General features: G+C 47.7%; 1 protein-coding gene across 1 annotated transcript; it reads right to left on the bottom strand.

Moving 5' to 3' along the window:
* Window positions 1-12,178: 12,178 nt before the first annotated feature.
* TGFBI (transforming growth factor beta induced) lies at window positions 12,179-45,703 on the bottom strand. The gene is made up of 17 exons (XM_019964959.2): window positions 45,486-45,703; window positions 40,401-40,499; window positions 30,377-30,441; window positions 28,992-29,152; window positions 28,511-28,675; window positions 28,136-28,282; window positions 25,620-25,761; window positions 22,435-22,647; window positions 21,460-21,597; window positions 20,716-20,861; window positions 19,751-19,887; window positions 18,796-18,926; window positions 16,288-16,412; window positions 14,716-14,818; window positions 14,051-14,130; window positions 13,271-13,295; window positions 12,179-12,816 (listed from the first exon to the last, which is right to left on the bottom strand). Exons 1-17 carry the CDS (start codon window positions 45,617-45,619, stop codon window positions 12,776-12,778), a joined length of 2,052 nt encoding a protein of 683 aa, XP_019820518.2. The 5' UTR covers window positions 45,620-45,703; the 3' UTR covers window positions 12,179-12,775.
* Window positions 45,704-106,826: the final 61,123 nt, after the last annotated feature.

The following is a 106,826-nucleotide window of genomic DNA, read 5'->3' as shown; positions in this document are numbered from 1 at the left end:
AACTTTAATACAATCACTCCACTTATTTTATCCTTACTGCCTTTTTTATGTGTGTGCACTTTGGTCTGTGGAGCACAGAGCAAGGCCTTGAGACCTCCAGTTCTTTATGCCTCAGCCACGCTCCCTTGCAGCAATCGTGGTGGTACTCCTGTAGCGTGGCCACCTGCCTCCCAATCCATAGATCTCTCCTCTTACCTTCTCTCCACCTGATTTCTCTCTAGCACTCCTAGGGTCTCCAGACATTTTATGCAACTTGGTTTAATGTGGGGCTTCCCTGGTGGCTCAGAGGGTAAAGCGTCTGCCTACAATGTGGGAGACCCAGGTTCGATCCCTGGGTCAGGAAGATCCCCTGGAGAAGGAAGTGGCAACCCACTCCAGTACTCTTGCCTGGAAAATCCCATGGACTGAGAAGCCTGGTAGGCTACAGTCCACGGGGTCGCAAAGAGTCAGACACAACTGAGCGACTTCACTTCACTTCACTTCACTAAGCCCACGGTGGTAGGAACTTCCACCCTACTAGTGGATAGCACTAGTGTATCTAGCACTTTGTAGGCCAGAATGAGCACACAAACACACACATCACACACATGTAGTTTTCAGATTAAATGCCTCGGCATGGAGTTGCTATCTTCAGGGCTTTAGATAACTCCTACTGACATTCCTTCTAGAAAGGCGGGTTGGTTTGGGGAGGGGCTTTAGTTCTCAGGGGAGGAAATTCCAGTGGGCCCCAGGGAGGAGGAGACAGCATGCTGGGGGAAGGGGTTCAGGGCCACACAGAGGGTCCCCTGGAGGCACTCTCAGGCTATGTTTCTGACTCTCCTCTCAACTCTGAGTGGTGGGGACCAATGACCAGCTGACCTTGCCTTCCACCCACCTTGGCTCTGAAGCACCACATGCACCTTTGCTCACACCATGATCTATCCTGCTTTCAAGTCTTTGCAGGGACGCTGCTTCCCCCTCCTCACTGCACACAGCTCAGCCTGCAGCCCCAGATCAGGCCTGGAGTTCAGAGCACCTCCTTTCAGCCCTTGGCTCAGGAGGAGGGAGCCTCTGGGGCTGCGCACGGTGGGTGACAAAGCCTTGTGTGGTCCCCTGACATGCCTCAAGCTGGCCAATGGAGAAAGTCTTCAGAGGGTCGCACACACCTTCTGCTCCCTACCCAATAGACAGCAGGATCCTGAAAGGGGACTGGGAACGACAGACAGCCTGAAGGCAAACATCCTTATTAAGGAAAATAGTCCTGGCCCAGAAAGAGGATCCCCCTCCCCAAACCAACCAGAGGACTTTGAACCCTGCAAGGGAGAGAAACGGAGTGAGAAGAAAACTGTTGCACTAAGTCCAGCTTGGAAGCTGATCTATCAACAGTGATGAGGGTAGGTGAAGTTGGGGTACAGGAGTGTTAAACTGGATGTTGTTCAGTCCTTATTGTCTGACTTTACATAAAGAACAGAAATTACTTAAAGCAAAACAAACGACAAACCCTTACTGCTCTGTTTCAGAGGACTTCCCACCAAGAGTCATCAGAAGAGGATCTGGTTAAAGCTCCAGGTTCCTGGGCTGCGCTTCAGACAGCTGAGTCAGGATCATTTGGGTTCTGCCCTGGAATTTGCATTTTTTAAAGAACCCTAGGAGAATTATGCTGGAAAAGGGATTGGAACCTACTCCAGTATTCTTGCCTGGAGAATCCCCATGGGCAGAGGAGCCTGGTGGGCTACAGTCCATGGTGTTGCAAAGAGTCAGACACAACTGAGCAACCAAGGACAGGAGAATTATTCCCTATCTCCTTCCCAACTGATGGGAAGTTCATGTACATCCAGGAGAATTTCCTCGCCTTCCTACCAGAGCTATTTCTCCTGGTTTCCTAGAATACTGCTTGGCATACAACAGGCATCCAGTATGTATTTATTGAAAGAATGAATGTTCAGAAGGATAATCCCACCCCCTCCTCTCAGAGAGGGACTAACTTCCCCTATGTCCTCAGGCCAGGGAAATCCCACTGCTTTCCAGAAGGGGATGCTTAGGCTCCAGAAACTGATGCATTAAATTGAGAAAACAAACAAACTCTGTATTGCATCTCCCTGGCAGCTGTTGGTGAACCAATAAATAGACATCTTGAGAACAGGCTGAGCCAGATCTCATTAAAATCATAAAGTCAACGGCTTCCCTTTAAGAATGTTCCTTTTCGCATTTTGCATAATGATACCAACAAGGCTGGAAACTGGGGATTCATGCTGGGTTCCAGATGTGGCCGGCAGAATCTTAGTCTGCTTCTTGCTCATCCTAACCTGGCCCCCTGGGGAAACAAAGTTTTGCCTCTGGAGCCCAAAGCAGAGACTGAGAGAACCAGACACCACTTTTCTGCCAGCCCTGAGCTGCTGTCCCAGCAAATGTGGCTGTTTCTGTAACAGTGGTTCTCAAACTCTCCCATGCATCAGAATCACCTGGGAGGCTTGTTCAAATTGCTAGCTCTATCCCTCAAGTTCATGGCATCACTTCAGGCAAATAGACGGGGAAATAATGGAAACAGCGACGGACTTTATTTTCTTGAGCTCCAAAATCACTGTGGACAGTGACTGCAGCCTTGAAATTAAAAGACTCTCACTCCTTGGAAGAAAAGCTATGACAAATCTAGATAGTGCACTAAAAAGCAGAGACATCACTTTGCCAACAAAGGTCTGGATAGTCAAAGCTATGGTTTTCCCAGCAGTCGTGTGCAGATGTGAGAGTGGACCATAAAAAATGCTGAGTGCCAAAGAATCGATGCTTTCAAATTGTGGTACTGGAGAAGACTCTTGAGAGTCCTTTGGGCTGCAAGGAGATCAAACCAGTCAATCCTAAAGTCAACCAACCCTGAATATTCATTGGAAGGACTGATGCTGAAGCTCCAATACTTTGGCCGCCTGATGCGAAGAGCCGACTCATTAGAAAAAACCCTGATGCTGGGAAAGATTGAATGCAGAAGGAGAAGGGGACGACAGAGGATGAGATGGTTGGATGGCATGACCAACTCAATGGACAAAATTTGAACACACTCCAGGAGACAATGAAGGACAGGGAAACCTGGCATGCTGCAGTCCATGGGGTTGCAAAATGTCAGACACGACTGAGTGACTGAACAACAGCACCACGAGGGGACTTTCCTGGTGGTCCAGTGGCTAAGATTCCACGCTCCCATTGCAGGGGCTTGGGTTCGGTCCCTGGCCAGGGAACTAGATCCCATATGCTGCAACCAAAAGATCCGTATTATGCAACAAAGATCCCAAATGCCACAACTAAGACCGGGTGCAACCTAACTAAATCGATATTCAAAAAAATAAAAGTCCCTCGGGATTCTAACAGGCAGCAAGATTGAGAACCCACTGCTCCTGGGTCTCTGTTGAGTGTATGGGTTCCCCCTTGGCTACCCCAAGTAGTGGTTAGAAGAGCCAAGAGTCAGAGTTGGGTCAGAATTCTGACAACCATTAATGGTGCCTCCTTGAGTAAATTACATAACCTCTCTAAGCCCATTTCTCATTTTGTAAACTAAAGCAAAGATAAGATGATAAAAGAGAATGTGTTCTAGCATTCAGATTATTGTGGTTGGCACCAGAGGATGGTATTGGAGGAGCTCCAGGACCCTTTGTGATCCAATTTTCCTTTTACCAGCCAGCCTGGGCTGCTATAGGATAGAAACTTGCGGGCTGTTAAAAGTGTAAAATGCAAAGTTGGGAACTTCCCGGTGGTTCAGTGGCTAAGGATCTGCCTACCAATGCAGGGGACAAGGGTTCTGGTCCGGGCAGATTCCACATGCTCCAGGGGGCGTGCCCAAGCACATGTGAGGAGGGGATGTGGCCCACCCAAGGCAGTTCTATACCCCAAGCTCTCAGCAGGTCTCGTGTGGCTCTGGGACAGTTTTAGAGGCAGAGGATCACCTCCTTCAGAGGAAGGGCCTGGACCTGCCCAGTGGGGCCCCAAAGAGCCTGTGAGGCCTCCTGAAGCCCAGCACCAGGGACCCCATCTGGAGCCAGGACACAGGCTTTTCATGGAGCGAGGGCAATTTAGAGGCCCTCATAGACAGTGAGTAAAGAAAATGAAACTAACCTCACAGGCTTATCCCCAAATATGATTTTTCTAATATTGAAAATACAGTTAGTTGATCAAAGGGTTTTTATTTTCAACGGTTCCCTGGTTTAAATGCCTATGCTAATTTCTATTGCCATCTAAGTAGTTAATATGAACTTAGCAGCTTAAAACAGCACCAACTATTGATATTTCACAATTCTGTGAGAATTTGGGGTGGACTTGCCCGGGTTCCCTGCTCAGTGCTGAAAGCATGGCGTTGGCAGGCTCTTACCTGGAGGCTCTGGAGAACTGGTTGTCATGCCCATTTAGGTGGGGGCTGTTGAAGGTCTGAGGGCCCCGTTGCCTGTTGGCTGGCAGCGAGGCTCTTCCGTGCTCCCGGGAGCCATCTGTGTGACTTCTCACTTGGCCCCCTCCATCCTCAAACCGGCATCTCTGCATTGAGTGCTCCTCCCATGGCTAACCTCCGGCTGCCTCTTCTGCCACCAGCTGGAGAAACTCTGCTTTTGAGAGAAGGGCTCGTGAGGACATTGGGCCCACCTGGGTCCAGCCTCCTTTTCGCCATGGAGGCAGTCATGAGGTCACGGAGGCTGTCTTACAATTTGGCCTCCCACAAGGCCTGTTTTATTTTGGGACTTCCTTCAGTAATGTACTTGGGCACAATAAAGGAGGATTACAGTCCGTGACACATGCTTGCATTTTCCTCAAAAACAAAATCAGGAAGAATCTGTTCTAATAACACGACAGAGACTGTTACTAGTTGTTAGCATTACAGGTCATCTCTATTTTTCCTTTCTGCTTCTCTAAATTTTCTGAACCTTTTGGCAAAGAGAAAGTGTTAATTTTACAAAAGGGAAAAGTTAACTTCAAAAGCTAGGAAACCTGACTCTATTAGATGTTAAAAGATACTAAATTAACACCAATTTAAGTGGTGATATCCAGGTTCAGACACAGATATGTGGATCAAAGACCAGGTTGAGACACAAGCTGATATGAATAATCAAATGTGTCTCCAAGAAGGCAAAACAAGATAATAGGGAAGGAAGAAACTGTTGACTTCCTGGGGATGAGATAAAAATCTGGAGGTGAGATTCCTGTCTTAGAGAAAATCAAATTCAAATTGGATTGAAAAGTTAACAAGACAATGATAGACAAATTAGAAAACAAAACTAAATGTAAAACTATGATGTAAAGCTAAACATGGTTAGGAAGATGACAAAGGGCTTTTGTTTTTGATCATCCACTGGTATGATTTCCATAATCTCCTAAAAAGGGTGATATATACCTTCAAAGATCTATTTCCTATAATGGGTATTTCTTCTGGTTCAATGTCTCAAGAATGTATACTATAAACCATAAATAAAGGTGTTTCTGGGCTTCTCTGGTGGCTCAGATGGTAAAGAATCTGCCTGCAATGCAGGAGACCTGGGTTCGATCCCCTGAAGCAGGGAATGGATACCCACTCCAGTATTCTTGCCTGGAGAATCCCATGGACAGAGGATCCTGACAGGCTACAGTCCATGGGGTCACGAAGAGTCGGACACAACTAAGTGACTAACACTTCCACTTTTTCAAAGGTGTTTCCACATTACTCAGGTTCCCAGGGGTTCCCACCAGTGTGAATTCTCCCATGTTGAAAGCCATGTGGGTTTTGAGTCAAGGTCTTCCTGCACTGCTGGCACTCGCAGGGTGTCTCACCAGTGCACGTTTGTGCATTTGCACATCTGCTGAGCTGGCCTGCACTGCGAGATCTCTCTGAAGGCCTTTCCACCTCACACCAGTTACGGTTACGAGTTCTCTCTCCTCTCCTGCTGTCAGGCTGCCATTGCTCCATGGAGGGACAGCCACGGGGCCATGTTGCAGCCTCAGAAACTGGGTTGTGCTTTGATGGCCTACTCAGTCTATATTTACGGACGGCCTACTATGTGTCTTATGGCCTCCCTTTGTGGTTCAGCTGGTAAAGAATCTGCCTGTAATGCGGGAGACCTGGGTTCGATCCCTGCGTTATGAAGATCCCCTGGAGAAGGGAAAAGCTACCCACTCCAGTATTCTGGCCTGGAGAATTCCTTGGCCTGGGTCACAAAGAGTCAGACACGACTGAGAGACTTTAACTTTCACTGTGTGTCTAAGCTAGATGCTTTGGGCAGAGGACTTGCTTGCTGCCTCAAGAAATGTGCAGTGCTGTGGAACTCAGACCCGTATCAAGGCATTTAGACTAGGACTCAAGAGGGAGTGGTCCTCAGGCCTGTGCAGGAGGTCCCTGTGCATTTCTCTGAGGAGAGGGTCCCCAGCTTCTGTCAGGGGTCCCTGCTTTATGGGAACTAGGAGTCCTGGATCTTGACTGGAAGCGACTAGGGTCTGAATGAAGGTGTTTCCCCCCCGGGTTGGGCTGGGCTTGGAAGTTGCACCTTGGCACTTCTGGGGCTGTTCTTCCTTTGTTCTCAGGCATGTTTGGAGGAGCTGCCCGAGCACGATGACGGAGGGACTGAGCTCACAGGGTGTTTACACCTGGCCCCAAGTTCCCTCCCCTTCCCCACTGGGGTGGGGCTCACCTCCTCCTCCTCTAGAACTGCTTCCCTCAACTGCTTCCCGCACTCCTGGCACTTGCAGGGTGTCTCACCAGTGCACGTTTGTGCATTTGCACATCTGCCGAGCTGGGCTGCACCATGAGATCTCTCTGAAGGCCTCTCCACCTCACACCAGTTATGGTTACGAGTTCTCTCTCCTCTCCTGCTGTCAGGCTGCCATTGGTCCACGGAGGGACAGCCACGGGGCCGTGTTGCAGCCTCAGAAACTGGGCTTCACTTCTCGTGAAGCCATGTCTGGACGTGGCAAAAGCAGCAAGGGTCTGGGGAAAGGCGGCGCTAAGCGCCACCACAAGGTTCTACGTGACAACATCCAGGGCATCACTAAACCTGCTATCCGCCGCCTGCCTCGTCATGGTGGTATGAAGCGCGTCTCCGGGCTCATCTACGAAGAGACCCGTGGGGTCCTGAAAGTGTTTCTGGAGAACGTGATCTGGGACGTGGGCACCTACACCGAGCATGCCCGACTGAGAGCTGGCATCAGGGAAGTGCCCTGCATGCAGGTGGCTTCGTTGAACTTGAGTTCTGTATGAGCCGTCATCAAGAAGCCATGGGGACTCCCCAGCCCTCCTGACAGGGGCAAAAGTGGCTTTCCATCCGTTCACTCAAAAACTCATATCTGCTCAAATGAGGATATTTAATCAGAAGTCTTTCTCCTCTCTTTCTCTCTCTCTGCTGCTCCCAATTCTCAGACCGTCTTTCTCTTAACAGAACTGGAAGAGGAAGATCCTGGAAGGAGGAGTAGCTCTCCAAGCATAACACTTCCTTCCCAAAGTTGGGAGAGGGTCAGGTCACCTGCTCCAGATGAAGTGATGGGCTCTGCAGTGTGATTAAGCAGCCATCTGTCTGTCCTCTGGACTCAGACGTTCCCACTGACCTGGGACTGCTGACACATGGGTGTGCTCTCTTCCCAGCCAAAGTGGGCTGAAGCTGCCCCAGGGATGGTGATGCTCACAAGGCCACCACCTGCTTTTCTGGAAGAGACCCAAGGAGCATGCTATGCGGGCTTCCTTCAACACACACGCAGGAGAAACACCCAGGATCCCCCAAGGGTCTAGGAAGCCTCCTCTTCCTCTTCAGAGAGCAACCAGGGCCTGAGCCCAGTGTGCTGAGTGAAAGGACCATCTGAGCTCTGGGTCCAGGCTTTGGGGTAACACCTTTTGAATGCTGTATGCCAGGCCCCGTGCTAGGTGCTGGGACGCTGGGTAGGACCGAGGCCCTCCCTCACAGCAGCTCAGTCCCTAGCAGGAGAAGCCTAAAAGCAAGTTGGGGGTTATTCCAAATAACCCCTTAGGGCTGTGATGGTGGGTGCACAGGGATGGAGGGAGGGGCTTCTGATGCAAGCATAAAGGATGAAGCTGAAAAAATGGATTACTTCCAGTTTCTCTCCTTTCCCTACAGGCTTCTCAGTCATTGAAATTCAAATTCAAAATTCAGCATCCATTCAAAGCACTCAAGTCAGAAAATGCATCCTCCTCACCCCTCTTTCCCTCTCCAGATTTAGGTCCTCCTGCCCAGGTTATTGATGACATGCATGTGGCCAGATCCCATGGACACACCAATGATTCAACGTGGCTGATGCTCCCTCCTTCTTGAAAAGCTCTCTGCTAGTGACTTCCAGTCCTCCTCACACAACTTCTCAGGCCCTTTTGCTGGTTGCTCTCCCTTTGTTGAGCCAACCCCAGGCTCTGTCCCAGGCACCGTCTTTTCTCTATATTCCCTCACTAGGTGATTTCACCCAGTCAGTGTTTCTGAATAACACCTATAGGATTTGATGACACCCAACACCCCATCTCAGGTCTGACCTCTTCCCTGAGCCTGAGGCTTGAATACCTAAAAGCCTCCTTGACATCCCACTTGGATGTTTAACGACTTCTCCAATGTAAAATATACAAAGCAGAAACCTTACTTTCCTTCCAGTGGCAGCTTTTCTTCTATTCATTTCTTGGTATATACCAAAAAGAATTGAAATCAAGGCCAGACATTTGTACACCCACATTCATAGCAGTATTACTCACAGTAGCCAGAAGCAATCCAATTGTCCGCTGATGAATATAATGAATAAACAAAATGTGGTATATACACAATGGAATATTATCCAGCCTTAAAAATGTTGGAAACTCTGACACATGCTACCGTGAGGATGAACCTTGAAGACATCATGCTAAGTGAAAGAAGTTGGTCACAAAAAGAAAAATGCTGTACGATTCTATTTATATGAAGTCCCTAGAGTAGTCAAATTCATAAGACAAAAAGTCAAACATTCGTTACCAGGGGCTGAGGGAAAAGGAGAATGAGGAGTTATTGTTGAATGGATATAGTTTCAGTTATGAAAGATGGAAAGAATCCTGGAAATCAGTTGTACAACCATGTGAATGTGTCTAATGCCACTGGATTATTCACTTAAAAACAGTTAAAACGGTAAACTCCATGCTACGTGTATTTTACCACAAAAAAAAAAAAAAAAATCTGATTATGACACACCTCTCACCATCTCTCTCCCTCAACTAAAACCCTCCATGGCTCCTCATGGTCTGAAGGATAATGTCTAAAATCCTTACCACAGCCCACAGGGTCAGGCATGGTCTGACTCCCAGATATCTATCTCAGCAGATGACTCTTCTCTACTCCCCTCCGGCCACATGTGCCAGAGACTTTAAGCACACTGTTTTTTCAGCTCAAATGCTCTTCCCTAGCCCTTCACCCTTCAGGTCTCAGTGTCAATTCGGCCACCCCTGTGATGAATGGAGCTCTGATGGCAGGGCCCTTGCAGCTGCCTGGGGGTGCAGGTGGCTCTATGGAGCCCGCCTCCAACAGGCCAGAGCTGGAAGTTTCCCATGGGGCAACCATACCTCAGTTGCTCCCTTCCTCCTCACCCAGTCCTCTGACCACCCAGGAGTAGATGTGAAGAGCGAGTTATCTGTGCCTGAGGCTCCGTTTTGGGCCTCTCGGTCCACTGGGTGTGTGTGTGTGTGTGTGGGTGCGTGTGTGTGTGGGTGCGTGTGTGTGTGTGTGGGTGCGTGTGTAGGGGGTTAGTCCAGACTCCCCCAACCCCTACACTTATTCTCTGAACTGGCTCAGTCTGGGATGTGAACAGAGGACCCCGTCAAGCGGATGTGTTCCTTTCCTTGCCAGGCAGGGACGCCAGGGAGGCGGCCCCATTTGGCTTTTCGGGGCAAGGCATCAGGCCCAACTGTCATTCTGAGGCCTTCTTTTCTGGGTTTAGAAAGCTTTCTGAGCACAAGATTCCAGGCAGCTCCGCTCAGACCATGACACTGAGTTATGGTTTCAGGCACAGAGGTGCTCTCCTCCACAGGGGAACTCCCCCTTGTCCCCCTTCTTTGCTGACATCCACGTGGCCAGGGCGTCCACAGCTGGTACTGACTCACTCCTGGCCCCCCAGCAGCAGGTGAACAAGTGGTGGTCTAGGCTGTGAAGGAGCTCCCAGGCCCCAGGGGCTTCTCAGGAGGCCCCCTAGCACCTGTGTCCCACTTGCCCATGGCTGCCAGGGCTCCTTCTGAGTGGACCCTAGGGTGGGTGGGGCACAAGGGGTGATTAATTGTGAAGGGTCTGGTTTATGTTTCAGCCCCTACCTACACTGTGATCTGGCAAACTACTTCACCTCTTTGAGCTTCCTTTTCCACAGCAGTAAAATAGAGATTCTATGCGTCCTTGGCATTTTCAGGTGGCGCTAGCGGTAAAGAACCTGCCTGCCAATGCAGGAGAAGCAAGAGATGTGGGTTCGATCTCCCTGGGCCCAGAAGATCCCCTGGAGGAGGAAACGGGAACCCACTCCAGTATCCTTGCTTGGAGAATCCCATGTACACAGGAGCCTGGTGGGCTATGGTCCATAAAGTCACAAAAGAGTCGGACATGACTGAAGCAACTTAGCACACACACGAGTCCTTACCTATTTCACAGGGCTGATGTAAGAAACAGAAACGATAATCCATTTAGGAGCAGAGCCACGCAGCGGCCCCTCCTTTGCCCCATCACTGAGCTGGCCTCCTGTGGGAAAGGCCTGGAAAGCCCTGGGGCTTCAATGCTGACGGTCTTTGTGGGCCTCTCCAGCTCAGAGGCCTGGGAGCCTCAGAGTGACAGTGGGGAGTGAAGGGAGCCAAGCGGAGCCCCTTTCCCTTCTCCTCTGCCTCTTTGCCTGGTTGGGGCTCAGCAGGCAGGGCTCGAGTGGCCTGAGCCCCCTCCTGGCTGCTCTTACCTTCTGACACAGTAAGGACAGTGCACACCTCTCTCCGGGGCTCACCCTCCCTGGGAACATCCAGTGGCTGACCCCTTGGCCCTGGGTGTCCATCCTCAGATGGCAGCACCTAAGCTTAGCCTGAGTCTCTGGGAAATGCAGGGATGGGGATGTTTAGGACCCAAAAGGGAAGTCAATCCTCTTTGGCTGGGAGGGGGGCGGAGGGCCACGGCTGCGCATGGTTCTGTCACAAGGAGGACTATCCAGCTGGTAGAATGGACAGAGCCCCCCCTTCTGGAGGAGGCTGAGATGGGGACAGGGCTGGGGTCACAGGGACAGATGGTGGGGTTTGGACATTTTTAAGGAATTGTGTGGTGATTTTTGTTTTCCATCAAAAGGATCTTTAGAAGTTGCGCTAATAGCCTCTTTGGGTTCTGATGGCATCTTGTGACATGCAGGTGTGTGGATGCGGAGTCTCAGCACCACAGCTGCAGCACCCCAGCATGAGCAGGGCATCAGAGGCAGCGAGGCTGCAGGAACCCCTGGGGGAGGGTGGCCGGACCAAACGTGCAGAAGCCCAACCCTTATTTCTTGGGACATCTCCCCAGCCTCCTGCAGCCTGACCTCCTCCCCCAGGTCAGCTCCTTCAATTCCTCCTACTTCCTCCCACTTCCTGGAGCCCCCACTTGCTCAGATTCCTTCCTGCCTGTCACGGAGTCCTTGAGTCCATGTGGATGGGCAGGCGACAGGGAGTGCCATTAGCAGATCAATGAGTCTCTGCCCCATGAGAACAGGGCCTTGTCTGCTGACCAAACCTAACACTCATATCTAAGGAATGAAGGCATGGATGACTGTATTGGATGACGTGTAACGGCTGTCTTCCCCCAGACGTGGAGCCACACTGGGGAGGGGCTGTGTCTGCTCCTCCACAGCCCTATCCCTGGCAGCACTATCTCTGGGTTGTTGGGTCCCTTAAGTCAACCTTGGCCGAGTGAAAAGGGGGAGGGCAGGACTGCCCCAGTCTCCAGGAAAAGCAGGATGCCTTTGGGAAAGACACTACTTGGCTCCCAGCTGCCCCAATCCTGAGTAGTTCCAGACAGCACGGTAAGAATAAGGATACGTAATGCTATGCTGAGTATTTTATAAGAACTATGTCCTTTCATTCTCATGGTGGACCTATGAAGTCGATGCCATGGTCACCCCCATAAACCATCCCTCAGGGCTTCTTGCCTAGCTGCTCCTGGTGGAATTTCAGTGGGAGGAAGGTCACAGCCCCAAGAGACAGAATCCCAACCCTGTGGATACCCAGGCCGGCACACTGTTCCCATCCACGTACGTGTATATTTCTGTGGTTTTATTATTACAAACACACCATGGCTCTGCCACACCTGGGGACTCCTGAGCTCCGCGTGCTCACCAGCCCTCTCTTTTCTAGGTGGACAGGGTCACACAGAAGGGTCCAAGCCACATGGAGGCGCGAAAAACATTTGGCAGAGCCATTCAACTCATAGCTTATAAGGATGCCATTTCTCCAACTGTGAAAGAGCTTTACAAACACCGTGCCAGGTCGCCCCCGTGACGCCGGATGGCCTGATTCATGTTTTGTGAGCTTCAGAAACTTTGGCTTCCTTTTCCAGTGTACGTGGCACAGGCAGGAGATTCCAACAGGTCCTTGCTGGAAGTCAACGCCAGGCAGTGACATCCAGGACTCTGCACTGCAGTGGGCTAACCGCCATGTTTAGGGGGCAAAAATGAAAAGTCTATTTCTCTCCCTCCTCCCCCCGCCCCCACCCTCCCAAGGCTCAGATCTCATTACGGTGTGACCCATGGGCATCAAAGTGTGATCATTTGGTTTCAAAAACATTCAGTCTCTTTGGCAAAACGAGAGAAAGCAGCAGGGAGCTGCTGAAATGCATTCCTCCTGCGGTCCTTCACACTAGTGCTTCATCCTCTCTAATAACCGCTGATAGACAGGGGCTGAAAGAGAGACATTGCAGAGGTGAGAAAGGTGCAGACTCCCCACGTGTCTAGGACACTGTCACGAGGACCAACGGCCTTCCTCTGCCACCCTCTCCTGCACAGAGCAGATGTTTCTGGTCTGTAAAACTTCCGATCTTACTCAGTGATGATCAGGACTGAGGTATTCTCCGTTTCCCAGCTTGGGACCATATCCTCACCACAGGCTCCTGCCAAGTCTCCGTGCAATATTCCCAGGTTCCCAAAGCCAAAAACTCACATAAACCCTAAAAGGCTGGTATTCATCATCTCCATCTTATGGAGAAGGAAACCAGGGGTTCCGCGTCTGACCCCAAAGGCCGTGTTTTATGGCACCATGATATTCTTTCTACAGACAGCAGATGGCAGGTTTAGGCCTGTTTCAGGATAAGACTTACATAAGTCTACGAGAACGTCAAACCCAGACCAGACTTACCTAGTTTCACAGAGCTCTGCGTGGCCTGAAAACAAAACGCAAGGTGTCAAGTTCTCTAGCGGCAGTTAGACCTACGCTTGCTCATGGCAGTGGCTTTGCCCATGGCCATCCTTACTCAGAAAAAATGGGGGGCTGAGGAAGAGGACGGGGAACTGTGGAACTGCTGGGTCCTGTGGAGCCCCAGAGCCAGGCTTCCCCCTAGACTATCATCTGGCCCTTGGGGAGCTAGGCCCACACAGGGGGTGGCAATCACGAACAGGAACTCTGGGCCAAGAACCCTCCTCAGGGAGCACTAAGGAGACCCCCCTCTGTCCAAATGTAAAGTGACATATTCCAGCTCCAGACCTTTGGGTTAAGGACCACCTTCTGCAGCCTTGTGTTAAAATGCAAACTTCCTGTAACATACCCCATATTCCCACCTGACCCAAAGCAGCAAGGGAGCCTGCATGGGATCCCTGGACAAGCTGGGGAGCAGGAGAAGCAGCACAGAAAGTCAGAGCGGCTCTGAGAGGGAGGTGGGGCTGAGGGATTCTCAGCTGCGGCTTCCCCAAAGACAGAGGCTTGAAGGCCTGGGATGTCACCCACCAAGGAAACAGGCTGCCTGGGTTTTTATTCCAAACTCCCCAAAGGCCAGAGCTAAGGATACTCCAATGGGATTGGGAAGAAATGACGGGAGATCCCTGGGTGGACAGCCAAAGGAGACAGGTGAGTCCCCTCCATGGGCCCGAGCACAGGACCCACAGCTATTCAGGCCAGAGGCCCACATAGCTGGCATCATACCCTGGAGAATGCAGATGCCTGTTTGAAGATTTCAAGTGCAGAGTCTGCAAGTTCGTCGCCTCGTTCCTGAGGTCTGTTGGCTGCAGATAAAAGAAAAGGCAGCTTGGATGAGAGAGATATGATTAGCATGTCATTCACAACTGCCAGGACTGAGGGGCACTGTTGGGTTTTCTGGCTTACATCCTCAGATGAAGTCTGCCTTCATAATGTTCCTTAACTCTCAGAGGAATTTAGCCCGTGGGGAAAGAGCTCAAAGAAAGGTGAATGCACAAGTGAGGGGAGAGGCCGGGCTCCACTGTAACTTGGTTGGCAGTTAAGAGAGCACAGCCGGGGCGGGGTGCTGTAGGAGGTGTGTGCTCTGCACCATGTTCACAGTACAAAGCATGTGAAAAACAAACGGGTTCTGTTTGCGTGGGGCTGGGACAGCGAGCCAATTCAGCAGAGAGACGTCTCTCCTTCAGCTACTGGTGTAGCGCATCTGAGCCGAGAGTTTCTAAGTCGCTTTTCAACCAGCCCCAGCCATGCTGTTCACAGATGCTCAGTCCGCATGTACCACATTCATTCTCATCTTTGCCGACAGCAGTGTTTCTACTGAGTGCTAATAGCCATGTGCAGACATAGGTCAGTGGTAGGCTGAATGGGGATGTGGTCCTTTAGGGCCTTACCTGGAGGCTGCAGGACACTGGAGATGGCGTGGACCACGCCATTGGTGGCCATAATGTCCACCTCAGCAACAGGTTCCTTATTGACACTCACCACGTTGTTTTTCTGGGAGAAACAGAGACAATGATTGTTGAACGTGGAGCCTGTTTATCCCATCCACTCTTCAACCGAGCAAACCTTAACTGAGCATTTCTGGATGCCAGATCCTATGCGAATTGCTGAGAACACTCTGCTAACTGGAATAGACCTTGCCAGTGAGAGACCACTGGTCTAGTGGGTTCAATGTAGTTATTTATTTTAAACTTTTAATTTGGTGCCTGAGTATAGCAGATTAACAATGCTGCCGTAGTTTCAAGCGAACAGCAAAGGGACGTACCCATACACATACGTATCTATTCTCCTCCAAACTCCCCGCCCACCCAGGCTGCCACATAACACTGAGCAGAGTTCCCTGTGCCATACAGTAGGTCCTTGTTGTGGTGGGTTCAGTTTAATCCCTTATGTGGACTCAGCACGTTGCAATTCACAAATGCTCTTTTGTATGGCTCATTTAGTCCTCACAGCAGTGCATAGTGAAGAGGGAGCTATTAAGGCCCCACCTGAAAGAATGGGAACTCGAGAGAGGCCAAGTGCCACCTTTAAGCTGAGGAGGAGGACAGCTGGGGACAGAAGCCAGGTGTCCAGCTCTGGGGGCAGGGCTCTTTCCACTTTTCCTCCATGTCTGACTTCAGATTTTCTCACAGGGTAAATCTGTCTCAGGCTTTCCTGAAAGACCCACAGATCAGACCCAAGGGGGACAGGGGAAGTGAAGCCAGAGACCGACAGGACCCCGACACCCCAAACCAGGTGCTGAGAGACTCTCAGACAGCCTGCAGAAGTCACAGGTCAGGCCATCCCTGCCCCCACCTGCCTTCCCACGCTTCCGAGAGAAGCTGATGAGCACAGGCATGGCTGGGGCGAGGCGAGAGGCAGGAGGAGCAGAGGCTAAGCTGGCCACGTGCTGCAAGGCGCTCTGACCATAGGGCAGGGCGGGCCGGGGCGGTCAGTGGCCTTGGCCAGTGTAGGCAGGGAGGCCCAGCAGTTTCACTGTAAGGTAGGGACCTTCTGAGGCGGCTCCAAAGGGGAATGGGTATCATCAACGTGCAGAGTGAGGGAAGGGGCACAGATCAAGTATCAGAAGAAAAGCTTCTTTTTTTTTTTCTTCTGGGCTGGTTAGGTTCATGGTACAGCTCAGTGAGGCCCTGGACTTGGGGGTGATGGAGTGGGAATGGATCTTTCAAGACATGTAAGTATTGCTTATCAGTTCCTTAAGAGGGGGTTACATTTAATAGCTTCTCTCAGATGCCAATCAGATGCTTTTTTCCCCTGCAAATCTGGAAGTGCTTATTCATGCCTAAGCACAATCTCCCTTAATTTCTTCGGAAGACTCTTTTTTCTTTTCTGATAAAATGCACTCAGAGATTCAAGATGCACCTTAAACACAGCATGTGTCTAATGCCATCCTAGGGATGAGCTGTGTCCCAGAGCCCCAGTGGCAGGGCACTGCCAGCCCTTTAAATGTTACACACACTCACTGAGCTGACTTCCAGCTTGTCGCCTTGGAGAGACTTCAGCCGCACCAGGGCCCCAATGCCTCCGCTGACCAGGATTTCATCGCCAACATGGTATTTCAGGATGTTGGCAAGCTCCTTGGCATTGCCTGCAGGTATGTGGGAAAAGAAAGCAGAGTTAATCCTAAGGCTGGTAACTGGTGTGGTCAAGGAGGGCCCAAAGGAGAAGATGCAGGTGGTCACCCCTGTAACTGAGAACCCCCTGCCCAGGTAATAAGCACTTATTGAGCACCTACTGTTTGCTCAGCCCTCTACTCCATCATTTGCATAATGATCAGGGGAACAAGTCATATGACAGTGGCCATGAAGCTACTCGTGCATTTGACGGGCTGCTAGGTTAAGTACACGCTTCTGCGATGTTGAGAAGGAGTTAATCCATTATCCTCTATGAGTGTGACTCATGTTTCCATGACTAAATAGTTGCTTGGAAAGCCAGGGGTCTTTCCAGCACCGGCATCTGAGACATTTCATCATCAGCATGGCTCCCAACAGTTATAACACAGCAGTGAAATGTTTACACATTCTGCCCTCAAATGCATATTCTGAGACGGCTGTTTCCTGAAGGGAGAACTTAAAAAGAGTCGACAGCTGCAGTCTGGAGGAGCTATGGAGCCGATGAGGTCAGGGCCGAGGGGGGTATCCCTCCACGGCGTCCCTCCTCATCACGTCTCAGCATTCTTTCCAGCCCACATCAGCTTCTCCACCAACTGGGGAAAGCAGCCAATTGCTCATAAAGGTGCACAGGCATTTCCCCAATTAAGTGTGGGAGGCAATTCTTAAAGCCGCCAGCTGCCCTTGCAGCTTCGTCATGGCCTCCCCAATACTCATATTACCAGCCAAGTGGCTGGATACCCCCAGGGCTCATGGATGGCTATTTCCAGCATCTTGAAACTGAGAACAGAGGAAGCTTGAAAGCACTGTGGGGAGTTCACTTGGTTATTGACAAATTCACATGAGTGCCATGGGATGGAGCCATCAGGTACCAAGTGATTTCCAAACACCCACAACTTCGAGCTGACAAGTTACTCTTCCACAAAAATACAGCCTGGAGGTGTCGAGCTGAGTTGGCTCCTGGGGTGGGAGGGGTCTCCTTCTTTAGAGATCTTTAACATCTGGGTCAACCTCGGACACCTGGATGGGCACCATCACCCCTCGGCATGCTGGGGTCTAATCCTGCCTGCAAGCCTGGGGGAGGGCACGTTTGGGGAGCCTTGCCCAAGCCCTCCCTCAGCTCCTGCACAACCGAAAGTGAAAGGCAAGCCGAGCAGGCTGGGCCACCTGGGGAATATTCCACTCTTGCTGAACCGAGAGAGAATGGGAAGTTTACGTTCAGAATGAACTCCTGTCTCCTCTGGAACACATGTCAGCACTGTAGACACAGGCATTCATTTAGCAGTAAAGAAAATTGAATGGGACACAGACTCAGTTCACAGCTGCCAGAGCTTTCTATTCTCCACTCAGGAGTGCGGGCGGGGGGTGGTATAGATGATATGGGCCCCAAAGTTTGGCCAAGGTCCTTCCTCCTTCTCCTCAGGCTCACCTTTCTATGCTGGGGGGGAAGTCTGGTTCCCAGGCACGCATCAGCATACACACCGCAAGCCCACCCCACCTCCCATCATCATGGCCGTGATGCTGTTACTGATGGGGGACGCGTGCTCAACACCACAGGCAATGTTTATTGAATCCTCACAACACTCTAAGCAAGGTATTCTTACCACTCTTACTTTTCTAATGGGAAAACTGAGGGCCAGAGACACTAAGCAACTTGTTAGAGGTCACTTAGCTGGTAAATGCCAGAGCCAGGGTTTGACCTGCTTTTGGGTAATCCAGGAGCCCAAGCTCCTAACCACTAGGCTGTCTCTCAAACATCCCAACTCAACTGCTCAGGGCCCTGACTAGCTTCTTGGTAAAGCTTTCATCTCCAGGAGGGGTACATGGTGGTGTAGGGCAATGGCTTCATGAGCAACTCCTCACAGATCCTCAGGGGAAGACATGCCTGCTGATTGGGCTGGTTGTCACCTACCCTCCGTTCCTTTCTACTCTTCTCCATCTTGTTTGCTGCCCAGACAGGCTGACCACTGTGAAATGCATCATTCAGGCTCCCTTGTCCTCATGCAACCAGCTGCCAGGAGGTCGCTGAGGGAGGCTGTAGCACCTAGACGCCCCCTTGCCATGCTCTGACCCCAGCAGCACGTGGTTGTCCTGTGCCCCTCGTCCTAGGGTCTCCCGGGCCATGCCCTCCCCTAGTCACCCTCTTCCTCAAGCACCCCCAGGTCTGCAGTGATAAACATCAAAAGGTCTTATCACCCCTTTGTATCATCACCCTTTCCTGGTCCCTTAACCCTGCCCACACCTCTGCAAATAATCTTAAATTCCTTTCCGTCAAACCCTTTGCCAATGGTCTCCTGCTGGAATCCTGACCGATATGATTAATTTAGAAAAGTTGACAAATGTACTTAGGTGGGTCTTTACCCATGAGTTTGTTCAGTTCTCCACGGGGCAAGGCTTGGAAGGCTTCATTGGTAGGAGCGAAGACTGTGTAGACTCCTTCCCGGTTGAGGGTCTCGGTCAACCCTGCAGACTGGATGGCGGCCACCAGCATGCTGTGGATACACACACGGAACATGTCACCTGCCGGTGGGCACAGGGGGTCATCATGTGCCCAAATCCCGCACCACTATGGGCAGGTGGAGCCCACAGCATTGGCATTCATACCCTTGTTGGGTTTTGTACAAACAGGGAGCAATCCCAGTCTGCATCTCCTCTCCATGAATGCAAAGCTCAGTGAAAAGCCATAAGTCATCAGCCAGAGGGGGAAGGAGGAAGGGAGAGGTCAGAGCAGGACTGACCTACAGACTGATCGAGCCACAAGGGCCCTGGGGGATGTGATTCTTGGGGCTGGGGGGTGTGGCAAAGGGTGGGTGGTCTCCCAGGTTCTTATGCAGGTGGCTGAACTCGGTGGCAGAAACCACTTGATGTCACGGCACCCAGTGGTGAGTCAACAGGTCAGAAATGGAGGGAGCAAGGCAAGGAAACAGAGCGTTGCAGGGAGTCTGGGAAGGAGAGGCCAGGAAACTGCCAGGGCCTGGAAGCTGACGCTTCACAGGGCAACTCCTTACGGGCACAGGGCCAGGCATGCTCGGCTTCCCTGGCAGAAGTGGGAAGCTTTCCTTGAACTTGGGAATAAAAGGCAGCCCCTCCCTGTCCCCATGGACTTGAAGAATACCCTCCAGAAGCAACCCTTCTCAACCTAAGCTTTCAAGGTGACCCTCATCCTTTCTGAATCCCTGGCCAGGGAGGTCACATCAGTGCATGGCCAGTGTTCATTAAACCTCTGAGGGTGGGAAGCTTGACAGACAACTGGCACCCAGCGTCCTGCCCTAGCATGACCATGCGGCAGAAATCCCCTGGGGACAGGGCCAGTTACCTGAAACGATTGTCCCCCTTCAGGACGTCCATGACAGTCCCCATTGGAGGGGTCAGCATCCGGTCCATGGTGAACAGGGTCCCGTATCTCCCCCTCTTGTCATGGGCTGCGATGCAGCTGTTCTCAATGCACAGGCTCTGTAAAAGGGGCAGAGAAAGGCCAGGTTACCCGCTACTCAAAGCAGGGGCCTCCCGATTTGTTCAGGGCATATGGTGATGGCTTCATCCACAGAGATCAGTGAATATATATGGGGTGCAGCCTTAAGACTAGGATAAAAGGATGTGCTTTCTCCAAGAAAGAAAAAAATAAAAATGTTGTTCCTTAAGGTAAGAAGAGCCATCGAGGCCCCAAGAAATTTACAGACAGGGTTAATCATGAGATTATTATGTGACACGAGAGGGCCATTGACAGTGATCAAATGAAGTGACAGTCTACTGATCTGAACAAATGACAACCATCTTTAGCCAAATGGTGCAGGCTGGTCCTGAGCAAGGGCTGTTGTATTGTACTTCCTGTTTGCTATGCCAGGGTAATAGGTGGGTTTGAAGAGAGAGAAGAAACAGTTGAAGAGAGAAGAGAAGCTTTTGGATCAAGGAGGGCTGTATGGTTAGTTCAGGTGACTTCTCTTCACAAAAGCTAAGAAGGATCCAAACCCTCCACACCTCCTCCCTTTGTTCATCACTCTGGGGTCAGGGTGGACAGCTGCTTACCCAGCCAGGCCAGTCAGATGTGCAATTCATTCCCAAAGGCCTCCACAAAAGGGGGTTAGACACATTTGGCAAAACCCCATTTTGATACTTTGATATCAGATAGTCTTTCTAAAATTCATTCCTTCCTTATTAGAAACTAGTTCTCAGGCAAGCTCCTACTTATTAAGCACTTTTTTGTTTTTTTAAACACTAATATAACTTCCATTGCTTGGAGCTGAGATAAAGAAACAGCGTGATTTAGGACCCAGAATTTACATTACGATAAACGAAAACTCTCAGTTTCCTGCCGCCCAGAGTGTCCAGGGTCTGTCCGTGGTACAGATACTTGGAGGCCAGCTGATCTTTAATCATGTGGTTCAGAAGCAAATTCTTTGTCCGGGCATTAATCGGAGGGGTTCCATCTGCAAGAGAAGGCGTGGTCAGGTCCAGAAACTAACTCTGGAAATGAAGAGAATCAGAGACCATGCAGCAGAAAGCCTGATCCCCCTTTTGGAAGTGGAGACTGAGAAATCCGGCAAGGCTGCCAATATTCCTTAACATCTGGCATCTTCTGAGAATTAAAAAAAAAAAAAAAAAAAAGTTCGAGCTCATCAAGTGTGTTTGGAATTTTGCCCTAAGAGGGAAGGGAAGGCCTGGACACAACTTGGCCCTTCTCTGCCTTCTCCATGGCCATGGTTCAGCTGTATCCTCACTATGACCTCCCGACTGTCACAGTGGCAATCGACCTCGCAAAGAGAATGACAAGGGAGCACTCTGCTTTCCCGACAGACGCACACTTCAATTCCGAGGACCAGATCCCCACATGCATCCTCTGCTCTGCCAAATGAAACAGCAGCGCCTCTTCACTTTCTGGTGAAGTCACATCTGCTTTCGGCTGAGCTGGTTGGAAGCACGAACGGTCCATGGGGAGCTATAAATCTGGCAGGGTGCCGCGGAGGTGACAGCAGAGGGGCGGCTGCCCCCAGGGACACATGTGCCAGGCTGCCTTCCCCATGATACCTTTGAAGACAGAATTCATGGGGGCCAGGAGGGTCAACCGCTCATTTCCGGAGAGATGAGAGCTGAGGCCAGCTTGTCGGAAAAGGTCAATGGCTGTGGAAACATCGGAGTCTGCAGCCAACTCAAATAGCGTCTTGGCTACAAGGAAGGAGAAAGTGGGTTCAAAAGTTAAAAGTACTGTTTTCATTTACCATTCATCCACCCCAGAGTATGACATACATCAGCAGGAATGTCATCTCTTGAGTCAACAACCCCTCTAAAACACTGCTGGGGCACAGAAGGTTTGTGACATCAGGGGAATGGTCCCCCAGAAAACCTTGCTTGATGGGGAAGTGCAATGAGGCTCGGGTGGGCAGGGGGCCTCTGTCCCAGCTCTTGGTCAGGGTCTTGTCTGCTGCTGGGGAGGAAGAAAGCACATGGTCTGTGCCATGGCTTCTGAAGAGCTGACAATGCCAGTGACCACACCCATGGAAAGCTTTCTTCTGGGTTGGTTTTTCCTCTGTGAAATCCTTTCATTTCTTAGGAGTAGAACTCCCTGGAAATCCAAGATGGCACAAAGATGCTGAATGGAACCCAAGCCAAAGTCCACTCATCCTTTTCTCCCTGGGCCAGTGACCCTAGGATGCTTGGGCACAACTGAGAAAGCAAACGCTCTGAGGTCAGCAAATGGCCTTCTGTGCCCAACCAGAACAGGCAGAGCTTCTGAAAGGCTCCTGTGGTTGAGCCTCCCTAGACACTTTCCATGGCTCTCCCCGGCTCACAAGATAAAGCCTGGACTCCCAAGCCTGCAGCTCTAGATTCTTCACAATCTGGCAAAACCTGCCAGGTACCCAGGCCATCTCTCCTGGGATGCTGTGAGCCAGGTGCAGGCAGGGAAACAGCTCCCAAGATCCCTGAATTCCCCTAGGCACACCACCATGGGTGGCACAGGGGACAGAGGACCGGACAGGCCAAGGCCCCCGAGGCATGGCTCACCTGAGTCAGGTATGAGCAGCTCGTCGATGAAGTGGATCACCCCGTTGGTGGCCAGGACGTCTTTATTGGAGATGATGGGTTTCCCGTTGATTGTGAGCATGTCCCCGCTGCAGCCCACCTCCAGTGTGGTGCCCTCCAGGGTCTCCAAGGACAACCCTGCCACAATGGCTTCGGCACACATGGCCGATTTCAGGATGTGGTTGTTGAGCAGATCTGGGGGCCGAACAGGACACAGGTCAAGTCAGTACCAGCCAGGCTGACCTCAGATGTCACCTCGCTGCCTGCCCACAACTGGGAGGATTCCATCATCTCTGAGGCTAACAATCAGATGAGCCTGGGGCACCACACAGACTGGATCCTTCTCCTCCTCACTTCCTAGCCTAGCCTCTAAAACTAGCCAGGGCTCTGTGGTCAGACTGCCTGAGTTCGAATCTCACCTCAGTCACTTAGCAGCTGTGGGACCCGGGGCGAGTCACTGAGTCTCTCTGAGTCTCAACTTCCTCACTGGTCAACAGGAAGCATGCACAGCATTCATCTCTTTGGGCTGGTGTAAGGATGACATGAAGCTAAATCTAAGCACCCAGCACAGTGCCTGACGACAGAGTATATGCCCAACAAATGCTAGTGATTAGGTGGCGCTAGTGGTAAAGAACTCATCTCCAAAGGCAGGAGAGGGAAGAGACGTGGATTTGATCGCTGGGTCAGGAAGATCTGCTGAATGAGGGCATGGCAACCCACTCCAGTATTCTTGCCTGGAGAATTCTGTGGACAGAGGAGCCTGACGGGCTGCAGTCCACAGGGGCACAAGGGTCGGATGTGATGGAAGCAACTTAGCCCACAGCACGCACCTGAACTTCAGGGTGAATTCTCTTGTGTGTATCTGAACCACCCGGATGGAAAACCTCAAATGTGTTTACCGTGGGATTTTTTTTATCTACTGATCTTTCATAAAAATGAAGTGTGGTAGGAAAAGATGAAAAACTGTAGCAAGTGAAAGTTCTGAATCATCTGAAGATCTTGTTTGTGTTTATTTGAACCCAATTCCCTGGTGGCTCAGACAGTAAAGAGTCTGCCTGCAATGTGGAAGCCCCGGGTTTGATCCCTGGGTCACAAAGATCCCCAGGAAACGGGCATGGCAACCCACCACAGTATTTCTGCTTGGAAAATCCCATGGACAGAGGAGCCTAGCAGGCTACAGTCCATGGAGTTGCAAAGAGTCAGACACGACTGAATGACAATCACAAACACAAGGGTCTGCTTAGTTGCTGTGGTCTGCGAGAGGTTGGGGGTGGTGATCAGCAAGCCATGGTCTCTGCTGCCCCACTCACCCCACCAGTAAATCAAAAATAGAATCGTGCTTGTTCAAGTGCCGCTTTGGCATTAGGGCAGGGGCTGGGGGTGCTGAGGCTACAAGGAACGGTGGAGGGAGATGTGGCCAGCCCCTGCCAGGCAGAGCTCGTTCCGGGACTGGGGGTCATGGGGGCCCTCTGTCTTGTGTTCTCAACACAGAGGCAAGTTTCAATGTGTCCTGAGTGTGGGAACCAAAACCACAGTGTCACACACAGGAGGAAGCTCTGAGACCCAGCACAAGTGCTGAAGGCCAAGAAGACCAGCACGGACCCGTTTCAGCCGGTGAGGAAGACAAAGGACTGCAATACTGCTATGGGAACTAGGCCTTGGAGATTGAGTTTCTCCAGAAAGGAAGGGAAGGCTAGGGTGGGGTGGGGGCACATGACGAGAGGGTGAGCCAGGCCAAGGCTGGAAGCCAGTCTGCCAATGGGCACACCACCCCAGGGCCACTCCTCACCTGTCTGCTAGCCCGCTAATAACCAGCCTTCTGTAAGGTGGACCAGGACTGCCCGCCTTGGCACTTGCCACCACAGCCCCTCACACGGGCCCTGGCTTTGAGCAGTTTCCTGAGCAGGAAAAGGCAGGAGTGCAAAGGGGATAAACCTGGGGAGTTTTCTCACTTTATAAGAAGGTGTTCTGATACAAAAATAAAAAGGTACTTGGTACAAAACATGTTTTAGGGGGAAAACAGTTCTAAATAAAAAGCTAAAATGCTGCGCTGCACCCAAGTCCCATCTCCTAGGAAGCCTTCAGGACCCTCAGGTTGCGGGAGCCACCCCACCCCCACCCCCACCCCCCACCATCCTCATCCCTGTGACCTTGGGAGCATCTCCATCAATGCACTCAGCACATCAGATTCCAATGACCTGCTTTTAAGCCGTCACACCAACTAGGCTTAACCTTCCCTGACCTGGACCGCATTCACTTTGGCAGCCTGGATTCCTGGCCCCACAATGTCTGGACACAACAGCTCCCCATCTGTGCTTTCAGAAATGTGTCCTTTTCCATCCCTATAGAGCTGCAAGGAGAACGTTTTACATTTATGGGGTGTCTGAAATGCATTAGGCGTTTTATACAGCACATTTCAAAGGTGGGTTTAAATAGATTCAAAAGAAGTGAAGTCATCCCTGGATTATATTTGGGAGGAGCAAGTGTGGTTGGAGGGTTGGGGTACACAGGGGACTGGGGGCCTACTTCCCTTTGCAGGGAACTTGGGGACCACAGGCAGCGTCTTAGGAGTCCTGGAGTTGGGGAAGGGTGGCAGAGCCTGGCCTCCCCTTCTAACCTCCCACACAAGCTTGGTCCTTCACCCTCCTCTAGGAGTAACCAATGCTCCACCTAACTTACCAGCCTGAGAAGGTGAGGAAGGATGAAGAATGAAGACGAAGCAAAGAAGAATCAAGAGCTGACTGTTACTGGTTTTTAAATATAATTTTCGACTATCCCTGAGGCCCTTGGCCAGACACAGGAAGAATTCAAGGGTCAGCATGATGATTCCATTTCAAAGATGCCAGGACAGACCACCCCCTCCCCACATCTCCAAGCTTGCCCTGGCTTTGATCATCTGGGCCTTTAACTCTTCCTGACTCTGGCCAGACCTTACTTTGGACCTCCAGCAATGCATCCTTCCTCAGCCCAGCTGTCCCCCTAGACAAGGCTGCTGGACTCCTTATTGGCTCCTCTGACTAGGGTTCTGCTCTGACCTCTGCGGAGACAGGGCCAGCTGGGAGCAATGGGACAGGATGACAGGTGGCACGTCTACTTGGACAAGAACCAGCCTGGGGCTCAGTCTGCCTACTCTAATGAGGCAGCAGCAGCAGCTCCGGGGTGCTCACCTCTCAGGGCCTCTGGGTCCCCCAGGATCCGGTTCAGGGTCTCAGCAGGGATCTTCTCGAAGGCCTCATTGGTCGGGGCCAAGAGCGTGTACTGGCCGTCACCTTCGAGCAGGGTGTTGAGCCCCGATGCAGCCACGGCAGCCTGTGGGCAGAGAGCAGATGGTGCGTTCCCTGAGGGCTCTGGGAATCTCCGCACACTAGAGGCACACGAGGTCTCACCAGTGCCCCTCTGGAGGGCTCCCGGCTTTTGCAGAAGCCCCAGATGTAAAGACCGAACCAAGGCTCATTTCTCCCCATCCCTCCGGTGAGCTCTGCCCACTCTGGTCATCCTTGGCTGCTGCCCTCTTTTCCTCCTTTCCAACCCTGGGCCTTGGACCTGCAGCATTCCCTCTGCCCTTCCCTTGCTTTTCTGACTCCTATTCCTTCTTTGGGCTTTGACTGAAATGTCATTTCTCTAGATGGTCAGCTTGGCATTGCCCTCCATCCCTACCCCAGCCTGCCCCGCCTACTACCCCCTGATGAAAACAAGTACCTTTCTATTAGACACACTTGCACAGCTTGCTGTCCTCATGTTGCAATTCAGTCGTTGGGTGATGATTATTTGTGTGAGCTCTGTTAGCGTAAGGATGACATAACTCCTTCTCTACAGAGCAAGCAGATGGCTCTTCTAAAAGCATCCTACTGCTATCAGGATAAGCCACAGTCCTCGCTCAGTCTCCAAGGCCCCACAGGGTTTGACCCCTCCAGCCTGGCCACTCCTACCTTACCTGTTGGCTCCCTAGTGCTCTTCACTCAGTCCTGCAGGCCTCCTTGCTCGCCCTGCTTCTGAGCCTTACTTCCCCTCTCCCTTCTACCAACTTAGCTTTTGTCCCCATGTCTCATATAATTGGCCATTTCCAATGTTCAGGCCTCAGCTCAAAAGTCACCTCTTCCAGACAGACCTTCCTGGACCAACTAGACCCTATGGGTCTCCCCTGCTCACCACTCACCGCCTGACTTCACAGCACTTAGCACCATCTGTGATGGCCTTGTCTGTTTCTTGTTTGTGTCCCCCAAGAATGTAAATACCAGTGAAGACAGAACTTTGACTTGTTCTCCTCTATTCCTCTGAACACACTAGGGAAGTAGCAGGGGCTTAATGAGTACATGTCAGCAGAAGGAAAGACGGGTATTAAGGAGAGCCAAAGGGAAGAAGAAAGCAAGGAATATTTGCAAAACCTGAACAGTAAGAGGAGGTTACTCAGTGGGGACCAGCCGCCGCTAATCAAAAGCTGTGCCACCGAGTCTGTGGGAACAGCAGCCCCCTGCAGACCTCCAACCTTTGAGTGACCCAGAAGGAAGGCAGGGGAAGAGGGTGGACAGTGAGGTCCCCAGGAACCCCCAGAGCCTCCTCCTGAGTTTACTCAAGTGCCAGCCCAGCCTGGGGGTGTTTGTCTCTCTGTGTTGGAGATCTCCAGGGGAGGAACCACCCCACTCCCACTTGGCATCCTTTGTGGTCAGGAAGTTCTCCTTGAATCAGGGCAAAAACCCTGACGGGGCAGCCTGTGCTAACTTCCTCTGGGCAGCTGTGGCTAAGAGGAACGCCCGCCTGCCACCACAGCTGTTAGATAAATGCCTGCTGGCAGCAGGGCCGGAGCAGCATTCTGGGACCCAGAGCAGGCAGAAGCCAAGCCAGATGTCAGTTCCCAGGCTCCCATGTCTATACTCGTGGCCTCTCTGCTGGTCTGGGCTCCAAGGAAACAGGGGGTATGAATGGAACAAGGATCCCGTGGTGGGGACATGTGATCCAGAAGACCATGCAGCCTGAAAGGCCATTTCTCTAGTCCCACAGGTAAACACCAGCATCTGGCAGGAGGAGCTTCCCACTCCGGAACACATAATGCATTCCCAGGCTGCAGAACTGCTGCAGCCACGATCTTGGAACTTTCCAGGGGAGTCAAGGAAAAGAAACTTTACAAGGGAGAAGTCCAGCAGGGGAATGTTCCCAGCACAAGATTATGATGTCTTCCTATGGTCAACCTGACCGCCTGATTAGTGAATTCACCATGTTTATAGGCAACCAGTCCATTCTGAAGGAGATCAGCCATGGGATTTCTTTGGAAGGAATGATGCTAAAGCTGAAACTCCAGTACTTTGGCCACCTCATTCAAAGAGTTGACTCATTGGAAAAGACTCTGATGCTGGAAGGGATTGGGGGCAAGAGGAGAAGGGGATGACAGAAGATGAGATGGCTGGATGGCATCACTGACTCGATGGACGTGAGTCTGAGTGAACTCCGGGAGTTGGTGATGGACAGGGAGGCCTGGTGTGCTGCAATTCATGGGGTCACAAAGAGTCGGACACAACTGAGCGACTGATCTGATCTGATCTGATCTGATGGGCATCAGAGGAACTTGCTCCATGGTCACCTAAATGCCCATGAGCATAAAGACATGCTCCACCTCTCCCACAGAAGAAGGCCCTCATGGGAGGCGGTGTATCCCCAGGCCTTCCCCCGCCCAGAGGTAGTCCCTTACCCGCAGGGTCTCGAAGGTGTCCTCGATTTCAATGATCTGCTGGATGTTGTTGGTGACGGTGGAGATGACCTTATCAATGAGATGCACCACGCCATTGGTTGCGTGGTGGTCCGCTTTCAGCAGGCGGGCACAGTTGACGGTCACGATCTGCCCAGAAAACGAGTGAGCGTGAGTGGTTAACACCCTGGAGGCACAGCCTGTGAGCCCCAGGAAGGGAAACCACAGGACAGAATGTGGAGAAGCAGGTGTAGGAGGCAGAAGACTGTCCATAGGTGACCCCGCCTGGAGGACACGACCCCAGAAACCCGCCCACACATGCACCAGATGCGGCTCAGGGTGGGCACAGGGCAGAGCCGTGGAAGCAGGACTCCCTACCCCGTTGGGATAGTGGTGGATCTGGATGTTGGAATTCTGGTACATGGAGGTGAGGGCCATGCCGTGTTTCAGCTCGTCCGTGAGCACCCGTCTGTCCACCATGTGATAGCGGAGGGCGTTGAGCAGCTCAATGTTGACGTTGCTCACCAGGGAGTCCAGCACTTCCTAGGAGGAGGGTCAGCGTGGCCATGAGGGGGCTGCAGGCCCCACACTCAACAGATGGGTCCCTGCCACCCTGGGAAAGGTGCCCCGGGGACTCCCATTTCTCCAGAGCCCTCTCCTCTGTGAACACTGAGACCTGTCTGGCCACTTAAGTGGATGGAGCGTTGGGAGCCGCCTGGGGAGGCATATTTTAGCTCAAGTGTCATGGCTTTATCTGAGGGCTTAAGGAAGATGTGTCCTGAGATGGTAGAAACCACCACAGAGTCTCAGTAAGACGGTCCCCAGGATGAAAGCCCTGGGCATAAGAAGGTCATCTCACAGCTGGCAAGGAGGACCAGGCCTCGTTGCTGGGGGCGAAGATGGTGAAGCTGCCGGGTCCTTCCATCTCGGGCCTCAGCTTCTCTGTGCGGTCCGTGTACAGCTGAGTGGTGGTCGCACCGACAACTCCCAGGGTCTCGTACAGGTTAGAGAGTGGCAGGGCTGCAGAGGCAGACGGTAGAGCAGGGATGGCCTGCGGGACTTCCCCGGCCAGATCACACCCTTCCTCATCTGAGCACACCCACTGGAGGAGGCCAGACACAGCCTGCTATGGGGAACCGGAGAGGCCAGTCACCTGCTTCTTAGAGCAACTCCACAGCCAAGGGCTTCCCTATGTGAGCTCAAGGGATCAGTCATGTTTAACTACAGCAGAGCAAAGCTTTTGTTCATAGACAATCAGATAACACAGGTAGGAACACACACCAGAAACAGATAGCCCAATTACAAGCTAGTCTTAGGGACTTATCTAGTTGTTTTTGAAACTGGTTCCCTAATGGCTTCCACTGGAATGAAAGAGATCTCAGAAGTGCTGTGGGTATTTGCAAGTAATAAAATGTTGTTTCCTGAAATAGCCTGAAGCTCTGGAGGACCTTCCTCTCACACCCAGAGTTTCTCCTGTTCCTTTTAAAGGAGCTGAAACTAAGGCCCTGAGGCACTCCCCCACCCAGTTCCTTCTCTTCCCCATCCCACGCTTCCCGCCTGTCCTGCTACTCAGTAAGAAGGCCATGGCCCCTGTCCATGCCACCCTCTTTGTGACCTTGGTACCAACGAAATCACCCCCTATCTCCTAAACCTCAATCTCACACTCTCAACTAATGAACCAGCAAAGATTTCCAAGTTAAAAAAAAAAATCTTCCTAGCACAGTCCCCAGAGGTGTGCAGGACCAAAGGAAAGGTCTGATTTCACACAGGTGAATTCACAGGTACCACACTGTTTGTGGGCCCCGATGGCCACTCATGGTACCCTTGGCTGACTCTGGGAAAGCCAGCCTGCTACTCCCATCCCTACAAGCTCCAATGGGCCAGGTTCCGACAGTTAGGTGGGGTGGCCTGATGTGCCCAGCCCAGCCGGAGGCCTGGCCTGCCCTGTCTGCTCTCCAGCAGGGCTGCTCAGCAATGCTAGATGTATTTAGAATCTCTTGCAGCCAGAAACAACAAAGGCAGGAGCCTGTGCCTGGTGTAGAGGGCACAGGCAGGTCAGGACCAGAGTATGTTCCCCCAGCGTGTTAAGGAGGTCAGCTTGCACAGGAAGGACAGCGTGGGAAACTTGCTGTTTCCAGCCTTCATCCTCTGGACCCCCATTCAGACTCTGCTGCCCCTCACGTGGGTGCTCCTCTTTCCCTCCCTCCTCCCCTCCATCTGCGCCAACAGGCAAGGCTTATTCACCTGCAGGACAGCCCTTCTCTCCCGGGACCTTCTCATATCCAGGACAGCACTCGTAGCTGATGACTCTGCAATGAAGACACGCACGTGTATTAGGCAGGGCTTCCCTCCCCTCTCGTGTCATTGGTCTTGCTCTGGGAAGGGACGTGATGCGGTGAGCACACAGCCTGCTCCTGGAGGAGATCACACGCTCGGTCATCTCTCACCTCTCGTCAGCAAGGAGCTTGTCACACCTCCTCGGCTTTGCACATGGTGCCAGCGATGCGGTCACTCACAGTCATGCAGCTGGGATACAGCCAGAGGACTGCGGCAGCATATTCACAGTGGCAGTACACGTCCTCACCTGAAACTTATCTCCAGCATAATCCACGAGGAACCCAGTGGGAAGAACTGCTGAGAGGCAGCAGGAAGGAGCAGGAGGAGCTCCGGAGCTTTCTGGTTCTGAGTCCGCCACTAACTAACCAACCCAGGCCTCGCCAGCCAGTCCTGTCTCCTCTCTGGGCCTCAGTTTCCTCATCTGTAAGATGTAGACATGTACCGTGTGATGGTCATTGAACAAAATAGCCCATGAACTTCTAGCTCTCTGACTTAGTAACCAAGAAGGGTAGCATATTTATGATCAAGTCTTATTCCATCTTCAACCAAATTTTACAATAAAAACAAAGCTCTTTAAGATGCTTACTGTTTCCTTAAATTAAAAACAAAATTTTAATCAACGAAAATCTTTATACGGTTTCAAAATCTACAAAGGGTTCAATAGTAAAGTGTTCCCCATCCCCCCTCATCCCTCAATCTTCCTTCCAGGAGGCAACTGATATTGCCAGTTTGTGAGATTCTTTGTATTTGGATGAACAAGACTGGCAGTTTATAGTTTTAAACTTTGATGTCACCTGACATTAAAACTTAGACCAGCCCATCATGGCTTACTCACCACCTTCTGGAGGTCTGAAACGTAAAGCTTCAGTCAACCCAACATCCCAGGGAAACCCAAAAGACTGAGGATTTCAAAGAGCAACACAAGGAAGTGTTCCAAGAAAGACTAGCTTCGCATCAAAACCCCCTGTCCCATCAAAGGCCATTCCTGCACCAACGCTGTGAGCACAGACTCTTCCTTGGCAACCCTGGGACCTGAAGCCAACAGCCATGTCCAGCCACTTCCTTTCTTGCCATTTGTCCTTCAGGACAGGAGAGAACACAGCCTTGAGTCACAGCGGGCTTACTACAGAACTGCTCACCACAGCCTCTCACAGGCTGTTTAATGGCATAGATAGAAGAGAAGCAGGCAGATGGGGCAGAAGTTTGGGCTTTGGGGGTAGGAGGGAGCAGGTGCTACTCTCAATGAGCCGAGAAATTCTCCTCTCACTAATTCCACTGGAGTTGTCTCGAGGAAGCCCTGGGAGTCATGTGAACATGAAGCCTGGTTCATCTGTCATCCAGGGGGCTGTCTCAGAGACAGATGAGGATACTCAGGCTGCCAGGGAGCTACAGGTGTCACTGTGCCAGAAACAAGCCCCTAGGACATTCCTGAGGAGCGACATCACACGCTCTCTTCTCTGCCCTTCTTTCTCCATCCTTCTGACTCCTTCTTCTCCACTTTTCTCTCAGCCCTCCTCCCATCCCATTCCTCTTGAACCTTTCAGCCCTGCTTAAAAGGGTGAAACAGGCTAGTGGTCTCAGGACTGATCTCGACTGACTCACAGTTTTATTTTTGGAAACCAGTCATCGTCTGCAACAAAAGTGAGATCTGATTGCCTTTCAAAGGCAACGCAATAGGATTAGGAGACGAGGCTTGTCATCTATCAGTAATTCGCAGGGTGGCCTTGAAAGTTCATTTCTCTCTCTGGGTCTCAGTTTCCTGATTTACAGAAGAAGGTGAAGCTAAACTAGATGATCTCCAAGGTTCCTTAAATCTCACGCTCACAGTTCCAACCAATGGGATAATTTCTAGGGAGCAGAAAAGCACTCTTTCAAAGGAGGAGAGTGTCTGCCAGCATCTCATAGTTAAACGTAGGGAGAGCCACAAGCCTCAAGCCCACAGGACTGGGGACACGCATGCGTGGACTCTCAGGCTTTTTCTGATAAATACCGGGGCTCTGTGGTGGGGGTTGAGGAAGTGGGATGGGGTCAAGTCTCACAAAGCTTAGGAGAGCTCACCACAGGAGAGCTCAACGGCTCACCGGGATTCCACTGAGAACAACAGAAAACCAGCTCCCCAAGAGTAAACTCACGGGTGGCCACATATATGTGGAGGGGAAGGAGGGGTGACGATGACAGGAGAAATGGAGGCTGCCAGACAGGTGGGGGAGCAGGGACATCTCAGCATGAAGGAGGAAGTGAGGGATGGAGTCAGAAAGCTGCAAATGTTTTGGGGGTGAAGGCACTTCCAAGGCTTCCAGCTGGGGCGGGTCAGATCCAGGACTCTCCTCACAGTTCACCAAGTCAAGACCCTTCTCCATTGCTGCTGACAGTGTACATATACAGGGGGAAGTGGACTTACTGGAAAAGTCTAACATTAAAAGGACACTGGGGGTCTCTCCGATGTGATGAAAGCTAACCCCTGGCAGCACTCGCTGCCTCTCCTCTCCAGGTGGGCTCTCTGGACATGGGGGACACACCAACCCTTGTGGGGGCACAGGCCCCCAACCCCCCGCCCCCACAGCCAAAGGCTGTCTGCTGGTTAGCCCAGTGTGGGTGGTTCCTGCCAGGACACCTTCTGACCGTCTCCTAATCCTCTCATGCTGCTGTCCTCTCCCTCCTCTTCCTGAGTGCTACCCACAGCCTGGCATCCCCAGCACTTTCTGGGTGCACGAGATGAGCAAGCCTCTCACCTCAGCCTACTGGCCTTCTGGGTTGAAACACCTCCACATCTAGCCGGTTCCCTGCTTGACCATCCCAACAACACAAGCTCTTAGAACCAGTCCACCTGGCCCCGGAGAGGAAGAGGGCAGCTGGAAACTGCAGCCCAAGAAGACAGCCCATTAACACGATCCTGACCAAATCTTTCAGGACTGGCACACCCTCTTCTCAGCCCTGTGTGTCACCTTCCTGGGGCTCTGGCCCTGGGGACACACACGCAGAGCTGTGGGAAACGGGGCTGGAGTAGTCACACAGTTGTGGGTCTGAGGGTGAGTGCAGAAAAGCATGAGAACCGCAGGGAGCCCCCAACCATGTCTCCCCAGTTCCCTGGCTTTCCAGCATAGAGGGGACCAATCTGCTGGTCTCTGACTTGAATCTTATCAGCAAAAGCTGCTCTGACTAAAGACTCCTGGCTTCTCCTTGGCCTGAAACAGTCCAATAAGCAGAAACCTCAGAAAAACAACATCCTCTAGGGCAATGAGACACAAATTTTCTTGTTCTAGCTTCTCAGGTCAGAAGAGCAATTTGAGGAATAAAATCAGAGAAGGTTCATGACTTAGAAGGGAATTTGAGGGAGGTAGGGGGTGGGGGGACAAAAAGTAGTGCCCATCCGAGGTCTAAGAGTTGAAAGAGAGTTTGAGAGCTCTCCTCCATTCCCCTCCAAAGTTCTACTCACAATTGGACAAAAAGAGAAGCATTATTTTTTTTTTCTGTCCTCAGAATAACTGTCTAAGGAGTTAACATAATAAGTTAAAGCAATCACTCTCTCCCAAGCATGCTGCACAGTTTTGGCGGCTGGGACAGCTGTAAATGCCCAGGGACTGACAAAACTCTGAAACAGTGGAATAAGGAATGGGGCCTGAGAGCCAGCTTCCTGTGACCGAAGGTAAACCATCCAGCACATCATGATTTCCAAGGGAATTGCAGAGCAAATGCAAACTGAGGTCGTCTAGACATGCACCTGCCTGGACGGGGGTTCATTTTCTGCACTCGACTGAGCTCTCTTAAGCCTCCCAGGAGAAAATCAAACTCTTGAACTCCTGGTAAGAAAGGGTTTGTTTTAACCTGCTGTCCAGCAACAAAAATTCCACTCTCACCCCATTTACCAGGGTCCAGATGGTGAGTGATGAGATAGAGCCGCTGAAAAATACACTGACATATTTGGTGACAGTCTGTCTGTATGTGGCATGTGAGGGTCTTTGGGGGGATCCTGGATGCTGGCTGTGTCTCTTCAGCTCCCATGCTCTCCATCTGATTAGAGAGGGAGCACCCTTGCAACAGGCGTTGAGAATGACTGCCAGGCTGGGGGTGAACAACCAAGAAAAGGTTGGTGGCTCTGGGCCAGAGGGCCTCTTCGAACTCCAAGGAGGCCTCCTCTGCTCCCTGCGACCCAGAATCATAGGCTTCAGGGCTGAAGAGAGAGACCTGGGGCAGATGACCCAGGTCCTCCAGGGCTGCTCACTTGACTTTTCCCCATGTCACCAACGCTAGCTGCTGTGCTCAGTTCTCCTTGGGGGCAGCACATATCAAAAGAATAACTGGGCCGCCTCCACCTGCCAGCAGATGACTTAGGCTTTCTGAGCCTCAGTCTTCCCCTCTGTAAATGGGCTAATGATCATACTGATCTTAAAGGGTGACTGTGAGAACCAAACAAGCTAACCTGTGAAAAACACCTACCAGATGCTTGCTATTTACTAGGCGCTCAGTCGTTGAGCTGTTTCTTAAAAAATCCCAGGTATAAACTTTATAAAGTTAGGTTAATAATTTCATTGAAAGCCATGCCCGGCATGAAACCACTGATCAAATCACATGTAATAAATAAATTCCCCATAACACAGCTGTCTAAGTTAATAGATAGGGCCCATCTGGAGAATCCCATGGACAGAGGAGCCTGGTGGGCTACATACAGTCCATGGGGTTGCAAAGAATCAGACACAACTGAGCGACTAAGCACATTGCGGTTGTAACATATTATCACAAGTTTAGTGATAGTGACTTCAAAACCACAAAAATGGTTCGATGCACGATACTGGATGCTTGGGGCTAGTGCACTGGGACAACTCAGAGGGATGGTATGGGGAGGGAGGAAGGAGGAGGGTTCAGGATGGGGAACACATGTATACCTGTGGCGGATTCATTTTGATATTTGGCAAAACTAATACAATTATGTAAAGTTTAAAAATAAAATAAAATTAAAAAAAAATGTATTATCTTATAATTCTGGATAATAGTGTCAAAAGCTGGCCTTATGAGGCTAAAATCAAAGGCTGTATTCCTTCCCGAGATTCTAGGGGAGAATCTATTTTTGTCTTCTCCACATCTGAGAGGATGCCCACAGTTCTTGGCTTGTAGTTACACCACTCCAACTTCAGTTTTCATTGTCATATCGCCTTCTCTGACTCTCACTCACCTGCTTTCATCGCATAAGGACCCTTATGATTATATTCGTCTCGTCAGATAATTCAGGATAACCTGCCTTCCGCCACACCCCCACCCAGTGCCTTCACTTAATCAGATCTGGAAACTCTCTTTTCCCTTGTAAGGCAACATCTTCACACATTCAGGATGAGGATGTAGACAGTATTAGTGTGACATCATTCCACCTACCACTTACCCAAATGGTACATGGACTCACGTACATACTCAGGAGAACAAGGTTTCCTGTCAGCTAACCTGCCTCCGAAGAATTGATGCCTTCCAGCTGTGGTGCTGGAGAAGACTCTTAGAAGTCCCTTGGACAGCAAGGAGATACAACCAGTCAACCCCTAAAGGAAATCAGTCTGGAATATTCATTGGAAGGACAGATGCTAAAGCTCCAATACTTTGGCCACCTGATACGAACAGCTGACTCATTAGAAAAGCCCCTGATGCTGGGAAAGATTGAAGGCAGGAGGAGAAGGGGATGACAGAGGATGAGATGGCTGGATGGCATCACTGACTCAGTGAACATGAGTCTGAGCAAACTCTGGGAGGTGGTGAAGGACAGAAAAGCCTGGCATGCTGCAGTCCATGGAGTCACAAAGAGTCAGACACGATTAAGTGACTGAACAAGAACAACAAAGCTGCCTGCTAGGAGAGTACAGAATGGGACAGAACCATCAGGAAACCCTGCACAGTCGAGGCATTTAGTAAAACCCTGGAGTTTGGTGTATGTAAAATCTCAGTTATTTCAGAGCAGGTTGGCCATGGGGATCCAGCGGGCTGCACAGGGAATAGGAAGCAGGGGAGGAGGTGCTGCTGTGGGTCTAGGGGACAGCTTGCCATCCCTAGATGGCTTCTCACCATCCTCTTGTTTTTCCTTTTGGGACCAAGGTTGAGGATACAGGAGGGCAAGGAAAGGAAGGGTCTTGCTCAGCTTCATCACAGATGTCCCTGGGTGCCCTGCACAAATGAGATCTATAGGAAATAGCTCTGCTGTTTTCTATAGGACTGATGGAAAAGTTAGACCATACGCTGGCTGGCTTCAGTAGAAGTGAAATGCCTAAGCCTGAACACAGTATTGAAGAAGTGTTAATATTTCAGCCTTTGGGCAAAGCCACGCTTGCTACTGGGGAAACGGGAATGTCTTGCCAGCTCATCTTGGCTCTAGAGAATGGCTACAGTTGCCTGTGAATGATGTTGCTTGTGACACAGCGGCAAGCTTCTGGAGGGCAGAATGGCCACCCCCACCTGCTGGCTCCTGTGCTGGCCCTCCCCGTGCCACGTGGAGGATGCCTGGGCTCCTGCTGTGATTATTACATCTCCATGATGTCAGCTCTGACTTGGCTGTTAAATGGGCCTCCCTTTCATGGGGGTTCATACAAAGGAGGCCTGTTGGGCTTCCTGAGCACCATTTCCTGCACCATTGCTTCAGCTGCTGGACATAAAAATGTTACGGTTACTGATCAGATGGAGACCCGAAATCACCCTCTTTGCTTGATGAGCTGCTGTATCACACTGGTGCTCTTTAGGATCTGAAATAAAATGAGTTTCTAAGTAATAAAATTCACTTGCATCACTGAAGAGGGGCCCACTGGTAACTACTTCCTGTAATAAAACCCATGTATCAGGCTTGACAAGCAGCACCAGGACTCTTTTGGGACAATGCAGACAAGCTATTGTCTGCAGAAGATGGATGCAGTGACCTGACAGGCGTGCTGAGCGCACACTGTGACTCTGCCCCTCCCTCCTCTATTGGAGGTGAAGTCAGGGCCTCCCAGCAGCGGACACTTGGCTCCAGGCTCCTGGGTCCCTGTGTGACCTGAAATGGCAAAGTCTTCACGCCTTGATCCCATACTTAGTGCTACTTATCTGCTTCCAAGTTTGCATTCTCCTGTGGGTCTGGGGTCCCCTGGGGACCTGTGCAACCCGTTTCCCGTGACACTTGGCTCCCTTTCACGCCAACAAACACCCCTGGCTCAAGCCTTGCCCCTGAGAAAATTCCTACTGCCCAGGCTGGCCCCATGCTGAGATGGCGCTCTCTGCTCCGACCACCACTGTGCTTCCCATTTCACAGTTTGGTCCTCACCCAGGTAAGTGTACCACAGGGCCCATTCTCACCAGGATGACATCATCTGCAGCCCACACAGGCCTCTCTCCTCCCCTGCTGACCACCTATGGGCACTGAATTCCCAGGACCCAGATGGCAGTTCCTTCATGGGTTTCAGCCCTGGGGCACAAGCAAACAGCGAGGTTGCTTCTTCTCAGCTCTCTCAGGGACAACAGAGATGAGTCCATCCACTTCCCCTTTCCCTCCCCAAGTTCTCTGGCCTTCCCCCCAGTCAGCTTCACCTTCCTGCTGCTGCACGTGATGTTCCAGGGAGGGACCTTCTTATCCTGGATCATAAGGTTTTTTTAATCAACTCATGATTTTCTATCTCCATTTCCTCTTTTATAAGCTGCCCAAAGCAACAGCAGATTGCTTGGTAGAGTTGTAGGTTCAGATTATCCCCTGTGGGTTTGTAAGATCCGCCCTATGGCTGGGACTGGGCCCTGGGCCCCACTCTGCACTCTGATTTCCCCACCCACACCTACGTCTACCCCTCCCCCTGCAGCACCTGGGCTCCCCCTATGCTCTATGGTGCTGCACCATCACGTCTTCAAGAACATGATGACTCGTCATCAAGAACATTTGGCCAACACGTGGATGCTGCCCGCGCCCATCCTGACACATCAGTGGAGAAGGAGGTAGGTACCCAGAGTCAATCAGCCAAGGCGACTCAGAGCAGCGTCAGCCGGGGAATGCTGAAAATGTCCCCAAGCTACTGTTAACTGGTCAGGCAAATGCTTCAACACGGGGCCACGCTGAAATACCATGGCCAATACCACCCACTGTCAGCTTGACATTACAAGTGGCTCCCATTTTTAGGGAAGCCAGAACAAACAAAATGGTAGCGTCTTAAAACCCAGGGCTCGGTCATCTTCCAAGATGCAATTATGTGGGGCCTGGCTCTGTGTTTAATTAAGTGTTTATTTTAGTTGATAATATACCTACATGGGAAAAGTCAAAAAGTACTGAAAAAAAAAATTTTTTTTTTTAACTTGGGTACCAGAGAAGGACACGTGGCATATAATTTGCATAATCTCTTCTTGTCCACAACAGCAAGAATTCTGGCTGGGGGTTTGTTCCCTCCTTAAATCTGGGAGGTGGATCCTCTTAGCTCACTTAACTCTTGGCTTTGGGGCTGGGCTTGGTCAAGCAGGGAACCAACTGTCATTGCCCTGCCCTTGACAGGCTCATGGGATGCTACTGGTCTTGCCCCACCTCTGCTCAATCCACAATTTCCCAGATCCATACTAGGATTGACAATTGTGTTAGGACACAATCAGTGTCACAAGCTGGGATATTTATTTCTATGTGCATTTCACGGAGAGAGTGTTTACCCTTCCTTCAGTTAGAGGAGACATCTGCTCCAAAGCAAGTCACAAGCAATATGTTTAAAAACCTCTAATATGGGAAAGGGTTCAAGATAGTGGCTCAGCATCTCTTAATCCTCTTATTACACAGACAAGAGGAAGCCCAGGTCCTCACGAGTGTCTCAGGGAGCTCTGCACAGCACATTTTTCCATCTTTTGGAGAGAGCCAGCTTTGCAATCTTTTGATGGTTGGTGCCAAAACAGATTAGGCTTCCCCAGAACTCTGTCAGAACACGCAGGCTGCAGGGCAGTCATGGTGAACGCCACCTCCCTCCATGCTGTTCATGATGCTAGAGGCACCAGAAAGCTCTACTGTAACCACAGGGGGCCACAACCCCTGGCGTCTCACTTCTGTTTATGCAGCTAAGATTTGCAAACAACAGCAACTAGCATTTACTGAGTACTTACTATGTGCCAGGCTCCAAATTTAGCCTCTTCTGTGTATTACTTCATTCACATGAACAATCCCATAAGGTAGTCCTATTGTTATATTATGGATGAGGCAATTGAGGGTTCCAAAGGTGAAGCCAACTGCCCAGGTAGGTGGCAGAGCCAACCTTCGAATCAGAGAGTCTAAGCCTGTGTTCTTAATATGCTGTGCTGCCTCATTCCGTGCATATCTCTAGGCACTCTCAGTCTTTTGGAGGGTATTTACCTTGAAATGCTAGAGATAAATAACCCACCTGCCAATGCAGGAGACATAAGAGATATGGGTTTGATCCCTGGGTCAGTTAGACCCCTTGGAGGAGGGCATGGTAACCCACTCCAGTATTCTTGCCTGGAGAATTGCTAGGACAGAGAAGCCTGGTGGGCTTGTCCACAGGGTTGCATAGAGTCGGACATGACTGAAGCAACTTAGCATGCACGCACTTTGAAACACAGAGCAAGAACCCTGTATAAGTTCACCAATGGCTTTTCTTTCCCAGAGTCAGAGGCTGGTGGCTTCTACACTGAATCATTGTATTTGTATCATTTAGTGAGGATTAAGAAGTGCCCGCACACAGTTTCATGTTTCTTGCGATCCCAAGTCGGCCCTAAAAAACATATCCAAGTCTTGTTAGGCGGCTTAAAAGTGTAAAACAAAATCGGCCAGCTTACTGAAAATGCCACTCCCAAGCACACAGTTCTCTGACATGTGTACACATGCATCTTCGTGGCTCTGCACACGGTGCCACCTTCCAAAAGGCTGGCCCACGCCCAGGGGCACCTGCAACCCACACACACCAAGGGTGGCCTCCTGGGTGGCTGGTGGGCATCGGTGGTTACAGATACTCACGTTGATTTGCCACAGATCTTCCTCTGGTACCACTGCTTGCAGTTGGTGAAGTACTTCTTGTTGGTCCCAATGAGCTTCTGCACAGCGCACACGTTGGGGCTGAAAACAAAAGCTGCAGTGTTAGCAAACGGTCGGCATGTCACCTGCCTCCTCGTCCTTCCCACCACGTGGGCCCTCCTGGGTCACCAGAACCTTCTAGATACAGAGAAGATACAGTCATTTCGGTCAGCTTGGGGGTACATTCTGGTCCTCGTGATCCAGACTTCCATCATCCCTCGCAAAAATATCCCCCCAAATTCAAAAACTGTCAAAGTATATATCATACAGTGACATCATTTCATTTAAACATTCTTTGACACTGACATTTAGTAAGTATAAATAAAAACATCTTAAAATTTTTAGGCTACATGTTTTATAGATGGAAAACACCACCTTAAAAAGAAAGTGGTGTTTGCTAAGAACAGCAGCAGCTTTGAGGGAGGCCCCCAGACTTTCTTTGTACCCCCACTCCGCACATGCACAGGATTGAACCTGGCCTCCCAGCAGGCATCGCTGGTCCTGTGGTCCAGGCCCCAGCACTCTGCAGGCAGCTCCACACACAGACATCCTCTGCATCCCTAGGCAGCTGCCTGGCTCCCAGACACAGCCTATCTGGTGTGCCCAGCCTGGAAACTAGAGGGCATGGCCAAGCTAGCTGCTGTCAGGACCTCAGAAGGAGACAGTCACTCACTGAACTAAGTCGTTTATTACTGGGGCCCCAGTTTGCGTCCCACTCCCCCCAGAAAGCCCTCCTTCGGTGCCCCAGGTGATACTCTTCTGCCCACCGCTGAGCTGTGTGTGATACAGCCATTGTTTGATGCTGGGTATAGAACACAACCCAAAACTAATCAGGGTGTGTGTGACCTTTCAGCTATCCTGCAAAGAACCCTGGGGGCAGGTGTTCTGATTTGTTTCTTTTATATTCTAGGTGGGGCTAAGCACCAGATTGGATGCAGAGGAACTTGGAACAGCCTTGTCAAAAATACTGCTCCCAGGACTTCCCTAGTGGCTCAGTGGGTAAGAATCTACCTGCCAATGCAAGGGACATGGGTTCAATCCCTGGTACAGGAAGATTCCAACATGACACGGAGGAGCAGCTGGGTCCATGCACCACAACTACTAAGCCCGGCTTTAGAGTCCTCGAGCCACAGCTGAGCCCGCATGCTGCAACTACTGAAGCAAGCCAGCTCTAGGGCCCGTGAATAGCAACGAATGAGTCCCTGCGTCGCAACTACTGAAGCCCACGTGCCCTAGAGCCAGGAACTTGCAACTAAGTCTGCCTGCTGCAGCTACTGTGTGCCTAGAGCCTGAGCTCCGCAACAAGAGAAAGCACCACAGTGAGAAGCCCACGCCCCGCAACTAGGCATCGTCCCCCACTGTTTGCAGCTACCGAAAGCCTGCATGCAGCAACAAAGACCAGAGAACTTCAGGTATATCAATTCTAAATATCAATTCCTCTGATACTTTACAAATATAATCAAGAGCCATCATTTGAGATGCATGGTCTTTTCCAGGAACTTGGTCAACTCTCAAATACTCAAGAGTCAGCTTATTGGGTGGGAGGGAGGACACACAGACCCTTTAATTCTCTGCCCTGTCTCTTCCACCATGTGGATGTCACCTCTTGTCCAGTCTGTGGTTCACCCCAGGCAAAGCTGAGTGGGCCAAGGAGGCATAGCAAATATTTGTGAGTTACTGTAGGGACCTGAGGGCAAGAGAAGCGGAGGCTGGAGAGGAAACCTCAAGCCAAGGGGGAGGACAGCTCCTACCCCCTTACTCCCTGCTGGATCTGACCAAACGCCCACAGCCTCCAGAGGGTTTTTACAGAAGCCACCTTGTTTCTCAGTTTGCTGCCTGGTATTCATAGGTTACAGCAGTCCCCAAATAACCCTGAGAGAGTCCCTGCTGGCCACACTCCAGCTGGAGGTTCTATTTATTTCTGTACAATTTCAGAAGTTCTATCTGACCAAGCAGGAAATAATTACTGTCGATGAATTCTCCACAACTCTCCGTAGGCGTTTGGCGAACCTTCAGAGTCTCTGGTGGATGTGGTTCCAACATTCCTCTGCAGACTGAGTTTCCACTGCTGCTGCCCTCTTAGACAGGAGCAGAGGCTGGGGGTCTCTGTGACCTACTCCCTCTCACATCAGGGTGGGATGGGTGGGCTGTGTACATAGGAAATTTATACTGAAGTTTAATTGACATGAGCACCCTGTTTCTGGGCCTTCTGCCTCAAGCACAACAGCTCTGCTATTCAACTTGGATTTGAAAACCAAGCGCTTCAGAAAATGCAGTCCAGTTCTGGTTGCTGACATTTGGAAGTGTGACTGCATTTTTACTTCTCTTTCAGTATTGTTGTTTTCCTTCTCTATAGCAACACAGATAACAGCCGGGAGTCGAAAGACAGCATCACAGTCTCTACTTTCCCAACAGCTTTCTGTCTCTGGACTAAGTCACTCCACGTCACAAAGCCACAGTTTCTCTATCTGTAAAATGGGAACAGCTACCACAGAGCTCACTGGGTTGTGGTGAAGATGAAAGTAAAAGTGTGATGGATAAAGGGTGAGCATGCTTGCTAAGTCATTTCAGTCATGTCTGACTCTTTATGACCCCATGGACTAAAGCCCGCCAGGCTCCTCTCTCCATGGGATTCTCCAGGCAAGAATAGGAGTGGGTTGCCATGCCCTTCTCCAGGGGATCTTCCCAACCCAGGAATCAAACCCATATTTCTTATGTCTCCTGCATTGGCAGGCAAGTTCTTTACCACTAGTGCCAACTGGGAAGCCAAATGGTGAGCAGGACCCACTTGTTATTTCTTCCTTGACGTCTTGTGAAGCACACACACTACATTTCTTTAACAAAAGAGCTTCCCTTTCCCTTCCCACCAGTTCTCACTTTGAAAGAGGGCTGGAGTTTGAACAAGGTTGTCCATTTTGCACAGGGTGCCACCCCCATGGGCTAAGCCAGGCAGCCTGTGAGTTTTCAGGGACCGTTAGATCAGAGTAAACGCAGCTGCATCTGCAACCGTTCGTTACAGTCCACCTGCCCGTGTGTCCAGATTTACTGGGGGAGGAGGGGAGCACACCTGGGAATGCTTAGCCCATCCTGCCCATCACAGATCACTCTAGGCTTTTCCAGTTGCCCTGCAAGATGATTAGCCTGCAGGGTGGGGGAAGGGAGGGGAGGGAGAAAGTTGACCTAATAGCTGAAACTTATAATAAAGATTTGCATTAAAAAAAAAACACACACACAACTATTTTCCAGCTGGTCTGTGACTTTTCTGGGCTTCAAAGGGAAGGAGGTTTGTTACAGGGGTGGTTCCTGCTGGAGACCCATCGGCACCTTTGGGAAGCATCACTGTGGAGCGCCGGGAGCCACCATTCCAGGTGACAGAGAATGCTGTGGGTGCCTTTTCCTGACTGAGTGCCTAAGAAGACACAGAGGGACAGAACCCTCCCAGGAGTGACTGTCGCACCCAAACAGGACATACTCCATTGGCAGGAAAGGCAGAAGGCCAACAGTGCGCTGGGCAGAGACCATGGACATGCCAGTGGCTCATATTGTGACTTGATGCTTCGTTCCCGCCTTGTCTTTCTGTCCTGCCCCCCTCACTTTTCCGTACCCAGCAGAAGTCAAAAGTGAGTCTCTCACTTCCTGAAAGACCCCTGGACATCCCCCGTGCTCTCCTCTCTCCTGCAGGGTATGAGGCTGCAGCATGGCCTGGATGGCTTTCACTCTGCAGAGGGGCCAGACTCACTGCCAACATAGTCCCCTCCCCATAGCCCTGGGCATCTGAAAGGCCAAGTACGACCACAGGCACACACAGGCAGAGGAACAAGGACACTACTCCCAACAAGGGGCCATTTCTAAGGGCAGGGAGTCAAGGCTTTCTAGAACCCTATGAAGTCAACTCCAATCACTTCCAACACTGAGTTCTGATCTAAGTACAGATCTGCCCAGTCAAAGGGTGGTCTGGGCACCAACTGGGAGCAAATGCCAGACCCAAGGGCATTTGGGCTGCGACACAACTCTATCCACATATGCGCTAAGTCACTTCAGTTGTGTGACCCCATGGACTATAGCCCACCAGGTTCCTCTGTCCATGGGATTTTCTAGGTAAGGATACTGGAGTGGGTTGCCATTTCCTTCCTATAGTTCTAACTGTCACAGAGGAGTTGGTGCACCCAGGTAGGCAGCAAACCCTGGCTATATGTCAAGCAGGATGGTTGAGTTTGGGATATGGAAACAAACCCACCTCTGCCTGGGTCTGGGCCAGGGTCTTTACCAGGTTGGACCTGCTGCCTGGGTTTGCCCCCGGAAAACCAACACATCTTCAGTGTCTCAAAGGAATACATGCAATGATAATGTCCCAAATTTACAAACTCAGCCAGTGTTTTAAGAGTGGTTCCAATCCCAGCTCCCATACATACTGCAGGACCGTGACGAAGTGATGTGGCCACTCCAGACTCAGCTTCCCCATCTGTACAGTGTGTGTGTGACTCCCAGCACACTCTCCTGTCTTCATCCAGCAGGGGAGCAGACGCTGCCCTTGGTGTGCCTGGTGCCAGGTGGTGGGTTTAGGGCCTGGCCGGGTGACAGGGGCCTGGGGGCCTTGGATGCTGCCAGCTTGTGTGGTCCCAGTGTCACATATGAAGGTGCTGGACAAGGACCTGGCTGGACTGGAACCTGCGCCCTGCTGGGTGGGCTCCCTGCCTGCCCTGGCCACCTTCCCACGGTGACTCTGCACAGATAGCCGCCAACTCCTATCTGCCTGGAGAAGCTCAAAGCCCAGGATCCCGCTCACGCTCTCGGCCTGAGTGGAGGTCCCAGGTCAACTCTTCCATCCGTTTCCTCCACACAGTGCCTCCTGCTGACTTTTCTCCACCTTCCCCACTCCCCTCCCTCCATCTCCTGCAGGGCTGGTCCCTCCAAGCGTCCCACACAGAGGCCTGCTTTTGATTCGGGCTTTGTCCCCTACGCCCCCAGCCCGCTCCGACGGTCCCCACGACGCCCGGTCCCTCCGATCCCGACTGGGCGCCCGCTTACCCATGCTGCCGGCCCCGGAGGCGGCTGTGCTGCAGCACTAGCTGGTAGGGCGACCTGGCGGGGCCCGCTGGGGTGGCAGCGGGGCCCAGGGCCAGCGCCAGAGCGAGGGGCAACAGCCGCCCGAGGAGCGCCATGGAGAGAGAGGACGCGCGGAACCTACGGGCAAGCGAGTGGTGGGGGAGTGCGAGTGCAGCTGCGGCCGCGGGCAGGTTAAGTAAGCGGAGCGCAGGGAGCCGCCCGAGGGGAGGGGCGGGGAGCCGGAGGAGGGCGGGCTTCGGGCTCCCCACGCCCCCGCCTCCCTGCCGCCCCTCCCCTCCCCCGGGCGCGGACCGTTCGCAACCAGCCCCTTTCCCTTGTTCCCCAGCGTTCCCCAACGGGTTCCCCGGCACCCAGGACTCTACAGGGCCTCACTACTTCACTCCCTCCTCGAGGTCTGTAAGGTCCTGAGCTCAAAGATGCCTCACCGGTCTCAGGCCACGCTGATTTCCACAATAGTCTATCCATCACGTCTGCTTCTGCATTCCAGGCCTGCTAACTTTAAGACGGATAAGGAGTAAGTCTTATGACTGACAGAAGCCAAAACAAAACAAAACAAAGACAGGTTTTGTTAGACTTCAACTGGAAACTGCGGGGTAGGGGGCGGGAATGCCACCTTAGTACACACTCATTGTTTTATTAAACATCTGTATAGCACTGTATGCGAGAAAGATGCTGCAAAGAGATAGCAAAGATTTTTGTCCTGGAGGAGCTCAGAGCAAGTAAACAAATAGTCACCTGGGAGGGAGGTAATTCACTCAAGCGCCTATTAATCACCCACCAATTATCTGGCACTGCTAGCCCCAGGAGACAAAGATGGATGAGTGAATGAGATCCAGCTTCTTTTCTTAAAAAGTTCACAGTTGGGAGACCTGCGGGCCAGTCAACAAAGTACTCCGGAGAGGGGCATCTGCAGCCTTGGGTGGAGGGGCAGGAAGTGACTTCCCTCTCTCAGCTGGAGTGGTGAGAAGGAACCAGGCAAAATGGGGACATTCTGGGTTCTCAAGGTGTCCTATTGGCTGAAGCATGGGGAGACAGAGAGAGAGAGAAGGGAAGGCATGTCACAGGACGCAGACCTGAGCTCAGAGTCCTGCAGGGGTGATAGAGGAGCAGGTCAGTGTCAGGAGCCGGCTAAGAGAAGATGACATAAAATAAGGCAGGAAGTGGAGATGGGCGTGAAGAGGGGTAGCACACTGAGGTGTGTCTAGGAGGTACCAGCCTTGGCAGAACTTGGAGGCTGTACCCAGGGAGTGTGGGAGGAGGAGAACTCACAGATGACTAAGGTGCTGTTGGCAGGGCCATCTTGGTGGCTGGTGGTATCCTTCTTAAAATGAGAGATATGGAGGGGGGCTTAGATTCACCAGGAGAAGGTAAGTGGTTCTGGACACACTGAGTTTAAGTGCTTGTGGTTCATCCAGGTGTCCTGTGGGTGGCCGGATATAAAGATCTGGGACTAGAGTGAGGGTTCTGGGGTAGAGATCCAGACATGGGAGTCCTCCTCAGCTACAGGCAGCTGAAGCCGTGGGAGTGGGTGGATCCTCTGGGTAGGCATGTGGGAGCAAGAGGTGGGTGATGACAGATGATGGAGGGAAGGCAAGGCAGAGAGCAGCCAGCAAGGAGGGGAAGGAGTGCTGACAGAGAGCCCCAGAAAGAGGGGGCTGTGAGCAGTGAGTACCGCTGAATACCAGAGAGATCTGAAGGCGGATGCTGTGAGGCAGACAGGCACTGGGGACTTGGCTGTGGGGAGCAGGAGGAACAAAGCCAGATGATCGTGGTTTGATGGAGTGATGGGGTTGTTCAGAGTGTGGACGACTCTTCCAAGAAGACTATGTGAGAAAGGAAGGGGAGAGTCAAGGTGGAAGACAGGGGACACCGTCCACAGAGGCTTGGACATGTTTAGGACATTGATGGAAAGGAGGGATAAAGGAGGGGGTCAACGCAATGGAAAAATAAAGAGAGATAATCAGAGTGGGAAGAGGGGAAGCAAGGAGGGGGCTGGAACAGAGCAGCTTGGGGCTGGAGGAGGGGCAGAGTACAGAGGGAGTAAAAGCTCCGGAGGACCTGACTTGGGGGGATGGTAGAGGATGGGTCAGGTTTCAGGGCAGTTACAGTGGGTAGCAGGACTGGGAAACCTGAGGGCAAGGAGGGAAACGGGGAGTCAGGGACAACACAAGGTCTCTAGCTGGGATGATCAGATGCAGGACGGGCACCCAAGGGAAAGTGCGCACTAGACTAGCTGCCTGGGGGAGCGAGCTGGGTCTCCAGGTGTGTTCACATGGCCTTGACAGGCCATCCCAGGGGAGATGTGCAGGCACGAGCTGTCTTCAAAGGTCTTGAGTTCAGAAGAGGGGTGAGCACTGGGGATGCAGGTTGGAGTCACCACCCTAGCAGGTGGTGGCTGAAGTCCTGGACTTGCAGATTCCCTTGAGCACATGTGTGGGAGAAGAGAAGAAGGAGACGGCAGGCCTTGGGAAGCACCCATCTGGAGAGACTGAGCAGAAACAGAGTGGAAACCCTGATGGAGGCCCTGGGAGACCCCGAGAGGCCACCGGAGAGGAGGCTTTCAGAGAGCCACCAGCACCACCAGGTGGGGCAGAGTCCAAGCTGGACCCTGTCACTGAGCAGTTCCTAGGCTACGGTTGGTGCTCAGGAAACTAAAGACCATGAGACCATGGAATGTTTTCTGGAACATTCTAATTCCAGCTTGTATCTTCCTCCTTGAGGACTAGGAGATGTTCTGGGGTGGTTTTGACCTTGGACAGAAGCAGGTCCTTTCCTGACATTCGCCCTCTTTTCTCCCCTCCCCTCTCTCCCCTGGAGGGAGGGCTGGGATAGTCCCTCCCCTGGCCACCTATGGAGGCTGCTCCCTGGCTGGGACTTCCACCACTTTGGGGGAGACGTTCCCTTTGCTTGTCTCTGTTCAGACAGGCTCTGTCTGAACAGTCCTCTGATGAGGACTGTCAAACACATCCTTCAGTCTGCAATGAGGGGACTTCCCTGGAAACAACTTTCTGAGGGAGCACGATGTCTCTCTCGTGGCTTTCAGTGCAGCATCCAGGCGCCCAGGATTTAGCTTCACTTTATCTATGAGTCCTTTTCTTCATTGTGGGGTTTATCATCATTTTCTGGTTTTCTGGAGCCTCACAAAGCAAAGCCAGGGATAGGAAAAGCTGTTTTGATGATTTCCACATCAAAAATCCTATCTGCTGACTTTGTTCTTAGACAGTGATCTGATCGTGCAAAGAAAGAGGTGCCTTTACAATGACTCCTCAGTGAGTCAAGGTGGGTGGCTGTTAAGATCATAAGCTGGGAAGTCGGGCTGAGGTCTAAGAACGCAGCAGCCCCCACGAATAGTCTAGTCAAAGCTGCTGTGAAAGAACTACTTTATAAAATCGAGGTGATTGTGACCAGGGTAAGGGAAGAAAGGAAGCTCTGGGGAAGGTTACATGCTGAGAATTGAGGAAGCAGCCTGTGGCAACTTTGCTTGATGGTTTTGATTCAGCTTGGGTCCCCCTGTCAGGGTCCATCAAGTAGACTGCCAGCCTTGCCTGAGTGATGGCATTGGTAAAACCAAGTTGCCAAGTATAGGCTCTGGAGGCAAAGGACCAAATCCTAGTGCTCCTACTTACAAGCTGTGTGGCCTCAGGCAAGTTGTTCAACCCCTCTGAGCCTCAACTGCTAGTTTTCTCATAGAATTGATATTAAAACCTACCTCACAGGACTCTAGGGTAGATTACATGATATAATTCAAGTAAAGTGGCCAACAGATACGAGTCGCTTACCTCTTCCAGGACCTGCATTATTTAATAAAGATCACTGAGATGATGTGACAGGTTAGCAGCTACAGAAGTGTAATTGTCTGAAAATAATCATTTAAATGAAAGCAAAACATTTCTCCGTTTCAACACGACTGTTTGGCATAGGACATTGGGAAGGGCTCAAAGAGGTTCAAGCTCAGGCTTGATGTCTCCCCCGAGGAGGGAGCACTGGCAGCAGCACTGTTTTAGGAAAGATGCCCCTGTGTGTAAAAGCCTGGGAGCCCAGCCTTCCCCAGCCCAGCTCTCCCTCTAGCAAGATTTACAGGCTTCAGGGCAAGTCAGGTAGTCTTGTTGTAAAACCTCCCTCATCTCTAAAACTAACATTCGATGACTTGAGTTTTTCCGCGAGCTCAGGAAAGAGATTACAGTCATACTTCATTTACTGTTTAGATCTGAAAAAAAAAAAATTCCACCTCTACATCCCACCACTCACCCCCCTCCAAAACCAGAAAATGCAGAGCCCTGTGAACATAAACACGTTCTTCCACAAGAAAAGACTGCCTCTGGGGGTTGTTTTTCTATAGGAAAGATGGCTGCTGGGGGAAGGAACAGGGGTCCCCCATCTCAGATGGCTTGCCACCAACAAGGGCTAGCCCTGCTCACTTTCATTTAGGAAAGGTTTCCCTTCTCTTTCCATGTTAGACCAACTAAAGAGAAAGAGAGTCTTGTCTGGAACAATAATTACTAGACTTTTTCAGACACTTTATAAATATGACTCCTTTCTCGTCTTGTGGCTCATACGAGATCACCACGAACAGTTTAGTTTTTGAAAATAACCCTGTTGTGCTTGACAACAGGGCCTCAACCTCAAGATGAGTGAGCAGTTCCAGCAAGTTCTCCACAAAGGAAATGCGGAAAGAAATTGCTTCTGGGTCTGAGGGCAGGACAGCTGGCATTTGCAGCCTGACCGACTTCAGGCCGCCCTTGTGCCATCCTCCCCAAAGTTGTGGGTGATGTTGGGCATCAGTGAAGATATATGACATGGTTGAAATACTTTCCAGAGGACACTCAGCCTTTCTAACCTGCCACCACGTAGTAAATCAGAGAGCTCTTACAATTCAGTTCCCTACTACTTGCCAGGGAGAAAGAAGGGTGAGTTTTGGCACAAGATATCCAATTTTTAAGAGTACTTAGATTAAAATTGGGGGGAAATTTTCCATTCCTTGCACAACATTCAGCACGTAGAACGTTACTTTACACACTGCAATTATTCTATCCAGCTAACAAACAAATACAAGAAATATCCCTGCTTACTAAAATTAAGGAATGATTATAGGGATTCAGATTTGGCTTTTCAAGGATTTTCCATAAACTTGCCACTCAGTGTGATTTGCAAACAGGAGCATCAGTGGCAAGCTGGAACTTATTAGTGATGTGGAATCTTAGACACTGCCTCCTGTCGCCCCCACTAAATCAGACCCTGCATTTTAAATGGGCTTCCCTGGTGGATCAGACAGTAAAGAATTAATCTGCAATGCAGAAAATCTGGGTTCGATCCCTGGGTTGGGAAGATACCCTGGAGAAGGGAACGGCTACCCACTCCAGTATTCTTACATGGAGAATCCCCATGGACGGAGGAGTCTGATGGGCTACATAGTCCATGGGGTCCAAAGAGTTGCTAAGTCATCTGTATGCACTTCAAAGTTTGAGAAGCACAGGCCTACAGGTTTCGGTTAAATAGCCAAAGCTCAGATGAGTTTAAAATAGGATTTAATTTATGTAAAACTTTTTAAGAAATATAGCCATTGACCAAAAAAAAAAAAAAAAAAGTCTGAAAATCTGTACCAGCGACCACACTGGAAATCTCTGTTCTCACAGAAGCCTGGCTCACCCTGTGAATGGCAGTCAAGGTGCCTGGATGGCTCGCAAGCGGCTGTTTCTCTAGGTCCAGCTGCTGGGTGCTTTGTGGCTTCTACACAGTGACCTGGGAAAGGAAACTGTGTTCAGTCCAGGTCACCTTCAATTCATCTCCCCTTTCAAAGTCCTCAAAAAGGGCATGTGTGATCTACAGGTTTATAACAGTAAGAACTTAAACCTACAGTTTCAGGCTCTACAATCGATGGAGACAGAACCACTGTCATAGCCTGAAAGTGGCATTAGGGGCCCTAGTGTTTACTTTCCTCAATGACTTGCCATTTTCACAACTTCTCTAAACACTGGCTTACTTAATCAGGGCTTGCCAAGTGCTATTTGCTGGCCAGAACCCAACTTTATTTTCTAGGGAAATTGATTTTTCACAAGAGAGTTGCATTGATTTGGCTCATATAAAATATCTTAAGAGAGAAGACTTCAGAGGCACTTTTGAGGTTGCTTCAATTGCCTGACCACAGATACTTTCAGTGGGAGTGATGCCCACTGTAGGGAACTGACCAGATGCTTGTTGACTCGAGAAGCAAAGCTTACCCATGCCTTTCCTCTGCTCCCCTCAAGTTTTCCAGCATGGAGGGCAAAGGCCTCAGAGAAGCAACACCTCCCCAAGTTCAGTAATCCTCATACCTCCTCTGTCCAGCTCCTTTCATTTCTTTCTTCTTGCTAGTGGCAGCGCCAAAGGTTGGAAAGCTTGCCTCCAGTTTTGCCTCTCCCCTACCCCCTGATCCTTAACCCCCACGTGCAACTGGTCAGCAAAACCCTTTCCAAATTGCTCCTAGATGTTTCTGTCCCCTCATCGAGCACTCAAATCCCCAGCTCCCCAAGGCCTCGCCTCTCACCACCAGCAGCCCCCAGCCAGTCTCCGTGACATCAGCCCCCACCCCTCCTCTGACCCCCTGCCATCCATCTATCCCAACACTGCTGTCTCATCTTCCCCAAACACCACTTCCACAAAAACACTGCTTTCCATGGACACTCCCAAAGTTTTCTGTTGTTTATGAGAGAAAATCCAGACATCTCTATTTTCTTTTTTTTTTTAATGAACATCTTTCTTCCCCTGATTTAAACAGAAATACACACATATTAAACAAAGCTTAGAATATGCTGAAAAGGCTACATGAGAGCATAAACTTGATCTACCCTTAATCCCTACACCAAAACATTTCCCATGTGTTGCCTCCCCCTGTTGTGCCTGGCCTCTAAGTCCTCGGCAGAATTCCTCTTTGTCATCTATCTTGCCTGCTCTCTCCTGCATCCCAGGGTCAGCTCTGGCTCCTGCAGAGCACATGATTCCTCCAGCCTCCCCACACACAGCTGACACAGCCCCTTTCTACATGCTCTGTGCAAAGCCCTGGACTCCTCTTTTACTCTCCTTACCCATATAATTCTCCCCCTTCTAGACCAGCTTTGTTACTGTGGAGCTGTGTGTCCTTAGGCAAACTCCTTAACCTTTCTGGGCTACTGTTCTTTCAGCTGGTTGCCTTTCCATGACCTTCCCACTTCACAGAGACTCTCCTTTGCCATGTCCAATACCTCTAGCTTTTAGCCTTTGGGTCTGCCATCAAAAGTTGGCCCATGCATTTACATCTGTGCTTCTTTTATAACCTCATTATAAGTCAGCAAGGAGCCCAGTTAACATTTACAGATTCATTAAATTTGTGTTCTGAAAGGTCTAGCCTAAATCCCTGCTGGTACAGTTCACACCTTTTCTAGTGGATTCTAGACAGAAACCAGCATTGCCTTAGGTGCCTTCTCCACCCCACACCCTGGGCTAGACTGACTTGTGTGGCCCTCTGGGTCAGGCAGAGACTCTGATGGGCCTTAAAGAACGTTGGTCCCGGGTCATCTCCCCACCTTCGCTAGCCAGGTGTTCAGTTCCCTAGCAGTAAGGCATCAGCGTCTCTGGGGCTGGTGCACCCCAGTTCATGGAACATTCCCCCATTTCAGTTGACAAGAAAGCCTCTGCTTCCTCAGCTGCAGAGTTGCGCCAGCATCAGAGAGCAGAAAGAGGAAGCTGCTGGCTCTGTAGCAGCCATTCTGAGAGTCACACTGAAAGTGTTTAAGAAACTTCTCTTAACCTGACACCACCCAGCCCCCAACAAAAAGCCCAGACATTTGAATCCACGGTACAGAAAGCAATCTGTGCAGGCTGCGCAGCTTGTGAAGTGACAGCTACACAATTGAGACTGCTGGTTTCAACATTTTGGAACAAACTCACTCTCCTTTACCCTGGAATGAAAGGACAAAATTACACCCCATACGTATGTCCCATGATACAGACCTCAACTCCTTTGCACCCTCTGTACACCCTCACCCAGCAGGCAGGGTCTAGGCCCTCTAACAGGACAGGCCCAAGGGAACGCCTTTCAGCATCAGCAAGTGCCAACACTTACTTCTTCCCCAGCGTCTTTCAGCATTTTCCTCCTTATTCTTTCATTCTGAGGGCTCCTGATATTTCAGGATATGAGTAGGGTGTGTGCTAAAAGGAAGCACATTAAGGGGCTTGGATGGCTGTTTGTAAGGACAGCAAAAGCAGAGAGATCTCTGGCTCTGAGCTCCCCCTAGGTAAGGCTGTGTCTAGGAATGGCTGTGAGCTTGACAGTGATGCAGAGAAGCAATCAGAGAGGAGAGTGGACACGTGCCTACAGGTGCACAAAGAATCTGAGCCTAGAGCTTACCAATGGCAGGTGTTCTTCTAAGTACCTTTCATACATTAAATCATTCCATCCTGAAAATAATCCTGTGGGTTGAGTATCATTATTTTCCCTGTTACAGATGAGGAAGGCAAGGCCAGGAGAGGTGAAGCAACTTGCCAGAGCAGTGAGGAAGACAGTAAGCAGAAGACAGGGTTTGAGTGGGAACAGCCCAGCTCCCAGCACTGCCTCATCACTGCATCACGCCCCTCTCCAGGTAGTGTAGTTGCACATTTTTGGAAAACCCTGGAACCTTCTCTCCCTTGCACATATGTTCATTGAGCAAACCCCTGCAAGTCCCCAGAAGCCACTCTGGAGGAGGAGGCAGCCTTGGTGAGGGAAGCAGTGGGCACAGAGACTGCCCACTCTCCTAGACAGGCAGGGGAACTGAGCTGCTGGAACCGCGACTTATTTTTACCAAGAAGTCAATATTCCTTGGAACAGATCAACTAGAGTTATTTAGTAATCCTTAACAATCTTGTCACAGCCACTCCCAGCCTGCAAAAACAGTACTCTGTATCTACCGCTCAGTGAATCTGAGGGGCCAATGCTTCTCAGGCACAGAGGAGGGAGGGGATGGGGAGCCCAGCTACTGATGTTCTGGCAGCCTTGACTTTCAGCTCCTACAAATCATCCAGTTGCAGGGTCTCCCTGTGATGAAGTCTCTAGGATTTGAGTTAAACAGATAACAAATGCCCCTCAGCTAGCCTCAGCAACAGGGTAAATTTTTCCTTGACTATATGGGAAGTGCAGCCCTGTCTTATCCCAGAGATACCCAAGGGAGCCTGCAGCTCTGTCCCAGGTCCCCCCAGCCACACCCCATTCAGGTCTCCTCTGGGCTCCAAGGGCTCATTTATGCTCTCAGCTCACACGGGAGTCTTAAACCTACTGCAGCAGGAGCTGGCAAGTCCCCACCCTTCTGCCTTAACCATCTAGACCTCTCTTACAGCCTTCTATGCTTCCACAGAGACCCCTGTCTGACTCTGGTGGGCAAGATGAGTCATTTTATTTTTTAATTTTTTGACTGTGAGATCTTTTTGTTGCAGCATGCAGACTCCAGAGCACATGGGCTCAGTAGCTGTGTCTCTGGCTTAGTTGCCCTGAGTCACGTGGGATCTTAGTTCTCTGACCAGGGATTGAACCCAAGTCCCTTGCACTGGAAGGCAGATTCTTTTTTTGTTTTTCTTTTTTATAGAGTAGAGCCAACTAACAATGTTGTGATAGTTTCAAGTGAACAGCGAAGTGACTCAACGATACGCATGGAAGGTGGATTCTTAAGCAATGGGCCACCAGGGAAGCACCCATGGGTCAATTTCTTTCCTAATGTATTTCACTTTGGTGATGGACAAAATGTGAACTCAGGCATTACTGTCTCTCTTAAAGCACCCTGAAAATGTGTAAAATAAGAAGTGAAAGGCAATTTTCTTCTGGTAATTTGGCACAACTCCATGTGACAACACTTTGGCAAGGCACATTAAAAAAAAAAAACTTTCCTTTTATTCCCTTTTAAATTACCGATAAAATATTAATTATCTGTACCCAAGAATTCTTTAAACAACTGGTATGATCGCTTTAATTATTATAACATTTAATACAACAATATTCCAGGATGACAAAAGAATTAAAATGACCCCCAGGCTCTGTAGAAAAGATTTGCCTACATTAATTAGCACATTTCTAAAGTCACAGTTGAACTATAGTGTGAGTTAGTCCTACTGGTTTACATCATATAGAAAAATACCTCTGACAATGTACGGACAACCAAATCGCTCTAAGACAGTAGTTCTGGGCATAGTCTACAAACACTCCCTAAACGCACGCTATGAGCTCGGCATGGATGAGTCAGGCATTCATTCTCTAAACACGAGGCACTCAGTCTGGTCGGGGAGCCAGGCACACATACAATGAAATAAGTGCTTAATACATGGCTCTATATGGAAGGAACTTCAAAGGGAAGTACCCAACCACACGGCGGGGGAGGGGTACAGAAGGCAGAAGGGGAGCGGGGAGCGGAGGGCGGGAGGGGTGGCAGGGGATCGGAGATTCTTCCCAGAAGAGGTGATTCATCATCTGGTTGAAACAGAGGCCAAGTCATCAAGGTGGACTGCAACTCATCAAACCAGAAACTGGAGACGGCGTTAGTACCAGAGACATGCTGGTCTGAGTTTCTGGTTCTCGTTAGGGCTTTCCAGGGCCCGAGACAGAAGAGCCTGAAAGAACTGCTTTTCTGTGGGCCCATTCTTAGTGGCCAAGAAAAATGCCATCTTGATTATTCTATTTAAGCTCATCCTGGGGTTTTTTCCTCTGTTATTGAGAAATCGACTAAATATCCTAAGGCTTAATGTTTGGTCCCTCTTAAAAACAGACCAGGTCTTCTTTGTGAGCCTTTTTCACATTTCAAAACCGATAAGCATAGGAATGGGCCCTAGCTTCTGGGCTCCATTTCACCTCCAGGGCACCATCAGCAGCGAATGGCACTGGTGACGTGCAAATGTGTTCAGGCTCCTTCCAAATCCTCTACTTGCTTACATTTTAAAGGAAGCGGGGTGGGACAGGGGGCAGGGCAAGAAGTGTGAATCTCTGAGTGTGTTTTTGTGATGTGCAAACAGTGGGCTGTGTGTGTTCAGACCCACGAGGTACAGATCCTATGGAGTCCTTGAGACAGATGTGGCCGAGTTGTGCCGAGTTGGGGAGAGGGACACCAGGCTTAAGACAGTTTATAAAGGCTTGGCTTGATGACTGAAGTCCAACACAGCACGCAACTTCTACAACATTTTTATTTAGATACAAAGTTCATCCAAGACCCCATAAAAAGACCTTGGCCTGTTTTCATAGAGTATGGAGACAGTCGTGGCCTCTTTTTAACTTTGGTTCCTATAATTTATACTGGGGACCCAAGCTAATCATTCCAAACCAGTAAATTAATAAATAGAGCAGCAGAAAGGAAGACTGCAGGGTCATGAGGCCTGGGCTTTCATGTTTCTTCTTTCCTGGTAACTGTTTCCAGATGTGGGGGCTGGCATAGTGTCAGCTTGGTGACAGTAACTAATCAAAATCCTTCCTCCCTAGCTCTCAGCATGCAGCTACTGGTCCCGGCAAAATGGCCTACTAGTGTGTTCCTTTCAGAGGACTTGCTAGGCTGGAAGCATGGCCCTTGCAGGGTGTTTAGTGGGCACAGACCATGGAGTTTATTCCCGTCAAACACGAGAACCTCAGGGCAAGGTATCTCTTGAAAGAACTGCATCCTTATCACAGTACCCTAAATGATGGAGAACGATGGGAGCTGGATTTGGGACAAACATCTCATTACTAGGGAAATGGCACACGTGTAGTCGTTAGCTCAGGACCGTTTCCTTACCATTGATGAAATGTTTCCTCTGTAGCTACTGAGAGGAGAGGTAAGAAAGCAGGCTTGCTCCTGACTTCAGGGTGCTTACAGTCTGAGGCGAGGGCTTCCCAGGTGGTACTAGTGGTAAAGAACCCACCTGCCAATGCAGGAGATGTAAAGAGATGCAGGTTTGATCCCTGGGTCGGGAAGATCCCCTGGAGGAGGGCATGGCAAGCCACTCCAGTATTCTTGCCTGGAGAATCCCACGGACAGAGGAGCCTGGTGGTCTACAGTCTATGGGGTCGCAAAGAGTTGGACACGACTGAAGCAACTTAGCACGCAGCATGCACACACCATGAAACTAAGTCAGAAGTGACTAGACCAGTTGAGATTTAACAGGGAGGACATCCTAAAGAGCATGCTCATGGAAGGACTCATAATGGACAGCTGGGCCTCTTTCAACAGATGATTTTAGGAAATGGCAGGTTCTGGTGTAGTCCAAGTGGCCAGTCACCACACATGAGGAACTTCACCTTGGACCTTCAGATCATGGTCAAGGTACCAGTCAGGCTCCAAGAGGCCCGAGGCAGTAAGGCCAGGCCAGTGGAGCCCAGGCTTCTCACATCTTGTTTCTATCTGTCCTCTTCGACTTTTTGGGGAAAGCCTCCTTCTTCTGTTGATATTTACTTGCCAACCTTGCTCATCCAACCACAGGGCAAGTCAACTCTGAATATTTTAAGCTGGAAGCATATAAATTGGTTTGACATCCCACTGGCCTTCTCCCACAGGCAGATGGGGAGTGAGCTGGACTGTGTGGTCGTTGACCACCTTGGGAGACAACCATAAGAATGAAGTTCATTGCTTTCTAAACTGCAAGCAGCACTTACTTGTGGATTTCCAGGAAAATGCCGTGACTGGGAATCCTCCAAAAGATCACAGAAAATCCTCGCTTTCATGCCTCAAAAGATATCTGTTCTCAGTCGGCTTTGATTTGTCAGTGACCTAGAACTTGTTTCCCTGAGTCATCAGCAGGACTAAATTGTGAGGACTTGAACAGAAAGCCCTGAAGCGTGTGAGGGAGCAGGGGGAGAGTGTGTGTCCAGGGCCAGTGTGGGGAAGCAGGAAAGGCCGAGACTGTCTGCTGGTAATGGGTTCGGACCTGCCAGGGAAGGAGCCAGAGGCTAAATTGATGATCCTGCTCCCCCGTCCCTGCTGCTGTCTCTCTGCCCTTCCCAGAGAGGCAAGTTGACGCAAGCCACACATTTCATCCACCGCCCAGGCCCCTGGCCTGAGTCCCAGGACCACTGCGGGTGTATACTCCCTGAAGATGAAATGTACCTATATCATCCCTATCTTGGAATAATGCATGAAATGATATTTCACAGCATGGCTTCCTAGGGGTTCAAGTCTTAGAGGCCAGTGCACGGGGCTCTGTTAGCCCATTTCCTGGTTAGACTGGGTTCCGTGCACTGCTACCCAGGCTCAAGGAGGTATGAGAAGATCTGCAGAGTGGAGCAAATATGGATAAACAGAAGATGTAGAAGACCCTTTGTGTTTTCCAGAGCATTCCATCATATGGGTGGACCAACAAAAGGGAAGAAAACACTGGGCAGCCTTCATCTCCACAGCCAAGTTTACGGAGCCTTTTCTGTTCTGAGTTTGGCGTGCTCTTTCTTACCTCCGGGCCCATGAACCCACTGCTCAGAAACAAGCCTGCTGTCTGGCTTCCACTTTCTCATTAGATTTTAGTTTACACCACACTTCCTCCAAGAAGCCTTCCCTTCCTGCCTGCCTTTTCTGTGGGCTCGCATGGCTTCTATTTTTTTTTCTTTTTTTTTTCTTCTTTTACTACTGTGGCATCTATCGGTGTTGTAATTGTCTGGTGACATGTAGACCATGAGTTTGGTGAGGGTGGGGGAAATGCCTGCCTCATTCACTCCCCTGTTTCCAGTACCCACTGATGCATTGACTTATTTATGGTGTACCTAGAGTGAGCCTTCAAATGATCAAAGAGGGGAAAGGTCCATCATGAGGCTTCCTTACTCGAGGGGAGGCCTGTTGGGGGAGACGCACTGTGAGGTCTTCTTGGAGAAAGTTGGAAAAGGGGAGACCAGAGAGGTCGGAACCTTCCTGCCTCACACTCCCAACCTCCATGAGACAGCTGGGCTCCATGGGGATAAAATCTGGGAGCCATTAATAAGGGGGAAGGGCGCTCACATTGAAGGAGCCCTGACCACATGCCAAGATGGTTTTCCAGATGCCAACCATGCAAATAACATCCGCCATTCACCCAGAGCTGGCTGCAGGCCAGGCCACTTCTGGGGCTCCCTCATTTGATCTTTCAACCATCCTGCAGAGCAGAGCTGGTTGGCCCCATCTTTACAGAGGAGGCAGGGAACCTCAGAAAGGGTGGGACAGGGCCAAGACCGCAGAGTCACAGAGCCAAATTTTAAAGTTGATATTTAAAGGCTTCTTTTTATCATACGTTTAAGTAACTGCCAAAGATGCAGAATACTGTATTTGGAGGATGTGCAAGGCAGTGGGAGCGGGGAGGTGGACGGGAGAATCAGTATTGTGTAGGAGGGCGCTCAGGCAGACCTGTGTTGGATAGTGTACACCTGGAAGCTGAGAAAATTGATTGTGCTCACACTTTGTGTGCCCACACACCCCCTGAAGGGCTTCCTGGGGACCCACAGGTCTGTATGTTTCAGCTTAAAGTCCTCATTTGCCCTTGAAGGTCAATGCCCAATCAGTGAGCATGACTGTCCTTCCTCGGCAGGGACCCAGCATTCCAGAGCAAAATGGTCAAAGAGGCAAAAGCTTTTTTCCTCACAGGAGGGGTAAGCTGCAGGCAGGTGCTCTGCTGATGTGGTGTGGCCAAGTTCTACAGACCCTTGCTACACAAAGATTCGGATTCAGCCCCACCTCACTGAATCACCATCTGCCACAATCCAGGGGTTCTTCACCTTGACAGCATCTCTGAATCACGGCTTGGGGCGGGGTGGGGGGGTGGGGTTCACAAATCCTACTGCCTGGGGCCAGGTAAACCAGAGCTCTGGTCCTGTGGTCCCAACACAGCTTCGAAGCTCCCAGGGTGACCCCATGTGTAGTCAATGCTGAGAGTCACTGTCGTGGTGGGCCTCACATCTGCACACTCACCTCCTCTCCCCAGGGCTACTGTGGTGGCCACAGCCCTTTCCCTAAGCCAGACTTTCCCAACCTGGCCCTGACTCCTCCACCCAGCCTTTGCTCCAAAGGATCTCCCATCTACCAACAAAACTGGGGGCTTGCTCTTTCCCAGGCATACCTCAAAGTTTCCCACATGCTCACCCACTTCGATCTATCCTCTGTACTATTGCTCACCCAAATCCTGCCCATCTTTTGAGGCACATCTGAAATAGACCTCCTCCACTTGTCTCCCTCTGTGTGGTGGTCATCTCCCCAATATGTTTTTTATGGCTTTCACATGGCCTGAACTATTTTGTACTTTGGATTCACATTCAGCTATCTTCTTTCCCCTTTCCAAGCCGCCCCGCTTAGGCTGAAGGCTTCAAGGGCAGATTGGGGTCGCACGCATCCTTGTTTATCCTGGCTCTTGGCTCGGCACGAGAACCTCTGGTCCGCAACTGTGCCCCCTGCCCTGTTCCTTTCCCAGGCAGAGGGCAAGCCCAGGACAACTCCAGAGCATGGAAAATTCAGACTGGGCCTGAGAGCTTTTCTAGCATTGCAGGGCATCTCCATCACAGCTGGGGATGGTCCGGCGAGCCAATTTGTTCCATTTAATTCGAGCTCTTTAAAATTACTACTGTAAAGAGAGTGGACAAAACCCATATTAGGCAAGCTGTTTTGGTCTCTGCAACATAAAAGTTGCCTAGAAACAAAAAGTTTTCTATCATTTGTAGCAATGTTAATACAGAACTTCAAATGTGGGCTCCCTTCCTTCTAAATAACAGCTTTACTTTGGTGGGATAAGATAGGCTCACTACCACAGCCAGCAGAAATCTGACCACCAAACTTCAAAAGAAACAGCCTCCATCTTTCTGCCCAGCTCATTCTGGCAGCCTGGGCCTGGCCTCAGTTCAAGACCCGAATAAACGCTCTTTTAATGCAGAAACTTGCATTAGCATTTGGGCTTGGACTGCTCTTCTGTTTTCCCCTCATGTTATGGGAGTCACTGAGAGATTTGCTCTTATAAAATTCAGGCAGGGAGCCAGATATTCGGTGTCTAGAAACAGGATATGGGGGGACCCCACCTCACATCACTGCCATCCCTGTGCTTCTGAGCAGGGCTGACCACGTGCCTTTCCTCCCCAGGGAACCGGGGTCCCAGCTTCTGTTCCTTTAGTGTTGTTGGCCTTCTTCCCTTTATTTCCCACCCTTTGCCAAGCACCCACTCTTTTTTTTTTTTTTAACTATAATTGACATACAACAATGTATAAGCTTTAGGTGTACAACATAATGATTTGAGAGATACATATATATATATACATACATATATCTATATACACATATATACTGTGAACTGATCACCACAATAGTCTAGTTAACATCCATCACCACACATAGTTACATCTTTTTTTCTTGTGATAAGGACTTTTCAGATCTACTCTCATAGCAACTTTCAAATATATCAAGAAAGTGAAAACACAACTCACGGAATGTGAGAAGATATTTGCAATCACATATCCAGTAAAGAACTAGTAACCCAATGCAATCTAGTGTCACTGACTACAGTCACCATGGTGTACATTAGAGCCCCAGGACTTACTATTATCTTTTTATAACTGGAAGTTTGTCCCTTTTGACCCCTCTCACCTCCGCCCCCACGTTTGGCAACCACTGATCTATTCTGTTTCTAGGAGTTGCTTTGGTCTTATTTTAAGATTCCACGTACAAACAAGATCATACAGTATTTGTCTGTGTTTATCTCACTTAGCATAGTGCCCTTGAGGTCCATGCATGCTTTCACAAACGGCAGGATTTCCCTCCTTTCTATGGTTGAATGATAATCCATCATATTACATAAATGTACATATCACATTTTCTGTATCCATTCAACCATCAATGGACATTGAAGTTGTTTTCATGTCTTGGCTACTGTAAATAATGCTGTAGTGAACATGAGGGTACAGACATATTTTTGAGTTAGTGCTTCGGTCCCCACTCTCCCTATGGCTCTAACAGCCCGTTTTTCAGATAAGAGTTTGATACATATCAGTGTCAGTTCAGTTCAGTCTCTCAGTCGTGTCCGACTCTTTGCGACCCCATGAATCGCAGCACACCAGGCCTCCCTGTCCATCACCAACTCCCGGAGTTCATTCAAACTCATGTCCATTGAGTCAGTGATGCCATCCAGCCATCTCCTCCTCTGTCGTCCCCTTCTCCTCCTGCCCCCAATCCCTCCCAGCATCAGAGTCTTTTCCAATGAGTCAACACTTCGCATGAGGTGGCCAAAGTACTGGAGTTTCAGCTTTAGCATCATTCCTTCCAAAGAAATCCCAGGGCTGATCTCCCATACCAGTGTCGGTCACATTCAAAGTTCACTTTCCTCTGAGATCCAAATTTGAACTGACAAGGCTGTATGGTAGGATTTACAAAAGAGCTAGCAATTTTTTTGCATTTTTATCTGCTTAGCACCAAATCAAAGATCTCAAGTGGTGTTTTAGAAAAATATTGTTTCTGAGGAAGAATTTTGACAAAAATGGAAATGAGTCAGTCTCTCCCTGTGGTTTACCTAGACATGTGGTAATAAGGCACCCCCACAGGGCCCCAGGTTACAGCAGGGCAAATTGACAGCATGTGTTTAAAGGAACCCCTTGAGTATTAGGCTTGGAACAGCTTGCAAACGCTGCTGGGAGGTGTCCTGAGGTCTTTAGGAGCATGCAGCCACCTTGTACCCTTGGCTGAGGACAAGCACAGAGAGCAGAGGGGTTGGGGAAGGGACCTCTGAAGACTCCTTCTACCCTGAGACTTGTGACCTGTGCTACTGGCCTTGTCCAGAGCCAGGTCAGGCAGCTGTCCTCCAACTTTTGCTCAAGTACCTGTATTTCAACAAAAGTTTCCAGCATGCTGTATAATTCCCACTCCACACAGAAACTTCAGCCCAGAGGGGGAAAGAAATTGAGCTTTGTTCCCCTGGGCCAAACACCTAGAAACCATTGTTTGTGTGTGCCTATACATTCAGCTCTTCATGGATAACACAATCGCCAAAGATCTAAATGCTGAACTGCTCCTTGTTTCCAAAAACATTTAAAGAAAATGCCACCTCGTGTTCCCGTGGCTCAGTGGTAAAGAACCCACCTGCCAATGGAGGAGACATGGGTTCAGCCCCTGAGCTGTGAGGATCCCACATGCCTTGGGACAACTAAGCCTGCGTGCCACAACTATTGAGCCTGTGCTCCAGAGCCTAGGAGCCAAATTACTGAAGCGTACATGCCCTAGAGCCTGTGCTCTGCAAAAAGAGAAGTCACCGCAGTAAGCCCAAGCACCGCCGCTAGAGAGTAGCTTCTGTTCGCCACAACTAGAGAAAGTCCTTGCAGCAACGAAGACCCAGCACAGCCAAAACTAATAAATTTTTAAAAGATTATTAAAAAAAGAAAATGCCACCTCAAAATCTCTGGGCACTCAGAAATTTATAGTTTGAGTTCAACGTTTCTGATGAGACTGCAATTTTGCTATTTTTCAGGAAAAGCATGAATTAGACACTTCTAGTAAGAAGAGGAAATGGCTTACCAAATATCAGCGTAATTCTTGAGATTCTGTTTAATTACACAATACTTCACTTCCTCTTCTTCATCTAATGTGAGCAAGCAGTTGTCCTAAATATTAAATATACAAAATCACAGCAAACCCTATAATAACTAAGAAATCCTAAAATGATATACATGTGTTCTTTATGGGCAAAGAAAAGCCTATAGGAAGAAGAGACTAGATCATGGAGAGATTCTTCACCCTCTCTGAGTTCCTTGGAGAACCGAGCAGACCGTTCTCTAAGTTTATTTCTGATTTTCAAGACCACAGCCTAATAACAATAGTTAGCTTTTATATCTTTGGCTACAACTAACTCCCCAGAGTAAACTGTTTCTTAACCTAGAAAGAATAATTATCAAGTAAAGATGCTCTGTTATTTCTCAGCCATGCTTTGTTTCAAATGCATCTATTCAGTCCACATTCAAGTTTTTACATGTGTGAACACTTAGACACTGGAAAAAGTTTCCTACTAGCTCTCACTGTGCACTGCATTTCAGTTTTTTAAAAGATTTAAAAGATTATCAAAAAACTATTTCAAAGCTTAAAACAAATCCTCTTATTGTATTCCCAAGTACTTAGTATCTCTTATCACCAGGTGAGATTAAACAATCCTTTTGGCTGTTTGCCCAAACACCCAGACATCTTTTATGTGAAGTGTGAGTCATGGCAGCATTGCTTTCATGGTTTGGGACAGTCTCCTTGGAACGAAGAATAAACGGCAGTCTTAAGTTATTGGTGATGATGGATTGGGAACCAGACATTTATTCAAGGAAAGAAAAAAAGACATAGGAAAATGTTGCCTGCTGATTTTAAATCAAAAGAGCTAATTGTCTTCTGTGAGTTGTGTCAGCTAAGAAGTATGGGATGGTGGGAGAGCCTGGAGAGAACAGATGTTGGAGAGGAGCTCTCTTGTAAATGAAAGAATTTAAACACTAGAGTGAAATGTGGACTGGTAAGACTTCTCGGAGGGAAAGATGTAGTGTCTTTCCTCCATCCAACGTTGTTTTCCATGTTGTAAAATTTTATGACAGCAATTTCAATAAACAGTGAAGTCTGTTATTTCCTAAAATGTCTATTTTGATCCAAACACTATTTAATCTATGTGTGGTGGGGCAAAGATAATTAATGTGTTTGTATTTCTTAGAGCCTCTGCCCTTTGACATCTCCATCTGAGGAGAGTTTCATTTCTGCCAGACCATTAAATTTTGTGCTTTTGAAACAAAACATCAGAGCAAGGAAAAAAGAACCAGAGAAGAGGAGGAAAAGGAGAAAACTAGAAAGGTTTCATTGATCTGAATCAGCACTGTCCGAAAGAAATATAATAGGAACTATGTTCATTAAGGGCTGATACTGAAGCCAAAGCTCCAATACTTTGGCCACCTGGTGGGAAGAGCCAACTCATTGGAAAAGGCCCTGATGTTGGGAAAGATTGAAAGCAAATGGAGAAGTGGGCAGCAGAGGATGAGATGGTTGGTTAGCATCACCAACTCGATGGACATACATTTGAGCAAACTCTGGGAGATAGTGGAGGACAGAGGAGCCTTGTGTGCTGCAGTCCACGGGGTTGCAAAGAGTCAGACACAACTGAGCGACTGAACAACAACAGTATTTATAAATATGTAATAAACATATATAAACATGTAATTTAAATTTTCCTGGTGGCTCAACATGAAGTATCTGCCTGCAATGCAGGAGACGCAAGAGATGTGGGTTCAATCCCTGGGTCGGGAACATCCTCTGGAGTAGGAAATGGCAACCTGCTTCAGTACTCCTGCCTGGAAAATTCCATGGACGAGGAACCTGATGGGTTACAGTCCATGGGGTCACAAAGAATTGGATGTGACTGAGCATGCATACACACGTGTATGCGTGTGCACACACACACACACAGTAGCTATATCAAAAAAGCAAAAAGAAACAGGTAAAATCATTTTCAAATATACATTTTATAAAATATTTTTAAATTATCATTTGAACATGTATGCACTATAAAAAATTATTAATCAGATTTTTTACTTGTATTTTATATAACAAGTCTTCAAAATCCTGTATGCATATTACACTTAAAGCACATCTCAATTCACTGTAGCTTTCATTTCAAGTGCTTACTAGCCACACATGGTTTGTGATTACCATACTGGACAGTACAAATCAAGATAAGAAATTACCGGGAAAGAGGAGGAGAAATGAAGAAGAAAAGCCCAGCAGCCATGGGTTTAGGAGTTCACTGCCAGAGAAATGTAGGGAACAGCTGTGGATTGTACATTGAGATCCCTTTCAAATTCTTCAAAATGTAAAAATAAAGTATTTGAGTTATTTTGAAATTAATGTGGGTAGATGGACTGTGTTTCTTCAAATTGGACCACTAGGTCCTGGATTTACCAGGGATATATCTCCAGTCATGGATGGGGGAGAGGTAAATGAAAATGTAGGGTGGAAAGATGCTGGCAGGTGTGGGCAGAGGCGAGCTATATGTATATTACCTACGTCTGCACAAGCAATACCTGTCCCCTGTCTGGTATGGGGCACAACCAACCCAGGACCCAGGAGGGCATGAAGCTAGCACATCAAGTAGATGTAAGAGAAGGTATAAATTGTTGTGGCCCAGTGGTGCTAAGGAGCAATGGGCTCAAAACCCTTGAAGGAGGTACTTCCCTGATGATCTAGTGGTTAAGAATTTGCCTTTCAATACAGGGGACCTGGGTTTGATCCCTGGTCAGGAAACTAAGATCTCACATGCCTCAGGACAAATTAAACCCGCACACACCACAACTGCTGAGCTGCACACCACAACTAGAGAGTCTGTGCGCTTCAGTGGAAGATGCCTCCTGATGCGCTGAAGATCAACTGTGGCGCAACTAAGACCTGATATGCTCAGTCATGTCCGACTCTTTGCAACCTACAGTCCCGTGGGGATCTTTCCTTGGTGCTATTTCCTACTCCAGGGGTTCTTCCCGACCCAGGGATTGAACCTGCATCTCCAGCAATGGCAGGCAGATTCTTTACCACTGTGCCACCTTGGAAGCCCTAGGACCTAATGCAGTCAAATCAATAAATATTTAAAAAAAAAGAAAGAAAGAAACTGTGGAGGTGATAGGCATGGCCACACAGCAAGGGCCCTGACACACGATGTAGTTTGAAGTGGTCAACCTGGGTGCAAAAGCAGGAAAGAGGATGAAGGACCCCTGCCACCAACCTGCTGCCCACAGGTACTATAGAATAAAGATGCACCACAATCAGAACCTGAACAGGAAAGACTGACCCTCAGGCCTTCAAATGCAGCTAGAGCCCTAGAGTCAGAATAGCCCAGAGCTCAGAACTCATTCTACGTCAAGATGGGAGTAAAAGTCATCCTGAATTAGCATGTTAGCACCATTCTGGGGCCCCAGTCCTGTGAGATTCTATGGAAGAAATACCGTGTTGCCCTGAGACAGTGGTCTATTCCCCAAACCATTTCCTAGAGCTGGGGCCCATCCAGGTTCCCTCAGGATAATGCCATGAACGGGAGTCCTGAATGTTCTCAGAGCATGTGGTCTCCCCCATATAAGATGAAGGAGTCAAAGAGCACCCTAAACAGAAGAAATGAGGACCGGAGCTCAAACAGACAGAACTGAGGGCTCCCGCTGGCCCCAGGCATGGGAGCTACTGCTAAGTCGCTTCAGTCGTATCCGACTCTGTGCGACCCCATAGACGACAGCCCACCAGGCTCCCCCATCCCTGGGATTCTCCAGGCAAGAACACTGGAGTGGGTTGCCATTTCCTTCTCCAATGCATGAAAGTGAAAAAGTGAAAGTGAAGTCGCTCAGTTGTGCCTGACTCTTAGCAACCCTATGGACTACAGCCTACCAGGCTCCTCCATCCATGGGATTTTCCAGGCAAGAGTACTGGAGTGGGTTGCCATTGCCTTCTCCGAGGCATGGGAGGGAACTTAGTAAGTTTCAAGGAAGTTACTCCAAAGCATGGTGTTCAGGACACAAACCCTACTTTGTAGGACTAATGGCATTTGGGAGCAAGCTCTCCTGGAGTGTGAGTGAATAAAGCCAATACAAAGAGAAAAACAGAGTGGGGAAACCAACAGCCGATGCTGAGGCCTGGAGGCCAGTTCAAAGCCCAAAAGTCAGTTTTGGCAGGCAACACATTGCCTTTCTGACTTTAGCAAGTTTGCAAAGTGCCTCTGTCACTTTCAACTCAAACAGCAGCCATGGACAATGCAGAGTGTTCAGTGATTTCAAGACTAAAGTTGAGGCTTCCATCCTCAAGAGAGCCATTCCCTTCCTCCCAGTCCCAGGGCCAGGGCCATCCCACTACTGCAATAGTTCAAACCTGCATCGGGGGCTGAGCAAGCCCCTGAAAAAGTGCAGTAAGAGTCACCTGTCTCCCTGAAAAAAGCCTAAGAGTATGAAGGATCATCCCCATAGAAGGATGAGACCCTGGTTTGATATCATTATCAAGATATCAGATGATATCTTCTCAAAGTGGCTCCAGGAACTGATGCGTTCCACCTTTCTCCACCCAGCTCAAAGCACCTCTGTGCATTTAGAATAATCTGTGTGATGTGGTAGGCTGCCGTCTCGGGTCACACAGAGTCGGACACGACTGAAGCGACTTAGCAGCAGCAGCAGCAGTGTGATGTGGTCCTAGCCTGCCTCCTGCTTCAGTCTCATGCCATCCACTCCCCACTCCCACTCTGCACTCCTTAGCCATTCTGGACTTTTCCCTGTTTCTTTAGGAAGCCACATTTCATTCCGCCTCAGGGTCTTTGCACTAGCTATCTCCTCCTCTGTAATGCTCCTTCCTCTCTCTCACTTTTTTTTTTGTCCTTACATCTTACTTGAATGGCAATAGGTCTTCCTGGACCCCAATTATTCTCCATCATCCTATTTTCATTCCTTTAACAACTGTTGTTTTGTTGGTTGTTTATTGTCTGTTTCCCCATTGTGTTTACATTCTTTGTGGGTGGGAATCTTATTTGTCTTATTCACTACGCTATCCTTAGTATCTAAAAGAATATCCAGCACATGAAAGTGAAAGTCGCTCAGTCATATTTGACTCTTTGCGACCCCATGGACTATAGAGTCCATGGAATTCTCCAGGCCAGAATACTGGAGTGGGTAGCCTTTCCCTTCTCCAGGGGATCTTCCCAATCCAGGGATCAAACTCAGGTCTCCTGCATTGCAGGCAGATTCTTTACCAGCTGAGCCACAAGGGAAGCCAAAGAATACTGGAGTGGGTAGCCTATCCCATCTCTAGCAGATCTTCCTGACCCAGAAATTGAACTGGGGTCTCCTGCATTGCAGGCAGATTCTTCACCAAACTGAGCTATCAGGGAAGCCCTATCTGGCACATAGTAGGTGCTTAATAAATAATTATCCATCACATAAATCAAATGTACACAGGGTGCTCTGACTGACAGATACAGCTTGTCTTCTGGGGAATGTCATCCTCCCAGCTCCTTAGCTAAGTCTAGAGCTGACATTTATCTGGCTTAAAAGGTCACTACTGAGTGTGCCCTCTGTATAGGCTTTTTGCAAGGTGATAACTGGATGTGGCTCTTAATCTCCAGGAGTGCAGACTGATGGGAAATACAGACACATAGACAAACATGAGTCGACACGGGAGATATTGTGCTCCTGCTGTGGAAACAAAGAGGAGAGCACCGTCTTCCTGCTGCACAAGACATTCAGGCAGCGACATCAAGGGACGCCATGGAGGAAGATCCTACGGAATGTGTATATTGTCCTCTCTTGCAACATCTCACAGATATGAACTGAAAAGCAATTCCTCCACCCTTTCTCTCCCTAAAGTATGGAGATATATACGGGCTTCCTTGGCGGGTCAGGCTGTAAAGAATCTGCCCATAATGTAGGAGCCTGGGGTTCAATCCCTGGGTCAAGAAGATCCCCTGGAGAAGGGAATAGCAACCCATTCCAGTATTCTTGCCCAGAGAATCCCATGGACAGAGGAACCTGGTGATCTACAGGGTTGCAGAGTTGGACATGAGTGAGCGACTAGCACACATACATGTAATGGGTTGGCCAAAATGTTTGTTTGGGATTTTCCATAAGATGTGACAGAAAACCCCAAATGAACTTTTTGGCCAATCCAGTATATATGGCAGGAGTATCAGCAGTTTGTCCTGAAAGAAGGGAGAGCTGGAACACCATGTACTTGAAAGGGCTTGTGATCATCTATTCTGTTTGCATCTCAAGCACCAATTAGATTATTTATGCCTCTCAAGTGGATTTTGTGTTAACCTGAATATCTGGTTTTGGCAGTGTTTTATAATCTGCTAGATTCATTAACTGCGCCTGCTCTCCTGGCTCGGGGTAAGGAGATGTTACAGGAGGTAGTAGGACCTTGTGCCTGTGGAGTACTCAGGAGGACAGCTAGCCCACAGTGTCCCTGCAGGGAGTACAGAGCCCACAAGTCCCCAAGGTTCCAGGTCTCCATCCCCTTGCCCCAAGCGGGTTCACATCCAGGACCAGCCTCATGAGATAGCAGGGTGCCACCTTACTCCTCACCATGGGTGCTGACTCACCTCTGCCCATCAGACACTCACAGAGAATATGGAATTCCCAATACAAGTAAAAATCCCCCCGGAGCACAGGAGGCTCTGGGCCCAGTCCTGAGGTCTTTGCACACCCTAATGTCCCAGACGTTACTCACTCTTGCCTTAGACCCTTTGTCTAAACTTGGTCTAACAAAACGATCATGGCTCACTGTCAACATGAAGCATCATCCAACTCCTTATGCTTAAATTATGAATCAGTCATGAAAGGGCTTTTCACTTGGGGGAAAAAAAGCCTGAGACCCATTTTCTGCCATATTAAACACACATATACAAACAAGTTTGATAAGTCAAATAGACAAGACCGTTGCAAACTGCAAAGTCATACAATTTATGCACCATCTTTTCTTTTAAAAAAAATCTAGCAACAAAGAGATGAGCTGGAGAGGCTGGAGCTAGGCTCCCTGGTGGGACACAGGACACTTCCTGGCCCTGAGGGGCCAGGCTGGATCCTGGGAGGCATCTGTACTTTCTGTTTCTTTGGTCCCTAGAGGAGGTGAATCAGCCCAAGGTCAGCAGCTTCCTCCTTTCTACAGTGTTCCCATTGAATCCCAACAGTCTAAAATGATGATGAATGTTGGAGCTAGAGGCATGCTAGAAACTCTCAAGACCAATCCCCTTATTTGTAAACAAGGCAAGAGAGTTCCAGAAGGGAGCCCTGCCTCGTCTGAGGTCACGCAGCAAGTCCACGCTGGAGTCTGGAGTGAGAAGCCAGCGTCCCTGACTCCCAGCCCATTGGGCTCCCGGTGTACCCAATACACTGGTGATGTGAGTCACTGTCCACGTGTATCTGTCCTAGCGCCCTAATGGGACTCTGGGCTCCACATGCTGCTTACAGTGCTTTGGTCTTTGGATCCCTGATTAAGTCCCTTAATTGGAAGTTTCTTTAGAATTTTTTGTTTTAAAACAATGCTTGGTTAATAGCCCCCTACTGAGCCACTCCCAACTTCTCATGAAAATGAGACAGCACTGAAAAAAGTAAAAAAATTTCATTCTGTGAATTGGGATCAATACTCAACCAAATGCGAGGCAAGAAACTGGGGAGCCAGCCCCTAAAACCAGGACCATGAGGGCTAGCACAGTCCAAAACACCAAGACGGTGTCCAGAGTGCTCTCTGCCTCCAAGGGCACCCTCTCCTCAAGCCCTGTGAACAGCAGATGTAGAGGAACTGGGGTCCACAGCAGCCCAAGTGGGAGCCTTCACCGACATGGCACTATAGCACCAGCCTACGGATGGCAGAGCCTAGAGGCAGGAGTGCCAGGACGCAGTCCTCTCTACAGGCTTCATTTCTTTCATGTGTCAGAGAGCTAGCTATACAGTGACATAGGAGAAGGAGGATTTCAGCTAACATATGTTCAGTAAATAAAAACCTGCTGGCCACCAGGAACAAGGCCAGAAAATTGCGCCACAATCTATGACTCAATTACTGAGCAGGGCTTTTAACAGAAACCCCTGAAGACAGAGGCAGAAACAAGCATGAGCCCCCACAACGTCTCTACTGGAAATTAATAGAACTAGAAAGATGTTCCAACTGCTGGAAGATGATTGGAAGGGGAAAAACAACAACAACTAGAAAGTAATCATGGAACATCTGAAATAAAAGCACTCAGGTTTGCAATGAAAAAGTTTTACATGCAATACTGGGGGAAAAAAAAAAAAAAAAAGCCCTGTATTAGGTCCATAAGAAGCTGAGCTGATATCAAAGAAAAATGCATCAGTAGCACTCAAGAGGGCTTCCCTGGTGGCTCAGATGGTAAAGAATCTCCCTGCAATACAGGAGACCAGGGTCTGATCCCTGGATTGGGAAGATCTCCTGGAGAAAGGAATGGCAACCCACTCCAGTATTCTTGCCTGGAGAATTCCATGGACAGAGGAGCCTGGTGGGCAACAGTTCATGGGGTCACAAAGAGTCGGACACAACTGAGCAAATAACACATCCACAAGCACAAAGGATGAGCAAGAGACCAGGAGAACACAGAGGAGAAGGGGAAGTGGTGACAAAAATAGGAAGGAAAAGACAGATTCTTTTCATACTCTCCTCTTTTTCTGTCAAATACCCAAGAGGTACAGAACTTGCTAAGGAAGAAACACACACACTTGGAACAAAAGCAATAACGAAAGACAACTTCAGTATGCACGTTGAAAAGGCTCACTGTAATGTAAATAAAATTAAATTTAAATGGGGATGCATAGGAAAGACTTCACAAAACAGGCCTAAAGCTGCTGTCCTTAGATCTCCAGCTGCTTACTGGGATCTGAGAACTTGGCTGGTAAATAGCTCCCTGCACTGATATAAAATTTGACCTAAATGGTGCGTTCATGCTCAGTTACTAAGTTGTGTCTGACTCTTTGCAACCCCATGGACCACAGGCCGCCAGGATCCTCTGTCCATGGAATCTTCCAGGCAAGAATACAGGAGCGTGCTGCCATTTCCTCCTACAGGGGATCTTCTTGACCCAGGGATCGAACCCAAGTCTCTTGCATGTCCTGCACTGGTAGGTGGATTCTTTACCACTGCACTACTTGGGCAGCCTAAATGGTGAGTGTGACTCACTGTGCCTGAAGTGTTTTCACAAACACTGTGCTTTAAGCTGAACACCTGCTTTCCTGCTGGGAATCTGGACTTCCGATACATGCTAGGTAGAGTGCCTCTACGATCAGACACCAATAAAAAACCTTGAGAACCAAGTCTTTAATAGGACTCCCTGGGCAGACACATCACACATGTTCCATTTTACTCGCTGGGGAAAAGTGAGTCCAACTGTTTGCAGCCCCATGGACTATGTAATTCTCCAGGCCAGAATACTGGAGTGGGTAGCCTTTCCCTTCTCCAGGGGATCTTCCCAACCCAGGGAACTATGCCCAACTAAATCTTGGTGTCACTGTCCGTGGGCTTCTCAGTCTTGTTTTCCTGGGCCGTGAGCTGATACACTTTCTTCATTTCACTCTTCTCCATCACTAAGTTGCCCATTTTGATGTCTCAGTAGTTTAACTCATTTTGTGACAAGTCTGATTTTCAACAGGCTGAAAGTTATATTCAATAGTAATGTTTATATAATATTGTTGGGGAGGCAGAAGGAAGTTTGATAAAAATAAAATTGCAAAGGAAGAAAGTACAAAAAAGAAGTTTGACAGACTAGCTTCACAGCATTTTTAAACCTCTCTGACAAAAAGACAAACAGAACACAAGAAGAAAAGGCAAACAACAAACTGAGACGTGTATCTGCAAAGGCATCAGTTCAGTTCAGTTCAGTTCAGTCGCTCAGTCGTGTTCGACTCTTTGCGACCCCATGAATTGCAGCATGCCAGGCCTCCCTGTCCATCACCAACTCCAGGAGTTCACTCAAACTCACGTCCATCGAGTCGGTAATGCCATCCAGCCATCTCATCCTTTGTCAACCCCTTTTCCTCCTGCCCCCAATCCCTCCCAGCATCAGAGTCTTTTCCAATGAGTCAACTCTTCGCATGAGGTGGCCAAAGTACTGGAGTTTCAGCTTTAGCATCATTCTTTCCAAAGAACACCCAGGGCTGATCTCCTTTAGAATGGACTGGTTGGATCTCCTTGCAGTCCAAGGGACTCTCAAGAGTCTTCTCCAACACCACAGTTCAAAAGCATAATTCAGAGGGTCCTTAACCCAACATCCTTAACATAACAAGCTTTTGCAAATAAATTTAAAGCAAAAACTAAGTAAAGAGCATGAGCAGCAACTTTCCAAAAGAATAAATTAAAATTGGCAATAAATGAATGAGAAAGAGCAGTTTGATCACTAGAAAAAATGAAAAATTAAAAAAAAAATCCTTGCTGGGGACTTCCCTGGTGGTCCAGCAGCTAAGAATCCGCCTTCCAATGCAGGGGACTCGGGTCTGATCCCTGGTCAGGAAACTGAGGTCCCACATGCTGCGGGGCAGTTCAGCCCATGGGGGCCACGCTACAATAACTGAGCCCAGAGGCTGCTCTGGAGCCCATGTGCAACAACTAGAGAGAAGACTGTGAGCTGCAACTAAGACCCAACACAGCCAAAACTAGCTAAATAAAAATATTTTAAAACCCTTGCCTATATGATAGATGAAAAATTATAAAACACACTGCTGCAATTACAACTTTTCTTAAGAGCAATTGGACAAATCTTTCAAAACTCTTCCTAGTATGCATGACCATTTACAGAAATCCCATTACTTCCAACTCGTGGGAGATGGGCTTAAAGACCTCTGCACTGAGTGATCATCTTGCGGCTATAATGATAACATGCGGAACAATCCAAAATCGTGGGACTGGCTAAACATGCCAAGGTAAATCTATGGAATGGGACACACACAGCTATAAACACGTACAGAGGGCTACAGACTGAATGGGAAAGTGGTCCTGATCTACTGTTCACTGGAAAATAGCACAAACTAGTTCACATTCCACGCGCAGGTGTGTTGTGGTCTAGTTTGGGGCTGTGCAGTCTGGAGCATCCAGCCTGCAACTGAGCCCTGACCCCAACCCACCTCCCCGGGAGGATTTTCTGCCCCTTCTACACTGCAGTGTCTTCCTTTATAAAAATGGTGTTCAGAAAAGTCCTGACCCTACAGGGTTAAATTTACAGCCTATAGCCATTAGATCTTCCGGGCAAAGAGCTTAGCACGTTGCCTAACTCTGCAATAGGCCTTAAAGTCAGGAGTCCCCGGCCTCCAGGATCTAATGCCTGATGATCTGAGGTGGAGCTGATGTAATAAGAATGGAAATACAGTGCACAAGAAATGCAATGTGCGTGAACCATCCCCTCCATTCGCCCCTAGTGTGTGGAAAAATCATCTTCCGTGAAACTGGTCCTTGGAGCCAAAAAAGGTTGGGGACCACTGCTTTAGGTTGTTCTTATTTTTAAAAACAATGCTGAAAATACTCATGGAAAACAGACAGAACAAACACCAAGACCCTTGGCAGTGGGACAGTCACTAGTTTTTGCTGCTTTTATTCTTCTAGGATTTCTGCGTTGAATGTGGGTTACATTCCATTACATCAAAACACACATACTAAGTATCACTTTATCAGGTTACCAGAAGTCTTGGGGAAACAGCTGAAACCCATCTTTCTAGGAAGAAAAGAAAGAAGAAACAGCCCAATGAGGTGGAACCACCCCCACACTCTAGGAAACGCGCTCCCAGCCCGGCCTGTGGGGCAGAGGAGGGCCCCTCCCCAGCCTGCCCGGCAGCAGGACCAGGGTCACGGCTGCGGCTGCTCCGGTGGGTGCGGGCTGCACACTGGCCCTTTGTCTAACCAGGCTCCTCCGTGGTCAATGAGAAGCAGATGGCTCTTCCCTTCCTCACACACCTCAGATGCTGGGCCTGCCTGAGCCCCTGGGGCAATCTGCTTTTCATTTTATAAGCAGAGGAAAGCTGCAGAGGAAGGAGGGAGGGAGGCTAGAGTTTTCAGGGTGTCAGGGGAGTTGATGCAAGAATAATTCAATTCTCCCTGACTCTGAAAGACAAGGCAGTCCAACCCAGCAGGATGCCTGTGGCTGCGGGGCTGTAAACCCAAGCTCACCTCTCACTACCTCTGGTAGATGGGAGGCAAGCCAGCTCCGGAACCTGTGGTCTGGATCCTGAGGCTGGAATCCAGGTTCTTAGGACCAGCAGGGAAAGAGAGTCCAAAGCTTCTTCAGTCTGCATTGTGTAAAGGAGCTAGAGAGGACGGTGGAGGGCCTGGGAAGCTGCAGGCTTCAACCCCCACCCAAGGGAATCATTATAAACACTGGCAACCAGGGGGCCACCCTCCCACACGTGGGGCCCCTCCTTCCCTAGGTAGAAGCACAGGCCCTGGAACTGTCCTATCCAGGATCTCATCCTAGCTCTCTGCTCACTTGCTGTTTTACCTTAGGCAAGCTACCTAAACTCTCTGAGCCTCTGTTTCCCACCAGACAGGTGGGCACGAGACTGACGCAATGTCACAGGAAACATGATGACTGTAGGAGATGGTCCACAGGAAGCATCTACGGAGTGCTTGGCACATACTAAGTGCTCATTAACTGTTGGCTGTTACCACTGTTCTAGCTGCCAGGTTCTCTGTCTTCTCTCCATTCACTTTACACAGAGGTGGAATTTACAGGGTGACACGCTCTGATGCCTCGTTTCTTCTCATAGCAGCACCTGCTCTGTCTTTGCTTCAGGGAGATCTCTGCCTGTGTTCCTTGTGGGGGTCCCCACCTGCAGACACCAGTGATTTATGCTGTCTTTGGGATGAGTTCGGAAAGCCCAGCAAGATCCAGCGTTTTCCCTCCTCCGGCTGTTGCGTAACAGGGACAAAAGCCTTGAGAGTCAGAGAATGACTGTACATAGTCCCGGTAAACAGGAGCCACCCTGAAGCCCTCAGGTAACAGGGAGGAGGATGAGAAGAAGGCCTGGAGCAGAGGGCTGCAAAGGCAAGTCTACAAAGAAGAGTGGTCTGCAGAGGAGGGGAGCACTCGGACAGCATCTGAGCTCCGGGAAGGCGGCTGCGATTTGAGAAGACATCAGAGAAGGGACCAAGCTTCACAATGCACAGGAAAAGGGAGCAGCTGAGTGACCTTCTGGAGGTGGTGGCAGAAAAGACCATAAAAGAAAGCCATCCTCAACATGCAAGTATGGAAAACAAGAATCATCAAGATGCTTACGTGGGACTTCCCTAGCAATCCAGTGGTCGAGACTCTGTACTGCCAATGCAGGGGGCATGGGGTTCCATTCCTGGTTGGGGAACTAGGATCCCACATGCTGTGAGCATGGCCAAAAGATTGAAAAAATAATAAAAACTATAATGGTTAGGGAATTCCCTTGGCAGTCCAGTGGTTAGGACTTGGTGCCCCCAATGCAGTGGGCTGGATTCAATCCCTGGTTGGGGAACTATATTCCCACAAGTCATACAGCCAAATTAATAAATAAAGCCACCTGATTCGAAGAGCTGACTCATTGGAAAAGACCCCGATGGTGGGAAAGACTGAGGGCAGGAGGAAAAGGGGGTGACAGAGAATGAAATGGTCGGATGGCATCACCGAACCAATGGACATGAATTTGAGCAAACTCCAAGAGATAGTGAAGGATAGGGAAGCCTGGCGGGCCGCAGTCCATGAGGCTGCACAGAGTCAGACACGAGTCACACTGAGTAACTGCACAATGATAAAAATAAAAATGGTTAATAATATTTTTTAAAAAAGATGCTTACATGATGGGCAGACAAATGATAGGTGGAAAGAAAGAAGAGAGTGAGGATTCAGTGCAGACTGCATGGTAATTGAGATTTCTGGAAAGAGATGACAAGTAAACCGTATCCAACACATCCAGATCAGGTGTGGCGGTGTTGACTGGCAACTTCCTCTCAATGTGCTAATTACACTTATTTGTTCTCAAATTAAAATAGCATCTTTGTCAGGAGGGTGTGAGTGAGCATCTTCCCTCAGTGAGAAGGTGGGTGGTTCTATTTGAGTACCAGAAAATACATGAGCACAGAGCAACATGACCGCTTTTCCAGGTTTCTTCTGGATTGGATCCTCAGCTATAACGACATCAGGGGCCTGGCTAAGATAAGAGTCCTCAGGGAAGACAACCTGAATGTCTACCAACAGAAAAATGATAAGGAAAATGTAATCTATACACACAATCAGGTCTTATTCAGCCATAAAAAGAAAGAAATCCTGCTACTGTTGCAACATGGATGGGTCTTAATAGCATTGTGCTAAGTGAAATAGGTGAGACAGACAAATATGATCTCATTTATATGTGGAATCTTAAAAACATAAAAAAGGAAATAAAATTCATAGATATACCAAACAGATCAGTGGTTGCCAGAGGCAAGGAGTTGGGGGTGGGTGAAATGGATCGAGGGGGCCAAAAGGTACAAGCTTCCAGTTATTAAATTAAAAAAAGCCTTGGGGAATCTAATAAACAACATGGTGATTACAGTTAATAATACCATTTTGCATAACTGAAAGTTGCTGAGAGAGCATGTCTTAAAAGTTCTGCTCACAAGAAAAAAATTTGTAACTGTGGTGATGAATGTCAGCTAGATTTATTATGGTGCTCATTTCACGATATTCACAAATAGTCAATCATTATGTAGTACACCTGAAACTAATATAATGTTGTATGTTAATTATACCTCGATCAAAAAAGAGACGAGACAGCAAGATTAACAGTGACACCCTCCTTTGTATCAGTCAGGGATAGGCTACGATATGTGGCAGTAACAAAGAACCCCAAATCTCAGGGGCTTAGTTTAACAACAAAGGTTTCTTTCTCATGCTCGTGGTAGGTTGGCTGGGGCTTTGCTCTGCATCCCCCTTAGTCAGGCACCCAGGAAGATGGAGCCATTTCAAATTTTGCCAGTCACTGCAGCAGAGGAAAAGACTGAGATAGAACACACACACGTCCTTGTGAAACATCTGCTCAGAATGACTTCCACCACACCTGCTCCCATTTCACTGGCCAAAGCACGACCAGGAACTGGGGAGGTGCACTCCTACCGTGTGCTGATGGAAGACAAGAAGAAAGAGAAAGGGAAGAAAGAGTACATGTGAGCACCCTCACGACACCAGCCATCCATCCCACAATTACCCTCCTGCCCGTCACACGGCTGTCCCTCCCAGCAGCTCAAATCCTTCTCGATGATTCTCAGTCATCTCTACCCAACTGGTCCCCACAATCTTCAATCACATTTTGGACGACGTGATAGGTAACAGTGCTCCCAACTTGACTCCATAATCATAAAATAAGGGAAACACAGGGCAGAACCTCTGGAAGGACCTAGCCCAGAATCCCTCCTTGTCTTTACAGGAGGAGAAACAGGGAGTCCGAAGAGCCACCACTGTGCAGTAGACAGAATTCTAAGATGGTCCCCACGACTGCCACCCCATCATGAGCACATTGCAGGAACCACTACCTCCCCTGGGAACCACCGCCCGGGAACATGAGCAGACCTGTACATAGGCTAAGACATCACTCTAATCAATGTTACTCTACATGAAAAAGGATTTTGTGGATGTAATTAAGCTCCCATGAGTTAACCAAAAGATAGGTTATCCTGGGTGGGCCTGACTTAACCTCAACGCCTATAAAAGAGACACAGTGGCAGCAGGCACTGCACTGCTGCCCTGGAAGAAAGCAAACAGCCATACTGTCAATGGCCTATGGAGGGGGCCACCTGGCTAGGACCTGGGGCAGCCTCTAGGGCAGCAAGAAAGTGGGGATTTCAGCCCTACAGCTGCAGGACCTGAATTGTGCCAACACCCTGAATGAGCCTGGAAGTGGACCCTGAGCTTCAAGTGAGAACACAACCCCAGGCAACACCTTGATTTCAGATCCTGAGCTGAGAACTCGCCTAACCTAGGCATGACCCATGAAAACCACAAGATTAAAAAACAAAATTATTTTCGCCGCTAAGTTCGTACTAATTTGTTATGCAGCAATAGCACACTAATATGCCATGGCAGGGGCAGGTTCTGCAACTTCCAGCTGCTGAACTGAACTTCTAGAAGTTTAGCAACTTCTCTGCTGAACTCCACGACCAGGCACACCTTAGCACCTGGGGAGGAAACCAGACTTCACCCATGAAGCCATCAGGAAAAGAAGCTCAAACCAACAGCCACCAGTCTCTTTTCTTGCAGCCTGTGTTTCATTCAAACCATCTCACACCAAAGACGAGGGAATCTTTCAAAAACACTGCTTTCACCCACGCTCTTCCCGCTCAAAACCTTGTAACAACTCCAACCTCCTGCCCAGGAACATCAATACTGGGCTTCTAATCCCAGTGTTCAAGGCCTTCCAGCTCTTTATCTCCCCTCACAGAACACACATTCTCATCTAGGTCTGAGGGGATCTGGCCAGATTGTTCCGGTCCGTGCTCATCCCCAGCAGCCTGCTCAGAGGCACGACCCCTGTTCCCTGTTCATCTGATGGGTCTTTAACACCCTCCCCCTCAATGGTATAACCAGCCCCCCACACAGTGAGTCCCACCCACTGTACTCATTCTCCGACTGTTTCATCACACCTGGCACAAATACTAGGTGTTTCTGCGCTTGAGTCCATCCAATAATCAGTCATCACAAGTATCACATCATTTAAATTTCTTCCTGCCAAGATTTCAAGTTCTCTAAGGGTAATAACCATGGTCACTCCAGGTACTACATCCAGAATCTGAAAAGGTATTTGTAGGCAAAACTAATTGCAAACAACCCAAAGATCTATCATCAGGTGAACAGATAAATACTTTTTTATTTCCATTCAATTGAATACTGATCAGTTTTTTTTTAAAAAGGGGGAATAAATTGTTAACAGCATACTATCATGTGGATGAATCTGAAAAACATTATGCTTTATTATTTATAGTAATATTATATTAGTTATTTTTCTAAAAATCTAGAAAAAGTGAGATGAATCTATAGTGACAGAAAGCAGATAAGTAGGTGCCTGGGGCCAGGGTCAGGGGAATGGTAACAAAGGGACTCAAGGGAACTATTTGGAAGGACTGATGCTGAAGCTGAAGCTCCAATATTTTGGCCAGCTGATGTGAACAGCCAACTCATTGGAAAAGTCCCTGATGCTGGGAAAGATTGAGGGCAGAAGAAGAGAGCATCAGAGGATGAGATGGCTAGCTGGCATCACCAGTACAATGGACGTGAACTTGGGCAAACTCTGGGAGATAATGAGGGACAGGGAGGCCTGGCATTCTGCAGTCCATGGGGTTGCCAAGAGTCAGACACAACTGAGGGACTGAACAACAACAAATGTTCTGTGTCTTGATCGTGGTCGTGGCTACATGAATGTATCTATTTGTCAAAACACATCAAATTCTATACTTAAAACGAAGGCATTTTATCCTATGTAAACTAGGCCTCAAAGTTGACTTCAAAAATTCTTTGTATATTCTAAGTCAACGCAGACTCTGTTGGAAACATCACAGAACAAACCTTTCTGAAATGGAGGTCTGCATGTGACCTGTAAAGATCAAGCCCAGGAGGAGGCCTATGGAGGCCCGTTCAGGCACTGGTCCCTATAATGCAGGTAAAGGCCTCTCTCCCAGACAGATGAGCTCCCAGGCCAACAGCAGAGTAGCTTCAATGGTGAGTTAACCAACTTAAAGAGGACTTACTTATCAATGGAAGCCCAGAAAGAGGGGGAGAGGAGGGCAAAAGAGGGCATGTGTTCAGGAAGATAGGCCTGGATGTGGATGTCCAAAGGGTATCTTGTCCACCCTGGAGGGCCCTTGTAGAGGCCTAACCATGATCCAGAGGAAGAATGGGTCCAGCCCCATGCCCCTGCTCTGAATCCACATGCCATGGACTCCAGCCCGTTTATGGTCTGACTACCAAAGGAGCCAAGTTCTGGAAAGGGGCATGGGGCTCCCCACCCAAGAAGGGCACCCCTGTCTGCACCAAGTGCTGGAGGGTCGCGGCCTGGGTCATGCTGTCTCATGTGGCCTTTGGCTAGCCAGCCACGACCCCGCCTTCCTGCTGTCACTCAGGACACTCTCTGCAAGTTGAGTCTTGGTGAGGGGGCAGCTGGACTGGAGCAGAAAAGAGACCAGAGAGAAAGAGAGCGGTCCTGTCTCTGGGAAAAGCGAACTGAAGAACAGAGAGGCCTGGGAGCCAGGGAGCAAGGAGACAGGAAGAGGAAGAAAGAGAGGGTCAGCTGAGGCCAGGAGCTGCAGCAGAGACAGAAAGGGGAAGAGAGGCTGATAGAGGAAAGAAGGGGAGACAGCTCTGCAATGCAGGGCGAGGGACCCAGGGCCTGTTCACACACAGGGCTGCGGGCCACCTTCCACCTCACCGAGCCTCAGATGCTCCTCTTCCTCCCCGTCGCCCCAGCCGTCACCACCACCCACACTGCCAGCCCCTCCCTGACCCAGCCACAGCCCAGTGCCTGGACTCGGCTCCCTTCTCACAGGCCAGACTTACCTGCCTCTCCACGGGACACTGCCAGAAGGAACCTTCTGCTGCCCACTCGCTGCACCGTGTGGAGGTACTCAGGCACAGAGAAGGGAACCCAGGCGTGTTGAGTGTGTGCTCTGCTAGGCGTGTCCACTGCAGCTCTCCCAGCAGCCTCCTGGGGAGGCAGCCTGGCCTCCACTTGGCTGTCAGAGCACCAGAGGCTCAGAGGGTTGGCTTAATTAATCCAAGTCCAAACAGCTGGTGAGGGGCCAGTGACGACTAAAACCTCTTTCCAGTGTCTCCCTACGGCTCCCAGGTGGACTTAACTGTAGAGCCATTCAACTCATTTCCCTGATTAAAATCCTTTTTCGACCCCCCATTACTTACCGCAGTGTTTTTCAGTAATTTTTGTCATTGCTGTTGCTATTATCTCAAAAAAATATCTACACAGACACTCACCCATCACCTGGAAAACGGCAGAGCTTACCAGATGTGCATGGGGGTGAGGCCAGCACCCCTCTGCTCTCCTTGCTGACACCTCCTCTTGAAGTCTCACCAGGGTACGTGTGTGCTCAGTCACTCAGTTGTGTCCAACTCTTGGCAACCTCATGGACTGCAGCCCATCAGGCTCCTCTGTCCATGGAATTTCCCAGGCAAGAATACTGGAGTGGGTTTCCCTTTCTTACTCCAGAGGATCGTCCCGATCCACGGGATCGAGCCAGCGTCTCTTGCATTGACAGATCGATCCTTAACCATTGAGACACCTGGGAAGCCAAGTCTCATCAGCGTGTCCATTCAAAACTGAACTCCTGTTCTGAGCCTGGGTCTCTTCCTGTAATGACTGGTGGAACCACCACTCAGGGACCTGAGAGCCAGCTCCTTCCCACATACTCCTTCAGCTCCAGGAGGATCAGCAAGCCTTCTCCACCTCTCTTGAGCCGGCGGCCTCCTGCTCCCCATCTGCATGTGAACACCCAAGCGCTCAAGTCCAAGCAAGTATAGTCTCTTCCTGGAACGGCGGCACAACCTCCTCATTTCTACCGTTGCTCCCCAAATGTCCAGTGCGCTCCCCACACTGCAGCCAGAGTGAAGTGAAGTGAAGTGAAGTCGCTCAGTTGTGTCCAACTCTTTGCGACCCCGTGGACTGTAGCCCACCAGGCTCCTCCGTCCCTGGGATTCTCCAGGCAAGAACACTGGAGTGGGTTGCCATTTCCTTCTCCAGGGGATCTTCCCAACCCAGGAATCAAACCCAGGTCTCCTGCATTGCAAGCAGACACTTTAACTTCTGAGCCACCAGGGAAGCCCACAGCCAGAGTAAGCAAACACAAAATTTCCGGCCAGAGTAGAAGGCCACCCTGACACAGGAACTTCCTGATATTTCAATGGTCTTGTCACTCCCCTCTGCCCTCCATCAAATACGACCATATATTTCCTTCTTTCTTCTATTTTTTTTTTTTTATAACTTTGAGATGAAACCATCAACCCGAGGTAATCTGAGAATCAAAGAATGGGATGTGACCTGTTCTTGAGTTGTAGCATGACCACTGAGTTTCACTGGCCACAGAGCAGAGTTCATAGGGTCATCTTCTTCTCTTGGCAGCAGCTGTCACAGCAATAACTTCTGTAAAATATTCAGAATTAATCACAAGGAATGTAGACGTCCAAAGCACTCTTATGTTCCACTGACATGAAATAATAAATGTGGATATATGGACATCTGGTTGACAGTATGATGCCCTAAGATCTAAAACGAATCTGATGATGTCATTAAATACCTATCTTTCTACTTTTACTTGTATTAGAACAAGATCCCTCTCAAAATCTATATTTATACATGGAGTTGGCCACATGGTCATATAAATCATGGGAAAATTTGGAGCAGATGTATTGGGTGGCTGGAATTCTGTGAAGACTGCATTTTAATGGAAAAATGACACAGAGCAGATGTCCTACATGTCTCATGGATGGAGTGATACAGCTACTTGAAAGGAATGTTTATACTCTAGATAGGTCGACATTTAATCAACAAATGTGATTGCTTACTGTCTGGTCTTGGGGAAATCAGACGTTGGGGTGTGCCGGCATTTCCCGGCCGGAGCGGAGTGAGCCACTGGGAGAAGGTTTTACAGTGCCTTCTCTGTCCACGTGTCCTGGGCTCTTCTTCCTCTTGCTGGCCAATGGAGACGTTCCAGGGCCTTTTCACGGTAGCCTTCCATGGCCTTGCAGCCTCAAACTTTTGTTTGAGAGGGAAGTGATACATGTAAGCTAAACCTGAAACCCCATCAAATAGAGAAAACAACTCTTTGTGTACATTTCAAAGATTTTTTAACTTCTCTGTTTTGTTGGGTTTTACTCTTTTGAGTCTGTTTCATCTGATTATGTTTTGAACGTTGTTTGGAATAATTTTCAAGACATGATTTTCTAGGGTTGCAATATGTCATTCTGAAGGCAAACGCTTGTGCTTCAAAGACAGAGTAGGTCGTGGTCTGCTTCATGTGGCCTCCGGCTTCTCTGTTTTTCTTCCTCCTTTTCATGCAACTGAGCATCACAGAGCTGTAGTCCAGATTTTCTACTTTTGTGTAACTTGGAAAATGAAGAGGTAAAGATACAGCATTCAGCATGGGAGGTCTGGTGTATAAATGGATCGGAAAATGATTTAAATAGTGACTCAGATTTTCTAACACAGGATAAGGTGGTTTGATTCTGCTGATCCCAAGTCAGGTTAGGTGTCTGAATAATCGCAGACACCATCCTCAGTTGAGTGGCTATCTGTGATTTCAGGGGAGAGATGAGGTGGGTGGGCAGAAGACAAAGGACTGTACAAAGTGCCCCCGCGGTGCACAGTGGGGTTTCAGGAATGGTGGCTGCTGAATAGGCCTCTCCTTGTGGGGCTGAGGCCCCATGGTTTGTGTTTTCACAGGAACACCCTGGGGTTGGAAGGGTAGTCACAGACCCAGCACCTGGCTTGCACCCCCTGAGTAGCCTGGGCTCAATCTGGCGGACTGAATGATAGACAATGAAGAATGACAAAAACGCCATGAATCGGAAAATCTCTTTTGGTTGAGGTAATTACAAGAATCACTGAAAACAGAGTATACATTATCAACCTCTTGTATAGAGAGACTTAGGCATGTCTATTACGATTGAGGTCAAAACTAGACCTGACTGCCCTTGTCATTTTATTGCCTCAAATATTTACTGAATGCTTACTATGCACTCAGCATTTATGCCCAGCAATTGTGTGACATCCCAACTAAGCAGACTTTCATGTTCTTTTCATCAGCACAGTGTAGTGTTTATAATATATTGCTAGATGCAACAAACTAGTTTGAATCACAAAAAGACACACAGACTGTAAGAACATACAAAATTACACAGTTAGCTATAGCTCTTTGGATAATGGGCAATTTTTATGTTTATACAGCATTTTAAAAAATAGGTACCAGTACCCAGGATATATCTAACTCAGGCTACCAGGAAAAAGTCCTCCCGACAATGAATCATCTACAACGAGCAAGAGCAGCACGATATTTGTTGCCATAATGACACAAATCTTTTTACTGAGTGGTCGCTTACTGTATCTGCTACTGGAAGCTGGCTGATCTAGATTTCTACCTCTTAGGAAGTCCCCATGCTCAGATCCTCTTAGACTCATTTCATAATTCCTTTGCAGTACACACTTCCTAGGCAGACAAGTAGGGTTCAAATCCCAGAGAAGTCCTATGTCAGAGCCAAATGTGTTTTGACATATTGTATGTGTAAGAAAACTGAACTGACGTCAGTTTCAAAGCCACAAAAAACAGACCTTCAACCAGAAAACTGCATCACGCTATTGCTTTTAATCTTTTTACTTGAGCCAAGTTTAGACAAGAGACATCCACTCCAGGTAATTCCAAAGGCACTGAGGCGTGCAGAGATACCTACTTCTGGAACCCTGAGGACTCTGATGAGCAGCACTGGGGATGTGCTCTGGTGAGTGGTGGCCAGGCACTTCTCCTTAAAAATTCTGATTGCACTAACTCAGTGTTTTTGGATTTCATAGAGGGGTCTCTATCTTAGAAAGGTCTCTATCTCTAACCATATTTGCAGAATTCGCAAAGAAAAAAAAAAATGAAATATTTGGTGATTTAGGGATGACCAAAGGTCATCTTACCATAGGGAAAAAGGTGTGTTCTTGTCCTAAATGAAATTTGATGTTGTTATGAGTCATGGATACACCCCTAAGTCACAAGACACTTTGGTAATTATCCATAGTCTGAGAAAGCCTGCCTCCCTGTTGCTATAAAGTTCAAGACACAAAAGTGCATGAATATTACTTTTGCTATGCAGTCAACCAGTGGAAAATACCAGTTTCGAATGTGGACCTGCCAAAGTGTACCTCTAAATCATGCTTTGATTATCCCAACATAAGTTTCCTTAACATGTTTGCTAAACAGGGCCACACTGCCATGGATACTTTCCACTACCCTACATCACCCCTCACACATGCTGGTTCTTTCTTTCGAAGCAACCACGTACACCAAGTGAACACGTTAGCATGTCATTTGTTCTCAGCATGGATGGGAAATCCAGAGAAAAAGCAACATAAAAAATGTGATGAAGAGAAAGGAAACATAAAATAAGGACAATGAGAAGGGTGGAGAGCCACCACTCCACTGAGACAATGTCCTGGGGTGACTTTACCCATTAAGAGTTTGGGGAGCCGCCATGTTTAGTCTGATCAAAACCACTTCCTGTGAGAGGGCACAGAACAGATGGATGAGCACATGTGACTGAGCGAGCGACGACAGGGGTGACAGGAGGAGAGTGTGGCGCAGAGGGAAGACGGGGGAGGCCTTGTCTCTACTCATGGAGGAGGGAGCCACGCGCCAGCCACCACTTGCCGTCTCATGGTGCCACACGCAGAGGGCCTGTGCTCAGCTCCCAGCTTCTCTGCACACCCGAGCTGTGTCAAATGGATATGTCTGCCCTTCGGTCTCTTTGGAAACCCTGGCTGGGAACGGACCATTCTGGATTCTGCACTGAGCTCATCAGAGAGGTCGACAGGCCTGTCCATAACCATCCAGGTACCAGCTGCTGGCCTGTGACAGAGACTGTAAGTGAGCACAGCCCAGGAAAGACAAACGTTACTGTCGTTCTGCTGCCTGCATTCCCTCCTCAGTATTTCCGAATTCTGCCCACTGCTCTCCACCTGCAGGGACCATCTGCATTAAAAACTCCACAGAGTGTGTGGGAAGCGAAGCACTGTGGCTCAGAACCCTTGGGGGGTAGGACATAGACATATGTACAGCAATAATCTTATTGAGAATTCTAGGAACTTCCTTGATAGTCCAGTGGTTAAGAATCCGCCTTGCAATGCAGGCAGCACAGGTTTGATCCCTGGTCAGAGAACTAACCCCACGTGCTGCAATTGAGAGGGTAACAGGCAGGAAGGCCAGGGGTCTCCAAATAGAGGAAATAGCCTGCAAGTGTCAGACATTTTTATCTCTCTTAAGCCGCAGGAGGAAACAAACTAGCAATATTTTTTCCTTCTCTATACAAATTTAAAGGGAGGTTTCTCTTAAAATACTGTGTTGCCATAATGAGACCTGCCTGAAGTTAGCTATTATGGAGTCTAGAGATAACCAATGCCTTTTTCTTATGGAAATGTTTGTCTTAAGCTATGCTAATGTACTATGCCTTTACCCCAAACTCTGTCTCCAAGTCGGTTCCGCCTCTTGGCCCAGAACCTAATTGACAAACCAGTATGGATATTGTTCCCCTAATCTATGTAAATGAAACTATTTGTATGGTGGTCTGCCCTTCTTCAAGATTCAAGTTAATCATTTTATGGCCCAGGATAAACCATTTGGTGCCAAGATTATCCCAAAATGCATCTTATGGGTGAGGGGCCTGGTGCCATTCTAAATTTTAAGACATTCCTTTCTTTCATTAACAGACTGCTAGTGACTATATAACATCCAGCTAAAGACTAGCAGGGGGGTACTCTTTCTGCCCCCTTCTGATGCCTATGTCAGAAGCTTTCTCTATCTCCTTTATACTTTAATAAAACTTTATTACACAAAAGCTCTGAGCGATCAAGCCTTGTCTCTGGCCCTGGATTGAATTCTTCTCCTCTGGGGGCCAAGAATCCTGGTGTATTCGCGTGATTCAACAACAACCTTTCACAATGAAAGATCCTGTGTGCTGCAGCTAAGGCCTAACGCAGCCAAATGAATAAATACATATATTTTTAAAGAATTCTGATGTCCACTAACATTTGAGAACCACACAGCTAAATTAAACTTCTGCTTTTAAGGCTCATATCATCTCCAAGCTTATTTTTCAGTGTGAATTTGTACCTTTGTGGGATAAGGAGGAAGATGGATGTAGAATGAAACCCATGGTCTTCTTGAATCTCCTGTTTAGTCATTGGTATTTGGGCTAAATAAAGAGACTTATACATTATGAGGAATTGGGAGAGGAGTGTATTGCTAAAATTAGAGGGATTGTTTCATTCATTTATTTATTGGCCACATTATGTGGCATGAGGGATCTCAGTTCCCTGACCAGGGATCAAACTCAAGCACTCTGCATTGGGAGCATGGAGTCTCAACCACTGGACCACAGGGAAGTCCCCGGATTAGAGAGATCATTTTAAATGAGGGAAGGACATTCCTCTCAGTGGCCTCCGGTAGAACTAATCCAACCCACTGCTTACACTTAGAGTCTGAAAAGACTTTTCACAGACTAGGGCATCAAGCAGTGGAAACCTAGGGCCTGGCAACTAGAATAAGATGGAAGTGATTCCCCTTACTTTGGGTTGAGACACTGAAGAGTTGTACCCCAAGAGGGAAAGAAAAGGAGGTAAGTTTGTGCAGGGACTGGAGTGCATCACAGTCTTGGACTGAGCTTTTCAGAGCTCATCCTGACTTGATGGGATGCTTAGGGATCTAGCAAAGGCAAAGAAAATTCCTCTCTGGAATTATAACCTCATCTCAGTAATCTATTTCTACAAAAGGTTTTGCAAATACCATGTCCAACACAAGATTAAAATTAACCAGAGCCACTCAAAGACAAGACAACATGAGAGAGAAACAATAGAGAGAACAAACAGACCTGAAAAGGTGTTAGACATTAGAGTTACCACACAAACTTTAAGGAAACTCTGCTATGTACACGCTTGAGAATTTTGTCAGATAACTAAAAATTCTCTTAAAGAAGAAACAAATGTACATTTTGGAAATGAAACATACAGTAACTTAAATCAATAACTTAATGAGTGGGTTTAACAGTAGATTAGATATAACTGAAGAGAAAATTGACAAAAATTGACAAAATGCTTTACTTAAACTATGATTTGTAGAGTAGTAGCACTGACATAAGAGTGTGTGTTTTTTTTCAAATACAGGCATAAGAGTGTGTGTTTTTTTTCAAATACAGGCATAACTTGGAGATACTCCAGGCTCAGTTTCAGACCACCATAATAAAGCAAGAGAGCAACTCAAATTTTTTGGTTCCTCATTGAATATAAAAGTTCTATTTATACTATTCTGTTGTCTATTAATAATGCAATAGAATTATGTCTAAAAAAACAATGTACATATTTAGTTTTAAAATACTTTATTGTTAAAAATTCTAACCATCATCTGACAATGCCACAAGCCTTCAATTTGTAAAAAAAAAAAAAAAATGTAATATCTCTGAAGCATAATAAAGTGAAGTACAATAAAACAAGGTATGCCTGTAGACTTTTTATCTTGGAATAGTTTCAGATTTCAGAAAAGCTGCAATGGTAGTACATAGTTCTCATATAACCCACACCCAATTATTATTATATGATACATTAATTACAATTAATGAGTTAATATTAGTATGTTCCTATTTTTTCCATTTAGTAATTAGTTTCTTAATGTGGATTTAATGAAATTATGTAGCTGGATGGAAAGAACACAGGTTCTAGAAAGAGATAGACTTGAATTTGACTCTGGGTTCTGCTCATTACTAGCATGATGATACATTCCTAATGACTAAAACCCATACTTTTATTCATCCTTGCTTAGTTTTTAAGTATGGTCCTTTTAACATCTGGGAACTTTTAGAATATGTGGAATCTTAGCCCCCACTACAGATCTAGTTAATCAGAATCTATATTTTAAAACAATCCCTGGGTAATTTCAAAGACATTAAAATTTGAGAGGTGTTGACTAGAAAAAGAAAAACTTTCAGAAGGAAGCATAAACAAAAATAAATAAATAAAAATATAGAAGAGAATATAGGAGGAAGAGTAAAGACAATGAACATAGACGATGAGATGCAAGTCTTGCATAAGCACAACTGTGGTCTCCAAAGGGGGTTACAGAGAGGACAGAGGAGAAACAATATTCAAAGAAACCATGGCTAGGAGTTTTCTAAAACTGATAAAAGATATCCAGCCACAGATTCTAGAAGCTCTAGGAACCCAAAACTGGAATGAAAGAAAATCCACACCCAGATATATCATAATAAGCCTGTTGAAAACCAAAGACAAAAACAAACAAAAACAGGTTACCTTCAATGGAGTCCCTACTGAACTTAACACTGACTTCTAAAGAGAAAGACTGGGAGCCAGAAGATTCCGGAATGATACTTCCAAAAGGATGGAAAACATAACTGCTACTGCTGCTGCTAAGTCGCTTCAGTCATGTCTGACTCTGTGCGACCCTAGAGACGGCAGCCCACCAGGCTCCCCCGTCCCTGGGATTCTCCAGGCAAGAACACTGGAGTGGGTTGCTATTTCCTTCTCCAGTGCATGGAAGTGAAAAATGAAAGTGAAGTTGCTTAGTTGTGTCCAACTCTCAGCGACCCCATGGACTGCAGCCTTCCAGGCTGCTCTGTCCATGGGATTTTCCAGGCAAGAACACTGGAGTGGGTTGGTATTTCCTTCTCCAATGCATGAAAGTGAAAAGTAAAAGTGAAGTCACTCAGCAATGTCCAACTCAGCGACCCCGTGGACTGCAGGCTCCTCCGTCCATGGGATTCTCCAGGCAAGAGTACTGGAGTGGGGTGCCATCGCCTTTTCCGGAAAAACATAACTACTAACCTAGAATTCTATACCCACAAAAAATGTTCTTTAGAAACTGTGACACAATAAAATTCAGACAAATAAAAAATGAGGTAAGTTCTTCTCCAGCTACTTTGCACTAAAAGAAATATTAAAAAGTATCTTTCAGATATAAGGAAAATGATCCCAGATGGGAGTCTGGAGATGTGGAAACAGACAATGAAAATGGAAAATGTGTGAATAAATCAAAATTACTTTCTAGGGCACAAAATAATAATAATGCATTGTATGTTTAAAAGATATAAGCATTAAAATACAAATAGCAGAGTGAAAGTATTAAATAAAACCAATAATGTCCAGAAAGAAATATCAGTTAAGACTGGATTTTGATGATATATATTATAATCTCTACAATGAATAACTATTAAAAGAATGACTATAAATTATATAAGACTTTCAAGTTAATAGAGGGGTAAATGCCATACATAAATAATTAGTCAAAAGGAAGGCCAGAATGGGGAGAAATAAATAGAATAGGCAAGGAAAATAGAAAACACTGAGTAAGATGGTAGATTTAATTCGAAATGTATCCATTTTTACCTTAAGTGAATTGGTTTAGGTAGAAAAAGCCTGCCTCCCTTTGGGGATGTTTGCTGACAGCTCTTCAGTCTCTGCCTTCCCTCTTGCCCTCTGTTCTACATCAGAGAATAAAAATACGGGTGCTCCCTCCTACGGTGCCAGTGGGAGCTTCAAGCCACACAGGCCCTCTCGTCTGGGGACATGCCAGGACCAACACAATCTCCTAACTCTAGTCTCCTTTCCTTGTTCTCAAGTCATTTCAGGCTTGCGTGGGAGGTCTCATCTGCTTTCCCAGGTAGTCTCAATTATTTAAGCAATAAATCTTTCACATCCTCTTGATGTGAATGTATGTTGTCTCCACTTTCAAACCAAAGTCTGGGTAGGGGTCTATCCTGCTTCTTCAGGATGGTTAAAACAGTTGAACAAGCTCTAATTAAAAGACCAAGATTACAAGACTTGATTAAAACTACAAACCCACATACATACCATTTACAAGAGCTGTATCTAAAACAGAGGCATACAGAAAGACTGAAAGGATTGAAAAAGATAATATGGAAGTCACTACATATATTTGGCTTTTCCAAAGATGGACTGCAAAATAAAATGCATTACCAGACATCAAGAGAATACTTTTAAAAACACTTTTAGTTCAGAGGACAATGTAAGTATTCTAAAACTGTAGCCTATAATAAAAGAGCCTCAAAATATTACTGCACAAATCAAGCTTCAAACATGAAGAGAAACAGAACTGTGCAGTCATAGTGGAAACTATTGCACACCAATTTCAGGAACTGGAAGAACAAGGAGATTAAAAAGCTGGTAGAAATACAGGATGGGTAACAGTTGCTCAGTCATGTCCGACTCTTTGCGACCCCATGAATCGCAGGACGCCAGGCCTCCCTGTCCATCACCAACTCCCGGAGTTCACTCAGACTCACGTCCATCGAGTCAGTGATGCCATCCAGCCATCTCATCCTCTGCCGTCCCCTTCTCCTCCTGCCCCCAATCCCTTCCAGCATCAGAGTCTTTTCCAATGAGTCAACTCTTCGCATGAGGTGGCCAAAGTACTGGAGTTTCAGCTTTAGCATCATTCCTTCCAAAGAACACCCAGGGCTGATCTCCTTCAGAAAGGACTGAACTGAACTGAACGTGAGCAAACTGACACAGTGGACATATGTCCCACACTTCACACTGCAGGATACATTTTTATTCTCTCGAGTAGTATTATATAGAGCTTTCTTTTTTATCAGTCATTGAGCTGCATTGAAAGTTTTATTTATATTACTGCTTTTGTACTACTTTCCACAATAGAGGTTCTCCACCTAGGATCAAGATGCCTCATGGTGTCAGAAACCCAGCCTTGTTCTACTTTGCTGTTCCACTATATATATATTTCCATTTTGAAGGCTGCCTCAGTCCAAAGTGGCTGCTGAAAACTCCAGCTATTAGGATCACATTCGAAACACAGGAAGGAGAAGAAGGATTTCATAACCTCCTTTTAAATACACTTTCTGCAATTTGCAAGTACTATTTCTACTTATATCTCATTGGCCAGAACTTAGTTACTTTCACATCTAGCTCCACAGAAGGCTGGGAATAGTCTTTATTTTGGTTGGCCATGTACCTAGTGGAAAAAAATTTGAAGATTTCATTGTTACACAGGGAAAATTATAATGATATCCAGATATTGAAATAGAGAGGGATAAAAAATATTCACATTTTACCTTATTTAATGGACATTTTCTCCAGCCCCAGCCTATCACCATCGAAAAAAGACAGAATTTGCCCTGTGGGATCCCCTCCGTCTGTGTTCCTTTGGCATGGTATGAAGGGGGACAGCAGGGAGGGACAGGCAAGCAAGCAATTACTAAGTCAAGGGAGCTTTGCATCGATACCCTAAACATAGTAGGTTGAATAAATAGGCTGTGGAGGTCTTGCTTTGCAAGTTAAAGTGAGTGACTACATTAAAAGTGAGTGAAGTCATTAATAAGCATAGCCTCTATTTCATGTAGGATGTCCAAGTCTAAATCAAACGCAACTGTTGGAAGACCAGATGTTATTCCCATTGCTACACTGCAGTGTTTTCCTGGAAGTGATCTCACCCTGATGGTAACGCTGTTGTCCAACTGCTCACACTGTTTATATCTAGAAACCCAGATTTCAGGTTTAAAATGCATCAAGCTGCAAACAGCTATTGCTTTGAATGCTGAGCCTGTTACTGAAAATTCAAGCAGAATCCTCAGGCAGTGAGGTGTTAACTTTGATGGTTGTCAGGAGGCAAAGTCTTATGTAACTTGTAAACACGTGGGTCTATTATTACTCATGGTTCTGGACAACACCGCCACATAAACTGATGTGGGAAATCAGTCTTTGCTGTTCTCTTCTATGAAGAAAAAAAGTTAACTGTGATTAGTTATCTGCTATAGATTAGAAAGTATATAATCTCAAAGCCAAAAAGGATATTTGGTAAGAGGCATAGAGTGCCAATCCTTAAAAGAATAAACAAACAAACAAAAAACAGCTACCAGAAAACAGTGTGATGATGACCTTTATCTGAAATATTTTCTTCTTTTTGTTTTTCTCTTTTTAAAATTTGAGGGTAAAGAAAGGCATTGTGAGAAAATAAGCTGTTTTTGAATAATAGATTTTTTAAGGATAATTATATCATTTTGGTTTTACATATTCATCTCACAAAAACATGACTGGTATGATGAAGCAAAAGCAATACAGTTGTTAACTCACTGATAGGTATACACACACAGTAGTTCATTCACATTATAAAAGAGATGGAACAGTTAGATGGTTCTTATGTTGAGCAGCAGTATGAAGACAACTAATACCTAAGACTGATAACATGACAGCTTCCATTTCTGGGCGGGATACTTTCTATGGGCCAGGTCCTGTGCTGAGTGGTTAGTATGCTTTATCTCACCAAACAGAAAAAGGTCCTATAGTTATCCCCAGGCTCAGCAGACAAAAGGATGGTGCAGGAAGGGTATGTCACTTGCCCCAACCCACATGGCCCTTGAGAAGTACAGCTGGGTCTTAAGCCCAGGTTGCCTGCTCCAGAGCCCATTCTTATAAGCCTGGGATTAAATGAAACGTATTGTGTTATGTGTATAACAGTAGTTAGAGCTGAGCTATCCCTGGTAGCTCAGCTGGTAAAGAATCCACCTGCAGTGCGGAGACCTCAGTTTGATTCCTAGGTGGGGAAGATCCCCTGGAGAAGGGATAGGCTACCCGCTCCAGTATTCATGGGCTTACCTGGTGGCTTAGATGATAAAGAATCCACCTGCAAAATGGGAGATTGGGTTCAATCCCTGGGTTGGGAAGATTCCCTGGAGGAGGGCATGGCAACCCACCCCAGTATTCTTGCCTGGAGAATCTCCATGGACAAAGGAGGGTACAGTCCATGGGGTTGCAAAGAGTCACACACACACTATATTATGGTAACTTAGTCACGCACCTGGCATCTAATGAGCTACCAATAAAGGTAAAATGAAGGATATTTATACAAAAACAGACTAAAGCAAGTTGCAACTCACATACCTTCCACATGACTGACGAAGCCTGAGAAGACAGTTAAGGTAATGAAAGATAACCTGGTCAGGGGTCCCTTTTTGGTTCTACCTCTGACCTCCCTGGTAGCTCAGACGGTAAAGCGTCTGCCTACAATGCGGAAGACCTGGGTTCAATCCCTGGGTTGGGAAGATCCTCTGGCGAAGGAAATGGCAACCCACTCCAGTACTCTTGCCTGGAAAATCCCAAGGACGGAGGAGCGTGGTAGGCTACAGTCCACCGGGTCGCAAACAGTCGGACACGACTGAGCGACGTCACTCACTCACTGCTTCACAGTTATCCCTGGGGAGCATCCCTGGATCACTCCTTGAGAGGCTGTGTGGCTTTGGACTAATCACTTACCCTCTCTCGACTGACATTCTTCTGTCTGGAATGATTCCTAAACTTTCCCTTTGCTCTGAATTTCTACAACTTAAGTCACCTTTAAAATTTCGCCTGAGGAAACCAGTGCAGGAGCCCATGGAAGCTGAAAGCTTCCTTCACTATGTAGAAGAAGATTAACCGCCCTATTAAGAAAGAGAGCCAGGCACCGAAAGATCAGCATTTTCCACAAAGGATCAACTCTTGTTTCGATGGCAACTGGCTGTGGTAGCAAAACTGCAAGCTTCCAGAGTGGGCATGACTCAAAACCAGAGGGCCAGGGAAGACCTTTAGAAGAGCTGATGGAATCGAATTACGCCAACGACTTTCATAATCCTGCTCTGTGTGAGACCCAAGTGCGTCAGTCCAGATGGGAATCGCATGCAGGCTTTCTGTCGGGGGCAGAGGTGGAGGCTCCGAAGTCTGCTCCATGGCGCCCACTAGTGGAAGGCCACACTGTAGCGAGGCAGACTTGCTGGCTGCTGGGGTTCCAACAGCTCCACACTGTTTAAGCCCAAAGTCCACGCGTGCATCTCCTGACTAGGAAAACAGGAGAAAAAGGAAGTGCCTTGTCCAGGGCCATCAGCTAGCTAGAGACAGAGCTGACCTTTTGGCAGCCATTTTGGTCAACACGGAGAAGTTATCTTTTGGACAACAACCAATGGCTCTCTATCATACCTACCATTTCATATTTGTTGTAAGATCCTGATCGCCATATGAAAAGAAAGTGCAAACTGGCTCTATCCTTAACCCAAGAAATATAAAATGTCTGGACAAAGTCTTAGGTCTTCTGATTTTTGTCATTCAATGGCTGTGCAAATAAATGCTTGGGATCCCATAAATATTTTATTAATGAATATTTTATTGGAATCAGAACTCCCATGAATATTTTATTGGAATCAGAATTGTTCAGAGAGAAAAATTATATTGGAAGTAACAACTGACAGATACTTTGAACTTCTTATGAGTAACCAGGAGAGCATAGTACTAACTCTCAAATATAAAAATTCTGACAAAATCCACCAAGTCATCTCAAGCATTATGGTGTATGTGTGTGTGTGTGTGTTACTCAGTCAGTCACCCAGTCATGTCCAACTCTTTGAGACCCTATGGACCATAGCCTACCAGGCTCTGTCCATGGGAAAGAGTGGGTTGCCATTTCCTTCTCTAGAGGATCATCCCAACCAGGGATTGAACCTCTGTGTCTTGTATTGCAGGCAGATTCTTCACCATCTGAGCCACCAGGGAAGCCCCCAAGTATGACAGTAGTAATGCCATTTATTTTCTGGATAATTAACAATACTTGAAACATTAAGAGTATCTGTGTTCAAACAGTGTTTAACCATGTTAGGAAAATAAAAGCAGCATGTGACTCAATTCTTATATCCTGAGAAGCTGCACATCTTCACAAGGAAATGAGATATACACAGTGTATCCAGTATGTGACTGTAATTCTGAAATAAATTAAATGCCCCAGAGAAAAGTTTGGAGGGAGTCTCAAGAAGGGCTACTGACAAATGTAGAAACAGCTAGAACTTCATGGAGCTGACAGGACTTGAGACAGGACTCCCAACCTTAAAGGATGGGAGGGGCACTGAAGTAGAGGGAAAGGAAGACAAGCGTTCAGAAAAGGGAAACACACAAGGATGCAGGGTGGTGGCTGAGGCAGGAGGAAGTTCCACAGAGAGAAAGAGGGTGTTCAGAGCAGTCCTGGCATGGCTCATCGCATCGTGACTTTAGTTTCCCAAACCTCTCCCAATCCCTAGCTGGCTTCTCTCTTGCCTCTCTATCCAGGCTAGATCTCACAGTCGGCCTTTCCAATCAAGGTTGTCAACTCTATGCTTTAGCTATCTTGGGGCCTCCCTCTGCTCCCAGTCCTGGGCAGTCAGACACTCCTGGGGCATCACAGAGACTGAGCTCCTGGGTCCCAGCTGCTTGGCAATCTTTTTCTTCATTTCCCATTTATCAGTGACCAGTCCAAACCACGTTCAATCTCATTCTTGCGGACATTTCCTTGCCACCCTCACATTTTCTATGCCTCTCGTCTCAGAAGATTGAGGCTCTTCTACATGGGCTCCAACATAACTTGTCCCCCTTGAAAATGTTTCTTTATTGCCACTTATTCTCCTTCCATGTTCCAGATCACCCCCTCACCTTCACACATCACATCCTCAGGTTTATACTATAATTAGGTTCTTTGCTCCTGGTGGCTCAGAGGTTAAAGCATCTGCCTGAAATGCGGGAGACGTGGGTTTGATCCCTGGGTCAGGAAGATCCCCTGGAGAAGGCAATGGCAACCCACTCCAGTACTGTTGCCTGGAGAATCCCATGGAGGGAGGAGCCTGGTAGGCTACAGTCCATGGGGTCGCAAAGAGTCGGACACGACTGAGCTACTTCACTTCACTTCTTCACTTTGGTTTCATGTAGCAGATTTCTGCTTCAAAAACTATGGGGCAGAAAATCTTTTTTTAACTAATCTTTTTTTTTTTGCTCTTAAATGATAAAGTGGAGCAGTGTATTACTTGCTATTTGTTATGAAATGCGGGGACTGCAGGCTAACCTCAATGCACGCTCCCTCCCGTGAGTCTGTTTGCTCCGCACGTGCCCACTCTTGGCTCTAACAGCCCTTCTGTTTCTCTATGATTTGGCACTGGCAAAACAGAAGGATGTGCCGCGTGCTCACAAAATGCGAAACATGCTAATGAGACGTGGGAATCGGGGATTTTCCCCTCTCTGGCTCCATCATTTTCATTATGTCTTATTTCTTCTCTAACTCCTCATCAAAGGTCTTAAATTGAACAGACTATAAGAAAAGTTTTCAGTGAGACTGTAATTGAGTACATAAAGTGTCCATAAATTAAACCAACAGAATGAAATTTTCTGAAGTCCCTTGAAAGCTCCCACGGCATGCCAAGCTTTCCTTCTGTCCCGGTTCAACTCTTGGAAGTCAAACCAGAGTTAATTTTTTAATTCCTGAAGCAATGGCGCTACAATGTTGTGCTAGTTAATCTTATATATCAACTTGGACAGGTCATGGTACTCAGATATTTTGTCAAAAGACTATATACATGTCTCTGTGAAGGTATATTTTAGATTGACACTTAAAACAGCAGACTTTGAGTAAAGTAACTTACTCTATAATGTGGGAAGGTCTGAGTCAATCAGGTGGAAGACTTTGAGAGAAAAAAGATAGAGGTATCTAAAGAAGGTACCTTAGGTACCTGCCCTCAGACTCCCCTGGACTCCAACCTGTAGCATCAATTCATTCCTGAGTCTCCATCCTGCCCACCTGTCCTGGAGATTCTGGAGTTGCCAGCCTCCATTACTACATAAGTCAATTCCTTAAAATAACATACACTCTCTCTTTTAGAATATAGTATGGAAGTGGTAGTTTAGCTGCTGAGTCATGTCTGACTCTTGTGACCCCCATAGACTGTAGCCTGCCAGGGTCCTCTGTCCATGGGATTTCCTAGGCAAGAATACTGCAGTGGGTTGCCATTTCACATTCTTGGGGATCCTTCCCGACCCAGGGATCAAACTCTGGTCTCCTGCATTGCAGGCAGTCTCCTGCATTGCAGGCAGATTCTTGACCGACTGAGCCAGCAGGGAATCCCATAGCATACAGAGGGTTATTTTATATATATATAGAAAAAAATATATTGTTATTTTGTGTACACACCTCCCCCCTTACTGGTGCTGTTTCTCTGGAGAATCCTAATAAAAGTGGATATCCTTTTGTTAATTGCAGACAGAAAACAACATCTCCAGCAGAAAACAACATCTCCAGTCCTACTTTCCAGGCTAGGACTGTTTTACTTTCCCTGAAAAGTTCTATTTACCCTGCTGTCTGGCAAAGGTTTAGGTAGAGTCATCTAGTCTGAAGGTCACACTCTCTGTCCTTTATGTCTATCAGGTCCAACCAAGTTCCTTTCTTTGATAGTTCCTATTTAGCAATAACAGGAAAAAATTGTTTTATGTCTCTGGTACATGTTCTGATAAAACAATTTAAAAGTAAAATTTGAAAACACAAGTGTATCTAGTCTTTGCACAAATATCTAAACACCCAACTCCCCTGTCCTCTCTCACAGCATCCAACACAAGTATTCCTGCAGCAATTCCAGATCTCCCTAGAATGAAATAAAATTTTAAAATTCCATTTTTTTATTAGAAATAAGCAAACAGTGGGATTAGTCTTGATTTACAAGGCCGTCTGAAACGCTTCATGGGCTCGGCCAATGACAGGACCATCAACACTCCCCCTACACGTTTCCCTCCACCTACACCTGCACTCCCCCTCATTCTCACATCCAGGGCTGACCCCTCCATGCTCTCAAGTCTTTCCTGGCTTGCCTGCCTCTTTAATCATCTTTGCATTCTCACAGCACTTAGCTGAGTGCCTTGTACAAACCACTCACTAAACACGAGCTAGAGTTGTTGAACAGTGAAGCAGTGCTGTAACTTGGAGAGCTATTTATGTTGGCAGTTCCTTTTTTAGAAGGTATCAGTAGCTAGAGAGACAACGCAGTCCCCAAACAGGAGAGCATCATTCCTTCCATTGTCATAATTCATTTATTACTCAGTTTAAGATGTTCAGCTGTTCTGAGTCAATCTGAACAATGGCGCCAAGAATGTGTGTGTTGTAACCTCTGGCAACACTCTGTGTCTGTGTGTGGTGCAATTTCAGGGTTCAAAGCTCAGTGGGCCAGTCGCATCTGTTTACCATTGCTTGGGGTAATCTCGGTCTTTGTTTCCTTAGGTGGCCCTGGGATGTTTGCTTTCTGTTGGTCAAAGTACTAGCAGATGGTGAAACTGGGTGAGGAAATATGCCCACTGTGGGTCTGTAAGTATTTGATAGAGTGAGGACCATCTATTGACTGGGCTTAGTACATTCTGGAAACTTTAATTAAAATCAAATGGTCAGTTCTGACACAAAACTCTCTGGCAGGATTTTAAAATCAAGAGACTCTCATTTGAACGAGCAGATTTAAATAAAGAATAGGTTTTTTGCATATTTGTATCCAGTGAGATACAGAACAGCTTCACTGGTAAAAGTTCAAGTCCAATTTAAATCTCAAAGGCTAGAATGATCTTGTTTTGCATAGATGACCACCACTGTCTTTTAGCTACAAAGGTATGCAAGAGACAGAGAATCAGTTGGTTTGCAAGTGCTCTTGAGAGCAATCTTGGGTAAAATATTAATGGCTGTGAGCAGAGAAGGCAGACATGGTAAATTAAGAGTTGTGAGGCGCAGCCTTCTCATTTTTGACCCTCTGCCCTTAGCACACAGTAGACAGAAAAAAGGAGGACCTTTACATTCCTCATAGGTATAAGCATTTTCCCAGGGTCATGGCCATACAACTTCATGTAGGGACTGTGCACAGAGAACAACCAATAGATACTTAGGAAAACCTGACATTCCACATACCAGACAAAGACTATAAATCAGCTACTTTAAATAATCAAAGAACTAAGGGAAATCATGTATAAAGAAGTAAAGTATGAGAACAATGTCTCAACAAATAGAGAATTTCAATAAAGAACAGAAACTACATGTAAGAGAACCAAATAAGAATTCTAGGGTTGGAAAACACAATTACGGAATTAAAAAATTCTCTAGAGGGGCTCGAAGAAGATTTGAGCAGGGAGAAGAAGGAATTAAAGAGACTTGAAGATAGGTCAATTGAGATGATCCAGTCCAAGAAACAGGAAGAAAAAGGAGTGAAGAAAAATGAACTTAGAGGTTTAGAGAACCGTGGGGAACCCCCAAGAACACCAGCGTATGCACAACGGAAGTCCCAGGAGGACAGGGGAGAGATAGAAAGGGGGAGAAAGAATATTTAAAGAAATAATAACTGAAAGTTTATCAAATTGGATGAAAAACATTAACCCACACACCCAAGAAGATAAACAAAATCCAGATAAGATAAACTCAAAAATGCAAAGATTGGACACATCATAATCAAACTTTCAAAAAACAAAGCCAAAAATAGATTCTTGAAAGCAAGAGGAGAGAAGAAATTCTTCACAAACAAGGAATTCTTAGAGAGGCTAACAGTTGATTTATCATCAGAAATCATGGTGGCCAGAGGCAGTGGTATGATACAGAAGAAACATATCAAAAGTACTAAAAGAAACTTGTCAACCAAGAATTCTGTATTTGGCATAATTATCCTTTAAAGAGCCTCTTGATTAAAGTGAAAGAGCAAGTGAAAAAGTTGGTTTAAAATTCAACATTCAGAAAACTAAGATCACGGCATTTGGTCCCATCACTTCATGGCAAATAGATGGGAAAACAATGGAAACAGTAAGAGACTTTATTTCAGGGGGCTCCAAAATCACTGCAGATGGTGACTGCAGCCATGGAATTAAAAGATGCTTGTTCCTTGGAAGAAAAGCTATGACCAACCTAGAAAGCATATTAAAAAGTAGAGACATTACTTTACCAACAAAGGTCCGTCTAGTCAAAGCTATGGTTTTTCCAGTAGGCATGTATGGATGTGAGAGTTGGACTCTCACATCCAGTCTTCTAAAGAAAGCTGAGTGCCAAAGAATTGATGCTTTTGAACTGTGGTATTGGAGAAGACTTTTGAGAGTCACTTGAACTGCAAGGAGATCCAATCAACCCATCCTAAAGGAAATCAGTCCTGAATGTTCATTGGAAGGACTGATGCTGAAGCTGAAACTCCAATACTTTGGCCACCTGATGCGAAGAACTGACTCATTGGAAAAGACCCTGATGCTGGGAAAGATTGAAGGCAGGAGGAGAAGGGGACGACAGAGGATGAGATGGTTGGATGGCATCATTGACGCAATGGACATGAGTTTGAGTAGGCTCCGTGAATTGGTGATGGACAGGGAGGACTGGTGTGCTGCAGTCCATGGGGTCACAAAGAGTTAGACACGACTGAGCGACTGAACTGATTGATCCTTTAAAAAATGAAGGATAAAAAAAGTGAAGGATAAGTTTAGACTTTCCTAGGTAAAAACTGAGAGAATTTGTTACTAGCAGATCTGCTCGAGGGAAATGTTATGGAACTCCTTCAAGCTGAAATCAAAGGACACCAGACAGTAACTTGAATCTCTGGAAAAAACAGAGTGTACTGACAAAACTACAAAAGTAAATAAAGCAGCAAATATAAATCTGTATACTGATGAGCATACAATGTATAAAGGTATAAGTTATATGACAAAGCACAAAGGAAGAGGGAAAGAGTGGAGCCATACAGGGACAAAGTTTCTGTATACTACTGTAGTTAATTCGGTATTAATCTGAACTAGATCATTGTGAGGTAATTTATAATCACCAGGGCAAGCACTAAGGAAATAAATCAAAAGTATACAGCAAAAGAAATGACAAGGATGGGATTTCCCTGGTGTTCCAGCAGCTAGGACTCTATGTTCCCCAAGCAGGGAACCAGAACCCCCTGGTCAGGGAACTAGAACCCACACGCCACAACTAAGAGTTCCCACTGCACCAAGAAATGGCAAGGAAATTATAAAGTACAATAGAAAATACTGATTGACCACAAAAGAAGGCAGTAAACAGACAGATAAAAAAAGACTGTTTTCAGATTAAATGAACTTGTATATAGACAATTCTAAGGAATTCATAAAAAAAATCTGTAACAGCTAAGAAACTAATTTGGCAAGCTCACAGGATACAAGACATATATACAAAAAGCAGTTGTGTTTCTATATATTAGGAATGGAAATGGTACTGATGAACTTATTTTCAGGGAAGGAATAGAGATGCAGATAAAGACAACAGACTGTGGACACAGTGGGGGAAGGACAGTGTGGGACGAATGGAGAAAGTAGCACTGACATATACACACTGCTGCTGCTGCTGCTGCCAAGTCGCTTCAGTCGTGTCCCACTCTGTGCGACCCCAGAGACGGCAGCCCACCAGGCTCCCCATCCCTGGGATTCTCCAGGCAAGAACACTGGAGTGGGTTGCCATTTCCTTCTCCGATGCATGAGAGTGAAAAGTGAAAGTGAAGTCGCTCAGTCGTGTCAGACTCTTAGCAACCCCATAGACTGCAGCCTACCAGGCTCCTCCATCCATGGGATTTTCCAGGCAAGAGGACTGGAGTGGGGTGCCATTGCCTTCTCTGATATACATAGGTGGTTAGAAGTTGCAATATAATGCATGGAGCACAGCCAGACACTCTGATGATTTAAAGGGGTGGGATGGGGTGAGGGGAGGAAGGCTCAAGAAGGAGGTGATATATGTATAATTATGGCTGATTTGCATTGTTCTCCAATTAAAAAATAAATTAAAAAACAATTTCATTTATAATGGCATCAAAAGGAATAAAACACTTAGTAATACACTTTACTAAAGAAGTGAAAGATATATACCCTGGAACTGCAAAACTTATTGAAAGAAATTAAAGAGAACCTAAATAAATGGAAAGACACCGCCACCCCCCCCCCACCATGTTCAAAGGTTGTAAGACTTTACAATGTTAAAATGGCAATATTCCCCCAATTGATCTACAGATTCAACTCAATCTCTATAAATTTCATCTACCTTTCAATTTTGTTCAGAAACTGACAAGATGATTCTACAATTAACATTGAAATTCAAAGGATCCAGAATAACCAAAACAATTTTGAAAAAGCAGAAAAAGCTGGAAGACTCATACTTCCAGATTTCAATATTTATGATAAAGCTAAAAATCAAATCTGTGTGGTACTTCCATCAGATCAGATCAGTTGCTCAGTTGTGTCCGACTCTTTGCGACCCCATGAATCGCAGCACGCCAGGCCTCCCTGTCCATCACCAACTCCTGGAGTTCACTCAGACTCACGTCCATCGAGTCAGTGATGCCATCCAGCCATCTCATCCTCTGTCGTCCCCTTCTCCTCCTGCCCCCAATCCCTCCCAGCATCAGAGTCTTTTCCGATGAGTCAGGATATATATATAGGTCAGTGAAATAGAACTGAGAGTCCAGAACAGCCAAATTCATTTGGGCAAGGGTTCCAATAAAATTAAATGGGGGAAACAACAGTCTTTTTAATAAATAATGTTGAAAGAACTGGCCACCTACATACAAAAAAATATAAATTTGAACCCTCTACTTCATCCCATACAAAAAAGTTAACTTGAAATGGATCAAAAACCTAAATGCAAGAGATAAAATTCTAACATTATTAGAATAAAACATAGGCATAAATCTTCACGACTTTGGATAACCATTTCTTATATATGACATCTAAAGCATGAGTAGCCAAAGCAGGAGGAAGATATATTTAACCTCATTAAAACTAAAAACTTCTATGATTCAAAGGACACTGTCAAGAAAATGAAAAGACAACCTACATATGGGAAAAGAGTATTTGCAAATCATCTGTCTAACAAAGATTTTGTGTCCAGAGTATATAAAGAACTCTTACAACTCAACAATAGAAAGATAAATAATCCAATTAAAAACTGGGCAAAGGATTTAAATAGACATTTAAAAGACAAAGGAAATAGACAAAAGGGCAAAAAGCACGTGAAAAGATGTTCAGCTTCATTAGTTACGAGAGAAATTCAAGTCAAAACCACAACTATATACTACTTTATATCCACTAGGATAGCTATAATTAAAAAGACAGATAATAACAGGTGTTGGTAAGGATGCAGAGAAATTGCAACTCTTAGTGCTGGTAGGAATGTAAACTGATGTAGCCACTTTGGAAAACCATTTAATAGTTCCTCAAAAAGCTAAATACAGAGATACCATATGACCCAGCAATCCCGCTCTTAGGTATATGCCCAAGAGAACGGAAAACATATGTCCAGACAAAACTTGTACACGAATGTTCATAGTAGTGTTATTTGTAATAGTCCAAAGTGAAGATAATCCAACTGCTCATCAACTGATGAATGGGGAAACAAAACATGGTCTGTTCATTCAATGGAATATCATCCAGTCATAAAAAAGAAATAAAGTACTCACACATGGTAAAATGTGAATGAACCTTGAAAACATTCTGCTAAGTGAAAGAAGCCAGACATGAAAAAATCACATATTCTCTGATTTCATTCATATAAAATACCCAAAACAAGCAGGTTCAGAGAGTGAAAAAGTAGACTAATAGTTGCTAGGGGCTGGGGAAAGTAGGAAATGAGGAGTCACTGCTCATGTGTCAGGTTTTTTGTTTGGGGGTGATGAAAATGCTCTAGAATTAGATAGAGGCGTGAGTATATGATTTTGTGAATACACTAAAAAACCACTGAATTATGCATTTTAAAAGGGTAAATTTTATGATATGTGAAGTCTCAATTTAAAAAAAGATCAAGCTATGTCAGCAGACATAAAACATGCATGATATTTCTATGTATATAGATATACACAAAACTATAGTTGTCAGGTGATTAGCAACTACAATTTCATCTGCACTCTTGTTTCTTCCTTGCCATGTAACATCATAATTCATGGGGTCTAGGGTTTAGTATGTAAATTTGAGGGAGGGAGTTATTCTGTGTATCACACAGAATTACACTTAATAAATGTAAAAGGAATGATGTAAATAGAAAAAAGTATGTTGTTTTATTCCTCTTCCTTTTGCCCCATTTCCAAATCCAAAAGAAATATTGACAACCTATGTCACCATGCTTATCCTCTGGCTTTTTGTGTTATCTGGCCCCCCTGCAAGTAATCCTGGTTGAAAAACATGGGCCTGGGAAGCCAGGAAGGAAATCAAGGAGCAAGATGTTTATAAACCCATTTGGTGTCACTCAAAGAGGATACATTTTCTAGTCCATTTTATCATGGAAAAGGAAAGATTTCTGACTAGATGGTACGGTTGGTTGGAAAACCACTTAAAATTGTATCTTTTCTGTTCTCATTCCACATTCATCAAGCCACTTT

This window comes from Bos indicus, chromosome 7, assembly GCF_029378745.1.
Source record: "Bos indicus isolate NIAB-ARS_2022 breed Sahiwal x Tharparkar chromosome 7, NIAB-ARS_B.indTharparkar_mat_pri_1.0, whole genome shotgun sequence".
In the NCBI taxonomy this organism is placed as follows: Eukaryota; Metazoa; Chordata; class Mammalia; order Artiodactyla; family Bovidae; genus Bos; species Bos indicus.
The sequence above is the reverse complement of the archived record's forward strand: the minus strand, read 5'-3'. Positions and strand labels throughout refer to the sequence as shown.

Bases quoted from the DNA above. Each gene is read 5' to 3' on its own strand.
- TGFBI (XM_019964959.2), bottom strand. From the start codon at position 45,619: ATGGCGCTCCTCGGGCGGCTGTTGCCCCTCGCTCTGGCGCTGGCCCTG. The intron at 18,927-19,750 runs GTAACTGGCCCT...GTGTATCCACAG, and splicing joins AAGGGGGACAATCGTTTCAG to CATGCTGGTGGCCGCCATCC. The intron at 16,413-18,795 runs GTAAAGACCCAC...ACATACCTGCAG, and splicing joins AGAACTGAACAAACTCATGG to GCAATGCCAAGGAGCTTGCC.